At 42.0% G+C, this 132,468-nt stretch overlaps 4 protein-coding genes across 9 annotated transcripts in view; all 4 read right to left on the reverse strand.

Annotated features, from left to right (window-relative positions):
• LOC306915206 (uncharacterized protein) overlaps window positions 1–2,084 on the reverse strand; it is a 21,916-nt gene extending 19,832 nt beyond the window's left edge. The window contains exon 1 of one of the 2 annotated variants that reach the window (XM_079492480.1): window positions 1,977–2,084. The gene's annotated coding sequence lies outside the window, so the exon portion shown is untranslated. The remainder of the gene's footprint in view (window positions 1–1,976) is intronic. The other variant, XM_079492479.1, reaches the window with a different exon arrangement.
• A 47,998-nt stretch (window positions 2,085–50,082) lies between these two features.
• Window positions 50,083–120,816, reverse strand: LOC306915724 (uncharacterized protein). Of its 4 annotated transcripts, XM_079493285.1 has the most exons (8): window positions 120,461–120,816; window positions 120,038–120,334; window positions 103,560–103,652; window positions 93,616–93,708; window positions 84,287–84,379; window positions 67,545–67,637; window positions 57,678–57,770; window positions 50,083–52,152 (listed from the first exon to the last, which is right to left on the reverse strand). In XM_079493285.1, the coding sequence occupies exons 1-8, from the start codon at window positions 120,753–120,755 to the stop codon at window positions 50,504–50,506; spliced, it is 2,706 nt and encodes a 901-aa protein (XP_079349411.1). In that variant the 5' UTR covers window positions 120,756–120,816; the 3' UTR covers window positions 50,083–50,503. The 4 variants fall into 4 exon arrangements, with proteins under 4 accessions (XP_079349411.1, XP_079349413.1, XP_079349412.1 ...); XM_079493287.1 differs by lacking the exons at window positions 50,083–52,152; window positions 57,678–57,770; window positions 67,545–67,637 and adding an exon at window positions 77,794–79,840; XM_079493286.1 differs by lacking the exons at window positions 50,083–52,152; window positions 57,678–57,770; window positions 67,545–67,637 and adding an exon at window positions 77,794–79,843.
• On the reverse strand, window positions 69,832–71,878 carry LOC306915348 (uncharacterized protein). The gene has a single exon (XM_079492662.1). It carries the CDS (start codon window positions 71,679–71,681, stop codon window positions 70,236–70,238), a length of 1,446 nt encoding a protein of 481 aa, XP_079348788.1. The 5' UTR covers window positions 71,682–71,878; the 3' UTR covers window positions 69,832–70,235.
• A 4,054-nt stretch (window positions 120,817–124,870) lies between the features above and the next one.
• Window positions 124,871–132,468, reverse strand: part of lipf (lipase, gastric) — a 23,078-nt gene continuing 15,480 nt past the window's right edge. For both annotated transcript variants that reach the window (XM_079492464.1, XM_079492463.1), the window contains exons 7-11: window positions 131,319–131,465; window positions 128,591–128,662; window positions 127,710–127,778; window positions 126,681–126,791; window positions 124,871–126,458 (exon numbers count right to left, since the gene is read on the reverse strand). In XM_079492464.1, the coding sequence (XP_079348590.1) occupies window positions 126,336–126,458; window positions 126,681–126,791; window positions 127,710–127,778; window positions 128,591–128,662; window positions 131,319–131,465 (522 nt within the window). In that variant the 3' untranslated portion in view covers window positions 124,871–126,335. The remainder of the gene's footprint in view (window positions 126,459–126,680; window positions 126,792–127,709; window positions 127,779–128,590; window positions 128,663–131,318; window positions 131,466–132,468) is intronic.

Raw genomic sequence — 132,468 nt, forward strand, 5'->3', positions numbered from 1 at the left:
ACCATTCATTTAGTAATGCAGGACTTGTTGATTTTTAAACGTTTCTTTAACACTAGTTGAGAAACAGTGAACTGAATGACCTGGTGACCTATGATGACCGTCCGTGTAGTCGTTTACTGACAAGTTGGAGGTCAAGAAATTCAACAGAAAAAGTTGAGTTTGAATCTCAAGAGGGGGAAGTGCATCGTATTATCATTATTATCAGAGTCATTATTATTAGGAAATTATTAGTAGTCAAGTAGACCATTGGTTGAGAAACAGTGGGATGTATGTATACACATGGGATGCATAGCAAGTGTCACAAATGCACTAGCCCATTAGCCCATATCCCCTGCACGGTGCACCCATCCAACACAACAGTGGTCCCCACGTTGATTCTAAATCAGGGTGGTGGTCCCTCGTTCACAATCAGTTGAAAACCCCTGATTTAGGGGGTCACCGTCACGGCCTGAAAAGGTTCAGAAACAAACTGCCTCAGTCAGATGACGGTGTCTTTTCTTTTAAATAACACGCGTTCCTCTATCATCCCTCTATATTATTATCTCCCTTTTATCTGTGGTCCTTCTACATTCTCTCTTGGGCGTTTTCTTTGTGCCATTGTAATGGGACTTTGGTAACTCCTGTTTAAATAATGTGTTATATGTTTAAGACATAGGTCCGTCACAAATTAGTAATCGTCTAATCGCAATTTTCTGAGATAATCACAATTATTTAGTCATAATTGGATTGTAGTTGTGAATCAACAGTTAAAAAAGCACCCAGATAATATTGTGGGTTTAGGGTAGGGGGTGGAACAGAAGCCCTTAAAACAGCACAAATAATATAACACTGTTGATCCTGAGCCACACCCACACACCCCACACAGCCTTCCTCTGAAAGGGAGTGAAATTGGTAGCCTTGGGGGTGAGGAAATAAATTAGCTTAAAACAAATCTATGAATAGAATTGTACATGTCGAGCAATTACACACCACTTTGAGAGGAAATCACCGAAAAAGCCTTTAAGCCTTTGGGCTAATCTTTTGTAAGCCTGTATGTATGCAAGTAGGTGTATATTGTACATGCCACATTACCACCATGTTTGTATTGTGCAGTAAGTGGTAAGTATACACCAGGGGTGCCCAAAAGGTAGATCACAAAGGCTGTGCAGGTAGATCACATGACATGCCCCTAAAGAATATTTCATTTAAATATATTGAAGAAAAAAAACGATTAAAAAAAAGAAAAGAAAAACATTTCTCCCCCTCTATTTCCCATTCCAAGTGCATTTGTCTTATACTGTACAGAATGTAACACAAACTCTACTATTCCGAAGCCCCCTCAGGTACATATTTAAACAATTTTCAGCAATGGTATAATAATTGATTTGGTGGGTAGATCTTGCCGAGCTGGTCATTTTGAAAGTAGCTCTCAAGTCAAAAAGTGTGGGCACCCCTGGTATACACACTAAATGTGCTTGTAGGCTGCTGCGGTTTAGGGATTTATTTTCTGCGTTTTTCCAGTTTTCTGAACGGCAGCAGCCTGCAGGGACCTTTACCTTTACTGCACATTCTTTTGCGGTTGAATGAAAGACATATACCGTCACTGCTGGGTGGAAATCTGTCATGTCCAAACAAAACCTGTTCCATAAATGTTACGCGCTGTGAGCTTAGTAATGTAGATCTTCTATTTACTACTTTTACGTGACACTGTTGTATGACGAAGTATAGGGTGTTAATTCGCAGGAAAAGAAACAATCAATTGTCAAGCATACAGTATGAGGTGAAATATGGAGATAGAGTTGTGCATGTGAAACAGAATACTGTATATTTGAAGAGGGGAAAAGTGAGAAATCTATGTGTAGAGACAGACAGTCAGACATATCTATGTGTAGAGACAGACAGACAGTCAGACATATCTATGTGTAGAGACAGACAGACAGTCAGACATATCTATGTGTAGAGACAGACAGACAGACAGACAGTCAGACATATCTTACTTGGTCTTGTAGATCAGACGGCATGCAGAAGGTGGAAAGAACTGTGCTTCTCCAAGCGCACCGGCCTTTTATGTGGGACCGCACCCCGGCCTTCTACTGTAGCCCCGCCTCCTTCTGACACGACACACCCACAGGGGGAGTGACCATGATCTCGTACCACCCACATATAGGGCATAGCAGGGGTGGGCATTTTGTGGTAACACAGATAGAAGACATTTGAGCCTATACAGATATCCGAAAATATTTATCTAAATTATTTTAAGAATGGAACGAAGCCAACCAAGGCTCCCGGTGAATCATGACCATAATGCTGCATGCACATGGAATCAGGCCAGCGGTAGACGACAAAACGGACTTCATGTTAGTGGACGGGAGCAGGGCGGTACACGGAACAGGACGGCGCGGCCGCCCGGCAGCCAGAACCGGCGATGGTATCAATGTTCAAATATTTAATCTTTTTACCGTGCTGTGACCGTCCAGCAGGTTTTGCCGGGTGCTGGCGTCTACCGCTTGCCTGATTCCATGTGAATGCAGCATAACACATTCATTGATTCTGTGTCCAAACATATTTGAAAACCGCAAAAAAAAAAAAAAATATTCAATTATTTTGGGACACAGAATCAAAGAATCAAAATCAAACTCTAAATTTCCATTTTCCAGCCATTCAGTTGCAACAATAAAAACTTTTTTTTTTTATTTTTATTTGGGGACCCCCCAAAATAAATTTGGGGCCCTCCCGCGGGGTCGTGACCCCCAGGTTGAGAACCCCTGCTCTAGCCCATATGGGTGCTGGACAAACGGCAATACAAGGAGAAAATAGAGTCTGTGTAGCTCTTCTCACAACATTGACGACACATGGGTCGGGTTCTTTATAAACAGGCATTTATTCAGGCATTCTTCTCATCCCTCAGTTGTTCCACCATGCCATGAGAACTGTATGTTCACACAAAATAATAAACGATAATCAACAAATTATACCACAGTACATAATATTGACCAAACAAATTCAAATACAAAACATGTAGAAATGTGCGATGCACGTGTCCATCAAACACAACAAACAAAGAGAGATATAGGCCTACCTTGTTGGCCGATTGTTGTGTAAAAGAGGTTCTTCGTTCCTCTTGAGTTGCATACAAGTACGTCTTTAGAATGTCTTTGACCGTCTGTGCTCGGCATTCAGACGTGTTAAATAACTTTAGCAGTGCGATTATCATGTAACACTATAAGCTGCAAGTGTACAGCACCTCCTTAGTTAGACCAGAATCCGAGTGAGTGAGACAAAAATGTTTGCACCACCTGTGTGCAATCAATGCCATACAATCAATCAATCAATCAATCAATCAATGATGGTCCAGTGTAGCTACTGACAAATAGGGAACTTTGTTCTGCCTCAGAAAGTTATCACGTCATGTTTTTACATTTTTAACCTCATGAAATCAATAATGAACCACTTATGTATTGTGTATCATGACATTATTATGAATTATGCTTTATGAACTTATGACCATGAATTTTGGTATTTTATTATTTTATAGTAAGCATTGACTGTTGACAGCACGCAATTAACACTGGTTTCTACTCAGCTCATCTGCTTTTATTGCTTCAATACCTGGTTGGATCTGCTTCAGGAATAATACAGCTTCCACTGTGATAGGCTAATGAGCGGTGACTAGAACCACCTGAGCTCTGTGATAGGCTAATGAGCGGTGACTAGAACCACCTGAGCTCATAACAATCAACATGTAACCATTTCTCCAACACAAGGCAATACTAAACACATCGCATAACAAGTTTGCATAATGAATCCCAAATAACAAGATATAGGCCTACAGAATAGACAAAATTCTACTCTAAGAGATCAGTATCAGGATCCAGTACAGGACACAAATAGGTAGCAGTTAATCCCATTTCATTTCAGAAGGACTTATTAATTTTTTTTCTTTTTCTTTTTTCTTTTGTTTTAAAGGACATATCGCTGGGAAGTCCCAAACAAACCTACTGGCAGGGAAGCTGAACAGGGCCAGAGTAATATCTCCCAAACTGTGAACAAATGGATACAAGAGAGAAGATATTGAATTAAGAGGACTAGTAGATCTTTGCACTATAGGGTCCTTAACTCTTTGAGAGTTTCATGGATTTCTATATAGTTTTTAGACTTCTCTATGGCAGAATGGCGTTTTTGAATGATTTATTGAAAATTCTCTGTTGTGAATGTGTGACAACGAAAGACCTTCAGAGAAAGCTTGGCTTGTCTGCTTCCAGGAAAAAAATTAACTGAGTTGATAAAATGTTTAGTTGTGGTGTTGGAAGCCATTTAAAAGAGCCTGCATTTACACTGGGTAGTGTTTCTAGGACAACAAAAAAAGTTATGACCGGTTGAAGTTTTATTTTCTAAATAACTTTTTTTCTGCTGGGCGTACATAGCCATGCAATATCTCATTTTAAAGGGTGAGTTGTCTAGTTCAATTAAAATAAAATAAAAAGTTTCTCACATGTACCACTGTAGATATTTTGCCATCTATAAATAGCATGGTCAGTCATGATCAATCTGACCTATCCAGCTAAAAGTCCCCCTAGCTCTGAAATGGAACATCATATAAACTCAATTCTTTTTTGGGGTAAAATTAGACATTCTAACGCACATTTTGATATATACCATGTTTACATAGTCTTACCAGTACCGTGTCTATTCATGCATGTATCTCAAAAACCTGTTGTGAAGAAACAGTTTTGATAAAAAACTCATCCAAGGACATTGTTTTGATATGACTTTGTGCCCATGATATGTATCAAAATATAGACTTGAATGTATACTGTATTATAACAAAAAAAATTGGGTTCTTACCATCTACCGTTACAGAGTAAATCACAGTTGAAACTCACTTAGTCAAACCATAAACCTCAGACTAGTGAACAAAATAGCCATGACAGGTCTAACTCATTGTAAAAGCTTGTCTTTTATTTTTTATGACTACTAACATAATACAATTATAATAAATATTACAGAAAATAAATAGGCCTACATACAAAACAGTTGTCCCCAAACTCCCCAGTGTCCCCAAACCACTGCATTCCAGTTGTTCTTGACGGTGTGTGTGTGTGTAGGCTAAATTAAAAAAAAAACAACTGAAATGAATGAATGCATCCGGTTCAGTGTCGGAGAACTCCATCGCAGTCTTGACTCTTCGTCTTCATCATCATCATCATCATCCTCCTCCTCCGATGCCAGTTCTAAATATATAAAAATAAACATTTAGCTGTAGTCAGCCCGGCCAATAGCCAGTTGGGGGGGGACGGGGGGACGTAGGCTATCTGACATCATCGTCATCATCATCATCACACGGAGACACACTAAACAATGTACAATCATGATTGTATACAATATACAATGAATGCAATTATCATGCAAGCTCAGACGTCAATGAAACGTCATACAGATCTTATATAATACGCTACTGTTAGCTTCACTCCCCGTCCCCCCTCCGATCCTTGTAGCAACGTCATCATAACCACGCGTTGCTTCAGTAAACGATGCATGTTTGTTCTCCGTCTTTGTAGACAGTAAATAAAAGGAGCGAACATTACTCTAAAGATCAGATCGCCTATAAGGCACGCTACAATATAAAATACTTGTACTGCCATGCGTGCATGCCTGCTACGATACATTTGTACTGCACCAACCAACCGATCGACACCAACCCCCCCCTCCAGCCCTTAGCCAGCACCAATGCACCGACCAACACCATTAGCCAGCACCTTCGGTGCTGGCTAATGGCTGGGGGCCATCGTGGTGAGTCATTCTGGCGTCATGATCTGACTAGTAGTAGTAATTATCCAAGCATCTATTTGTAGCGATCATCTTATGATTTCTGATCACTATAGAAGGGCATTTTCTACAATAAGATTACCTCAAAACATTCCGGGTTGATCGTCTTCTTCAATGGTTTCCCGGTATAGCTCATCGGACGACGATGGGGAGACAATGAAAAAAGGAGGGAGGGAGCAGCGAGTCTCGCTGTAAGCACTGGACCAGGGCTACTCCGCCTGGAGAAGGCGACTGGGACGCGTATGGATCAATACTACTACCACAAATCTCGCTCAAATAAATAGTACTGCTTTCAACTTTTTCTGCTAGAAAATCGCTCGGGCGAGACGGCAAACAGGCAAAACAATGAAGACTCCCTCTGCCCCCACTGTTTACAGGGGGTGGGACCAGCTTCCAATGGCAACACGTACACGTGTGTCACGTGACACGGGTTTTCTGGGTAATGTAGTTGGAATATAAGCTCAGGAATTTAAACAGCGCTTCGGAGCATATTAATATGTTTAGATTCATCAAAAACTGTGAAGACGCCAATTGGCGTCATTGATCATTTACGGAATTCTGATGAAGACGCCAATTGGCGTCTTTCATCTTCTAAGGGTTAAACATCAGATCACCTACAGAGACCATAGACGGAATGAGAAATGTAAGAGACAAATTCATAAGGCGAGTCATTCAACATTACAGTGTAGGGCCCACTGAAATACGGTATGGGTTCAAAACAATATGTAAAGGGGGACATTACCCAAAATCGTACTCTAAAGTATACACTACTGGACAAGGAAAACTCTGGTGTGGCCGAAATAGTAAAATTACAGAAAAGGTCTGATGTCAAAAGACTCGTTCAAGCCTCTCGCCATAGTACTAGGCTTGGGCACCCTCTTGAATTCTTATAGGTGACCTCAAGCTACAAGAATCAGTTTACTTTTACTGACGAAACCACGTTCACCCCCAGTGGAAGTCAGACAGCCTAACACAGGTGACTGAGTCTGTGGGACAGGAACACTGGTAGCCCCCTCCAGGTGAGAGCAGACACAGGTGACTGCAGCCTCCATTGTTGGTCTGACATGGATGACCGGACACTGCAGGGTGGAGAAAACATGCAGATATGGAAGGAATATGAGAACACACACCAAATATGTTACAACAGTGCTTTTTAAACCTGTTGTAACCCAAGACACACCGATGTGTCAGAGTCAACATCATAAGGCACACCTTTCTTTCTTTCTTTCTTTCTTTCTTTCTTTCTTTCTTTCTTTCTTTCTTTCTTTCTTTCTTTCTTCATTATTATTATTCATTATTAATTTTTGAATAGTTAAAATAGCCAATCTACAAGCTCACAAGGTGTCGATGTAGATTGGCTATTTTAACTATTCAAAAATGTTTTTCAAAATAGTAAAAAAGGCTAATTAGTTTAGGGATAAGGAGGTTAGCATAGCATGGACGAAAATAGAGCCCAATGTCTCTCAGTGTGGGACAAAATGACGAAAATCAAGTTGAAGACCTTTTCGAATTGGATGGAAAAAACGAAAGTATGTATTGGAGACAAAGTCATCAAGTCACGTGAGGAACGTGAATTGCTGGGACGATTTTTAGTCATCAAAGGCAGCCGACCAAGTTTAGTTCCCAAACTTGAGGAGACAATTGGTGAATATGAGATGTCAATAGTTCACCGTTCTCTCCCTGATGGCACCCTGTACATTCCCACAAAGTCAGTCTTCTACTGCATGCAGTACAGATCCTGTACTGTAAATCGCTCTGGATTAAGAGCATCTGCTGAATAGTAAATTGTATAAACCCGTTGTAACCAAGAGACACTCGATGTGTGTAAGTAAAAACAATATATAAAATAAATAGCTGTTCTACAAGTTCACAACACATCCCATTGTGATGCATTGTGAAATTGTACATCTGTTGTTTATTCAATTATTAATTTTAATTTTGTTTATTTATCTATTTTTTATGTTGTGGGGTAGGTATAAAATTAAAATATGTCCACATATAATGCAATAATATTAAGCTTGCCCATAAAGGCATTATCAGAATAGGGACGACAGGTTGTTTATACAACACTTTTCAAAAGATATCAAATAATACAATAATATACAATAAATAAAAGTCATTAAAACAACATGTACAGTAGTATAATAATGAGTGTTACAGACCTTCAGGATGTCTATAGGGGTGGTAGATGTTGATGGAAGATATGCCAAAAATGCCATGTGGACGACGTTCCAGGTTGAGGTTGCTGACGAGTGTGGTCTTGTCGACGACGATACCCTGAGTCTTGTTGGCTCTGTAGATGTGTCTGGATTCGTCCCACGCGTCTGTCCAGTAGATGTGATCCTCAAACACAGTAAATACGTCCCCGATAAAGTCCTGACTCACAACTACAGACGCACAAAATAAAAAAACACAGAAAAAGGGTCAGACTGTTATAAAATGCACGAGTGTATTACAGACAGGCACGTGCAGAGAGTGTTAGGGCCGATTCATACTCCTATTTTACCGCTGTTTCGGCGCTGTAGTACCGAAATGATTTCGGCTCGTCAGAAATTTTCAGTAGCACCGAAGAGCCGACTTTAGGACGGTACCCGCCCCCCCCGAACCTCAAATGACGTCACATTGTAGGCTCTACAGAGCCGAACCGACTTTTATTCGGCTCTATTATAGGAGTATGAATCGGCCCTTAGAGGGGCAGGGGCTGAAATCCCATAAGAGGGCACTTTTGGGCCTTGGCCAAAAAATAGCGAAAATAGCTGATCTACAAGCTCACAACGCGTCGCGCTGCGACGCGTTGAGAGCTTGTAGATCAGCTATTTTCGGGGCGCAACCCTGCACTCTTTAGCTATAGGGATGCGGTGTAACGACATGGATTTAGAAACAAATTAATTCAATGCAAAATGCTGCGTTCAAGTTCAGGAGACTTCGGGAAAAGAAAATATCCTGAATGGTGCTTCCGGTATAGGGCATTTGCATTTCTTTCACCATAGTAAATGCTGCATTTGTGGTCTGGAGAGGGCAGTTGTTTTACAGACGGGTAAAAGGGCAGGGGCTGAAGCCCCCTTTGATGTCTATGTGTGCACGTCCCTGATTACAGAGAAGTATTACAAAAGAAAAATGTTTCTCACTGCTTTCCTTGCTTTTTCTTAAACTAAATTATTTAACCCATTTAATAGGCCTGACCTCGAAATTTAAAAAAAATCTTCTAAATCCTCCAGTTTTCTGAAATAAATATTTCTCACGATTTAAAAAAAAATAGCAGACCTACAAGCTCGTAGCGCGCCACCGAGTGGCGCGCTACGAGCTTGCAGGTCTGCTATTTTTTGAAACATTGTAGCTTTTGAGCTTGTAGATCTGCTATTTTTCAATTGCTAAATTATAACAGAATGTTTAAAACACCAAAAGGGGTTCCCGCCCACAATGGGTTAAACTAAATTCTTTAAAGTACATGATCAATACTAAAAACTAGAAATGAAAAAAAGAAGGCTAAACTGTGCGTGCACACCTGTGTGTCTGTTGGTTCCATCCAGGTTGGCACACTCAATTAATTGCCCATTGTCAGTCCACTGAGTCCAGTAGATGTGATCATTGATGTAGTCTAACGTCAGGCCTGTGGGCATGGAGATCTTATCCTTCACGATGACTGTCCTGCTGGTGCCGTCCATCCCCATCCTCCCTATGTGGGGGTTGTTGTTACTTACTGACCAGTACAAGTATCTGTCAGGGAGACAGTGTGTCAGGGTCACTATTCACAAGTAAGACGCGCGAACGCGGGAAGCGAACGCAGCTCGTATATTGCAATAACAACAATTAGAATAAATTACGTACTTTAAGGTTTTTTTTTTGTTTTTTTTAAGTTTTTTTTTAAGTTAAGTTTTTTTTAAGTTTTTTCTTTTTAAGTTTTTTTTTAAAGTTACGTTTTTTTGTAATTTTTTTCTTTTTAAGATTGTTTTTTAAGTTAAGTTTTTTTTAAGTTTTTTATTTTTAAGTTTTTCTTTTAAGTTACGTTTTTTTGTAAGATTTTTTCTTTTTAAGATTTTTTTTTAAGTTAAGTTTTTTTTAATTAAGTTGTTTGTGTGTGTGTGTGTGTGTGTGTGTGTGTGTGTGTGTGTGTGTGTGTGTGTGTGTGTGTGTGTGTGTGTGTGTGTGTGTGTGTGTGCGTGTGTGCGTGCATGTGTTTTTGTGTGTGATACAGCTGCGCCCTCTGGTGGTGGGCGGGTGGTGTTACAGCGTGACACACACACAGACACACAGACACACAGACAGACAGACATGATCTGCTGGGTCTCATAGTAAATGCTCACTGCGTTCGCAATCACTGCGTTCGCAACAACTAATCACACATTGTGCAAATACAATATGAGAGCTATCGAAATAACAAATCAAAAGCCAATATATTTCTTCAAAAACAGTGATGATAATTGCAGATCTACAAGATGACAACGTGTCACATCATCAGCTTGAAGATTGGCTATTTTCCTTATTTTTCAGAGCTTTTTGAATGCAGTGTTTGGTTGATGATGTCACCACAGTATTCTTACCCGTAGCGTACATCCACAGCTATGTTCATTGGCTGGCCCAGGCCAGTGTTGACCAGGACTGTTGGGTAAGACCCGTTTAGTTTGGACACCTCTATGGCGTGATGCACGGGGTCAGTCCAGTAGAGGTTACCTCCCACCCAATCAACAGCCAGACTCGTTGATGTCATGGTCGACGTGTTGTGAATGACCTGTCAATGAACCAAACATATACCATGCCTTCATGCTTTACATATGATAGTCAGAGCAACTTGTCAAAGTGTGGGCTGCATGTGGTGGGGATGGCGTGTGTGTGTGACGTGTGTGCGCGTGTGCGTGTGCGTGTGTGTGTGTGTGTGTGTGTGTGTGTGTGTGTGTGTGTGTGTGTGTGTGTGTGTGTGTGTGTGTGTGTGTGTGTGTGTGTGTGTGTGTTGCATGCATGTATTGGATTAGAATGAGAGAGATTGTTTTTTTTTAAAAGGCAAAGAGTATGCTCGACTGCACTGGCCTAAACGTTGGTTCTAAAACTGTTTCAACATTATGACATTTGTAATCAGTTTATTTGGCCTCCAAAATACAAGCCTACAACACCTCCAGATATTTAAAAACCAAAGTTAGTTTACCAGTGAACAGCAAGGCAGAGGCGTCCACCCCCCCTGAGTCCAAGTTAGGCTAGACCGAATACCTAAGCACGTATGTATAAACTGGAGACCTCCCAAAATGCGTACATTCTTTGTGAGGCATTCTTAGGTATTATTTAACAATTTGGCAAAATGTTTTACCGTTAAATGTTTTAACCTTGCACCATGGCAAGTGTTTTCTAACCTTTAGAAAACTAATAATACCTTACACTACTCGTTACAGGATAACATAACAATATTACAGTTACCCATTTTGGGGGCGGGAACCCCTTTTGGTGTTTTAAACATTATGTTATAATTTAGCTATTGAAAAATAGCAGACCTACAAGCTCTACGAGCTTGTAGGTCTGCTATTTTTGAAAAGTCGTGACAATGTGGCGCAAATGTTTGAATATATATTCTTTCAGAGCGAATGTTTTGAACTCAAATCTTTGCTCAGGCCTAAATGGGTTAAAAGTAACTTGTTACTGCCCAACTGGCTATTATAGTATAAGTACTCTGAGTACTACTAATTTTGAAAACAATTCAACAATTCAATTCATTCCTCCTCATAGTTGTCATTGTCACACCGACCTGGACATCTCTGCCGTTGATGTGCATGCCACGGATCAGGCTGCGCGGGGGGAAGAATTCTGTCATCTCTATCCAGTAGATCATCTGCTGCTGATAGTCAAAGTCCAGAGACAATGCAACCTCCAAGTCCTGTCGCAGCAAAGCAGTTGCCCACTGAGCATTTTTTGGTCTAATAGACGTCTAATATTCGTCTAAAGGGCCGTCTAAAAATGCTATAAAAAACGGCTACAAATGAAAGTTTTTTAGACGTATATTCTCAGACTGGAACTCAGTGTAGAATATTGTATAGGATTACATAGGATGTGTCGTTATGTCCAGTTGGTTTTCACCTGTTTGAGCACTGTGGAGCTGGAGCCGTCCAAGCTTATCTTCATCAGGATGTCTCTGTTGGCTACGATGAGGAAGGGCTCCACCTCTGGATAAAGTGAGATATTGCACTTGAGTTGGTCAGACAGACAGACAGACAGACAGACAGACAGACAGACAGACAGACAGACAGACAGACAGACAGACAGACAGACAGACAGACAGACAGACAGACAGACAGACAGACAGACAGACAGACAGACAGACAGACAGACAGACAGACTTAAAAAAACCTTTAAAATCAATGTAGTCTTTTCATGAGAATAGAATACAGAACAGTAATTAGGCAGTATTTTAACTTGCAGTGTAAACATGATGTACAGTGTGCATTCATATATTGAAGCAGAGACTCACCATCTTGAACATGAAGATGCACTTCTATGTATGAATCAATCAATGCTCTCTCCAGTCCACACCAGTAGGTTCCAGAGTCTGACCTCCTGAGTTCAGTGATGGATGCGAATAAGTTTTTTCCTGAGTTTCTCAAACTGATTCTATTGCTTACTACAGTTTCACCAGACTCTGCCTTGATAACGAAGTCATTTGTGCCGCATGGACTTCTACAGAGGTACTTTGGGTACTCGGTGTCGGTCCAGACATCCCATTTAGAGCACTTGAAAGACACTTTTCCCCCAACATGGCCTGTTATGCTGATAGGCTTCTTCGCAGTACTCAACACTGCAACGCAAGAGATAAGCAACGAAACAGCTCATCAGTATGACACACAACTTATTCACACAACTTAGGGACATTATTGAGCAGCGCTAGCCCCTCCTATATACAGGTTTAATGTTTAATAAAAATAATAATAATAATGAATTGCATTCTTATAGTGCTTTTCCAAGTGCTCAAAGGCCAAAGCGCTTTACAATGGTTCATTCATTCATACATTGGGAGGTGAAGCGGCGAACAGTCGACGCCAGCGTCCTCACTTCCACATTCACACACCGACGGTGGCGAGCTCACACCGACCGACTCATTGGAGGCAATGTAGGGTTCAGTGTCTTGCCCAAGGACACTTCGACATGTGGACAGGAGGAGCCGGGATTCGAACCGCCGACCCAGGGATCATTGGACGACCTGCTCTACCTCCTGAGCCACAGCTGCCCTGTTTTGTTTTAAAAACGCCATATTGTCAATGGACAGAATTTAATGTTTGTTTTGTCACCGTTTGTTTTACATCATCATTACATCACCTAATCATAGCAACATGAGTTAGACTTTAATATATTAAAAAATATATTAATTTGCCTCCTAATTTGCCTAAGATGATAAGAGCGCCCCTGACTTCACACAAAGCCCACGACAGCTCCCGACCTGACGTGATATTTGTCCGGGCGCACGCCAAAGTTCATGTTCACGCTGGAATGATAAATGCCGAAAATTGGCGTAACGCCCATATTTGGGCGTTTGTAGATCTGTTTGTAGATCTACAAACGTCTCTCTTTTGGGCATCGACCTTGAACGTTTGGAAACCAATGCTGTAAACTATTATGAATTAAGCTACAATAATGAAATTAAAAACTCACAGTGTACAGCAACAGTGGGCCTCATGCGCCAACCGTTCTTAAGAAGTTCTTAAGAGGAAATTTGTTCTTAGACCCACTTAGGAGGTTTTTAAGAAGGTTTTGGGATCCCTCAATCTTTTCTTAGCTGTGATTTGTTCGTAGGTAAGAACAGAATCTACGCACACTGTGGAGCACTCTTAGGGTGCCTTTTTCGTTCTTAAGTGCAATCTGAAAACATAAAGGGAAAACAGCGCCATCTGCATGATGCTCAAAGTTTGGTCTGTGGACCTCAAAGGGTCCTTGAGGAAGTTACAGGCAGTCCAGAATATTTTACCACTTTAATCCCATTTTATACTTTGAAAATAGCCAATCTACAAGCTCACAAACGCGTCCCATTACTGCCCATTTTGAGCTTGTAGATCGGCTATTTTCAAAACATTTTGATAAATCTTCAAAACATTACCCTAGCAGAAAATATTTTCATATGGGGGTCTGCAGAATGCATGTCAATTTGGGGGTCCTTGAAATGAAAATGTTTGAGAACCACTGGTGTAGAGTTCACAACCCAACCCAAACAAACGCACCATACCCACCACATAACCCCCCCCCCCCCCCCCCCCCGCCATCACCCCCCCCCCCCAGTTGACTATTGTGAGATAAATAATAAAATACATTCATGAATATTGAAAATATTAAAATATTGAAATGTGAAAATTTCTGTTCACTTCAGTACCTCCACAGTATTATTGATTTGTAATGTTTGGAGTCTGGTGTTCCACCATATTTAGACTTTAGTTTAGGTATTCTTGACTTCACTCAACTTTATTTCTATGTGTGAGGTCCTGTGAGCTGCAATCACACACAGGTGTGACTGCAGGCAAGGCCATGGAGTCATGCAAAACTACACCCACCTGGGTGAACACAGGTAGGAAAGTGAATTCCCAATGCCTTATATGGGATTGGTGGGGCGGTTCCCTATGGTAATTAGGATGCTAATTAGGATATGTGGGGCGTCTACCTATGATAATTTGAATGAACTGGCACACCCCTTCAAGTTACGAGGATTTGGATTCATCATCATAAGAACATGCTTACGAACAATTCTGCCTACTTAAGAACGTTTCATGAATCTGACTGGACTTCTCTTAGGAATTCACTTAGGAAGAAATGTAAGAGGAAAAGTTAGGAACTTATTGGCGCATGAGGCCCAGTGACTCCCGGTGAACTGGTTGTAGCGAGGTAGCCTCGATACCCAGGCTTTCTAGTAGCGAGGTTGTTCTTTGCCTCAATTGCCTGACAGTAGTACGTCCCACTGTCACTGGGCTGGACGTTAGAGATGGTAAATATCTTTTCTGTGCCACTATAGTTTTGTCTTTAAAAATGATGTAACTAGTCTGGATTCGGTGATTTGATCCACTGCTGCTGCAGGTGAAAGTGACAGAGTTTCCTTTGACAACATGATCTCCTGCTGGACTTACTGCCAAAAGGACATTCTTGGGACCATCTGTTGGAGAAACATGTATGTCACTCTAAAAGCCCTCTTTATGACAAATAAACTAAACACGCTTCAACAAATGATGCTGTTGTGCTTTGTTTTAACACGAATTTAACACTCATTTTCAACACAAATCTTTGCTTCTGGGGGTCCCTGCCTGATACAACATAATGTTCATATGGGAGTCCCTGGTACAACATATTTTCAGATGTATTATCTATATTTATTACATGGCTCGGTTGAATGCTTGATTCTGATTGGTCAATCGCTTAATTCAGCGGTGAATTATGTGTCGATAATGACCGCTCCGCTGTATAACTGACTGCTGCCTAATCAAACCCTCTGAGCACCAGCTGCGCTTGATTTGATTTACTGCTGTTTCCAACATGACAGCCATGTAAACACACACACACTAGTGACACACAATGTCATTTACAGCTAAACATTGCTCTTAAAAATGTTTTTGAAAACATTTGAGCGAGAAATAGACGAAGCAGGACCCGAAAATGGATTCTATTTGATCAACTCACTTCCTTGTTTTCCGACAGTGCTGCAGCCCTGCAGCTACAGACGCAGCCAGCGCGAACTTATGGAATACTTTTTTGTTGTGTTTTGGGTCAATGTATTAATTTATGTTAGTTAGCCATGTAATAAGCGACAATGACCACCTAGCCAGATATTATCCCTTACATCAATTTGGGGGTCCCGGACCTTGACATGAACATGTTTGAGAACCACTGGTATTAGGTACTACGTAGGCTAAGGTTTCAGTTGGGTTTAAAACTATAGGGTAAACTGGTTTAGGTATTAGACTGTGGTACAGTAGGTATGCAGGTTTTTAGTTAGGTTTAAAACTAGGTATTAAGGTATTCTTCTTTTAGGCACCTGTATGTTCTCTGTGTTTGTCATGTTGTTATTGGGGTGTTTTGTGTGTTTGTGTGTGTGTGTGTGTGTGTGTGTGTGTGTGTGTGTGTGTGTGTGTGTGTGTGTGTGTGTGTGTGTGTGTGTGTGTGTGTGTGTGTGTGTGTGTGTGTGTGTGTGTGTGTGTGGAAATGTGCTTCTAGCTAAATCCTGTGTGTTTACATGAGACCATGTTCAGCTGATTGAATTCACATTCAAGTATCGAATGTTCATTCATGTGCATTGAGACAGACAGACAGACAGACAGACAGACAGACAGACAGACAGACAGACAGACAGACAGACAGACAGACAGACAGACAGACAGTGCGTTACCTGAACACATCAGCCTCATACTGTAGAAGGAAGTAAGAGTCCACATTGGTCCACACTCCTTCAGTAAAGATTCAGATCCAACACAGTTAGATTTAATAAACCATGTCGGTCGATCCGTAGAACCACGTCTACTCTGTTTTGTAGAAACAGCAGAGCCACAGCCTAGTTGTCTACACGCGACAGATGATGCCTCGTGGTTCCAGGTAGAACTAGGATTCACTGGTCTCCATTCTCTCTGGTGTTTCATCTCCAGTCTACCAGCACATTGGCTGGCTCCCCCCACCAACCTGACATCACCAGGCTCTGTACACAGACAATAGAATAAGCATTAAGAACTGTAGTGTTCCTTCCTATTATAGGGTTAACTGTCTGCAAAAATCTGTATGCTCATCACAATACAAGCTTGTAGATCTGCTATTTTAGAGTGAAAACGTGAGAGCCCTTGGGAATACAGTGAACTAAATTTAGGATTTAACTTAAGTGCTTAAAAAGGTCAAATCACTTTGACTGTAAACTAATAATCAAACCTAGTTTGTCGTTTACCTGAGCAGGTGAGTCCAACAGTCTTGTCAGGTGAGCAGGTGGTGTTTCTGGTTGAGTCTGAGGTTCTACAGTCCAGGAGAACAGACTCGTTGCCTTCACACTGGAACTCTTTGGTCAACATTGGAGCCTTCCCTTCTCCATGGAGCGCCCCCTGGAGGACTGAAGGAGCCCCACAGCCAAGCTCCCTACAGACTACTTCTGCATCATGTTGGTCAAAATTACCTTCACACACTGAGACCCACGACTGATCAGACTTTACCTCCACTCTGCCTGAACACAAACCACACCCATTCACCAACCTCACTGACTCTGGGGGAGAGAGAGAGAGAGAGAGAAAATGTAAGGACCTTTAGAGGGGGCGGCGGTGGCTCAGGGGTAGAGTGGCTGGGATAACCGTGAGGTTGCCAGTTCGAACCCGGGCTCCCCCAGAGTTACTGTCGAAGTGTCCTTGAGCAAGACACTGAACCCCAAATTGCTCCCGATGTGCTAGTTTGTGCCTTGCATGGTTTCCGCTGCCATCGGTGTATGAATGTGTGTGAATGGGTGAATGTAATGCACAATCTCTGTAAAGCGCCTTGGATAAAGGCGCTATATGAATGCACCATTTACCATTTACCATTTTTTAATACAAAATAATCTATTGCTTCATCAAAAGTAATCAACAAATAGATTAGGATTAGTGTCATTGTTGAAGTCATTGATTGTTACCTGAACAGATCAGCCCCAGTCTGAGGGAGGTAGGAGAACTCCAGTAAGGCCGTATTGGTCCACACTCCCTCAGCGAAGATTCAGATCCGACACAGAGAGATGTGATCCACCATACAGATTCACCTGCAGACCCACCATGTCTCTCTTCTGTGTAAACAGCAGAGCCACAGCCCAGTTGTCTACACACTACAGAAGACGACGCGTGGGTCCAGTCAGAGAAAGGAACCACTGGTCTCCATTCTCTCTGTGTTGTGTTGTCCACGTGTCTCACCTCCACTAAACCGGTACAGTGTCTGGCGCCTCCCACCAACCTGACATCATCAGACTCTGTACACAGACAATAGCATAAACAGTTAAATAAAGTAATATCACTTCGATTAGAAGAGAAAGATTACGATCTACAATATTAGTTTTTGAGCGGTGCTATTCGCTCCAAAGTGTGGATTTGTCTATGTCTAACCCACCCTGTGATGTCATGTGGCACCCCCACCCCCCAACTCATCAAAGACACCGCTCACTTCACATCAGTGTGATTTTTTGTTTACCAGTTGTGTGGAGAGAACGGAGAGGTGCAGAGAAAAGCAGCAGGGAGGTCCCAACCAGCCACAGAGCCATCTTCATCCTGTCTGCTGCGGCAGCTGCACAGTGCACACACATACACACGCACACGCACGCACGCACGCACACACACACACGTCATTTATCATATTAAAAATCACACCCGTGTGAACTGAGTGGTGCAACTACACATTTATTGTGTAGTTGTAGTTTTTTTGGTTGCTAACCATAGCAACCATGCTCGTTTTTTTTGGTACGAACAAACACGGCTACACGGGTACAAAGCCAGTTGTTGGAGTGGTTTGCACCACTCAAAAATCAGACCTGTCTGAAGTGAGTGGTGCAACAGAGACACTTGGTGGTCAACAAATGCTATTGCGTCTGGTAGTCTGTTCTGTACTGTTACACTAAAACTCAGCTTCCCATCATGCACCTATGCACAGTGTGAAGCTCAACAGCGCCACTGTTGGTAAACCTATACATACATACATACATACATACATACATACATACATACATATATACATACATATATACATATATACATACATACATACATACATACATACATACATACATAGATACATAGATACATAGATACATACATACATACATACATACATACATACATACATACATACATACATACATACATACATACATCGATAGGGACGGACATTGGAGTGGCTGCACCACTCAAAAACAACAACAACAAGTAACTCTGCTATAGCGGAGGGATAGGTTCCATATGGGGCCAAGGTGTGTGTGTGCGTGCGTGCGTGCGTGTGCGCGCGCGCGCGTGCGCATGCATTGCATGCGTACGCGTGTGTGTTGGCCGAAGTACAACAATGTGCAAACACAGCAGCAAGATTAGTGAGGTACATGTTGTGATAGGATATCAAATGGAACAATAAAGACTATACTAATCATTGTATGTATTCTGCACAGAGAGACCTCGGTACATAGAAACAGATATATTGAATATTCTGAACATTTCAAATCAATTGCAGATACATTTTGTTTTTGATTGTATTGTTCCACTTTAGCTTTGTGGAAAGCATGTTTAACTTTTCTCATGTCGATATAAAGCCAATTGAATTGTGCGAAAAGCATTACTTCTTGTTTTCCCTCGATGTCTTAATCGTGTGATGTTTTTATACGATGTTTCTTCTTTTATGCATTTCTATTGTAGCATTATTATTATTATTATTATTATTATTATTTATTTATTATCATGAAATACCGGTAGCCAAAGTTTAAATAGGGCTGAAATGTTTAATGCATGTTTTGTAATAATAATTAAAATCTACAAACTAACTAGTAACTAAAACTTTCAAATAACTATTAAAATGAAATGCAGTGGAGCTAGCCTGGTGCAACCACTCCCCCTGCTGGACAACATTTTCATTCCGCCAGGAGGGAGAGTTTGACCCAAAATAAATTGCAATAGTAATTGTATGATCCTTATAGGGCCATCCAAATAACACATTAAAAATGGATTATATAAATTGTGGATCATGGTAAATTCAGGGGTTGAACCTTGGGGTGCCATTGATGAAAACCTATAAGGCAAAAAAAATCAAATTTGAATGATGCTTTAGTAGCATGTGACATGTCAAACTAGGGGTTATTCATGATTCTGAAGCAAGCATTAGTTTTGCACGAAAAACAATCCTTGAGCTAAATTCGGCCATAGCCACTTGCCCAACATACATGATGACCTCATCCTCATCACATTTGTGAAGATGGCTATGTGGAAGTTTTTAATATGCCATTTTCAATATGTTATTTGGATGACCCTATAAGGATCATAAGAAAACCTTGAACGATTACTATTGCGATTTCTTTTGGGATGTTTAGCTTAGATTGACTGGCCTACAAATCAAACAGGCGTCCATGCCAGACTATAGCCTGAGGCAGAATAACAAATCACAATATATTTAGCTACTATGTGTAAATAGATGTACAATTATTATTGTACATCATTGTTTCTTTGATCGGTCTCTCTCCCTTTCTCTTAACTAAAGTGATAGAACTCCTGTGATGTGTAATTTTAAATGGAAAATATCTCACCTTTAAGACAAGAGCAGTCTCTCTCTCTCTCTCTCTCTCTCTCTCTCGCTGACAGACTGTTGACTCACTGTTCTTATAAGAACTATTGGCCTCTGACAGTAAGTGCATACTATCTAAAGTTCTAAACAACATGCTATTGTACATTTGGACTTTAGGATATCATACAAGGTAAACAATGAACCTATGACAAATCTGTCTAAACATTTTAACCGTTGCATCCTCCATGCCCTCCACATGGAGCACCACCAGTAGGTCACCGTCGTTGCACACGTGCCTAAAATTGCTGATGTTTGCGGTTTGCGCCGCCTTAGTTGAAAACAATGTATTTCAAAATCCAGCTTGTCACACAAGCTGCATGAACTCAAGCGCTGTTTTCTGCCCCTTCAATGGCGCAACTCTCCTTCAATGTCTCTGGCAAAACCTAAACCAGTGTTTCTCAAAGTAGTAGGTTCCATGGTGGGGAGTCTGGGGACCCCCTCAGGGTTCCTTAAAATGAACCACCACCTCTGCAACCGTATCGTTGAGAAAGCTTTCGCAGAAACAAATAGCAGATCGACAATATGTGGGCCTAAATAGGCTATAGGGCCTATGCCCAAGACTTCTCCACACACGACACAAAGGTACAAAACTGAAGAGAAAGAAATGACTCAGACAGTGAAAAACAAACAGAGAAAGTCAGTAACAGAGTCCTTCAGATTTTTTTTTTTACTATGTCTGTTTTTCTAACACAATCAGTCTGATGTGTGTGTATGTATGTATGTATGTATGTATGTATGTATGTATGTATGTATGTATGTATGTATGTATGTATGTATGTATGTATACGTACGTATGTATGTAATGTATAACGCTGTCTCTTGGTGCCCAAGACAAATTTCTCCTCGGAGACAATAAAGGCTAATTGAATTGAATTGAATGTCACGACGACAAAACATGTTGCTGACCGTTGACAAAATGTTACGTTTTCAAACAATTTGAAGATCATGATTTATCTTCGTTTCATGTCAACTTTCTCTAAACATTAGGAGACAAATGGCTTCAAACGTCATCATGGTAAACAAATATATGAACATGAACTCAATTAATTAGTCCCTTCCTCAGAGGTTTTCAACAGCTGGTGGTCTGTGTTTGATTGATTGATTGATTGAATAATTTATTAACAGTTTGCAGAATTACAGTACATTTCAAGCACAAACTCAATACAAAGGCTGTTAACTGTGAGTGGACGACCCAATTAAGCATTACACTTGTTTCCAATAGGGTCCACCATGTTCAAATCATCAAAACATTTAGAGACGTACAAATAGACACTTCTATAGACAGAACAGGAATTCATCATAAAGGAGGTAAAAAGGGAAAAGAAACATATACAGTGAGGGGGAAAAAAGGGGTGGGCGGTGGGGGGGATTCACGTTCAGCTCCGTTAATTTGTTTGTTTTCCTTGGAGGAGCTGCGTTGGGTCCCCAAGTCGGCTCCGTGGCCGTACCTTGAGTTGGCTGTGTGGCCGTGACCGTCTCTTGTGTTGTCCTTGCGTTGGGTCCCCAAGTCGGCTCAGTGGCCATACCTTGAGTTGGCTGTGTGGCCGTGACCGTCTCTTGTGTTGTCCTTGCGTTCGTGTTTGAGGGATTCCGAATTTACAGGGGCCAGTTTCAAATTGCAGCCGTCCGTAGGTGCCCTTTGAGAGCGGTTTTGAAAGAGTCAAGGGATTCGCATGTCTTAATGACAGTTGGTAGGGCGTTCCACATTTTGGTGGAATAGGAGCGAAAATAATTTAGTCCCTTGTTTGTGCCGAATCTGGGTTGTACATGGTTCGTTGCACTCCCTCTGGTGTTGTGGGTGTGGACTTCGTTAACATTAAGGAAGTATCTAGACAGGTACATGGGTATCTTGGTGGTGTATCGAATCTTGTGGACCAGACCCATTGCAAGATGCTGTACTCTGTCGTCGACCCTAAGCCATTCCAGCCTGTCGAAGTGGGCAGGGGTGAGGTGGGTTCGGGGGGCTAGGTCAAGTAGGAGCCTGACCAGTTTGTTTTGGGAAGTCTGGAGCCTGGTTTTAAGGGCCTTTGAGGTGCTGTGGTACCAGGAGGTGCATGCATAGTCAAAGAAACCCTGTACAAGGGCTCCTGTTAAGGTCTTCAAGGTGTTTTTGTTGACCAGTGAGGAGATCCTGTAAAGGAATCTTGTTCTATGGTTGACCTTTTTGATTACGTTGGTGGCCATTTTATCACCGGAAAGATTAGCCTCCAGGATGGAACCTAGGTAGGTAATTTCATCTTTACGTGTGATAACATTGTCACCCACTCTAACCAAGAAGCCATTTGCCTTGCTGAGATTACTATTAGAGCCAAAGAGAATGGATTCAGTTTTTCCCAGGTGTAAAGATAGTTTGTTATCAGCGAGCCAGGTGCAGATTCTACCGAGTTCAGAGCTGAGGGCATTTTCAACCTGCAGTTTGTCCCTGTCCGAGACCAGCAGTGCTGAGTCATCTGCGAACAGGAACAAGTTGCAGTCACAAGCTGAAGTCATGTCGTTTACATATATTAGGAACAGTAGAGGCCCTAGTATGCTTCCTTGTGGAACGCCACAGCTCACTGGGAGGGGGGGGGACAGTGTTCCGTTCACTTCCGCCATCTGTTCTCTCCCCTCCAGGTAGGATTGCATCCAGCTCACTGATGTGCTATCGAAACCAATTGCTTTTAGCTTGTTAACCAGTATGGAGTGGTTCACGGTGTCAAAAGCCTTTTGGAGGTCCAGCATGACCATGCCGCAGTATTTGCCAGCGTCCACCTCTTGTTTGATGTGGTCGCTCAAATAGAGAAGGCATGTGTCAGTGGAGTGGGATGTTCTGAAGCCAGATTGGAACTCGTACAATAATGTATTAGTGGCAAGATACTTTTCAACCAGACGCCTTATCAGACGACGTCACACTGATAAGAAACAGCATGCCGCGCATAAAGGCAGCAGAAGAACACCACCTCTCATAAGATGCAATGGAAAAGTTCTAACTGCATTCACGTGTAAAAAATGCCCCATCAAACTTTCAGATGCTGTTTTTCTCCCAGTGTGGAGGAAGAATGATTAGGATTTGTATTGTGATCTCTCGCCCTTGAAATATATAGTCCTTGGTTTCTGTTGTGTTTGAACAATAATAGCAATTCAAAACAGTTGTCCTCAAAACGACACCTCCAGTCGCTGTCATAAGAACGGGAGGTGCGCTCATGATCACGGCAGCAGAGCCTATTTGTGCACGGCTGCACGCGCACCTGCAGCCCATCAAGTATAATATATGCTTCGTCCCGCGATGGTGTCGCGCACGCAGACCTCTACGCTCAGCTTGTATATCAGCTGTTCTCTGTGCGCAACACTGTTGGGCTTTGAAATATAAATGTCTCCTAGGGTGCACCATAGCCTGGGTGCACCTCACTAGCCAACTCACAAGAGGAGGTTGAATGGACTGAAATCAGTGCTCCCCAAAACAACAGGTTTGGAGATCTGTTGGGTCCCAATGTTTGTAAACAAATAATTGGTCTATTGTATGTGGTCCCTGACCATGCATTTAGTAATGGACCACAAGTTGAGAAACAGTGAAAATGAAAATGAAAAGTGAAAATGACCTGGTGATGTATGATGTTGTAATTGACTGGAAAGTCGTATGTGAAGAACTTCCACAGTTGCACGGAAAGTGTACGCCCCATACACTGTGTACGGGATTGACTGGTTGAGTTCAGCATCACATTGTCAAATCAACGTCTGAGCCCTTTGACTGTCTAAAGAGCGTCCAGTGCACGTATCATACATGGTCACTAGGGGGAGCCATAGAACGGTGGAAATGCAACAGCTACACTATGCTCTCAACACATAAAAACGTCTGGGTTTCCGAGGCTACTCACTCATTTACAAAGAAGCTTACGTCATAATAATAATCCATGTAATAATAATACTAATTGTAATAATAACAATAATAATAATAGTAATAACAACAATAAGGACACTAATAACAACAATAATAATATTTACAGTACAGTACAGTACAGTACAGTACAGTACAGTACAGTACAGTACAGTACAGTACAGTACAGTACAGTAAAGAACAGAGGAGAACATTACAGTACAGTGCAGTGCAATACAAAGGACTACAGTACAGTACAGTACAGTACAGTACAGTACAGTACAGTACAGTACAGTGGACAGCAGCACAGTACAGTACAGTGCAGTACAGAGCAGCACAGCACAGCACAGCACAGCACAGCACAGTACAGTACAGTACAGTACAGTACAGTACAGTACAGTACAGTACAGAGGAGAGCAGTACAGCGGAGAGCAGCACAGCACAGTACAGTACAGTACAAAGGACTACAGCACAGTAGTACAGTACAGTACAAAAGACTACAGCACAGTAGTACAGTACAGCACAGCACAGCACAGCACAGCACAGCACAGCACAGTAGGCCTACAGATGTCAAAATAATCTAACAAAAAAGTTGTGCTCCTAAATTTCATCAAATATGCTCTATATTAGTTTAAAGCATTATTTATTTAAAGCAGTGGCTTTCAAAGGTGTGATCCAGGAACCCTCATGGTTCCTTGAGGGGGTTCCAAATGGACCCATTATAGGTCTGTAACACTGAGAGTGTAACACATGGACCCAAATGGACCCTTACAGGTCTGTAACTCTGAGAGTGTACAAATGGAACCAAATGGACCCTTACATGTCTGTAACTCTGAGAGTGACTATAGTACAAATGGACCCTTTTATAACTTTTAACTCTGATACTGTACAAATGGAACCAAATGGACCCTTACAGGTCTGTAACTCTGAGAGTGTACAAATGGAACCAAATGGACCCTTACATGTCTGTAACTCTGAGAGTGACTATAGTACAAATGGACCCTTTTATAACTTTTAACTCTGATACTGTACAAATGGAACCAAATGGACCCTTACAGGTCTGTAACTCTGAGAGTGACTATAGTACAAATGGACCCTTTTATAACTTTTAACTCTGATACTGTACAAATGGAATCAAATGGGACTCTTATGGGTCCATTTGGTTTTACTCTCAGAGTTATGGGGGTCCTTGAAATTAAAAGGTTTGAGAACCTGTATGCAATGGCAGCTTCTGTTCTCTTATAAAAAGAGAGACCAGCCTATTCTCCAAACCATCATATCTCATGCTTTGCTAGGTTGTACAAAATAATATTCGGTCAATTTAATTTGCAGAAGGACTCACCTCGCGCACAGCTGCCTTGTCTGTGTTGTTGACATGGGCTTGCAGGACAGAACTTTTGTTTGTGACAGACACATAGTTCCTTTGCAGACAATACAACCTGCTTCTCATTGGTCAGCCACAAAGCTAAGAAAACAGTAGCCTACTTTTTCTGCATGTCAATGATGAGATAGTTCTTTGGCATTTCACGGAGAGCAAGAGGAGACAGCGGAGCAGCAGCGAACGTTCATGATTTGAGGCTTTTTGTTAAAAACGGGCCAATCCTGTAAACTTTGAAAGCCAATGTTAGCCAATCAGGATGGAATATGAAATATCGATCTGTCTTGAGCACATGACTATAGAGAAACTGTGTAACGATTTGCGGGATTTTTGGACAAAATATGGAGGCGTAATATCAAAGAATGTGTTTTACAAAAGTCGGCCTCCTGGTGGCGTTATAACAGGCCGTTCTGGAAAATTTGGTGGAGAGGTTCATCGTTGGCATCCAGGGAGTGTGTGTGCAAAGTTTGGCATCGACCGGGTTAACGGTCCCGGAGATTAGCTGGTAACAGACGGAGTGCAAAACATACTCTCTCCCCATGCCTTCGGCCTGGTGGAGACAATAAATAATCAAGAACGAAAATACATCGCATGGATGCAACTGGGATGACTGAGAGGTAGCCTACTATTCTGGCATGTGGAGGGACTAGGCTCTGTGGGTTGACTCCCGGGCCCCTCCTACGTCTCACCAGGTCCACTCCTGCTCTCACCAGGAGTAGCCTACCGCGAGGACCTGTGCGTTGCACCAGACTCCCAGCACCAGACACTTCATTCAGGAGTGGTGGATTCTTGAGCCGCAATGGTTCTGCAGGTACTACCGCGGGGCAACGGTAGTACTGCAGACTCCACTTGCGGCTCAAATGGCCCTCCTAAAGGCCTCACCAAAGGTTTCCTATTAGGCCTATAATAAATATAAAAATTCTGATATTAACCTGCGGGCCACATAAAGTGGAGGTAGGGGCCACATGAGGCCCCCGGACCACCAAGTTGTCCATGTATGCACTAACTTCCAATACTCCATAATTATCCACAACACAAACATGAGGAGATATTGATGGTAGAACATTGAAGAAATTGCCCCAGATTATTATATATTTTTTGTATATTGCAGGTAACATTGTACATATCTGCTAATTTTTGTGTGACGCTGTATAGGACGTTAATTTAAGAAAAAGTTAAAATGCGGAGATAAAGGTTTCTGCCCGACATGCATTAGGGAGATGGACCCCCATTTTTAAGGGGCGCTAGCCCCTTCTATAAGCAGCTTTTGTCCCCACACGTCTCATTTGCCATTGACTACAGTAAGAGAATTCGGGTCAAATGTCAGCTAAATTTTGTCCCCGCCCGTCTCAAGTTTAGTTTTGCCATTGACGATGAACCGAGAAATTACGTCAGATTTCTGCTAAATATGACGTAAATTAAACATCAAAACATTAAAAGCCATTGAAAATTGAAGGGAAAACATAAGGTCATATGGAAACGAGCAAACCAATCACATGTTGGTGGGAGCGCTTGGCCAATAAGGGACCACCTTACCTTATGTAGCAATGTCAAATGTCCGCTAACATAAATTGATGTACGATGACAAGAGCACCCTGCATTTCACACGGGTGTGATTTTTTATTTTTAATCTCTGGGACCCCAATCTACACGGCAGTGTTTCTTTTTTTGAGTGGTGCAAACCACTCCAACAACTGGCTTTGTTAGTACCCGTGTGTGTGTGTTTGTGCCTGTACGGGTGAGCATGGTTGCTATGGTTAGTATGTGACGTAGCTTAACGAGCTTAACCAAAGCATCATGAACATCCACCCATTCATACTCCACTTTGACCTTGTTGTGCTGGACTGTGACCTTGACATTTGACCTTATTCTCAACCCAAAAGTGAATCATCTCCATTGGGGTCATCCTTACAGATCATTCCCACGAAAACTGCCCACCCGTTCTCACATTTAAAGACACACACACACACACACACACACACACACACACACACACACACACACACACACACACACACACACACACACACACACACACACACACACACACACACCCCATCAATTCTCTGTTAAATGTTTTGATTAATTCAATGATGATAATAAAACAAAATAAGACAAATGTTGTTTGGACAGACGTCTAATGTTAGAGCCTACACTGGGAGGAAACAGCTGTCACTGGAGTGGAGAGTATATATGCCTACAATGGTAAATGGTGCATTTATATAGCGCCTTTATCCAAGGCGCTTTACATAGATTGTGCATTACATTCACCCATTCACACACACATTCATACACCGATGGCAGCAGAAATCATGCAAGGCACCAAGGGGTTCAGTGCCTTGCTCAAGGACACTTCAACACTAAGGCCCTCATTTATCAACCGTGCGTACGCCAAAATATGGGTGTACGCCGAAATTACCGCAATTTTCGGCATTTACCATTTGCGCCAACGTTTGATTTTGAACTTGAGCCAGGACAAAACTCACGTCTGGTCGGGAGCTGTCGTACGCTTTGTCCTCACCTGTGTTTCTGTCGTAGAACAGCGGAGCAGCATTGTCTGAACTGCTGACACGCTGTCACAGGCATCTAAACATATGTTTTCACTCCTAAAATGTTAATATAAAACTGTATGTATATACATGTAAAAAGAAAAAGAAAAAGAGAGATTTCCAACTTTACAAGTAATTAAAATCGCGCAATTAAAAACAATATAACATGTTTACAATGTATTAGTTTGTGCTTAATCAAACAGTGCTTTACTGGCCTTGTTATGCGAGCGCACTTGTGAGATGATTTGGGAGCGCATCGCATGCGGCATGAGCGTGACATCAGATGCCTATAGAATCACTGTGATATTATTTAAAAAAAAGGCACATGGACTGCACGCCTTTATTTCCAAGTGACAATGACAATCATACAGCTTGCCTATTTGCAATTGTAGCAGGCTATAGGCGTAAGGGGCTTAATCATTCACCATTTAAATAAGCGCTTTGACAGTTCAGATAAAAGCGAGATCATTTTCGGGGGTCGGGAGGCGTGCGTCGCCAGCCCAGGCCAGCACATACCGGCACACATGCAAACCTTCATCCATATGTTTATGATTCGTTCATCAATGATCAAATCACTCCATAAACGTTGATTATGACTGCCTTGACGACATGGTAGCCTATCTCTCATGCAGGCATCACTGACTCACCCACAGGACTTATCACAGCAGTGCGCAGTCTCACTGATCGCCTTCGCCGTGCACTGCGCACGAATGGGTAAAATTATTATAGGCCTACAAACGTATTCCATTCATGGCGATGCGATGTGTCATGTAGCCTTGAGGTGCGTGCGTGCGTGCGTGGACATGACAGAAAGGCAAGCGAGGTGAGAGGGAAACAGGTGAGAGGGAATTATTTAATTCATGCAGGTGTTCGTTCTTTATTTATTTAAGATACAACACACCAGTTAGTTGGGCTTGCAAGTTGTGTGTGTGTGTGTGTGTGTGTGTGTGTGTGTGTGTGTGTGTGTGTGTGTGTGTGTGTGTGTGTGTGTGTATGAGAGAGGGGGGTGAGGCGGGCAGTACGTTTTTCCTGTATCCATGGTTTCCAGGTCGTATTGCAGTTGTTCATGTCGCAAAAACGAGGGCGAGGCTTGATTTCATAGGGCGTGCCAGATAGATTTCAGCCGTCACATTTATAAACGTCCGAACGAAATTAAGGAAGAAACAGCTGTCTGCGATCACTTTGTAAATGCCGACCCGACGTGGGTGTACTACGAATCCTACACTCGAATTTGGGGCAGATTTTACACTCGATTGATAAATGAGGGCCTAACTCTGGGGGAGCCCGGGTTCCATCCAGTCACAAAGCTAAGAAAACAGTAGCCTACTTTTTCTGCATGTCAATGATGAGATAGTTCTTTGGCATTTCACGGAGAGCAAGAGGAGACAGCGGAGCAGCAGCGAACGTTCATGATTTGAGGCTTTTTGTTAAAAACGGGCCAATCCTGTAAACTTTGAAAGCCAATGTTAGCCAATCAGGATGGAATATGAAATATCGATCTGTCTTGAGCACATGACTATAGAGAAACTGTGTAACGATTTGCGGGATTTTTGGACAAAATATGGAGGCGTAATATCAAAGAATGTGTTTTACAAAAGTCGGCCTCCTGGTGGCGTTATAACAGGCCGTTCTGGAAAATTTGGTGCAGAGGTTCATCGTTGGCATCCAGGGAGTGTGTGTGCAAAGTTTGGCATCGACCGGGTTAACGGTCCCGGAGATTGGCTGTACACAGACGGAGTGCAAAACATACTCTCTCCCCATGCCTTCGGCCTGGTGGAGACAATAAATAATCAAGAACGAAAATACATCGCATGGATGCAACTGGGATGACTGAGAGGTAGCCTACTATTCTGGCATGTGGAGGGACTAGGCTCTGTGGGTTGACTCCTGTCCGGGCCCCTCCTACGTCTCACCAACCTGCACATCGGGAGCAATTAGGGGTTCAGTGCCTTGCTCAAGGACACTTCAACATTAACTCTGGGGGAGCCTGCTACAATAATTGGAAGATTGAAATTACTGACCAGTGCTTCCCAAAGTGGAGTCCGGCGACCCCTAGGGGTCCTTGAGGGAGTTTCAGGGGGTCCCCAGCTAAATGATAGTTAGGAACCAAATAGACCCCTAACTTTGATTTTACAATATAGCCTACATTGGAAATGTGAACCAAAAATGTGAACCAAAAAATGTGACCCAAAAATGTGACCCTAAAATGTGACCCAAAAATGTGACCCTAAAATGTGACCCTAAAATGTGACCCAAAAATGTGACCCTAAAATGTGGTGGGCTGCCAGAGAAAAGTAATTCTACGCTTACTACATTTCTGGCGGGCTCCATGTTAATGGCATTCATTTCTCAACCTGTGAGCATTTTGTTATAAGACAATAATATAATACTATATGTCCTATTATCTCATTCATTCAGTTTTTCCTTTGCTATTTTTAGTTCAGTTATTCAGCGCGTGAAGTATAAAAACTCCAAAGAGAGACTGCTTTTCCTCTCTGTAAAGCTCATGAACAAACCTCTAATACTTAGGCAAAGTACTCAGGATAAACGCGGAGGCAGACAGATGAATGAAGGTTCCGGAGTCCCATTTTATTTTCAGAGAGTACAAGACATCATTCATAGCCACGGGACTGGCCCACCCGCCTCACGGCGTGTGAGCCACTGAACTAACTGTTACAAACATTTGCAGTAGACTTTATAAAACTGAAAGACAGACAACAAAGGGGAATGCAAAGGTGGTCTCAGGTTACCCTACCCCCCTATACCAAATGGTCATGTCTAAATAAGGTAATGGTCACCAGGAAGGACAGGGCTAGGAGGCACAACAGGAGACCTCTGGTCTGAATGCTCCTAGATCAAAGTAGGCCTGGCTATTTAGCATAGGTGCCAGCTGTGAAGAATGGTGACTGAATGTCTAGCCTTTTGGTCCTGTAGGTGAGACCATAGTATTATCAGGCTTACTATTTTAGATGTGAATTTAGTCTGTCTAGTTTTAACATTATTAAGCGATATTAATGAAATGTGGTTCCAAAATATACCACATTCCTCCCTTGCTAAACGTACTACACGTTTATCACAAAATAAAAGGAACCACATTTTGATGATTTGACACTCCTCCCTTGACACTAAGAAAAGATAAAATTAAAAACAACAGATAGGCCTAAGACAAACAAACAATTACATTAGAATTCAAATGGTTACAGAGACAAACGGAATCAAGGTTACATAACTTCTTCAGGCAATTCTCATTACATACACTATACACATAACTAAATTTCGGTTCAGCATCAGTAGAATCTTTTAGTGTTCTATTAAAATCTAATCTGAAATGTTGATTGATTACAAATAAGCGAGATCGGGCGTGTTTATGGCTTGGGACCGCCAGGCCCAACCCTGCTAATCAACGCATTAAAAACTAGACACCACTATAAAGCGAAAAAACATCCTATACTACACTGCTTAATTTAGGACATGCTATAACATATACGTTTATAATGCTTTAAATAAAACTCTGCTCTACTAAGGTAGTACTACGCATCACGTCCAGTTGATAACGCAGTTAAAAATACGTTAACAGGCCAGAGTCTAAGCAATATTCAACTAATATTCTCTACACGTCTCTAGGAAATTACCTCATTGTTCCATAAGTAGGCTACTCATGACTCAACTTATCAAATTATACGACAAAAACATACAATCAACATAATGCCTACTAATTCATGTTGAAAACAATATATCTTCTCTTCCAATTTGTCTAGTATGCAATTAAAATCACTTTCACAACAATACCTATAACCTCTTTGTCCATCAGTCACCACGCACGGGCAACAAGGCTCGAGTTCCTCGACGCGCCGCCACGGAGATGTCTTCTTTCGGCCCGTGTCGTGCATAATGTGTGATCAGTACATTGCACCGTACGGCCGCTGTTCGACACTGTCCTCTTGTCCATTCCGAAATGAATTCCACACACCTCCTCCTCCCTTCAGTCATGACTCACAACACATGACTGACAAAAGCGAATTCACGAGAACCGCATCGGCCCCCAAAGCAGACTGCGTAGCCCGTAGAGCAACCGCCTCGCCGTCGCCGAGCAGAGCCGATGAAGCGGGTCCTCCGCCTCCCTCTGACCGCTGATCGCCGAGTAGATGAAGCCAAGGATCCCCCTCGAATCGCCGCTGAGCATCGCCGCTCCTCGGGTTGGAGACTCGCCGTTCCCCGCCGAGACGTGAAGAGAAGCACGTTCCCCGTCGACGCGCTGTGGAGGCCTGCTGCACTCCCCTGTCCCACATCGGAGATCCGGAGCGCACCGTTTGCGTCATTCCCGCCGCCGAAGAGAAGACCACTTCTTCCCGCTGTAGACGAACGCCGTTTCGCCAAAAAATCAAACCAACCACCAACCGCCAAAATTAGACTGAAATATCCAAAAAGTCCCCGCCGGCTCTCTTCTGCCTGACGCAAAAAAATGCATCAAAGACACCGGTTACGTCGCACCAATTGAAGTATAAAAACTCCAAAGAGAGACTGCTTTTCCTCTCTGTAAAGCTCATGAACAAACCTCTAATACTTAGGCAAAGTACTCAGGATAAACGCGGAGGCAGACAGATGAATGAAGGTTCCGGAGTCCCATTTTATTTTCAGAGTACAAGACATCATTCATAGCCACGGGACTGGCCCACCCGCCTCACGGCGTGTGAGCCACTGAACTAACTGTTACAAACATTTGCAGTAGACTTTATAAAACTGAAAGACAGACAACAAAGGGGAATGCAAAGGTGGTCTCAGGTTACCCTACCCCCCTATACCAAATGGTCATGTCTAAATAAGGTAATGGTCACCAGGAAGGACAGGGCTAGGAGGCACAACAGGAGACCTCTGGTCTGAATGCTCCTAGATCAAAGTAGGCCTGGCTATTTAGCATAGGTGCCAGCTGTGAAGAATGGTGACTGAATGTCTAGCCTTTTGGTCCTGTAGGTGAGACCATAGTATTATCAGGCTTACTATTTTAGATGTGAATTTAGTCTGTCTAGTTTTAACATTATTAAGCGATATTAATGAAATGTGGTTCCAAAATATACCACACGCGCGCGCGCACACACACACACACACACACACACACACACACACACACACACACACACACACACACACACACACACACACACACACACACACACACACACACACACAACTATAGATTCTTCTCTACTGGGACTACATATCCATGCCATATATCAAATTAAACCTTAGGATGCTCATAACTAAAAGTTTTTCCATGCTGCTTGCTGCTGTTTTTGGTGAAAACAGGCTGTATTCAACTGGCTACAACGGTACATTTTATCAACTCAGTTTATTATTCTCATGAAAGCAGACATTCTAAGGTTTTTTTTTTATGTATTTCGTGTTCAAAGTCAAAACAGAGAATATTGTATGATTCTTTTAAATATTAATCAAAATCATCAAAACACATTGGCAAGATTTACCTACTGAGCTGGAAATCAGCTTTGCACTAAGGGCTCTAGTTTCGTCCATGCTAAATCCCTTATACCTAAACTTCTTTGCATCTTTCTACTATTTTGAAAAATGTTATTGAATAGTTCAACCAGCGATCTACATCAACACGTTGTGAGCTTGTAGATTAGCTATTTTAACTATAGAGAGTATGCGCGTGACAGCATTATCATACCCGGAACTTATGCGGGAATGCCTACTGAGTGGAAAAAAACGACTTTCTGACCATGACAGCCCATACATCCAAACAGAAAAGTCCTATTTGATTGCATTAAATGAGTTTAAACAACATTAAATTCACTTTGTCACTCACTTTGCCACTCGATTTTGCCACTCGATCTGCCATTCACTTTATGCATGCACACACCCTCTATTCAAAAATGTTTTTCAAAATAGTAAAAAAAAAAAAAAGCAGAAAGCTGCTTCACCTTGTTTTTTTTGTCGACACTTTTTTAGGCACATCAATCAGGCCAGCAGTGGAGGACCACTATTACCTGGTGTCCTACTTTCTTGAGGCCCAACAACACAGTGTTATTTAGACAGATGCCAGGTTCATCTGGTGTCCTAGTTCATTGAGCCCTACCTATACCAACTCTCTGCATTCTAAGTGATTATTTACCTTGCTTATTTGAATTAGCTCTGGATAAGATTGTCTGCTAAATGCCTAATTGGTAAATTGCAATGGTAAATTGACAAAAACATGTGGCAATTGTTATATTGTGTGATTCCTATATGCTTTTGTATCTTTGATTTGTCATAAATGTGTGGCTTACTTGAAAGGGAGAGGGGGGAAAAAAGCAGTATTACCATTAATGACAGTGTCTCCCCTGTGAAATTGACCAATGCATTTGCCAAAAGCTCTAACTAAAGTGGTTCTTCCACCGGTGTGACTCCTCATGTGTTTTCAAGTGTTTTGTTTTTTCTAAAGCATTTGCCACAAATGTACAAGGAAAGGGCATTACCCTGTATGCGTCCACATGTGTGTCCTAAGAGTACCCACTGCAGCAAAGCTTGTGTTACAAACCTTACAAGTAAATGGCTTTTCCCCTGTATGAGTCCTCATGTGGTAAGTTAATTGACTCGTTTGACTAAAGGCTTTGCTACAAACTTTACAAGTAAAGAGCTTTCTCCTGTATGAGTCCTCATGTGCTCTTTTAGATGACATTTGTTACCAAAGCCTTTGACTCTTTTACTAAAGGCTTTGCTACAAACTTTACAAGTAAAGGGCTTTTCCCATGTGTGACTCATCATGTGTGTTTCAAGAGTTTTGCTTTTACTAAAGCATCTGCCACAAACTGTACAAGAAAAGGGCATTTCCCCTGTATGCATCATCATGTGTCTCAAAAGATTACCCACTGCTGCAAAGCACCCCGTCAGGTGAAAATAAGCATCTTGGACTCCTCATGCATAGAAGGAAGCATGAGGTCAGTCCGCTGCCCCCCCAGGTTGGCAGAGGAAGTGTAGCACCCAGGATTACATTAGATAATGACACTGGGTGAAAAAATGGGTTGCAAAGGATAAAAATTATAAAAAAAGAGTCATAAGCAACGACGGTTTTCAGGACCGGTACGCTAGGTGGAAGTACGGCAGCTATGCCGCAATCTCCGTAGCTGTCAAATCGTTAAGCAAACAGCCGTCCCATAGCTTTTTGGTTCCCATGGTGACGACGCATCTATGCAGCATGTGTCAAAACACAGACATTAAAAAAAGAACACCCCGTCGTACGTCAGCTAACTTGCAGATAACTTCATTGCTTCTTACATGCTGGACATGATCAGCAGTGGAAAGGCTGGAGCAATATGTGTTATTCTAAAACAGTTTTAGTTATTATGACATATGGAATTAGTGTTATTTCTTCATTCAAAGCATGCCAACACATTACACAGCAGAAGAGAGGTGATGGAGCAATCGGTGTAAATGTATGACAGTTTATTTCAATAAACATGGTTGAAGTTTTTGGCAACGTTTTAAGTGTTAAAAGAACACAACATTATACAGTGTCTCCCCTGTATGAATCCTCGTATCAGAGGTGAAATTGACAAATGCATTTGCCAGAAGCTCTAACTAAAGTGGTTGTTCCCCTGTATGCGTCTTCATGTGTTTCCTAAGAGTACATACTGCAGCAAAGCTTTTGTTACAAACATTACAAGTAAAGGGATTTTCTCCTGTATGAGTACTCATGTGGTAAGTTAGACTACTCTTTCGGCTAAAGCCTTTGCTACAAACTTTACAAGTAAAGGGCTTTTCTCCTGTATGAGTACTCATGTGGTAAGTTAGATGACTCTTTTGACTAAAGCCTTTGCTACAAACTTTACAAGTAAAGGGCTTTTCCCCTGTATGCGTCTTCATGTGTCTCCTAAGAGTACGTACTACAGCAAAGCTTTTGTTACAAACATTACAAGTAAATGGCTTTTCCCCTGTATGAGTCACCATGTGGAAAGTTAGAGAAGCCTTTGAACCAAAGCCTTTCTTACAAACTTTACAAGTAAAGTGTCCTGTATGAGTACTCATGTGGTAAGTTAGAGCAGGGGTTCTCAACCCGTGGGTCGCGACCCCTCGGGGGGCCGCCAAATTATTTTAGGGGGTCCCCAAATTATTTAAAAAAAGATTTTTTTAAATTTATTTTCACGATTTTACAAAAATAGCAGACCTACAAGCTCGTAGCGCTATGTAGATTATAACAATGCTTAAAACACCAAAAGGGGTTCCCGCCCAAAATGGTTTAAGGTTATTGTAGCAGTCAATTTATATTGGGGGTCGGGAGGGGGCGGGGCGGGGGTCCCGAGACATTGCCAAAGCATTTCCAGGGGTCCCCGGCCAAAAACGTTGAGAACCCCTGAGTTAGAGGACCCCTTTGGTTAAATCCTTTGCTACAAACTTTACAAGTAAAGGGCTTTTCCCCTGTGTGAGTCCTCATGTGCTCTTTTAGACTAGATTTAGACCAAAGCCTTTGCTACAAACATTACAAGTAAAGGGCTTTTCCCTTGTATGACTCCTTATGTGAACTTTTAGATTAGATTTAGCACCAGAGCCTTTGCTACAAACTTTACAAGTAAAGGGCTTTTCCCCTGTATGAGTCCTCATGTGCGCTTTTAAATGAGTTTTTAGTCCAAAGCCTTTGCTACAAACATTACAAGTAAAGGGCTTTTCCCCTGTATGAGTCCTCATGTGGTAAGTTAGATAACCCTTAAAAATAAAGCCTTTGCTACAAACTTTACAAGTAAATGGCTTTTCCCCTGTATGAGTCCTCATGTGCGCTTTTAAATGAGTTTTTAGTCCAAAGCCTTTGCTACAAACATTACAAGTAATGGGCTTTTCCCCTGTATGAGTCCTCGGGCCCTATTATGCGTGTCTTAAGTACCAGGTCTTATGACTTAACTTAAGACCTGGAGGCGTGGTCAATGCTGTTTGGCCACTCAGAATAGCCAAATGGCATTGATCACGCCTCCAGGTCTTAAGTTAAGTAATAAGACCTGGTACTTAAGACATGCATAATAGGGCCCCTCATGTGGTAAGTTAGATAACCTTTATGACTAAAGCCTTTGCTACAAAATTTACAAGTAAATGGCTTTTCCCTTGTATGACTCCTCATGTGAACTTTTAGATTAGATTTAACACCAAAGCCTTTGCTACAAACTTTACAAGTAAAGGGCTTTTCACCTGTATGAGTCCTCATGTGCGCTTTTAAATGAGTATTTAGTCCAAAGCCTTTGCTACAAACATTACAAGTAAAGGGCTTTTCCCCTGTATGAGTCCTCATGTGGTAAGTTAGATAACCCTTATGACTAAAGCTTTTGCTACAAACCTCACAAATAAAGGGCTTTTCCCCTGTATGAGTCCTCATGTGCTGGTTAAGATGTGACTTCGTATTACACATTATGCTACACTCTGTACAACTAAACCTTTTCTTCCCTGTGTGACTCCTCGTGGAATCAGTTTGTTTTGGTGTTTTCAGGTCCTGGGACAGCTTGTTGCTCAACGACCAGGCTTGACCTTTCACATTTTGTGTCTTGTGTGATGTCAGTGTGTTTAAATCTGATGGACCCTCCCTGGTCTCCTCTAACTCATCACTGTCTTCAGTGTCAGATTCATTGTCCGATTGAGAAGAGTGTAAAGAGAGGAGCTGGTTATCACTATTTGGCTCCCACTCATCATCACTGTCACATTTATTGTCCGATTCAGAAGAGTGTAAAGAGAGGAGCTGGTTATCACCAGTTGGTTGTGATGTTCCACAGTCCTCTACATCAGCTTGTGTATTCATGTGTTGAGTTGAAGTACTGGCTAGAGGCTCTGTCTCTCTGCCATCATCATCATCATCATCATCATCATTTTGCACTGCAAGTAATGTCAATGTTGGCTCATCATCCTCCACTGGTCTTTGAAGTAGCTTCTGTTTAATCTGTAAAGACTCTGGTTCCTCCTGGACCAGACTGGACCTCCTCTCCTGATGTTCAGGGGAAAGCTCTTCTTTAGGCAAAAGATAAAATGAAAGAAATCCATTAAATGTTGAACTTAACATTTTCCATGCAGTGTTTCCTCTGTTGTACTACAAGGAAGTAAACACTAGACAAACATTTCCTCCAACTACCACAGATACAACAGTTGTAGATGTGGTGGCTGGAGAAACTTCCACTGTAAATTAAACCATCAGTCTACCAGAAGGCAGACCTTCCCACTGATTTGAGCGCCTTGCTACATTTACAAAGCTAACGTGTACATGAACGTTCAGATTTCAAATCTAAAGTGCTCACCCCCAGGGCTACGGATGTTAGAATTTTGCACGGATGGGTATTAGCACACATGCATCCCGTATTCTTCAATAAAAAGCATTTTAATCCGATCTGTGGACATTTTCTCAAGTTATGTATAAGAGTGGAATACACATCCACAAGATTTGATTAAAATGATTTAAAAATATTTTACCTTTTTTGGCTTGGTTAGCATCCATCATTGTAGAAACAGCCTACATGATAATCCGCGGTACACGTACACGTGCACTGGGTTATTAGTGGTATTTTATGCTCAGAATGGCATGAAATGCCATGTTTGTAGCCTATTAAAACATTAATCTGAGCCGCATTAATCCACTTCCAGTCCGAGGGGGGCGACCCCCCCCCCCCCCATTCATGTCAAAGGGGGAATTTAATGCACAAATAAATGAATATCAATTAAACTATACAACATTTCTCTTAGCAAAATGATAGCACACCATTCCCGAGGAAGCCGGTCGATTTGACATATGGCTCAACAGTGCTTACTTTCCAGGTGGTCGTCAGGCTCCTGTTCCTGTCCAGTGCAGGCTGGTTGTGGAGAACTCATGTTGACCTGCAGGCTGGACTCCACACACTGGTCTGGAATGAAGGGATCGAAGTGAAGGACGTAAACATAAAGAAAGTCAACAATTGTGCAGAAAAGATGAAACGTGGAACGCCTGAGAAATAGCCTATAATTGTATAATAGTGTCATCTTGTGCTATGGTGTGATAAGAATAGCTGCAGATAATTTATAATCATCTTAGCACCCCATATTCTGGTACCCGAGCACGTGTATGTGTACGCATCACCAGACAGCACAAAGAATAGAACAAACAAACAGCAGCTGCAGATCATTTATAATTGTGCGCACACACACATTTTAACCATTTATTTATGTCCACACAAAGGATATGCATACAAGGACACAAATAGTATAGGTGCATTAGAGTTACATCTGCAAAATCATGGCATGTGTTTTCATGATACAACAGGCATGTCACTCAGTACTCTATGGGTATAAGTAACAGCGTCTCTGCCATATATGACGGCTGCCAATTATAGCAGAGACACAATACTTTGCCAGCCTTTTTGCCTCCTTCTTGGGCATCCCAAGTTGTTGGAACACTCCAACAACCAGTCTGTGCGGTGTGCGTATGCCCTAGCTGGCTGCCAAATATAAAGACAAATAGTCTATAGCACCTATAGCCCAGCTCTGAGATGTTATGTTATTAAGTGGTTGGTATTTCATGACCTTGGTCATAAAGGCTTCCTCTAGGCTATGGTCAAAGGTGCAGGCTATCTCTAATACAGACACTTCTCTGGACTCTTCATCAACCACGACACTATCTGGTGTATTAGTTGTCGGAGATGTAAAGGTATCCGAGTTATCTCAGAGTTGGAACATGTATGGAATGACCCTGGAATGTTTGTACATTCTCACTGAAGATGTATGATATTTTGATATGTCCTTTGCTATGAGTTCCACTATTCTATCATGGCGTGCCATGTACATTCCTTTGTATGCATAACATCCATTGAAGATGTGTGACAGTGTTTCAGTGGTCTGTTCTGTGGTGTGGTGCAAGCAATGAGGGACCTGAGTGGTGGGGAACCAGATGGAAAGATTGAGTCTGGTGGGAAGGACTTGTAGTCTGGCCTTAACTGTGAATGTGATAATGTCCTCATTGAGTGCAGTGTTCACACACACACACACACACACACACACACACACACACACACACACACACACACACACACACACACACACACACACACACACACATCGAGATCAAATCATTCATTTGATCTCGCAACTCGAGAGTGCATTTCTCAGCACCAACCCATACAGGACCGGACCATATAGATAAAGAAAGAGAAAGTTTTACAGTATATTATTCTGCAACATTCATATCATATTCATATTAAAATCATATACATTCTATATATAGGCTATACACTCCCAAAGCTACATTACTGTGACAGCGCAATGACCGTGCCATCGGTAAAATAATAGGATAAATACATACAGAGGCAGTAAATGACAGATATCTATCTATCCATGACAATCTATCTATCTTATATAATAACATTAATTTCGTGCCCAAGTTCAACCCAACTTCCCAAGATCATCCGTTAAGAATTCCCTCCCACTCAATGTGATCCATTATATATCATTACCCACAAAGCACTGTACATCATTTCCTGTTCATATATTAGAACGGATAAGGCCCTAGTAATGTAAATTATTAATGAATTTAATTGGTGATTGATTGATCATTCTACCGGTATTCATAGGACCAAAGTACTAGGCCTCTTTCTGCAGCCTTCACCAACTCGCACAATAGGGACTTTAAGCAACGACGGTTTTCAGGACCGGTCCGCTAGGTGGAAGTACGGCAGCTATGACGCAATCACCGTAGCTGTCAAATCGTTAAGCAAACAGCCGTTCCCATGGTGACGACGCATCTATGCAGCATGTGTCAAACATAAACACAGACATTAAAAAAAGAACACCCCGTCGCACGTCAGCTAACTTGCAGATAACTTAATTGCTTCTTACATGCGCTGGACATGATCAGCAGTGGAAAGGCTGGAGCAATTTGTGTTATTCTAAAACAGTTTTAATATGTTTATTATGACATATGGAATTAGTGTTATTTCTTCATTCAAAGCATGTCAACACATTACACAGCAGAAGAGAGGTGATGGAGCAATCGGTGTAAATGTATGACAGTTTATTTCAATAAACATGGTTGAAGTTTTTGGCAACGTTTTAAGTGTTAAAAGAACACAACATTATACCGTTACAGTGTCTCCCCTGTATGAATCCTCGTATCAGAGGTGAAATTGACCAATGCATTTGCCAGAAGCTCTAACTAAAGTGGTTGTTCCCCTGTATGCGTCTTCATGTGTTTCTTAAGAGTACATACTGCAGCAAAGCTTTGGTTACAAACATTACAAGTAAATGGCTTTTCCCCTGTATGAGTCACCATGTGGAAAGTTAGAGAAGCCTTTGCACAAAAGCCTTTGTTACAAACTTTACAAGTAAAGGGCTTTTCTCCTGTATGAGTCACCATGTGGAAAGTTAGAGAAGCCTTTGCACCAAAGCCTTTGTTACAAACTTTACAAGTAAAGGGCTTTTCTCCTGTATGAGTACTCATGTGGTAAGTTAGACTACTCTTTTTGCTAAAGCCTTTGTTACAAACTTTACAAGTAAAGGGCTTTTCTCCTGTATGAGTCACCATGTGGAAAGTTAGAGAAGCCTTTGCACCAAAGCCTTTGTTACAAACTTTACAAGTAAAGGGCTTTTCCCCTGTATGAGTCCTCATGTGCGCCATTAGATTCCATTTAACACCAAAGCCTTTGTTACAAACTTTACAAGTAAAGGGCTTTTCTCCTGTATGAGTCCTCATGTGGTAAGTTAGAGCACCCTTTTGCCTAAAGCCTTTTCCACAAATGTCACATGTAAAACCTTTTTCTAAGGTATGAGTCCTCATGTGAACTTTTAGAGAAGATTTAGCACCAAAGCATTTGATACAAACTTTACAAGTAAATGGCTTTTCCCCTGCATGAGTCCTCATGTGGCAAGTTAGAGCAACCTTTTGCATAAAGCCTTTGCTGCAAACATTACAAGTAAATGGCTTTTCCCCTGCATGAGTCCTCATGTGGTCAGTTAGATTACCCTTTTGCCTAAAGCCTTTGCCACAAACATTACAAGTACAGGGCTTTTCCCCTGTATGAGTCCTCATGTGGTAAGTTAGAGGACCCTTTAGTCTAAAGCCTTTGCTACAAACATTACAAGTAAAGGGCTTTTCCCCTGTATGAGTCCTCATGTGGTAAAAGAGCGCTCTTTTGATTAAAGCCTTTGCTACAAACTTTACAAGTAAATGGCTTTTCCCCTGTATGAGTCCTCATGTGGTAAGTTAGAGCACTCTTTACCCTAAAGCCTTCGCTACAAACATTACAAGTAAAGGGCTTTTCCCCTGTATGAGTCCTCATGTGGTAAGTTAGAGCACTCTTTTGATTAAAGCCTTTGCTACAAACTTTACAAGTAAATGGCTTTTCCCCTGTATGAGTCCTCATGTGGTAAGTTAGAGCACTCTTTACCCTAAAGCCTTCGCTACAAACTTTACAAGTAAATGGCTTTTCCCCTGTATGAGTCCTCATGTGGTAAGTTATAGCACTCTTTCCACTAAAGCCTTTGCTACAAACATTACAAGTAAAGGGCTTTTCCCCTGTATGAGTCCTCATGTGGTAAGTTAGAGCACTCTTTTGCATAAAGCCTTTGCTACAAACTTTACAAGTAAATGGCTTTTCCCCTGTATGAGTCCTCATGTGGTAAGTTAGAGCACCCTTTTGACCAAAGCCTTTGCTACAAACTTTACAAGTAAAGGGCTTTTCCCCTGTATGAATCGTCCTCATGTGAACTTTTAAATTACTTTTTATACCAAAGCCTTTGCTACAAACTTTACAAGTAAAGGGCTTTTCCCCTGTATGAGTCCTCATGTGCTGGTTAAGATGATCCTTCTTATTACACATTTTGCCACACTCTGTACAACTAAACCTTTTCTTCCCTGTGTGACTCCTCGTGGAATCAGTTTGTTTTGGTGTTTTCAGGTCCTGGGACAGCTTGTTGCTCAACGACCAGGCTTGACCTTTCACATTTTGTGTCTTGTGTGATGTCAGTGTGTTTAAATCTGATGGACCCTCCCTGGTCTCCTCTAACTCATCACTGTCTTCAGTGTCAGATTCATTGTCCGATTGAGAAGAGTGTAAAGAGAGGAGCTGGTTATCACTAGTTGGCTCCCACTCATCATCACTGTCACATTCATTGTCCGATTCAGAATAGTGTAAAGAGAGGAGCTGGTTATCACCAGTTGGTTGTGATGTTCCACAGTCCTCTACATCAGCTTGTGTATTCATGTGTTGAGTTGAAGTGCTGGCTAGAGGCTCTGTCTCTCTGCCATCATCATCATCATCATCATCATCATTATCATCATCATCACTTTGCACTGCAAGTAATGTCAATGTTGACCCGTCATCCTCCACTGGTCTTTGAAGTAGCTTCTGTTTAATCTGTAAAGACTCTGGTTCCTCCTGGACCAGACTGGACCTCCTCTCCTGATGTTCAGGGGAAAGCTCTTCTTTAGGCAAAAGATAAAATGAAAGAAATCCATTAAAGGTTGAACTTTTTCAACATTTTCCATGCATTGTTTCCTCTGTTGTACTACAAGGAAGTAAACACTTTAGACACACATTTCCTCCAACTTCCACTGTAAATTAAACCATCAGTCTACCAGAAGGCAGACCTTCCCACTGATTTGAGCGCCTTGCTACATTTACAAAGCTAACGTGTACATGAAAGTTCAGATTTAAAATCTAAAGTGCTCACCCCCAGGGCTACGGATGTTAGAATTTTGCACGGATGGGTATTAGCACACATGCATCCCGTATTCTTTAATAAAAAGCATTTTAATCCGATCTGTGGCCATTTTCTCAAGTTATGTATAAGAGTGGAATACACATCTACGAGATTTGATTAAAATTATTTCAAAATATTTTACCTTTTTTTGCCTTGGTTAGCTTCCGCGGCTAGCATCCTATATGGATGCTAGCCGCGGAAGCTAACCAAGGCAAGGCGAGGCCTCTCATTGTAGAAACAGCCTACATGATAATCCGCGGTACACGTACACGTGCACTGGGTTATTAGTGGTATTTATGCTCAGAATGGCATGAAATGCCATGTTTGTAGCCTATTCAAACATTAATCTGAGCCGCATTAATCCACTTCCAGTAGGCATACCATATTCTGAATTACCAAAAAAAGGACACATGCGCACGTGCACGTCGTGCATGTGTCGTGCGTGGTTCTGTTTGAATTAAATTCAGATGTCAAAATAATCTATAACAAAAAAGTTATGCTCCTAAATTTTATCAAATATGCTCTATATTAGTTATATATTTATTTAAAGGTATATTCAGTGATTTGACTTAATTCAAATATCACTTATTATTTCTTTTTTTCTGGATTATTCTCTCTACTATAGAGTGTGCTGACCATATAAGGAGTTCCTCCCTGTCCCCAGTGAGCCCCTTGGGTCAAAAAACCCTAGTTTCAGTTTTGGTGGCGGGTGGCAAAGCCTTCATCCAATCAGGATGAGAGGGGCCTTCCTCCAATCATGATCGAGTGGGGGCGGGCCTTGGTGCACATGCTGTTGGCCTGTTCCACTTCCCCCCACTGTAGAGCGTGCATGTGCACATTTAGTTACCGGGGCGGACTGGGTGGTTTTCCAAATCACCCAAATCACTGAATGCTCCTTTAAAGCAGTGGCTCTCAAAGGTGTGATCCAGGGACCCTCATGGTTCCTTGAGGGGGTTCCAAATGGACCCATTAGTTACTCCTCTTCGTCCCCTATGGGACATAAGGCTTCAATGAGCGCTCTCCATTTCATCCGATCCCTGGCAGCATGGTGCGCCTCTCCCCAGGACAGGTTCATCTGTTCCAGTTCCTGCGTCACAGTTCTGCGCCAGGTGGTTTTGGGCCACCCAGAATGGACCCATTATAGGTATGTAACTCTGAGAGTGTACAAATGGAACCAAATGGACCCTTACAGGTCTGTAACTCTGAGAGTGTACTAGTACAAATGGAACCAAATGGACCCTTTTTTTTTTTACATGGGCTTGCAGGACAGAACTTTTATTTGTGACAGACACATAGTTCCTTTGCAGACAATACAATCTGCTTCTCATTGGTCAGTCACAAAGCTAAGAAAACAGTAGCCTACTTTTTTTGCATGTCAATGATGAGATAGTTCTTTTCAAGCTTTCCTCACGGAGAGCAGAACAACACAACAGTCTATCTGCAGACAGCGAGCCTTTCTCTGATCTGCGGTCGGGACCAGTGCTGTCAGCGCGCAGCGCATGCAGTTATGAATAATACACAATCTGGGGTTCGGGCTGAAAGTCCACCTCACACAGTGTTTTTCCACTACGAACCACTGAACGTGCAATTGCATTGTAATACACATTGGTCTGAATGGTCTGTGAGCGTAGCGATACACTACAGGCCATACATGTAAAACCCTGGACATTTGAAGGAATTTATAAACCCCCCTCGGACTGCCCGGACAGCCCCCCAAAAGAGGACGTATGGTAAGCCTAACTTCCAGCTCGGGTTGGAGTGACCCTTCTGCTCTGCTTATTTCGGCTGGGCAGTAACGTGTTAATGTTGTGATAATGTTTTCTTTGTCACAATGCATATAGTCAAAAATAGCTGATCTACAAGCTCAAACTGCGACGTGTTTAGAGCTTGTAGATCTGCTATTTTTGCTAATTTTAAATTGGAATGCTGAATTATTTTTAGCTACCGGTGTTTCTGAATTGGAATCCTGAAAATTAACATTTTTATTTAATTTCAAATACATTTATATGTTCTTATTAAAGGAGAATAGGCCTATCTCACAGCCTCCTTTCCACGCCCCCTTCCGGTAGATAGTGGTGTCATTTAACATTAGCATTTACACGTTTTTTTCTCTGGAGAATCTAAGTACATTTCCTAATGTAAAAATGTGACAGACCAATATTATTATGAAGCAAACAAGATGGTAAATCAGCTCGAACAGATAGAACAAACCTTACCTTGAGAAAACAAAAGTTGTAGACTTCTTAAATGACCTCTGTTAACATGTAGTGTCTATGGAGTGACGTCACGCTATCACCACTAGCCCCGAAAGGGGGCGTATTAAGGGGGCGTATTAAGGGGGCGGGGAAATTCTGTGAGATAGGCCTATTCAGTAATTTGGGTGATTTGGGAAAAAAAACGGTCCGCCCGGGTAACAAGATGTGCACATGCACGCACTACAGTGGGGGGGACACGCAACAGGCCAACAGCACACACACCAAGGCCCGCCCCCGCTCGATCATGCTTGGCGGAAGGCCCATCTCTTTCCTGATTGGATGGGCTGGGCCACCTAGTCACAAACGAAACCTACGGTATTTTTTTACCCCAGGGGTTAACTGGGGACAGGGAGGAACTCCATATATGGTCAGCACACTCAACACAAAACAAAAAAAGTGATATTTGAATTAAGTGAAATCACTGAATATACCTTTAACTTTATGAACTTAAATGCAAATACATTGGACATAAAAAAAAGACTAGTACTAGTCATTAAGCTACTAATATAGACCGAAGTAATTAAAGCGGGTCATGCTTGCATGTTTGGAATTGTAATAGCTGAAATCAAAAATATATCAGTATTCCAATATTAAGCTGCGGGCGGCATTAAGTGAAGGTGAGGGCCTCCAGTAGCCCATGTATGGAACAGGGGATACATACAAATAATAATAATCTTCTCCCTGGGATGTGGCCCCCTCAGTGGTTGTGGCCCTAAGCGACCGCTTATATTCTCCCTGGGATGTGGCCCCCTCAGTGGTTGTGGCCCTAAGCGACCGCTTATATTGCCGGCCCTGCCGATGTCATTCGCTTTCATTGTGCTGGAAATAGCTAACGGATTACAATAATATTCTCTATGATCAGTAACATGTAGTGGTCAAATCATAGAATGTACTGTATCACCACAATATCTCTGAAAAGGCATATCGGGGAGACATTGTATGGTCTCAACGATATTTATAGTTATAGTTGTTACGTCCCCACCAAAGAGGTCCAGGTGTTATTTTGTGCAAAAGTGCATTATTGGCTATTTCCCCTACCATAAGCCCTCAATGGGGGTTGGTTTTTTGTGCTAATTCGCTTATTTCCATGGAAATAAGTAGTAAAGTGTGCCGCTTGGGATACTATTTACATTATGAAGAAAGGATGTATACAAACACCCCATAGCCCCATTCAATTCAATGCAATTCATTGAGCGCTTTTGCACAAAATAACACCTGGACCTCTTTGGTGGGGATGTAACAACTACAAATAAAAAGGTAAGAAAGCCTAGTATGGAATTCTCCTTTAACACCATCTCTCTCACCCCTACATGTACTTACAGTATGTATATCAAGTATGGTTTTATTGAAAGGCAATCAAAGGCTAGACCCTATGAAGCAAACGCCGGGTGTCCAATGTAAGCGTGACGGTGATTGGTTTTATTATTGTAACGCCCAAACCACACCTGCTAATTTCATACAGTATTTGATTTCAATAAATTAACCCAGTACATTTTACTGGGTCAAAACTAATACAATGTTGATTAATTAATTGTGATCCATTTAAAAAAAGAAATATAAGCTGCTCTCTAAAACCTCCTATCAATAAAAACCTGCTACCCGAGTACCCGCTACAGTTGAAACAAATTTAAGCCTGGGCCACTATTAGAGGATTTACGGGTATCCTAATTTATCAAAAACATGAATATAAAGTTAATTCATTTTAGAATTATTAAAAACCTCACCTCCAAGTTTCGTAACTATAGGGCTTACAGTCTCCACAATTTCCCATTCATGTCAAAGGGGGAATGTAATGCACAAATACATTAATATCAATTAACCCATTCTGGGCGGGAACCCCTTTTTGTGTTTTAAGCATCATGTTATGCTTTAGCTATTGAAAAATAGCAGATCTACAAGCTCATAGCACGGCACTTGGTGCCTACCAGCTTGTAGGTCTGCTATTTTTGAATAATCGTGAAAATGTGGCACAAATCATTGAATATGTATTCTCTCAGAGTGAACGTTTTTAACTCAAATATTTGCTTCTGAGGGGTTCCTGGAATATTTTCAGATGGGGGTCGGGGGCCAAATACATATCATTTTTGGGGTCCTTGAAATATTGAGCACCACTGATACAGAAACATGAGGTACCGGTATTTCAGAAAACTGTCAGGATTTAGAATTCTTGACATTCTTTAGCAAAGACAACATTTAATGCTTACTTTCCAGGTGGTCGTCAGGTTCCTGTCCCTGTCCAGTGCAGGCTGGTTGTGGAGAACTCATGTTCACCTGCAGGCTGGACTCCACACACTGGTCTGGAATGAAGGGATCGAAGTGAAGGACGTAAACATAAAGACGATTTTGCAGAAAATATGAAACGTGGAACGCCTGAGAAATAGCCTATGATTGTATAATAGTGTCATCTTGTGCTATGGTGTGATAAGAATAGCTGCAGATAATTTATAATCATCTTAGAACCCCATATTCTGGTACCCAAGCACGTGTATGTGTACGCATCACCAGACAGCACAAAGAATAGAACAAACAGTAGCTGCAGATCATTTATAATTGTGCACACACACATTTTAAACCATTTATTTATGTCCACACAAAGGATATGCATACAAGGACACAAATATTATAGGTGCATTAGAGTTACATCTGCAAAATCATGGCATGTGTTTTCATGATACAACAGGCATGTCACTCAGTACTCTATGGGTATAAGTAACAGCGTCTCCGCCATATATGACGCCTGCCAATTATAGCAGAGACACAATACTTTGCCAGCCTTTTTGCCTCCTTCTTGGGCATCCCAAGTTGTTGGAACACTCCAACAACCAGTCTGTGTGGTGTGCGTATGCCCTAGCTGGCTGCCAAATATAAAGACAAATAGTCTGCACCTATAGCCCAGATCTGAGATGTTATGTTATTAAGTGGTTGGTATTTTATGACCTTGGTCATAAAGGCTTCCTCTAGGCTATGGTCAAAGGTGCAGGCTATCTCTAATACAGACATTTCTCTAGACTCATGAACCACAACAATATCTGTTGTATTAGTTGTCAGAAATGTAAAGGTATCCGAGTTGGAACATGTATGGAATGACCCTGGAATGTTTGTACATTCTCACTGAAGATGTATGATATTTTGATATGTCCTTTGCTATGAGTTCCACTATTCTATCATGGCGTGCCATGTACATTCCTTTGTATGCATAACATCCATTGAAGATGTGTGACAGTGTTTCAGTGGTCTGTTCTGTGGTGCAAGCAATGAGGGACCTGAGTGGTGGGGAACCAGATGGAAAGATTGAGTCTGGTGGGAAGGACTCGTAGTCTGGCCTTAACTGTGAATGTGATAATGTCCTCATTGAGTGCAGTGCACACACACACACACACACACACACACACACACACACACACACACACACACACACACACACACACACACACACACACAGAGATCAAATCATTCATTTGATCTCGCAACTCGAGAGTGCATTTCTCAGCACCAACCCATACAGGACCGGACCATATAGATAAAGAAAGAGAAAGTTTTACAGTATATTATTCTGCAATATTCATATCATATTCATATTAAAATCATATACATTCTATATATAGGCTATACACTCCCAAAGCTACATTACTGTGACAGCGCAATGACCGTGCCATCGGTAAAATAATATGATAAATACATACAGAGGCAGTAAATGACAGATATCTATCTATCCATGACAATCTATCTATCTTATATAATAACATTAATTTCGTGCCCAAGTTCAACCCAATTTCCCAAGATCATCCGTTAAGAATTCCCTCCCACTCAATGTGATCCATTATATATCATTACCCACAAAGCACTGTACATCATTTCCTGTTCATATATTAGAACGGATAAGGCCCTAGTAATGTAAATTAATGAATTTAATTGGTGATTGATTGATCATTCTACCGGTATTCATAGGACCAAAGTACTAGGCCTCTTTCGGCAGCCTTCACCAACTCGCACAATAGGGACTTTAAGCAACGACGGTTTTCAGGACCGGTCCGCTAGGTGGAAGTACGGCAGCTATGACGCAATCACCGTAGCTGTCAAATCGTTAAGCAAACAGCCGTCCCATAGCTTTTTGGTTCCCATGGTGACGACGCATCTATGCAGCATGTGTCAAACATAAACACAGACATTAAAAAAAGAACACCCCGTCGCACGTCAGCTAACTTGCAGGTAACTTAATTGCTTCTTACATGCGCTGGACATGATCAGCAGTGGAAAGAATGGAGCAATTTGTGTTATTCTAAAAGAGTTTTAATATGGTTATTATGACATATGGAATTAGTGTTATTTCTTCATTTAAAGCATGCCAACACATTACACAGCAGAAGAGAGGTGATGGAGCAATCGGTGTAAATGTATGACAGTTTATTTCAATAAACATGGTTGAAGTTTTTGGCAACGTTTTAAGTGTTAAAGGAACACAACATTATTACCGTTACAGTGTCTCCCCTGTATGAATCCTCGTATCAGAGGTGAAATTGACCAATGCATTTGACAGAAGCTCTAACTAAAGTGGTTGTTCCCCTGTATGCGTCTTCATGTGTGTCCTAAGAGTACATACTGCAACAAAGCTTTTGTTACAAACATTACAAGTAAATGGCTTTTCCCCTGTATGAGTCACCATGTGGAAAGTTAGAGAAGCCTTTGCACAAAAGCCTTTGTTACAAACTTTACAAGTAAAGGGCTATTCTCCTGTATGAGTCACCATGTGGAAAGTTAGACTACTCTTTTTGCTAAAGCCTTTGTTACAAACATTACAAGTAAATGGCTTTTCCCCTGTATGAGTCCTCATGTGCTCCATTAGATTACATTTAACACCAAAGCCTTTGCTACAAACTTTACAAGTAAATGCCTTTTCCCCTGTATGAGTCCTCATGTGAACTTTTAGAGAAGATTTAGCACCAAAGCATTTGATACAAACTTTACAAGTAAATGGCTTTTCCCCTGTATGAGTCCTCATGTGGTCAGTTAGAGCACCCTTTACCCTAAAGCCTTTGCTGCAAACATTACAAGTAAATGGCTTTTCCCCTGCATGAGTCGTCATGTGGTAAGTTAGAGCACCCTTTTGACCAAAGCCTTTGCTACAAACTTTACAAGTAAAGGGCTTTTCCCCTGTATGAATCGTCCTCATGTGAACTTTTAAATTACTTTTAATACCAAAGCCTTTGCTACAAACTTTACAAGTAAAGGGCTTTTCCCCTGTATGAGTCCTCATGTGCTCCATTAGATTACATTTAACACCAAAGCCTTTGCTACAAACTTTACAATTAAAGGGCTTTTCTCCTGTATGAGTCCTCATGTGGTAAGTTAGACCACCCTTTTGCCTAAAGCCTTTTCCACAAATGTCACATGTAAAACCCTTTTCTAAGGTATGAGTCTTCATGTGCGCTTTTAGATTATATTCATGACAAAAGCTTTTGCTGCAAACATTACAAGTAAATGGCTTTTCCCCTGTATGAGTCTTCATGTGGTAAGTTAGAGCACCCTTTTGACCAAAGCCTTTGCTACAAACTTTACAAGTAAAGGGCTTTTCCCCTGTATGAATCGTCCTCATGTGAACTTTTAAATTACTTTTTATACCAAAGCCTTTGCTACAAACTTTACAAGTAAAGGGCTTTTCCCCTGTATGAGTCCTCATGTGCTGGTTAAGCTGTGCCTTCGTATTACACATTTTGCCACACTCTGTACAACTAAACCTTTTCTTCCCTGTGTGACTCCTCGTGGAATCAGTTTGTTTTGGTGTTTTCAGGTCCTGGGACAGCTTGTTGCTCAACGACCAGGTTTGACCTTTCACATTTTGTGTCTTGTGTGATGTCAGTGTGTTTAAATCTGATGGACCCTCCCTGGTCTCCTCTAACTCATCACTGTCTTCAGTGTCAGATTCATTGTCCGATTGAGAAGAGTGTAAAGAGAGGAGCTGGTTATCACTAGTTGGCTCCCACTCATCATCACTGTCACATTTATTGTCCGATTCAGAAGAGTGTAAAGAGAGGAGCTGGTTATCACTAGTTGGCTCCCACTCATCATCACTGTCACATTCACTGTCCGATTCAGAAGAGTGTAAAGAGAGGAGCTGGTTATCACTAGTTGGTTGTGATGTTCCACAGTCCTCTACATCAGCTTGTGTATTCATGTGTTGAGTTGAAGTGCTGGATAGAGGCTCTGTCTCTCTGCCATCATCATCATCATCATCACTTTGCACTGCAAGTAATGTCAATGTTGACCCATCATCCTCCACTGGTCTTTGAAGTAGCTTCTGTTTAATCTGTAGAGACTCTGGTTCCTCCTGGACCAGACTGGACCTCCTCTCCTGATGTTCAGGGGAAAGCTCTTCTTTAGGCAAAAGATAAAATGAAAGAAATCCATTAAATGTTGAACTTTTTCAACATTTTCCATGCAGTGTTTCCTCTGTTGTACTACAAGGAAGTAAACACTTTAGACACACATTTCCTCCAACTTCCACTGTAAATTAAACCATCAGTCTACCAGAAGGCAGACCTTCCCACTGATTTGAGCGCCTTGCTACATTTACAAAGCTAACGTGTACATGAAAGTTCAGATTTCAAATCTAAAGTGCTCACCCCCAGGGCTACGGATGTTAGAATTTTGCACGGATGGGTATTAGCACACATGCATCCCGTATTCTTTAATAAAAAGCATTTTAATCCGATCTGTGGCCATTTTCTCAAGTTATGTATAAGAGTGGAATACACATCTACGAGATTTGATTAAAATTTCAAAATATTTTACCTTTTTTTGCCTTGGTTAGCTTCCGCGGCTAGCATCCTATATGGATGCTAGCCGCGGAAGCTAACCAAGGCAAGGCGAGGCCTCTCATTGTAGAAACAGCCTACATGATAATCCGCGGTACACGTGCACTGGGTTATTAGTGGTATTTATGCTCAGAATGGCATGAAATGCCATGTTTGTAGCCTATTAAAACATTAATCTGAGCCGCATTAATCCACTTCCAGTAGGCATACCATATTCTGAATTACCAAAAAGAGGACACATGTGCACGTGCCGTGCGTGGTTCTGTTTGAATTAAATTCAGATGTCAAAATAATCTATAACAAAAAAGTTATGCTCCTAAATTTGATCAAATATGCTCTATATTAGTTATGTATTTATTTAAAGCAGTGGCTCTCAAAGGTGTGATCCAGGGACCCTCATGGTTCCTTGAGGGGGTTCCAAATGGACCCATTAGTTACTCCTCTTCGTCCCCTATGGGACATAAGGCTTCAATGAGCGCTCTCCATTTCATCCGATCCCTGGCAGCATGGTGCGCCTCTCCCCAGGACAGGTTCATCTGTTCCAGTTCCTGCGTCACAGTTCTGCGCCAGGTGGTTTTGGGCCACCCAGAATGGACCCATTATAGGTCTGTAACTCTGAGAGTGTACAAATGGAACCAAATGGACCCTTACAGGTCTGTAACTCTGAGAGTACAAATGGAACCAAATGGACCTTTACAGGTCTGTAACTCTGAGAGTGTACTAGTACAAATGGAACCAAATGGACCCTTTTATAACTTTTAACTCTGATACTGTACAAATGGAATCAAATGGGACTCTTATGGGTCCATTTGGTTTTACTCTCAGAGTTATGGGGGTCCTTGAAATTAAAAAGTTTGAGAACCTGTATGCAATGGCTTATCAGAAATCCTCCTCTTTGGCCCCCCACATTCCATCCCCGCTTTCCAGTCACAGCTTGGCAATCTGTCCAATAACATAACAAATGCAGCCCGTAATCTAGGCGTGATGTTCGACTCCAGTCTCTCATTGAATCAGCAAGTCACTAAGGTTGTCCAATCCTGTTTCTTCCAACTCCGTAATATAGCAAAAATAAAATCATTCATCTCATTCCCTGACCTTGAGAAGGTAATCCATGCTTTCATCACAACACGCTTAGATTATTGCAACTCACTATATTCCGGACTCAATAAAAAAACTATCTCCCGTCTTCAAATGGTCCAGAACTCAGCAGCCAGATTACTAACCAATTCCAGAAGGCGTGACCACATTACCCCTGTCCTCGCCTCCCTCCACTGGCTGCCTGTTCATTTTAGGATTGATTTTAAAATTTTAATTACCACTTTTAAGGCACTAAATGGCTTGTCCCCCATCTACATACAAGATTTGCTGGAGCCCCATAGGCCAACACGTAGCCTTAGATCGGCAAACAAGGCGCTCCTGGTAGTTCCAGCTACCCAGCGTGTCACCATGGGTGACCGGGCTTTCTCGGCCCGTGCACCTAAACTGTGGAATGCCCTACCAGAGGCCCTAAGACAAATCACCCTATTGAGCTCTTTTAAATCACAGCTAAAAACCCACTTGTTCACGATGGCTTTTACTTAAATTATTGATTGTTTTATTTTGTGTTCACCTGTTTGTATTAATATTGCTTATTGTTGTTTTATTCTACTACTGTATTTTAACCTGTATTGGAAAGCACTTTGTAACATTGTTTTAAAAAGTGCTTTATAAATAAAGTTTATTATTATTATTATTATTATTATTATTATTATCTCTTGTAAAAAGAGAGACCAGCCTATTCTCCAAACCATCATATCTCATGCTTTGCTAGGTTGTACAAAATAATATTGGGTCAATTTAATTTGCAGAAGGACTCACCTCGCGCACAGCTGCCTTGTCTGTGTTGTTGACATGGGCTTGCAGGACAGAACTTTTATTTGTGACAGACACATAGTTCCTTTGCAGACAATACAATCTGCTTCTCATTGGTCAGTCACAAAGCTAAGAAAACAGTAGCCTACTTTTTTTGCATGTCAATGATGAGATAGTTCTTTTCAAGCTTTCCTCACGGAGAGCAGAACAACACAACAGTCTATCTGCAGACAGCGAGCCTTTCTCTGATCTGCGGTCGGGACCAGTGCTGTCAGCGCGCAGCGCATGCAGTTATGAATAATACACAATCTGGGGTTCGGGCTGAAAAGTCCACCTCTCACAGTGTTTTTCCACTACGAACCACTGAACGTGCATTGTAATACACATTGGTCTGAATGGTCTGTGAGCGTAGCGATACACTACAGGCGATACATGTAAAACCCCTGTCCTCGGACTGCCCGGACAGCCCCCCAAAAGGGGACTTGTCCGGGCAAAAGAGGACGTATGGTAAGCCTAACTTCCAGCTCGGGTTGGAGTGACCCTTCTGCTCTGCTTATTTCGGCTGGGCAGTAACGTGTTAATGTTGTGATAATGTTTTCTTTGTCACAATGCATATAGTCAAAAATAGCTGATCTACAAGCTCAAACTGCGACGTGTTTAGAGCTTGTAGATCTGCTATTTTTGCTAATTTTAAATTGGAATCCTGAATTATTTTTAGCTACCGGTATTTCTGAATTGGAATCCTGAAAATTAACATTTTTATTTAATTTCAAATACATGTATATGTTCTTATTAAAGGAGAATAGGCCTATCTCACAGCCTCCTTTCCACGCCCCCTTCCGGTAGATAGTGGTGTCATTTAACATTAGCATTTACACGTTTTTTTCTCTGGAGAATCTAAGTACATTTCCTAATGTAAAAATGTGACAGACCAATATTATTATGAAGCAAACAAGATGGTAAATCAGCTCGAACAGATAGAACAAACCTTACCTTGAGAAAACAAAAGTTGTAGACTTCTTAAATGACCTCTGTTAACATGTAGTGTCTATGGAGTGACGTCACGCTATCACCACTAGCCCCGAAAGGGGGCGTATTAAGGGGGCGTATTAAGGGGGCGGGGAAATTCTGTGAGATAGGCCTATTCAGTAATTTGGGTGATTTGGGAAAAAAAACGGTCCGCCCGGGTAACAAGATGTGCACATGCACGCACTACAGTGGGGGGGACACGCAACAGGCCAACAGCACACACACCAAGGCCCGCCCCCGCTCGATCATGCTTGGCGGAAGGCCCATCTCTTTCCTGATTGGATGGGCTGGGCCACCTAGTCACAAACGAAACCTACGTTTTTTTTTACCCCAGGGGTTAACTGGGGACAGGGAGGAACTCAATATATGGTCAGCACACTCAACACAAAACAAAAAAAGTGATATTTGAATTAAGTGAAATCACTGAATATACCTTTAACTTTATGAACTTAAATGCAAATACATTGGACATAAAAAAAGACTAGTACTAGTCATTAAGCTACTAATATAGACCGAAGTAATTAAAGCGGGTCATGCTTGCATGTTTGGAATTGTAATAGCTGAAATCAAAAATATATCAGTATTCCAATATTAAGCTGCGGGCGGCATTAAGTGAAGGTGAGGGCCTCCAGTAGCCCATGTATGGAACAGGGGATACATACAAATAATAATAATCTTCTCCCTGGGATGTGGCCCCCTCAGTGGTTGTGGCCCTAAGCGACCGCTTATATTCTCCCTGGGATGTGGCCCCCTCAGTGGTTGTGGCCCTAAGCGACCGCTTATATTGCCGGCCCTGCCGATGTCATTCGCTTTCATTGTGCTGGAAATAGCTAACGGATTACAATAATATTCTCTATGATCAGTAACATGTAGTGGTCAAATCATAGAATGTACTGTATCACCACAATATCTCTGAAAAGGCATATCGGGGAGACATTGTATGGTCTCAACGATATTTATAGTTATAGTTGTTACGTCCCCACCAAAGAGGTCCAGGTGTTATTTTGTGCAAAAGTGCATTATTGGCTATTTCCCCTACCATAAGCCCTCAATGGGGGTTGGGTTTTTGTGCTAATTCGCTTATTTCCATGGAAATAAGTAGTAAAGTGTGCCGCTTGGGATACTATTTACATTATGAAGAAAGGATGTATACAAACACCCCATAGCCCCATTCAATTCAATGCAATTCATTGAGCGCTTTTGCACAAAATAACACCTGGACCTCTTTGGTGGGGATGTAACAACTACAAATAAAAAGGTAAGAAAGCCTAGTATGGAATTCTCCTTTAACACCATCTCTCTCACCCCTACATGTACTTACAGTATGTATATCAAGTATGGTTTTATTGAAAGGCAATCAAAGGCTAGACCCTATGAAGCAAACGCCGGGTGTCCAATGTAAGCGTGACGGTGATTGGTTTTATTATTGTAACGCCCAAACCACACCTGCTAATTTCATACAGTATTTGATTTCAATAAATTAACCCAGTACATTTTACTGGGTCAAAACTAATACAATGTTGATTAATTAATTGTGATCCATTTAAAAATAGAAATATAAGCTGCTCTCTAAAACCTCCTATCAATAAAAACCTGCTACCCGAGTACCCGCTACAGTTGAAACAAATTTAAGCCTGGGCCACTATTAGAGGATTTACGGGTATCCTAATTTATCAAAAACATGAATATAAAGTTAATTCATTTTAGAATTATTAAAAACCTCCCCTCCAAGTTTCGTAACTATAGGGCTTACAGTCTCCACAATTTCCCATTCATGTCAAAGGGGGAATGTAATGCACAAATACATTAATATCAATTAACCCATTCTGGGCGGGAACCCCTTTTTGTGTTTTAAGCATCATGTTATGCTTTAGCTATTGAAAAATAGCAGATCTACAAGCTCATAGCACGGCACTCGGTGCCTACCAGCTTGTAGGTCTGCTATTTTTGAATAATCGTGAAAATGTGGCACAAATCATTGAATATGTATTCTCTCAGAGTGAACGTTTTTAACTCAAATATTTGCTTCTGAGGGGTTCCTGGAATATTTTCAGATGGGGGTCGGGGGCCAAATACATATCATTTTTGGGGTCCTTGAAATATTGAGCACCACTGATACAGAAACATGAGGTACCGGTATTTCAGAAAACTGTCAGGATTTAGAATTCTTGACATTCTTTAGCAAAGACAACATTTAATGCTTACTTTCCAGGTGGTCGTCAGGTTCCTGTCCCTGTCCAGTGCAGGCTGGTTGTGGAGAACTCATGTTCACCTGCAGGCTGGACTCCACACACTGGTCTGGAATGAAGGGATCGAAGTGAAGGACGTAAACATAAAGACGATTTTGCAGAAAATATGAAACGTGGAACGCCTGAGAAATAGCCTATGATTGTATAATAGTGTCATCTTGTGCTATGGTGTGATAAGAATAGCTGCAGATAATTTATAATCATCTTAGAACCCCATATTCTGGTACCCAAGCACGTGTATGTGTACGCATCACCAGACAGCACAAAGAATAGAACAAACAGTAGCTGCAGATCATTTATAATTGTGCACACACACATTTTAAACCATTTATTTATGTCCACACAAAGGATATGCATACAAGGACACAAATATTATAGGTGCATTAGAGTTACATCTGCAAAATCATGGCATGTGTTTTCATGATACAACAGGCATGTCACTCAGTACTCTATGGGTATAAGTAACAGCGTCTCTGCCATATATGACGCTGCCAATTATAGCAGAGACACAATACTTTGCCAGCCTTTTTGCCTCCTTCTTGGGCATCCCAAGTTGTTGGAACACTCCAACAACCAGTCTGTGCGGTGTGCGTATGCCCTAGCTGGCTGCCAAATATAAAGACAAATAGTCTGCACCTATAGCCCAGATCTGAGATGTTATGTTATTAAGTGGTTGGTATTTTATGACCTTGGTCATAAAGGCTTCCTCTAGGCCAGGGTTCCCCAATTAATTTTCCTCGAGGGCCATATTTTGACTAGGGTACCAGGCTGGGGGCCGAGTCCGCACGCGTGAGGTCGAGGCCTTTTTTTATTTTTTATTTATTCTTCCGCGGGCAGCAAGGGGGCGCTCCGCGGGCCGCAAATGGCCCGCGGGCCGCCTATTGGGGAACCCTGCTCTAGGCTATGGTCAAAGGTGCAGGCTATCTCTAATACAGACACTTCTCTGGACTCTTCATCAACCACGACACTATCTGGTGTATTAGTTGTCGGAGATGTAAAGGTATCCGAGTTATCTCAGAGTTGGAACATGTATGGAATGACCCTGGAATGTTTGTACATTCTCACTGAAGATGTATGATATTTTGATATGTCCTTTGCTATGAGTTCCACTATTCTATCATGGCGTGCAATGTACATTCCTTTGTATGCATAACATCCATTGAAGATGTGTGACAGTGTTTCAGTGGTCTGTTCTGTGGTGCAAGCAATGAGGGACCTGAGTGGTGGGGAACCAGATGGAAAGATTGAGTCTGGTGGGAAGGACTTGTAGTCTGGCCTTAACTGTGAATGTGATAATGTCCTCATTGAGTGCAGTACACACACACACACACACACACACACACACACACACACACACACACACACACACACACACACCAAATCATTAATTTGATCTCGCAACTCGAGAGTGCATTTCTCAGCACCAACCCATACAGGACTGGACCATATAGATAAAGAAAGAGAAAGTTTTACAGTATATTATTCTGCAATATTCATATCATATTCATATTAAAATCATATACATTCTATATATAGGCTATACACTCCCAAAGCTACATTACTGTGACAGCGCAATGACCGTGCCATCTGCAAAATAATATGATAAATACATACAGAGGCAGTAAATGACAGATATCTATCTATCCATGACAATCTATCTATCTTATATAATAACATTAATTTCGTGCTCAAGTTCAACCCAACTTCCCAAGATCATCCGTTAAGAATTCCCTCCCACTCAATGTGATCCATTATATATCATTACCCACAAAGCACTGTACATCATTTCCTGTTCATATATTAGAACGGATAAGGCCCTAGTAAATTAATGAATTTAATTGGTGATTGATTGATCATTCTACCGGTATTCATAGGACCAAAGTACTAGGCCTCTTTCGGCAGCCTTCACCAACTCGCACAATAGGGACTTTAAGCAACGACGGTTTTCAGGACCGGTCCGCTAGGTGGAAGTACGGCAGCTATGACGCAATCACCGTAGCTGTCAAATCGTTAAGCAAACAGCCGTCCCATAGCTTTTTGGTTCCCATGGTGACGACGCATCTATGCAGCATGTGTCAAACATAAACACAGACATTAAAAAAAGAACACCCCGTCGCACGTCAGCTAACTTGCAGGTAACTTAATTGCTTCTTACATGCGCTGGACATGATCAGCAGTGGAAAGAATGGAGCAATTTGTGTTATTCTAAAACAGTTTTAATATGGTTATTATGACATATGGAATTAGTGTTATTTCTTCATTTAAAGCATGCCAACACATTACACAGCAGAAGAGAGGTGATGGAGCAATCGGTGTAAATGTATGACAGTTTATTTCAATAAACATGGTTGAAGTTTTTGGCAACGTTTTAAGTGTTAAAAGAACACAACATTATTACCGTTACAGTGTCTCCCCTGTATGAATCCTCGTATCAGAGGTGAAATTGACCAATGCATTTGACAGAAGCTCTAACTAAAGTGGTTGTTCCCCTGTATGCGTCTTCATGTGTGTCCTAAGAGTACATACTGCAACAAAGCTTTTGTTACAAACATTACAAGTAAATGGCTTTTCCCCTGTATGAGTCACCATGTGGAAAGTTAGAGAAGCCTTTGCACAAAAGCCTTTGTTACAAACTTTACAAGTAAAGGGCTATTCTCCTGTATGAGTCACCATGTGGAAAGTTAGACTACTCTTTTTGCTAAAGCCTTTGTTACAAACATTACAAGTAAATGGCTTTTCCCCTGTATGAGTCCTCATGTGCTCCATTAGATTACATTTAACACCAAAGCCTTTGCTACAAACTTTACAAGTAAATGCCTTTTCCCCTGTATGAGTCCTCATGTGAACTTTTAGAGAAGATTTAGCACCAAAGCATTTGATACAAACTTTACAAGTAAATGGCTTTTCCCCTGTATGAGTCCTCATGTGGTCAGTTAGAGCACCCTTTACCCTAAAGCCTTTGCTGCAAACATTACAAGTAAATGGCTTTTCCCCTGCATGAGTCGTCATGTGGTAAGTTAGAGCACCCTTTTGACCAAAGCCTTTGCTACAAACTTTACAAGTAAAGGGCTTTTCCCCTGTATGAATCGTCCTCATGTGAACTTTTAAATTACTTTTAATACCAAAGCCTTTGCTACAAACTTTACAAGTAAAGGGCTTTTCCCCTGTATGAGTCCTCATGTGCTCCATTAGATTACATTTAACACCAAAGCCTTTGCTACAAACTTTACAATTAAAGGGCTTTTCTCCTGTATGAGTCCTCATGTGGTAAGTTAGACCACCCTTTTGCCTAAAGCCTTTTCCACAAATGTCACATGTAAAACCCTTTTCTAAGGTATGAGTCTTCATGTGCGCTTTTAGATTATATTCATGACAAAAGCTTTTGCTGCAAACATTACAAGTAAATGGCTTTTCCCCTGTATGAGTCTTCATGTGGTAAGTTAGAGCACCCTTTTGACCAAAGCCTTTGCTACAAACTTTACAAGTAAAGGGCTTTTCCCCTGTATGAATCGTCCTCATGTGAACTTTTAAATTACTTTTTATACCAAAGCCTTTGCTACAAACTTTACAAGTAAAGGGCTTTTCCCCTGTATGAGTCCTCATGTGCTGGTTAAGCTGTGCCTTCGTATTACACATTTTGCCACACTCTGTACAACTAAACCTTTTCTTCCCTGTGTGACTCCTCGTGGAATCAGTTTGTTTTGGTGTTTTCAGGTCCTGGGACAGCTTGTTGCTCAACGACCAGGTTTGACCTTTCACATTTTGTGTCTTGTGTGATGTCAGTGTGTTTAAATCTGATGGACCCTCCCTGGTCTCCTCTAACTCATCACTGTCTTCAGTGTCAGATTCATTGTCCGATTGAGAAGAGTGTAAAGAGAGGAGCTGGTTATCACTAGTTGGCTCCCACTCATCATCACTGTCACATTTATTGTCCGATTCAGAAGAGTGTAAAGAGAGGAGCTGGTTATCACTAGTTGGCTCCCACTCATCATCACTGTCACATTCACTGTCCGATTCAGAAGAGTGTAAAGAGAGGAGCTGGTTATCACTAGTTGGTTGTGATGTTCCACAGTCCTCTACATCAGCTTGTGTATTCATGTGTTGAGTTGAAGTGCTGGATAGAGGCTCTGTCTCTCTGCCATCATCATCATCATCATCACTTTGCACTGCAAGTAATGTCAATGTTGACCCATCATCCTCCACTGGTCTTTGAAGTAGCTTCTGTTTAATCTGTAGAGACTCTGGTTCCTCCTGGACCAGACTGGACCTCCTCTCCTGATGTTCAGGGGAAAGCTCTTCTTTAGGCAAAAGATAAAATGAAAGAAATCCATTAAATGTTGAACTTTTTCAACATTTTCCATGCAGTGTTTCCTCTGTTGTACTACAAGGAAGTAAACACTTTAGACACACATTTCCTCCAACTTCCACTGTAAATTAAACCATCAGTCTACCAGAAGGCAGACCTTCCCACTGATTTGAGCGCCTTGCTACATTTACAAAGCTAACGTGTACATGAAAGTTCAGATTTCAAATCTAAAGTGCTCACCCCCAGGGCTACGGATGTTAGAATTTTGCACGGATGGGTATTAGCACACATGCATCCCGTATTCTTTAATAAAAAGCATTTTAATCCGATCTGTGGCCATTTTCTCAAGTTATGTATAAGAGTGGAATACACATCTACGAGATTTGATTAAAATTTCAAAATATTTTACCTTTTTTTGCCTTGGTTAGCTTCCGCGGCTAGCATCCTATATGGATGCTAGCCGCGGAAGCTAACCAAGGCAAGGCGAGGCCTCTCATTGTAGAAACAGCCTACATGATAATCCGCGGTACACGTGCACTGGGTTATTAGTGGTATTTATGCTCAGAATGGCATGAAATGCCATGTTTGTAGCCTATTAAAACATTAATCTGAGCCGCATTAATCCACTTCCAGTAGGCATACCATATTCTGAATTACCAAAAAGAGGACACATGTGCACGTGCCGTGCGTGGTTCTGTTTGAATTAAATTCAGATGTCAAAATAATCTATAACAAAAAAGTTATGCTCCTAAATTTGATCAAATATGCTCTATATTAGTTATGTATTTATTTAAAGCAGTGGCTCTCAAAGGTGTGATCCAGGGACCCTCATGGTTCCTTGAGGGGGTTCCAAATGGACCCATTAGTTACTCCTCTTCGTCCCCTATGGGACATAAGGCTTCAATGAGCGCTCTCCATTTCATCCGATCCCTGGCAGCATGGTGCGCCTCTCCCCAGGACAGGTTCATCTGTTCCAGTTCCTGCGTCACAGTTCTGCGCCAGGTGGTTTTGGGCCACCCAGAATGGACCCATTATAGGTCTGTAACTCTGAGAGTGTACAAATGGAACCAAATGGACCCTTACAGGTCTGTAACTCTGAGAGTACAAATGGAACCAAATGGACCTTTACAGGTCTGTAACTCTGAGAGTGTACTAGTACAAATGGAACCAAATGGACCCTTTTATAACTTTTAACTCTGATACTGTACAAATGGAATCAAATGGGACTCTTATGGGTCCATTTGGTTTTACTCTCAGAGTTATGGGGGTCCTTGAAATTAAAAAGTTTGAGAACCTGTATGCAATGGCTTATCAGAAATCCTCCTCTTTGGCCCCCCACATTCCATCCCCGCTTTCCAGTCACAGCTTGGCAATCTGTCCAATAACATAACAAATGCAGCCCGTAATCTAGGCGTGATGTTCGACTCCAGTCTCTCATTGAATCAGCAAGTCACTAAGGTTGTCCAATCCTGTTTCTTCCAACTCCGTAATATAGCAAAAATAAAATCATTCATCTCATTCCCTGACCTTGAGAAGGTAATCCATGCTTTCATCACAACACGCTTAGATTATTGCAACTCACTATATTCCGGACTCAATAAAAAAACTATCTCCCGTCTTCAAATGGTCCAGAACTCAGCAGCCAGATTACTAACCAATTCCAGAAGGCGTGACCACATTACCCCTGTCCTCGCCTCCCTCCACTGGCTGCCTGTTCATTTTAGGATTGATTTTAAAATTTTAATTACCACTTTTAAGGCACTAAATGGCTTGTCCCCCATCTACATACAAGATTTGCTGGAGCCCCATAGGCCAACACGTAGCCTTAGATCGGCAAACAAGGCGCTCCTGGTAGTTCCAGCTACCCAGCGTGTCACCATGGGTGACCGGGCTTTCTCGGCCCGTGCACCTAAACTGTGGAATGCCCTACCAGAGGCCCTAAGACAAATCACCCTATTGAGCTCTTTTAAATCACAGCTAAAAACCCACTTGTTCACGATGGCTTTTACTTAAATTATTGATTGTTTTATTTTGTGTTCACCTGTTTGTATTAATATTGCTTATTGTTGTTTTATTCTACTACTGTATTTTAACCTGTATTGGAAAGCACTTTGTAACATTGTTTTAAAAAGTGCTTTATAAATAAAGTTTATTATTATTATTATTATTATTATTATTATTATCTCTTGTAAAAAGAGAGACCAGCCTATTCTCCAAACCATCATATCTCATGCTTTGCTAGGTTGTACAAAATAATATTGGGTCAATTTAATTTGCAGAAGGACTCACCTCGCGCACAGCTGCCTTGTCTGTGTTGTTGACATGGGCTTGCAGGACAGAACTTTTATTTGTGACAGACACATAGTTCCTTTGCAGACAATACAATCTGCTTCTCATTGGTCAGTCACAAAGCTAAGAAAACAGTAGCCTACTTTTTTTGCATGTCAATGATGAGATAGTTCTTTTCAAGCTTTCCTCACGGAGAGCAGAACAACACAACAGTCTATCTGCAGACAGCGAGCCTTTCTCTGATCTGCGGTCGGGACCAGTGCTGTCAGCGCGCAGCGCATGCAGTTATGAATAATACACAATCTGGGGTTCGGGCTGAAAAGTCCACCTCTCACAGTGTTTTTCCACTACGAACCACTGAACGTGCATTGTAATACACATTGGTCTGAATGGTCTGTGAGCGTAGCGATACACTACAGGCGATACATGTAAAACCCCTGTCCTCGGACTGCCCGGACAGCCCCCCAAAAGGGGACTTGTCCGGGCAAAAGAGGACGTATGGTAAGCCTAACTTCCAGCTCGGGTTGGAGTGACCCTTCTGCTCTGCTTATTTCGGCTGGGCAGTAACGTGTTAATGTTGTGATAATGTTTTCTTTGTCACAATGCATATAGTCAAAAATAGCTGATCTACAAGCTCAAACTGCGACGTGTTTAGAGCTTGTAGATCTGCTATTTTTGCTAATTTTAAATTGGAATCCTGAATTATTTTTAGCTACCGGTATTTCTGAATTGGAATCCTGAAAATTAACATTTTTATTTAATTTCAAATACATGTATATGTTCTTATTAAAGGAGAATAGGCCTATCTCACAGCCTCCTTTCCACGCCCCCTTCCGGTAGATAGTGGTGTCATTTAACATTAGCATTTACACGTTTTTTTCTCTGGAGAATCTAAGTACATTTCCTAATGTAAAAATGTGACAGACCAATATTATTATGAAGCAAACAAGATGGTAAATCAGCTCGAACAGATAGAACAAACCTTACCTTGAGAAAACAAAAGTTGTAGACTTCTTAAATGACCTCTGTTAACATGTAGTGTCTATGGAGTGACGTCACGCTATCACCACTAGCCCCGAAAGGGGGCGTATTAAGGGGGCGTATTAAGGGGGCGGGGAAATTCTGTGAGATAGGCCTATTCAGTAATTTGGGTGATTTGGGAAAAAAAACGGTCCGCCCGGGTAACAAGATGTGCACATGCACGCACTACAGTGGGGGGGACACGCAACAGGCCAACAGCACACACACCAAGGCCCGCCCCCGCTCGATCATGCTTGGCGGAAGGCCCATCTCTTTCCTGATTGGATGGGCTGGGCCACCTAGTCACAAACGAAACCTACGTTTTTTTTTACCCCAGGGGTTAACTGGGGACAGGGAGGAACTCAATATATGGTCAGCACACTCAACACAAAACAAAAAAAGTGATATTTGAATTAAGTGAAATCACTGAATATACCTTTAACTTTATGAACTTAAATGCAAATACATTGGACATAAAAAAAGACTAGTACTAGTCATTAAGCTACTAATATAGACCGAAGTAATTAAAGCGGGTCATGCTTGCATGTTTGGAATTGTAATAGCTGAAATCAAAAATATATCAGTATTCCAATATTAAGCTGCGGGCGGCATTAAGTGAAGGTGAGGGCCTCCAGTAGCCCATGTATGGAACAGGGGATACATACAAATAATAATAATCTTCTCCCTGGGATGTGGCCCCCTCAGTGGTTGTGGCCCTAAGCGACCGCTTATATTCTCCCTGGGATGTGGCCCCCTCAGTGGTTGTGGCCCTAAGCGACCGCTTATATTGCCGGCCCTGCCGATGTCATTCGCTTTCATTGTGCTGGAAATAGCTAACGGATTACAATAATATTCTCTATGATCAGTAACATGTAGTGGTCAAATCATAGAATGTACTGTATCACCACAATATCTCTGAAAAGGCATATCGGGGAGACATTGTATGGTCTCAACGATATTTATAGTTATAGTTGTTACGTCCCCACCAAAGAGGTCCAGGTGTTATTTTGTGCAAAAGTGCATTATTGGCTATTTCCCCTACCATAAGCCCTCAATGGGGGTTGGGTTTTTGTGCTAATTCGCTTATTTCCATGGAAATAAGTAGTAAAGTGTGCCGCTTGGGATACTATTTACATTATGAAGAAAGGATGTATACAAACACCCCATAGCCCCATTCAATTCAATGCAATTCATTGAGCGCTTTTGCACAAAATAACACCTGGACCTCTTTGGTGGGGATGTAACAACTACAAATAAAAAGGTAAGAAAGCCTAGTATGGAATTCTCCTTTAACACCATCTCTCTCACCCCTACATGTACTTACAGTATGTATATCAAGTATGGTTTTATTGAAAGGCAATCAAAGGCTAGACCCTATGAAGCAAACGCCGGGTGTCCAATGTAAGCGTGACGGTGATTGGTTTTATTATTGTAACGCCCAAACCACACCTGCTAATTTCATACAGTATTTGATTTCAATAAATTAACCCAGTACATTTTACTGGGTCAAAACTAATACAATGTTGATTAATTAATTGTGATCCATTTAAAAATAGAAATATAAGCTGCTCTCTAAAACCTCCTATCAATAAAAACCTGCTACCCGAGTACCCGCTACAGTTGAAACAAATTTAAGCCTGGGCCACTATTAGAGGATTTACGGGTATCCTAATTTATCAAAAACATGAATATAAAGTTAATTCATTTTAGAATTATTAAAAACCTCCCCTCCAAGTTTCGTAACTATAGGGCTTACAGTCTCCACAATTTCCCATTCATGTCAAAGGGGGAATGTAATGCACAAATACATTAATATCAATTAACCCATTCTGGGCGGGAACCCCTTTTTGTGTTTTAAGCATCATGTTATGCTTTAGCTATTGAAAAATAGCAGATCTACAAGCTCATAGCACGGCACTCGGTGCCTACCAGCTTGTAGGTCTGCTATTTTTGAATAATCGTGAAAATGTGGCACAAATCATTGAATATGTATTCTCTCAGAGTGAACGTTTTTAACTCAAATATTTGCTTCTGAGGGGTTCCTGGAATATTTTCAGATGGGGGTCGGGGGCCAAATACATATCATTTTTGGGGTCCTTGAAATATTGAGCACCACTGATACAGAAACATGAGGTACCGGTATTTCAGAAAACTGTCAGGATTTAGAATTCTTGACATTCTTTAGCAAAGACAACATTTAATGCTTACTTTCCAGGTGGTCGTCAGGTTCCTGTCCCTGTCCAGTGCAGGCTGGTTGTGGAGAACTCATGTTCACCTGCAGGCTGGACTCCACACACTGGTCTGGAATGAAGGGATCGAAGTGAAGGACGTAAACATAAAGACGATTTTGCAGAAAATATGAAACGTGGAACGCCTGAGAAATAGCCTATGATTGTATAATAGTGTCATCTTGTGCTATGGTGTGATAAGAATAGCTGCAGATAATTTATAATCATCTTAGAACCCCATATTCTGGTACCCAAGCACGTGTATGTGTACGCATCACCAGACAGCACAAAGAATAGAACAAACAGTAGCTGCAGATCATTTATAATTGTGCACACACACATTTTAAACCATTTATTTATGTCCACACAAAGGATATGCATACAAGGACACAAATATTATAGGTGCATTAGAGTTACATCTGCAAAATCATGGCATGTGTTTTCATGATACAACAGGCATGTCACTCAGTACTCTATGGGTATAAGTAACAGCGTCTCTGCCATATATGACGCTGCCAATTATAGCAGAGACACAATACTTTGCCAGCCTTTTTGCCTCCTTCTTGGGCATCCCAAGTTGTTGGAACACTCCAACAACCAGTCTGTGCGGTGTGCGTATGCCCTAGCTGGCTGCCAAATATAAAGACAAATAGTCTGCACCTATAGCCCAGATCTGAGATGTTATGTTATTAAGTGGTTGGTATTTTATGACCTTGGTCATAAAGGCTTCCTCTAGGCCAGGGTTCCCCAATTAATTTTCCTCGAGGGCCATATTTTGACTAGGGTACCAGGCTGGGGGCCGAGTCCGCACGCGTGAGGTCGAGGCCTTTTTTTATTTTTTATTTATTCTTCCGCGGGCAGCAAGGGGGCGCTCCGCGGGCCGCAAATGGCCCGCGGGCCGCCTATTGGGGAACCCTGCTCTAGGCTATGGTCAAAGGTGCAGGCTATCTCTAATACAGACACTTCTCTGGACTCTTCATCAACCACGACACTATCTGGTGTATTAGTTGTCGGAGATGTAAAGGTATCCGAGTTATCTCAGAGTTGGAACATGTATGGAATGACCCTGGAATGTTTGTACATTCTCACTGAAGATGTATGATATTTTGATATGTCCTTTGCTATGAGTTCCACTATTCTATCATGGCGTGCAATGTACATTCCTTTGTATGCATAACATCCATTGAAGATGTGTGACAGTGTTTCAGTGGTCTGTTCTGTGGTGCAAGCAATGAGGGACCTGAGTGGTGGGGAACCAGATGGAAAGATTGAGTCTGGTGGGAAGGACTTGTAGTCTGGCCTTAACTGTGAATGTGATAATGTCCTCATTGAGTGCAGTACACACACACACACACACACACACACACACACACACACACACACACACACACACACACACCAAATCATTAATTTGATCTCGCAACTCGAGAGTGCATTTCTCAGCACCAACCCATACAGGACTGGACCATATAGATAAAGAAAGAGAAAGTTTTACAGTATATTATTCTGCAATATTCATATCATATTCATATTAAAATCATATACATTCTATATATAGGCTATACACTCCCAAAGCTACATTACTGTGACAGCGCAATGACCGTGCCATCTGCAAAATAATATGATAAATACATACAGAGGCAGTAAATGACAGATATCTATCTATCCATGACAATCTATCTATCTTATATAATAACATTAATTTCGTGCTCAAGTTCAACCCAACTTCCCAAGATCATCCGTTAAGAATTCCCTCCCACTCAATGTGATCCATTATATATCATTACCCACAAAGCACTGTACATCATTTCCTGTTCATATATTAGAACGGATAAGGCCCTAGTAAATTAATGAATTTAATTGGTGATTGATTGATCATTCTACCGGTATTCATAGGACCAAAGTACTAGGCCTCTTTCGGCAGCCTTCACCAACTCGCACAATAGGGACTTTAAGCAACGACGGTTTTCAGGACCGGTCCGCTAGGTGGAAGTACGGCAGCTATGACGCAATCACCGTAGCTGTCAAATCGTTAAGCAAACAGCCGTCCCATAGCTTTTTGGTTCCCATGGTGACGACGCATCTATGCAGCATGTGTCAAACATAAACACAGACATTAAAAAAAGAACACCCCGTCGCACGTCAGCTAACTTGCAGGTAACTTAATTGCTTCTTACATGCGCTGGACATGATCAGCAGTGGAAAGAATGGAGCAATTTGTGTTATTCTAAAACAGTTTTAATATGGTTATTATGACATATGGAATTAGTGTTATTTCTTCATTTAAAGCATGCCAACACATTACACAGCAGAAGAGAGGTGATGGAGCAATCGGTGTAAATGTATGACAGTTTATTTCAATAAACATGGTTGAAGTTTTTGGCAACGTTTTAAGTGTTAAAAGAACACAACATTATTACCGTTACAGTGTCTCCCCTGTATGAATCCTCGTATCAGAGGTGAAATTGACCAATGCATTTGACAGAAGCTCTAACTAAAGTGGTTGTTCCCCTGTATGCGTCTTCATGCGTTTCCTAAGAGTACATACTGCAACAAAGCTTTTGTTACAAACATTACAAGTAAATGGCTTTTCCCCTGTATGAGTCACCATGTGGAAAGTTAGAGAAGCCTTTGCACAAAAGCCTTTGTTACAAACTTTACAAGTAAAGGGCTATTCTCCTGTATGAGTCACCATGTGGAAAGTTAGACTACTCTTTTTGCTAAAGCCTTTGCTACAAACTTTACAAGTAAAGGGCTTTTCCCCTGTATGAGTCCTCATGTGCTCCATTAGATTACATTTAACACCAAAGCCTTTGCTACAAACTTTACAAGTAAATGCCTTTTCCCCTGTATGAGTCCTCATGTGAACTTTTAGAGAAGATTTAGCACCAAAGCATTTGATACAAACTTTACAAGTAAATGGCTTTTCCCCTGTATGAGTCCTCATGTGGTCAGTTAGAGCACCCTTTACCCTAAAGCCTTTGCTGCAAACATTACAAGTAAATGGCTTTTCCCCTGCATGAGTCCTCATGTGGTAAGGTAGAGCACTCTTTAGTCTAAAGCCTTTGCTACAAACTTTGCAAGTAAAGGGCTTTTCCCCTGTATGAATTCTCATGTGGTCAGTTAGATCACCCTTTTGCCTAAAGCCTTTGCCACAAACATTACAAGTACAGGGCTTTTCCCCTGTATGAGTCCTCATGTGGTAAGTTAGAGCACCCTTTTGCCTAAAGCCTTTTCCACAAATGTCACATGTAAAACCTTTTTCTAAGGTATGAGTCCTCATGTGAACTTTTAGAGAAGATTTAGCACCAAAGCATTTGATACAAACGTTACAATTAAACGGCTTTTCCCCTGTATGAGTCCTCATGTGGTCAGTTAGAGCAACCTTTTGCCTAAAGCCTTTGCTGCAAACATTACAAGTAAATGGCTTTTCCCCTGTATGAGTCCTCATGTGGTAAGTTAGAGCACCCTTTTGACCAAAGCCTTTGCTACAAACTTTACAAGTAAAGGGCTTTTCCCCTGTATGAATCGTCCTCATGTGAACTTTTAAATTACTTTTTATACCAAAGCCTTTGCTACAAACTTTACAAGTAAAGGGCTTTTCCCCTGTATGAGTCCTCATGTGCTGGTTAAGCTGTGCCTTCGTATTACACATTTTGCCACACTCTGTACAACTAAACCTTTTCTTCCCTGTGTGACTCCTCGTGGAATCAGTTTGTTTTGGTGTTTTCAGGTCCTGGGACAGCTTGTTGCTCAACGACCAGGTTTGACCTTTCACATTTTGTGTCTTGGGTGATGTCAGTGTGTTTAAATCTGATGGACCCTCCCTGGTCTCATCTAACTCATCACTGTCTTCAGTGTCAGATTCATTGTCCGATTGAGAAGAGTGTAAAGAGAGGAGCTGGTTATCACTAGTTGGCTCCCACTCATCATCACTGTCACATTTATTGTCCGATTCAGAAGAGTGTAAAGAGAGGAGCTGGTTATCACTAGTTGGCTCCCACTCATCATCACTGTCACATTCATTGTCCGATTCAGAAGAGTGTAAAGAGAGGAGCTGGTTATCACTAGTTGGTTGTGATGTTCCACAGTCCTCTACATCAGCTTGTGTATTCATGTGTTGAGTTGAAGTGCTGGATAGAGGCTCTGTCTCTCTGCCATCATCATCATCATCATCACTTTGCACTGCAAGTAATGTCAATGTTGACCCATCATCCTCCACTGGTCTTTGAAGTAGCTTCTGTTTAATCTGTAGAGACTCTGGTTCCTCCTGGACCAGACTGGACCTCCTCTCCTGATGTTCAGGGGAAAGCTCTTCTTTAGGCAAAAGATAAAATGAAAGAAATCCATTAAAGGTTGAACTTTTTCAACATTTTCCATGCATTGTTTCCTCTGTTGTACTACAAGGAAGTAAACACTTTAGACACACATTTCCTCCAACTTCCACTGTAAATTAAACCATCAGTCTACCAGAAGGCAGACCTTCCCACTGATTTGAGCGCCTTGCTACATTTACAAAGCTAACGTGTACATGAAAGTTCAGATTTAAAATCTAAAGTGCTCACCCCCAGGGCTACGGATGTTAGAATTTTGCACGGATGGGTATTAGCACACATGCATCCCGTATTCTTTAATAAAAAGCATTTTAATCCGATCTGTGGCCATTTTCTCAAGTTATGTATAAGAGTGGAATACACATCTACGAGATTTGATTAAAATTATTTCAAAATATTTTACCTTTTTTTGCCTTGGTTAGCTTCCGCGGCTAGCATCCTATATGGATGCTAGCCGCGGAAGCTAACCAAGGCAAGGCGAGGCCTCTCATTGTAGAAACAGCCTACATGATAATCCGCGGTACACGTACACGTGCACTGGGTTATTAGTGGTATTTATGCTCAGAATGGCATGAAATGCCATGTTTGTAGCCTATTCAAACATTAATCTGAGCCGCATTAATCCACTTCCAGTAGGCATACCATATTCTGAATTACCAAAAAAAGGACACATGCGCACGTGCACGTCGTGCATGTGTCGTGCGTGGTTCTGTTTGAATTAAATTCAGATGTCAAAATAATCTATAACAAAAAAGTTATGCTCCTAAATTTTATCAAATATGCTCTATATTAGTTATATATTTATTTAAAGGTATATTCAGTGATTTGACTTAATTCAAATATCACTTATTATTTCTTTTTTTCTGGATAATTCTCTCTACTATAGAGTGTGCTGACAATATAAGGAGTTCCTCCCTGTCCCCAGTGAGCCCCTGGGGTCAAAAAACCCTAGTTTCAGTTTTGGTGGCGGGTGGCAAAGCCTTCATCCAATCAGGATGAGAGGGGCCTTCCTCCAATCATGATCGAGTGGGGGCGGGCCTTGGTGCACATGCTGTTGGCCTGTTGCACTTCCCCCCACTGTAGAGCGTGCATGTGCACATTTAGTTACCGGGGCGGACTGGGTGGTTTTCCAAATCACCCAAATCACTGAATTCTCCTTTAAAGCAGTGGCTCTCAAAGGTGTGATCCAGGGACCCTCATGGTTCCTTGAGGGGGTTCCAAATGGACCCATTAGTTACTCCTCTTCGTCCCCTATGGGACATAAGGCTTCAATGAGCGCTCTCCATTTCATCCGATCCCTGGCAGCATGGTGCGCCTCTCCCCAGGACAGGTTCATCTGTTCCAGTTCCTGCGTCACAGTTCTGCGCCAGGTGGTTTTGGGCCACCCAGAATGGACCCATTATAGGTATGTAACTCTGAGAGTGTACAAATGGAACCAAATGGACCCTTACAGGTCTGTAACTCTGAGTGTACTAGTACAAATGGAACCAAATGGACCCTTTTTTTTTTTACATGGGCTTGCAGGACAGAACTTTTATTTGTGACAGACACATAGTTCCTTTGCAGACAATACAATCTGCTTCTCATTGGTCAGTCACAAAGCTAAGAAAACAGTAGCCTACTTTTTTTGCATGTCAATGATGAGATAGTTATTTTCAAGCTTTCCTCACGGAGAGCAGAACAACACAACAGTCTATCTGCAGACAGCGAGCCTTTCTCTGATCTGCGGTCGGGACCAGTGCTGTCAGCGCGCAGCGCATGCAGTTATGAATAATACACAATCTGGGGTTCGGGCTGAAAGTCCACCTCACACAGTGTTTTTCCACTACGAACCACTGAACGTGCAATTGCATTGTAATACACATTGGTCTGAATGGTCTGTGAGCGTAGCGATACACTACAGGCCATACATGTAAAACCCTGGACATTTGAAGGAATTTATAAACCCCCCTCGGACTGCCCGGACAGCCCCCCAAAAGAGGACGTATGGTAAGCCTAACTTCCAGCTCGGGTTGGAGTGACCCTTCTGCTCTGCTTATTTCGGCTGGGCAGTAACGTGTTAATGTTGTGATAATGTTTTCTTTGTCACAATGCATATAGTCAAAAATAGCTGATCTACAAGCTCAAACTGCGACGTGTTTAGAGCTTGTAGATCTGCTATTTTTGCTAATTTTAAATTGGAATGCTGAATTATTTTTAGCTACCGGTGTTTCTGAATTGGAATCCTGAAAATTAACATTTTTATTTAATTTCAAATACATTTATATGTTCTTATTAAAGGAGAATAGGCCTATCTCACAGCCTCCTTTCCACGCCCCCTTCCGGTAGATAGTGGTGTCATTTAACATTAGCATTTACACGTTTTTTTCTCTGGAGAATCTAAGTACATTTCCTAATGTAAAAATGTGACAGACCAATATTATTATGAAGCAAACAAGATGGTAAATCAGCTCGAACAGATAGAACAAACCTTACCTTGAGAAAACAAAAGTTGTAGACTTCTTAAATGACCTCTGTTAACATGTAGTGTCTATGGAGTGACGTCACGCTATCACCACTAGCCCCGAAAGGGGGCGTATTAACACTTTGATTGCTGGAAGATCTCAACAGGCCTATTTGGATGTTGCTGCCATTTAACATTGCACAAAGGCCTTGTTCGGGGGCCCACAGTAAAATGTTCTCTTATAGCGAGAATCACACGCCTACATCAAAAGAAAGCTGAACTTGTCCACTTCAATTAAAAAAATACATTTTGATTTTACCATGTTCCATTCTGGAGATATTGACCTTTTTGCAACACCTGCATTTGCCTGGAAGTGGTTATCTTGAACAGCGAGCAGAGTTATGGATGGTTTAAAGTCAGAGACATTGACAGGCAGATATAAAATTGAACCCAATAAATATCCTATACATCCTATACACCGAATGAAAGCCCTGAATGTGTACTTTTACGAGGAAAACAGTAAACATTGATCCCATCTACAGTTAGACAGTAATTGGTTATTGAATGCAGCTTGTGCCCACCAGATAACTTCAGAGAAGACATGGACGTGAACTCCTCAATATTCACAAAATAAGGCCTATAGCGACATATAAATACTATATACCGTATGAAACAGAAGACTCTCTGCTTTCATAAGAAAAAAACTTCTACTGTAGTAATAATAAAAATCACACCCCTGTGAAGTGAGCGGTGCAACTCTGTCCCATATTGCACCACTCACTTCACATGGGTGTGATTTTTATTATTACTACAGTAGAAGTTTTTTTCTTATGAAAGCAGAGAGTCTTCTGTTTCATACGGTATATAGTATTTATATGTCGCTATAGGCCTTATTTTGTGAATATTGAGTTCAGGTCCATGTCTTCTCTGCAGTTATATCTGGTGGGCGCAATGTGCATCCACCCAGTATCCAATTTATGACAAACTGTAATTGGGATCAATGTTTACTCTTTTCCTCGTAAAAGTACACATTCAGGGCTTTCATTCGATGTATAGGATGTATAGCATATTTATTGTGTTTATTGTTATATCTGCCTGTCAATGTCTGACTATAAACCTTCATAACTATGCTTTCTTTTTGATGATGATTGCCGCCTCGCCTAATCTATCTCACTGCTTTCATTGTTTTGATCGCAGTAACATTGGGGGGGGGGGGGGGGGGTCATGGGCACATTGGGCAGCAAAAGTCTTGATCCGTACGGCTATAAAAAGTCCCATTTCACCGTTCGGTTCAGAACTATAGTATAACGGTGAGACGCGTTGTCATCATCAGCTGATTTTGTTTTTCAAGCTAGTGAAGTATATTTACTAACAAGAGAACATGCCTGGGCATGCAGGTTGGAGGCGATGGAGGAAAAAAAAAGATTCCCCCGGCTGTGATGTCAACGACAACGGATCACAACACCACGGTTTAGGACGCGGAAAAGTTCGTTATACATTACACCCGGGTCGATTACGTCCCCGATGCGTTCATTGCGGTCTTATCACTACAATTATAATGAATAAAAAAGCGTTACAATCACACGTCCGAGCGATCTCCGATTATGACGGTTCTGCATGGCGATACGTGATCCACCAACGGCACACTGTCTTGTCGTGGCGGCCCGTCGATACTGTGGTTAGTTCGTAGTATTGTAGGCTCGGGGATCGTTTGGTCGCTACAGTATGAAGAAGGAAACATGCATCTGTCCATGTGTGTTGCAGACGCAATGCAATGCCGATCGGTTGTTTTTTTCCGAGAGACAGAGCCAGCCAGGACAGAGCCCCCATCTCGCAGGCTCCTCCTGCAGGAGAAACAGGAGGGGAGGGGGGAATCGAGTAGTATAGTGTTGTGTGAAAGCCAATAGCTGGAGGAAAGCCTGGTGAGGCGAGGTTAGGTTAAATTTGATTCTTTTCATACACCGACTGGATCATTCCATGGGCGCGTCCATTTTAGACTGGCTTAGTGGCTTCTACACGTAAAGCGGCCCGCCCTCCTGTTTTCAGGATGGGAGGGGGTTTTTTTTTTTTGGTTTTTTTTCTGATCACGTGAGCGGGACTAAGCAACAATGATAGGGCGATGGTTCTTCATTGTCCGGGTGGGTAAAAAGATGAATGAAAGTATGCTATAAAAAAGTGATTGAAACGTATTGATACGTAAAGGTAAAGGTATCCGAGTTATCTCAGAGTTGGAACATGTATGGAATGACCCTGGAATGTTTGTACATTCTCACTGAAGATGTATGATATTTTGATATGTCCTTTGCTATGAGTTCCACTATTCTATCATGGCGTGCAATGTACATTCCTTTGTATGCATAACATCCATTGAAGATGTGTGACAGTGTTTCAGTGGTCTGTTCTGTGGTGCAAGCAATGAGGGACCTGAGTGGTGGGGAACCAGATGGAAAGATTGAGTCTGGTGGGAAGGACTTGTAGTCTGGCCTTAACTGTGAATGTGATAATGTCCTCATTGAGTGCAGTACACACACACACACACACACACACACACACACACACACACACACACACACACACACACACACCAAATCATTAATTTGATCTCGCAACTCGAGAGTGCATTTCTCAGCACCAACCCATACAGGACTGGACCATATAGATAAAGAAAGAGAAAGTTTTACAGTATATTATTCTGCAATATTCATATCATATTCATATTAAAATCATATACATTCTATATATAGGCTATACACTCCCAAAGCTACATTACTGTGACAGCGCAATGACCGTGCCATCGGTAAAATAATATGATAAATACATACAGAGGCAGTAAATGACAGATATCTATCTATCCATGACAATCTATCTATCTTATATAATAACATTAATTTCGTGCTCAAGTTCAACCCAACTTCCCAAGATCATCCGTTAAGAATTCCCTCCCACTCAATGTGATCCATTATATATCATTACCCACAAAGCACTGTACATCATTTCCTGTTCATATATTAGAACGGATAAGGCCCTAGTAAATTAATGAATTTAATTGGTGATTGATTGATCATTCTACCGGTATTCATAGGACCAAAGTACTAGGCCTCTTTCGGCAGCCTTCACCAACTCGCACAATAGGGACTTTAAGCAACGACGGTTTTCAGGACCGGTCCGCTAGGTGGAAGTACGGCAGCTATGACGCAATCACCGTAGCTGTCAAATCGTTAAGCAAACAGCCGTCCCATAGCTTTTTGGTTCCCATGGTGACGACGCATCTATGCAGCATGTGTCAAACATAAACACAGACATTAAAAAAAGAACACCCCGTCGCACGTCAGCTAACTTGCAGGTAACTTAATTGCTTCTTACATGCGCTGGACATGATCAGCAGTGGAAAGAATGGAGCAATTTGTGTTATTCTAAAACAGTTTTAATATGGTTATTATGACATATGGAATTAGTGTTATTTCTTCATTTAAAGCATGCCAACACATTACACAGCAGAAGAGAGGTGATGGAGCAATCGGTGTAAATGTATGACAGTTTATTTCAATAAACATGGTTGAAGTTTTTGGCAACGTTTTAAGTGTTAAAAGAACACAACATTATTACCGTTACAGTGTCTCCCCTGTATGAATCCTCGTATCAGAGGTGAAATTGACCAATGCATTTGACAGAAGCTCTAACTAAAGTGGTTGTTCCCCTGTATGCGTCTTCATGTGTTTCCTAAGAGTACATACTGCAACAAAGCTTTTGTTACAAACATTACAAGTAAATGGCTTTTCCCCTGTATGAGTCACCATGTGGAAAGTTAGAGAAGCCTTTGCACAAAAGCCTTTGTTACAAACTTTACAAGTAAAGGGCTATTCTCCTGTATGAGTCACCATGTGGAAAGTTAGACTACTCTTTTTGCTAAAGCCTTTGCTACAAACTTTACAAGTAAAGGGCTTTTCCCCTGTATGAGTCCTCATGTGCTCCATTAGATTACATTTAACACCAAAGCCTTTGCTACAAACTTTACAAGTAAATGCCTTTTCCCCTGTATGAGTCCTCATGTGAACTTTTAGAGAAGATTTAGCACCAAAGCATTTGATACAAACTTTACAAGTAAATGGCTTTTCCCCTGTATGAGTCCTCATGTGGTCAGTTAGAGCACCCTTTACCCTAAAGCCTTTGCTGCAAACATTACAAGTAAATGGCTTTTCCCCTGCATGAGTCCTCATGTGGTAAGGTAGAGCACTCTTTAGTCTAAAGCCTTTGCTACAAACTTTGCAAGTAAAGGGCTTTTCCCCTGTATGAATTCTCATGTGGTCAGTTAGATCACCCTTTTGCCTAAGCCTTTGCCACAAACATTACAAGTACAGGGCTTTTCCCCTGTATGAGTCCTCATGTGGTAAGTTAGAGCACCCTTTTGCCTAAAGCCTTTTCCACAAATGTCACATGTAAAACCTTTTTCTAAGGTATGAGTCCTCATGTGAACTTTTAGAGAAGATTTAGCACCAAAGCATTTGATACAAACTTTACAATTAAACGGCTTATCCCCTGTATGAGTCCTCATGTGGTCAGTTAGAGCAACCTTTTGCCTAAAGCCTTTGCTGCAAACATTACAAGTAAATGGCTTTTCCCCTGTATGAGTCCTCATGTGGTAAGTTAGAGCACCCTTTTGACCAAAGCCTTTGCTACAAACTTTACAAGTAAAGGGCTTTTCCCCTGTATGAATCGTCCTCATGTGAACTTTTAAATTACTTTTTATACCAAAGCCTTTGCTACAAACTTTACAAGTAAAGGGCTTTTCACCTGTATGAGTCCTCATGTGCTGGTTAAGCTGTGCCTTCGTATTACACATTTTGCCACACTCTGTACAACTAAACCTTTTCTTCCCTGTGTGACTCCTCGTGGAATCAGTTTGTTTTGGTGTTTTCAGGTCCTGGGACAGCTTGTTGCTCAACGACCAGGTTTGACCTTTCACATTTTGTGTCTTGGGTGATGTCAGTGTGTTTAAATCTGATGGACCCTCCCTGGTCTCATCTAACTCATCACTGTCTTCAGTGTCAGATTCATTGTCCGATTGAGAAGAGTGTAAAGAGAGGAGCTGGTTATCACTAGTTGGCTCCCACTCATCATCACTGTCACATGTATTGTCCGATTCAGAAGAGTGTAAAGAGAGGAGCTGGTTATCACTAGTTGGCTCCCACTCATCATCACTGTCACATTCATTGTCCGATTCAGAAGAGTGTAAAGAGAGGAGCTGGTTATCACTAGTTGGTTGTGATGTTCCACAGTCCTCTACATCAGCTTGTGTATTCATGTGTTGAGTTGAAGTGCTGGATAGAGGCTCTGTCTCTCTGCCATCATCATCATCATCATCACTTTGCACTGCAAGTAATGTCAATGTTGACCCATCATCCTCCACTGGTCTTTGAAGTAGCTTCTGTTTAATCTGTAGAGACTCTGGTTCCTCCTGGACCAGACTGGACCTCCTCTCCTGATGTTCAGGGGAAAGCTCTTCTTTAGGCAAAAGATAAAATTAAAGAAATCCATTAAATGTTGAACTTTTTCAACATTTTCCATGCAGTGTTTCCTCTGTTGTACTACAAGGAAGTAAACACTTTAGACACACATTTCCTCCAACTTCCACTGTAAATTAAACCATCAGTCTACCAGAAGGCAGACCTTCCCACTGATTTGAGCGTCTTGCTACATTTACAAAGCTAACGTGTACATGAAAGTTCAGATTTCAAATCAAAAGTGCTCACCCCCAGGGCTACGGATGTTAGAATTTTGCACGGATGGGTATTAGCACACATGCATCCCGTATTCTTTAATAAAAAGCATTTTAATCCGATCTGTGGCCATTTTCTCAAGTTATGTATAAGAGTGGAATACACATCTACGAGATTTGATTAAAATTTCAAAATATTTTACCTTTTTTTGCCTTGGTTAGCTTCCGCGGCTAGCATCCTATATGGATGCTAGCCGCGGAAGCTAACCAAGGCAAGGCGAGGCCTCTCATTGTAGAAACAGCCTACATGATAATCCGCGGTACACGTACACTGGGTTATGGCATGAAATGCCATGTTTGTAGCCTATTAAAACATTAATCTGAGCCGCATTAATCCACTTCCAGTAGGCATACCATATTCTGAATTACCAAAAAGAGGACACATGCGCGCGTGCACGTCGTGCATGGTTCTGTTTGAATTAAATTCAGATGTCAAAATAATCTATAACAAAAAAGTTATGCTCCTAAATTTTATCAAATATGCTCTATATTAGTTATATATTTATTTAAAGGTATATTCAGTGATTTGACTTAATTCAAATATCACTTATTATTTCTTTTTTTCTGGATAATTCTCTCTACTATAGAGTGTGCTGACAATATAAGGAGTTCCTCCCTGTCCCCAGTGAGCCCCTGGGGTCAAAAAACCCTAGTTTCAGTTTTGGTGGCGGGTGGCAAAGCCTTCATCCAATCAGGATGAGAGGGGCCTTCCTCCAATCATGATCGAGTGGGGGCGGGCCTTGGTGCACATGCTGTTGGCCTGTTGCACTTCCCCCCACTGTAGAGCGTGCATGTGCACATTTAGTTACCGGGGCGGACTGGGTGGTTTTCCAAATCACCCAAATCACTGAATTCTCCTTTAAAGCAGTGGCTCTCAAAGGTGTGATCCAGGGACCCTCATGGTTCCTTGAGGGGGTTCCAAATGGACCCATTAGTTACTCCTCTTCGTCCCCTATGGGACATAAGGCTTCAATGAGCGCTCTCCATTTCATCCGATCCCTGGCAGCATGGTGCGCCTCTCCCCAGGACAGGTTCATCTGTTCCAGTTCCTGCGTCACAGTTCTGCGCCAGGTGGTTTTGGGCCTCCCAGAATGGACCCATTATAGGTATGTAACTCTGAGAGTACAAATGGAACCAAATGGACCCTTACAGGTCTGTAACTCTGAGAGTGTACTAGTACAAATGGAACCAAATGGACCCTTACAGGTCTGTAACTCTGAGAGTGTACAAATGGAACCAAATGGACCCTTACAGGTCTGTAACTCTGAGAGTGTACTAGTACAAATGGAACCAAATGGACCCTTTTTTTTTACATGGGCTTGCAGGACAGAACTTTTATTTGTGACAGACACATAGTTCCTTTGCAGACAATACAATCTGCTTCTCATTGGTCAGTCACAAAGCTAAGAAAACAGTAGCCTACTTTTTTTGCATGTCAATGATGAGATAGTTCTTTTCAAGCTTTCCTCACGGAGAGCAGAACAACACAACAGTCTATCTGCAGACAGCGAGCCTTTCTCTGATCTGCGGTCGGGACCAGTTCTGTCAGCACGCAGCGCATGCAGTTATGAATAATACACAATCTGGGGTTCGGGCTGAAAGTCCACCTCTCAGTGTTTTTCCACTACGAACCACTGAACGTGCATTGTAATACACATTGGTCTGAATGGTCTGTGAGTGTAGCGATACACTACAGGCCATACATGTAAAACCCTGGACATTTGAAGGAATTTATAAACCCCCCTCGGACTGCCCGGACAGCCCCCCAAAAGAGGACGTATGGTAAGCCTAACTTCCAGCTCGGGTTGGAGTGACCCTTCTGCTCTGCTTATTTCGGCTGGGCAGTAACGTGTTAATGTTGTGATAATGTTTTCTTTGTCACAATGCATATAGTCAAAAATAGCTGATCTACAAGCTCAAACTGCGACGTGTTTAGAGCTTGTAGATCTGCTATTTTTGCTAATTTTAAATTGGAATCCTGAATTATTTTTAGCTACCGGTATTTCTGAATTGGAATCCTGAAAATTAACATTTTTATTTAATTTCAAATACATTTATATGTTCTTATTAAAGGAGAATTCAGTAATTTGGGTGATTTGGGGAAAAAAACGGTCCGCCCGGGTAACAAGATGTGCACATGCACGCACTACAGTGGGGGGGACACGCAACAGGCCAACAGCACACACACCAAGGCCCGCCCCCGCTCGATCATGCTTGGCGGAAGGCCCATCTCTTTCCTGTTTGGATGGGCTGGGCCACCTAGTCACAAACGAAACCTAAGGTTTTTTTTTACCCCAGGGGTTAACTGGGGACAGGGAGGAACTCCATATATGGTCAGCACACTCAACACAAAACAAAAAAAGTGATATTTGAATTAAGTGAAATCACTGAATATACCTTTAACTTTATGAACTTAAATGCAAATACATTGGACATAAAAAAAAAGACTAGTACTAGTCATTAAGCTACTAATATAGACCGAAGTAATTAAAGCGGGTCATGCTTGCATGTTTGGAATTGTAATAGCTGAAATCAAAAATATCAGTATTCCAATATTAAGCTGCGGGCCGCATTAAGTGAAGGTGAGGGCCTCCAGTAGCCCATGTATGGAACAGGGGATACATACAAATAATAATAATCTTCTCCCTGGGATGTGGCCCCCTCAGTGGTTGTGGCCCTAAGCGACCGCTTATATTCTCCCTGGGATGTGGCCCCCTCAGTGGTTGTGGCCCTAAGCGACCGCTTATATTGCCGGCCCTGCCGATGTCATTCGCTTTCATTGTGCTGGAAATAGCTAACGGATTACAATAATATTCTCTATGATCAGTAACATGTAGTGGTCAAATCATAGAATGTACTGTATCACCACAATATCTCTGAAAAGGCATATCGGGGAGACATTGTATGGTCTCAACGATATTTATAGTTATAGTTGTTACGTCCCCACCAAAGAGGTCCAGGTGTTATTTTGTGCAAAAGTGCATTATTGGCTATTTCCCCTACCATAAGCCCTCAATGGGGGTTGGGTTTTTGTGCTAATTCGCTTATTTCCATGGAAATAAGTAGTAAAGTGTGCCGCTTGGGATACTATTTACATTATGAAGAAAGGATGTATACAAACACCCCATAGCCCCATTCAATTCAATGCAATTCATTGAGCGCTTTTGCACAAAATAACACCTGGACCTCTTTGGTGGGGATGTAACAACTACAAATAAAAAGGTAAGAAAGCCTAGTATGGAATTCTCCTTTAACACCATCTCTCTCACCCCTACATGTACTTACAGTATGTATATCAAGTATGGTTTTATTGAAAGGCAATCAAAGGCTAGACCCTATGAAGCAAACGCCGGGTGTCCAATGTAAGCGTGACGGTGATTGGTTTTATTATTGTAACGCCCAAACCACACCTGCTAATTTCATACAGTATTTGATTTCAATAAATTAACCCAGTACATTTTACTGGGTCAAAACTAATACAATGTTGATTAATTAATTGTGATCCATTTAAAAATAGAAATATAAGCTGCTCTCTAAAACCTCCTATCAATAAAAACCTGCTACCCGAGTACCCGCTACAGTTGAAACAAATTTAAGCCTGGGCCACTATTAGAGGATTTACGGGTATCCTAATTTATCAAAAACATGAATATAAAGTTAATTCATTTTAGAATTATTAAAAACCTCCCCTCCAAGTTTCGTAACTATAGGGCTTACAGTCTCCACAATTTCCCATTCATGTCAAAGGGGGAATGTAATGCACAAATACATTAATATCAATTAACCCATTCTGGGCGGGAACCCCTTTTTGTGTTTTAAGCATCATGTTATGCTTTAGCTATTGAAAAATAGCAGATCTACAAGCTCATAGCACGGCACTCGGTGCCTACCAGCTTGTAGGTCTGCTATTTTTGAATAATCGTGAAAATGTGGCACAAATCATTGAATATGTATTCTCTCAGAGTGAACGTTTTTAACTCAAATATTTGCTTCTGAGGGGTTCCTGGAATATTTTCAGATGGGGGTCGGGGGCCAAATACATATCATTTTTGGGGTCCTTGAAATATTGAGCACCACTGATACAGAAACATGAGGTACCGGTATTTCAGAAAACTGTCAGGATTTAGAATTCTTGACATTCTTTAGCAAAGACAACATTTAATGCTTACTTTCCAGGTGGTCGTCAGGTTCCTGTCCCTGTCCAGTGCAGGCTGGTTGTGGAGAACTCATGTTCACCTGCAGGCTGGACTCCACACACTGGTCTGGAATGAAGGGATCGAAGTGAAGGACGTAAACATAAAGACGATTTTGCAGAAAATATGAAACGTGGAACGCCTGAGAAATAGCCTATGATTGTATAATAGTGTCATCTTGTGCTATGGTGTGATAAGAATAGCTGCAGATAATTTATAATCATCTTAGAACCCCATATTCTGGTACCCAAGCACGTGTATGTGTACGCATCACCAGACAGCACAAAGAATAGAACAAACAGTAGCTGCAGATCATTTATAATTGTGCACACACACATTTTAAACCATTTATTTATGTCCACACAAAGGATATGCATACAAGGACACAAATATTATAGGTGCATTAGAGTTACATCTGCAAAATCATGGCATGTGTTTTCATGATACAACAGGCATGTCACTCAGTACTCTATGGGTATAAGTAACAGCGTCTCTGCCATATATGACGCTGCCAATTATAGCAGAGACACAATACTTTGCCAGCCTTTTTGCCTCCTTCTTGGGCATCCCAAGTTGTTGGAACACTCCAACAACCAGTCTGTGCGGTGTGCGTATGCCCTAGCTGGCTGCCAAATATAAAGACAAATAGTCTGCACCTATAGCCCAGATCTGAGATGTTATGTTATTAAGTGGTTGGTATTTTATGACCTTGGTCATAAAGGCTTCCTCTAGGCCAGGGTTCCCCAATTAATTTTCCTCGAGGGCCATATTTTGACTAGGGTACCAGGCTGGGGGCCGAGTCCGCACGCGTGAGGTCGAAGGTTGCTCTAGGCTATGGTCAAAGGTGCAGGCTATCTCTAATACAGACACTTCTCTGGACTCTTCATCAACCACGACACTATCTGGTGTATTAGTTGTCGGAGATGTAAAGGTATCCGAGTTATCTCAGAGTTGGAACATGTATGGAATGACCCTGGAATGTTTGTACATTCTCACTGAAGATGTATGATATTTTGATATGTCCTTTGCTATGAGTTCCACTATTCTATCATGGCGTGCAATGTACATTCCTTTGTATGCATAACATCCATTGAAGATGTGTGACAGTGTTTCAGTGGTCTGTTCTGTGGTGCAAGCAATGAGGGACCTGAGTGGTGGGGAACCAGATGGAAAGATTGAGTCTGGTGGGAAGGACTTGTAGTCTGGCCTTAACTGTGAATGTGATAATGTCCTCATTGAGTGCAGTACACACACACACACACACACACACACACACACACACACACACACACACACACACCAAATCATTAATTTGATCTCGCAACTCGAGAGTGCATTTCTCAGCACCAACCCATACAGGACTGGACCATATAGATAAAGAAAGAGAAAGTTTTACAGTATATTATTCTGCAATATTCATATCATATTCATATTAAAATCATATACATTCTATATATAGGCTATACACTCCCAAAGCTACATTACTGTGACAGCGCAATGACCGTGCCATCGGTAAAATAATATGATAAATACATACAGAGGCAGTAAATGACAGATATCTATCTATCCATGACAATCTATCTATCTTATATAATAACATTAATTTCGTGCTCAAGTTCAACCCAACTTCCCAAGATCATCCGTTAAGAATTCCCTCCCACTCAATGTGATCCATTATATATCATTACCCACAAAGCACTGTACATCATTTCCTGTTCATATATTAGAACGGATAAGGCCCTAGTAAATTAATGAATTTAATTGGTGATTGATTGATCATTCTACCGGTATTCATAGGACCAAAGTACTAGGCCTCTTTCGGCAGCCTTCACCAACTCGCACAATAGGGACTTTAAGCAACGACGGTTTTCAGGACCGGTCCGCTAGGTGGAAGTACGGCAGCTATGACGCAATCACCGTAGCTGTCAAATCGTTAAGCAAACAGCCGTCCCATAGCTTTTTGGTTCCCATGGTGACGACGCATCTATGCAGCATGTGTCAAACATAAACACAGACATTAAAAAAAGAACACCCCGTCGCACGTCAGCTAACTTGCAGGTAACTTAATTGCTTCTTACATGCGCTGGACATGATCAGCAGTGGAAAGAATGGAGCAATTTGTGTTATTCTAAAACAGTTTTAATATGGTTATTATGACATATGGAATTAGTGTTATTTCTTCATTTAAAGCATGCCAACACATTACACAGCAGAAGAGAGGTGATGGAGCAATCGGTGTAAATGTATGACAGTTTATTTCAATAAACATGGTTGAAGTTTTTGGCAACGTTTTAAGTGTTAAAAGAACACAACATTATTACCGTTACAGTGTCTCCCCTGTATGAATCCTCGTATCAGAGGTGAAATTGACCAATGCATTTGACAGAAGCTCTAACTAAAGTGGTTGTTCCCCTGTATGCGTCTTCATGTGTTTCCTAAGAGTACATACTGCAACAAAGCTTTTGTTACAAACATTACAAGTAAATGGCTTTTCCCCTGTATGAGTCACCATGTGGAAAGTTAGAGAAGCCTTTGCACAAAAGCCTTTGTTACAAACTTTACAAGTAAAGGGCTATTCTCCTGTATGAGTCACCATGTGGAAAGTTAGACTACTCTTTTTGCTAAAGCCTTTGCTACAAACTTTACAAGTAAAGGGCTTTTCCCCTGTATGAGTCCTCATGTGCTCCATTAGATTACATTTAACACCAAAGCCTTTGCTACAAACTTTACAAGTAAATGCCTTTTCCCCTGTATGAGTCCTCATGTGAACTTTTAGAGAAGATTTAGCACCAAAGCATTTGATACAAACTTTACAAGTAAATGGCTTTTCCCCTGTATGAGTCCTCATGTGGTCAGTTAGAGCACCCTTTACCCTAAAGCCTTTGCTGCAAACATTACAAGTAAATGGCTTTTCCCCTGCATGAGTCCTCATGTGGTAAGGTAGAGCACTCTTTAGTCTAAAGCCTTTGCTACAAACTTTGCAAGTAAAGGGCTTTTCCCCTGTATGAATTCTCATGTGGTCAGTTAGATCACCCTTTTGCCTAAAGCCTTTGCCACAAACATTACAAGTACAGGGCTTTTCCCCTGTATGAGTCCTCATGTGGTAAGTTAGAGCACCCTTTTGCCTAAAGCCTTTTCCACAAATGTCACATGTAAAACCTTTTTCTAAGGTATGAGTCCTCATGTGAACTTTTAGAGAAGATTTAGCACCAAAGCATTTGATACAAACTTTACAATTAAACGGCTTATCCCCTGTATGAGTCCTCATGTGGTCAGTTAGAGCAACCTTTTGCCTAAAGCCTTTGCTGCAAACATTACAAGTAAATGGCTTTTCCCCTGTATGAGTCCTCATGTGGTAAGTTAGAGCACCCTTTTGACCAAAGCCTTTGCTACAAACTTTACAAGTAAAGGGCTTTTCCCCTGTATGAATCGTCCTCATGTGAACTTTTAAATTACTTTTTATACCAAAGCCTTTGCTACAAACTTTACAAGTAAAGGGCTTTTCACCTGTATGAGTCCTCATGTGCTGGTTAAGCTGTGCCTTCGTATTACACATTTTGCCACACTCTGTACAACTAAACCTTTTCTTCCCTGTGTGACTCCTCGTGGAATCAGTTTGTTTTGGTGTTTTCAGGTCCTGGGACAGCTTGTTGCTCAACGACCAGGTTTGACCTTTCACATTTTGTGTCTTGGGTGATGTCAGTGTGTTTAAATCTGATGGACCCTCCCTGGTCTCATCTAACTCATCACTGTCTTCAGTGTCAGATTCATTGTCCGATTGAGAAGAGTGTAAAGAGAGGAGCTGGTTATCACTAGTTGGCTCCCACTCATCATCACTGTCACATGTATTGTCCGATTCAGAAGAGTGTAAAGAGAGGAGCTGGTTATCACTAGTTGGCTCCCACTCATCATCACTGTCACATTCATTGTCCGATTCAGAAGAGTGTAAAGAGAGGAGCTGGTTATCACTAGTTGGTTGTGATGTTCCACAGTCCTCTACATCAGCTTGTGTATTCATGTGTTGAGTTGAAGTGCTGGATAGAGGCTCTGTCTCTCTGCCATCATCATCATCATCATCACTTTGCACTGCAAGTAATGTCAATGTTGACCCATCATCCTCCACTGGTCTTTGAAGTAGCTTCTGTTTAATCTGTAGAGACTCTGGTTCCTCCTGGACCAGACTGGACCTCCTCTCCTGATGTTCAGGGGAAAGCTCTTCTTTAGGCAAAAGATAAAATTAAAGAAATCCATTAAATGTTGAACTTTTTCAACATTTTCCATGCAGTGTTTCCTCTGTTGTACTACAAGGAAGTAAACACTTTAGACACACATTTCCTCCAACTTCCACTGTAAATTAAACCATCAGTCTACCAGAAGGCAGACCTTCCCACTGATTTGAGCGTCTTGCTACATTTACAAAGCTAACGTGTACATGAAAGTTCAGATTTCAAATCAAAAGTGCTCACCCCCAGGGCTACGGATGTTAGAATTTTGCACGGATGGGTATTAGCACACATGCATCCCGTATTCTTTAATAAAAAGCATTTTAATCCGATCTGTGGCCATTTTCTCAAGTTATGTATAAGAGTGGAATACACATCTACGAGATTTGATTAAAATTTCAAAATATTTTACCTTTTTTTGCCTTGGTTAGCTTCCGCGGCTAGCATCCTATATGGATGCTAGCCGCGGAAGCTAACCAAGGCAAGGCGAGGCCTCTCATTGTAGAAACAGCCTACATGATAATCCGCGGTACACGTACACTGGGTTATGGCATGAAATGCCATGTTTGTAGCCTATTAAAACATTAATCTGAGCCGCATTAATCCACTTCCAGTAGGCATACCATATTCTGAATTACCAAAAAGAGGACACATGCGCGCGTGCACGTCGTGCATGGTTCTGTTTGAATTAAATTCAGATGTCAAAATAATCTATAACAAAAAAGTTATGCTCCTAAATTTTATCAAATATGCTCTATATTAGTTATATATTTATTTAAAGGTATATTCAGTGATTTGACTTAATTCAAATATCACTTATTATTTCTTTTTTTCTGGATAATTCTCTCTACTATAGAGTGTGCTGACAATATAAGGAGTTCCTCCCTGTCCCCAGTGAGCCCCTGGGGTCAAAAAACCCTAGTTTCAGTTTTGGTGGCGGGTGGCAAAGCCTTCATCCAATCAGGATGAGAGGGGCCTTCCTCCAATCATGATCGAGTGGGGGCGGGCCTTGGTGCACATGCTGTTGGCCTGTTGCACTTCCCCCCACTGTAGAGCGTGCATGTGCACATTTAGTTACCGGGGCGGACTGGGTGGTTTTCCAAATCACCCAAATCACTGAATTCTCCTTTAAAGCAGTGGCTCTCAAAGGTGTGATCCAGGGACCCTCATGGTTCCTTGAGGGGGTTCCAAATGGACCCATTAGTTACTCCTCTTCGTCCCCTATGGGACATAAGGCTTCAATGAGCGCTCTCCATTTCATCCGATCCCTGGCAGCATGGTGCGCCTCTCCCCAGGACAGGTTCATCTGTTCCAGTTCCTGCGTCACAGTTCTGCGCCAGGTGGTTTTGGGCCTCCCAGAATGGACCCATTATAGGTATGTAACTCTGAGAGTACAAATGGAACCAAATGGACCCTTACAGGTCTGTAACTCTGAGAGTGTACTAGTACAAATGGAACCAAATGGACCCTTACAGGTCTGTAACTCTGAGAGTGTACAAATGGAACCAAATGGACCCTTACAGGTCTGTAACTCTGAGAGTGTACTAGTACAAATGGAACCAAATGGACCCTTTTTTTTTACATGGGCTTGCAGGACAGAACTTTTATTTGTGACAGACACATAGTTCCTTTGCAGACAATACAATCTGCTTCTCATTGGTCAGTCACAAAGCTAAGAAAACAGTAGCCTACTTTTTTTGCATGTCAATGATGAGATAGTTCTTTTCAAGCTTTCCTCACGGAGAGCAGAACAACACAACAGTCTATCTGCAGACAGCGAGCCTTTCTCTGATCTGCGGTCGGGACCAGTTCTGTCAGCACGCAGCGCATGCAGTTATGAATAATACACAATCTGGGGTTCGGGCTGAAAGTCCACCTCTCAGTGTTTTTCCACTACGAACCACTGAACGTGCATTGTAATACACATTGGTCTGAATGGTCTGTGAGTGTAGCGATACACTACAGGCCATACATGTAAAACCCTGGACATTTGAAGGAATTTATAAACCCCCCTCGGACTGCCCGGACAGCCCCCCAAAAGAGGACGTATGGTAAGCCTAACTTCCAGCTCGGGTTGGAGTGACCCTTCTGCTCTGCTTATTTCGGCTGGGCAGTAACGTGTTAATGTTGTGATAATGTTTTCTTTGTCACAATGCATATAGTCAAAAATAGCTGATCTACAAGCTCAAACTGCGACGTGTTTAGAGCTTGTAGATCTGCTATTTTTGCTAATTTTAAATTGGAATCCTGAATTATTTTTAGCTACCGGTATTTCTGAATTGGAATCCTGAAAATTAACATTTTTATTTAATTTCAAATACATTTATATGTTCTTATTAAAGGAGAATTCAGTAATTTGGGTGATTTGGGGAAAAAAACGGTCCGCCCGGGTAACAAGATGTGCACATGCACGCACTACAGTGGGGGGGACACGCAACAGGCCAACAGCACACACACCAAGGCCCGCCCCCGCTCGATCATGCTTGGCGGAAGGCCCATCTCTTTCCTGTTTGGATGGGCTGGGCCACCTAGTCACAAACGAAACCTAAGGTTTTTTTTTACCCCAGGGGTTAACTGGGGACAGGGAGGAACTCCATATATGGTCAGCACACTCAACACAAAACAAAAAAAGTGATATTTGAATTAAGTGAAATCACTGAATATACCTTTAACTTTATGAACTTAAATGCAAATACATTGGACATAAAAAAAAAGACTAGTACTAGTCATTAAGCTACTAATATAGACCGAAGTAATTAAAGCGGGTCATGCTTGCATGTTTGGAATTGTAATAGCTGAAATCAAAAATATCAGTATTCCAATATTAAGCTGCGGGCCGCATTAAGTGAAGGTGAGGGCCACATGTGGCCCCCAGGCTGCCAGTAGCCCATGTATGGGATAGGGGATACATACAAATAATAATAATCTTCTCCCTGGGATGTGGCCCCCTCAGTGGTTGTGGCCCTAAGGGACCGCTTATATTGGGATGTGGCCCCCTCAGTGGTTGTGGCCCTAAGGGACCGCTTATACCTGGGATGTGGCCCCCTCAGTGGTTGTGGCCCTAAGGGACCGCTTATACCTGGGATGTGGCCCCCTCAGTGGTTGTGGCCCTAAGGGACCGCTTATACCTGGGATGTGGCCCCCTCAGTGGTTGTGGCCCTAAGGGACCGCTTATACCTGGGATGTGGCCCCCTCAGTGGTTGTGGCCCTAAGAGACCGCTTATACCTGGGATGTGGCCCCCTCAGTGGTTGTGGCCCTAAGGGACCGCTTATATTGCCGGCCCTGCCGATGTCACTAGTCGACTAGTTGTTTAACTACCTATTATGTAAAAAAAATAAAATAAATTTAAAAAATAAAAAAGTATATATATATATTTTTTGGAAATAAATATTTGTACATTGAAAAACTGTGTACATGTTGACTAGAACTATAATCTACCTGATCTTGAGGCCTACAAAATCGGGGAAAAAAATAAAAATAAAAAATTATTTTTCTTCTTTTTTTTTCTTATCAACTAGTACCAACAAGGTCGACTAGTGGATTTATTAGTCGACTAGTCGACTAGTTGCTTAATGCCCTAGATTACAATAGTATTCTCTATGATCAGTAACATGTAGTGGTCAAATCATAGAATGTACTGTATCACCACAATATCTCTGAAAAGGCATATCGGGGAGACATTGTATGGTCTCAACGATATTTAAAGGAGAATTCCATACTAGAAGGCTTTCTTACCTTTATTTGTAGTTGTTACATCCCCACCAAAGATGTCCAGGTGTTATTTTGTGCAAAAGTGCATTATTGGCTATTTCCCCTACCATAAGCCCTCAATGGGGGTTGGGTTTTTGTGCTAATTTGCTTATTTCCATGGAAATAAGTAGTAAAGTGTGCCGCTTGGGATACTATTTACATTATGAAGAGAGGATGTATACAAACACCCCATAGCCCCATTCAATTCAATGCAATTCAATGCAATTCATTGAGGGCTTATGGTAGGGGAAATAATCTCAAACTTATATAGCGCTTTTCTGAGTACCCAAAGACGTACCCAAAGCGCAATAATGCGCTTTTGCACAAAATAACACCTGGACCTCTTTGGTGGGGATGTAACAACTACAAATAAAAGGTAAGAAAGCCTAGTATGGAATTCTCCTTTAACACCATCTCTCTCACCCCTACATGTAGGTGATAGCCTACTTATGTATATCAAGTATGGTTTTATTGAAAGGCAATCAAAGGCTAGACCCTATGAAGCAAACGCTGGGTGTCCAATGTAAGCGTGACGGTGATTGGTTTTATTATTGTAACGCCCAAACCACACCTGCTAATTTCATACAGTATTTGATTTCAATAAATTAACCCAGTACATTTTACTGGGTCAAAACTAATACACAATGTTGATTAATTAATTGTGATCCATTTAAAAATAGAAATATAAGCTGCTCTCTAAAACCTCCTATCAATTAAAACCTGCTTCCCGAGTACCCGCTACAGTTGAAACAAATTAAAGCCTGGGCCACTATTAGAGGATTTACGGGTATCCTCATTTATCAAAAACATGAATATAAAGTCAATTCATTGTAGAATTATTATAAACCTCCCCTCCAAGTTTTGTAACTATAGGGCTTACAGTCTCCACAATTTCCCATTCATGTCAAAGGGGGAATGTAATGCACAAATACATTAATATCAATTAACCCATTCTGGGCGGGAACCCCTTTTGGTGTTTTAAGCATCATGTTATGCTTTAGCTATTGAAAAATAGCAGATCTACAAGCTCATAGCGCGGCACTCGGTGCCTACGAGCTTGTAGGTCTGCTATTTTTGAATAATCGTGAAAATGTGGCACAAATCATTGAATATGTATTCTCTCAGAGTGAACGTTTTTAACTAAAATATTTGCTTCTGAGGGGTTCCTGGAATAACATATTTTCAGATGGGGGCCGGGGGCAAAATACAATCATTTTTGGGGTCCTTGAAATATTGAGCACCACTGATACAGAAACATGAGGTACCGGTATTTCAGAAAACTGTCAGGATTTAGAAGACATTTTTTAGCAAAGACAACATTTAATGCTTACTTTCCAGGTGGTCGTCAGGTTCCTGTTCCTGTCCAGTGCAGGCTGGTTGTGGAGAACTCATGTTCACTTGCAGGCTGGACTCCACACACTGGCCTAGAATGAAGGGATCGAAGTGAAGGACGTAAACATAAAGAAGATTTTGCAGAAAATATGAAACGTGGAACGCCTGAGAAATAGCCTATGATTGTATAATAGTGTCATCTTGTGCTATGGTGTGATAAGAATAGCTGCAGATAATTTATAATCATCTTAGCACCCCATATTCTGGTACCCGAGCACGTGTATGTGTACGCATCACCAGACAGCACAAAGAATAGAACAAACAAACAGTAGCTGCAGATCATTTATAATTGTGCACACACACACATTTTAACCATTTATTTATGTCCACACAAAGGCTATGCATACAAGGACACAAATATTATAGGTGCATTAGAGTTACATCTGCAAAATCATGGCATGTGTTTTCATGATACAACAGGCATGTCACTCAGTACTCTATGGGTATAAGTAACAGCGTCTCCGCCATATATGACGGCTGCCAATTATAGCAGAGACAATACTTTGCCAGCCTTTTTGGGCATCCCAAGTTGTTGGAACCCTCCAACAACCAGTCTGTGCGTATGCCCTAGGCTGCCAAATATAAAGACAAATAGTCTGCACCTATAGCCCAGCTCTCAGATGGCTTCCTCTAGGCTATGGTCAAAGGTGCAAGCTATCTCTAATACAGACACTTCTCTGGACTCTTCATCAACCACAACAATATCTGTTGTATTAGTTGTCAGAGATGTAAAGGTATCCGAGTTGGAACATGTATGGAATGACCCTGGAATGTTTGTACATTCTCACTGAAGATGTATGATATTTTGATATGTCCTTTGCTATGAGCATGTACATTCCTTTGTATGCATAACACACAAACTTTAAGAAACGCTGTCAGGTGTCAGAAAGTGTCTGTTGTCAGAAAGTGTCTGAGGCCTCATACACACGTACAGAATACAAATGTTTGGCCAAACCATGCGACTCCCATTGGAAAAGCATTGAGTCAAACAGACAGAACACAGAACATGCGTTCTGCATGCGTGCATCAGGCCCGTGCACCGACACGATACCTCCCCTTTTGCAGTGGCGTGCAGACATTTAGAGGGGCAGGTGCTCAAGGGGAAAAAGGGCACCTTGTGCAGCGCGTGGAACCGGCCGGTTGCCTTAATAGTGTGAGATTTATAGATTCTGGGGCCTAAATAATATATTAGAAGCTTTTTTATCAAGAATTGATCAATGTCACCATGGTCCACATACTGTACAGTGTACAATTTTTTTTTTAAAGGGGGGGGTTTCAAAAGGGCACGTTGCCAAAAGGGCGTGCTCTAGCACCCCCTAGTGTCTATCTGTGCACGCCACTGCCCTTTTGGGATTAAACCGCATCTCGCAGCAGAGCAGAGCCACACGGGGAACATTTCTGGGGGGTGCATGGCATTTCGGAACAACATTGAACACACTCCTCTCCTCCAACACCTCCTTTGCCGTGCCAGACTAATACAACAGGGTTTTTCGAGTCCCAAACAACGTTACGTGCGTTTGCGCCAACACATGCACCGTCATGTGCTGTTTGAGCGGGTCCATTTGGCTATACACTCCCAAAGCTACATTACTGTGACAGCGCAATGACCGCCATCCCATGCAGTCGGTAAAATAAAATGATAAATACATACAGAGACAGTTAAGCAACGACGGTTTTCAGGACCGGTCAGCTAGGCGGAGGTACGGCAGCTATAACGCAATCTGTCAAAATCGTTAAGCAAACAGCAGTCGGCGACGACGGGTTCCCATAGCTTTTTGGTTCCCATGGTGACGACGCATCTATGTGTCAAACATAAACAGACATTAAAAAAAAGAACACCCCGTCGCACGTCAGCTAACTTGCAGATAACTTAATTGCTTCTTATATGCGCTGGACATGATCAGCAGTGGAAAAGCTGGAGCAATTTGTTTTATTCTAAAACTTTTTTTAATATGGTTATTATGACATATGGAATTAGTGTTATTTCTTCATTCAAAGCATGCCAACACATTACACAGCAGAAGAGAGAGGTGATGGAGCAATTGGTGTAAATGTATGACAGTTTATTTCAATAATCATGGTTGAAGTTTTTGGCAATGTTTTAAGAGTTAAAAGAACACAACATTATTACCGTTACAGTGTCTCCCCTGTATTAATCCTTGTAGAGGTGAAATTGACCAATGCATTTGCCAGACGTTCTAACTAAAGTGGTTGTTCCCCTGTATGCGTCTTCATGTGTGTCCTAAGAGTACATACTGCAGCAAAGCTTTTGTTACAAACATTACAAGTAAATGGCTTTTCCCCCGTATGCGCCACCATGTGGTAAGTTAGACTACTCTTTCGGCTAAAGCCTTTGCTACAGACTTTACAAGTAAAGGGCTTTTCCCCTGTATGAGTCCTCATGTGCCTCATTAGATTAGATTTAACACCAAAGCCGTTGCTACAAACTTTACAAGTAAAGGGCTTTACTCCTGTATGAGTACTCATGTGGTAAGTTAGACTACTCTTTTGACCAAAGCCTTTGCTACAGACTTTACAAGTAAAGGGCTTTTCCCCTGTATGAGTCCTCATGTGCTTCATTAGAGTAGATTTAACACCAAAGCCGTTGCTACAAACTTTACAAGTAAAGGGCTTTTCCCCTGTATGAGTCCTCATGTGCCTCATTAGATTAGATTTAACACCAAAGCCGTTGCTACAAACTTCACATGTAAAGGGCTTTTCCCCTGTATGACTCGTCCTCATGTGAACGTTTAAATGACATTTTCTACCAAAGCCTTTGCTACAAACTTTACAAGTAAAGGGATTTTCCCCTGTATGAGTCCTCATGTGGTAAGTTAGAACACCCTTTTCCCTAAAGCCTTTGCTACAAACATTACAAGTAAAGGGCTTTACTCCTGTATGAGTTCTCATGTGGTAAGTTAGACTACTCTTTTGAATAAAGCCTTTGCTACAGACTTTACAAGTAAATGGCTTTTCCCCCGTATGCGTCACCATGTGGTAAGTTAGAGAAGCCTTTGAACGAAAGCCTTTGTTACAAACTTTACAAGTAAAGGGCTTTACTCCTGTATGAGTACTCATGTGGTAAGTTAGACCACCCTTTTGCCTAAAGCCTTTTCCACAAATGTCACATGTAAAACCCTTTTCTAAGGTATGAGTCTTCATGTGCGCTTTTAGATTATATTCATGACAAAAGCTTTTGCTGCAAACATTACAAGTAAATGGCTTTTCCCCTGTATGAGTCTTCATGTGGTAAGTTAGAGCACCCTTTACACCAAAGCCTTTGCTACAAACTTTACAAGTAAAGGGCTTTACTCCTGTATGAGTACTCATGTGGTAAGTTAGACTACTCAAGTGTCTAAAGCCTTTGCTACAGACTTTACAGGTAAAGGGCTTTTCCCCTGTATGAGTCCTCATGTGCTTCATTAGATTAGATTTAACACCAAAGCCGTTGCTACAAACTTCACAAGTAAAGGGCTTTTCCCCTGTATGAGTTCTCATGTGGTAAGTTAGAGCACACTTTTGTCTAAAGCTTTTGCCACAAACATTACAAGTACAGGTATTTTCCCCTGTATGAGTCCTCATGTGGTAAGTTAGAGCACACTTTTTACTAAAGCCTTTGCTACAAACTTTACAAGTAAATGGCTTTTCCCCTGTATGAGTCCTCATGTGGTAAGTTAGAGCACTCTTTTCCCTAAAGGCTTTGCTACAAACATTACAAGTAAAGGGCTTTTCCCCTGTATGAGTCCTCATGTGGTAAGTTAGAGCACCCTTTTGACTAAAGCCTTTGCTACAAACTTTACAAGTAAAGGGCTTTTCCCCTGTATGAGTCCTCATGTGCTGGTTAAGCTGTGCCTTCGTATTACACATTTTGCCACACTCTGTACAACTAAACCTTTTCTTCCCTGTGCGACTCCTCGTGGAATCAGTTTGTTTTGTTGTTTTCAGGACCTGGGACAGCTTGTTGCTCAACGACCAGGCTTGACCTTTCACATTTTGTGTCTTGTGTGATGTTAGTGTGTTTAAATCTGATGGACCCTCCCTGGTCTCCTCTAACTCATCACTGTCTTCAGTGTCAGATTTATTGTGCGATTGAGAAGAGTGTAAAGAGAGGAGCTGGTTATCACTAGTTGGCTCCCACTCATCATCACTGTCACATTTATTGTCCGATTCAGAAGAGTGTAAAGAGAGGAGCTGGTTATCACTAGTTGGTTGTGATGTTCCACAGTCCTCTACATCAGCTTGTGTATTCATGTGTTGAGTTGAAGTGCTGGCTAGAGGCTCTGTCTCTCTGCCATCATCATCACTTTGCACTGCAAGTAATGTCAATGTTGACCCATCATCCTCCACTGGTCTTTGAAGTAGCTTCTGTTTAATCTGTAAAGACTCTGGTTCCTCCTGGACCAGACTGGACCTCCTCTCCTGATGTTCAGGGGAAAGCTCTTCTTTAGGCAAAAGATAAAATGAAAGAAATCCATTAAATGTTGAACTTTTTCAACATTTTCCATGCAGTGTTTCCTCTGTTGTACTACAAGGAAGTAAACACTTTAGACACACATTTCCTCCAACTTCCACTGTAAATTAAACCATCAGTCTACCAGAAGGCAGACCTTCCCACTGATTTGAGCGCCTTGCTACATTTACAAAGCTAACGTGTACATGAAAGTTCAGATTTAAAATCTAAAGTGCTCACCCCCAGGGCTACGGATGTTAGAATTTTGCACGGATGGGTATTAGCACACATGCATCCCGTATTATTTAATAAAAAGCATTTTAATCCGATCTGTGGCCATTTTCTCAAGTTATGTATAAGAGTGGAATACACATCTACGAGATTTGATTAAAATTATTTCAAAATATTTTACCTTTTTTTGCCTTGGTTAGCTTCCGCGGCTAGCATCCTATATGGATGCTAGCCGCGGAAGCTAACCAAGGCAAGGCGAGGCCTCTCATTGTAGAAACAGCCTACATGTTAATCCGCGGTACACGTACACGTGCACTGGGTTATTAGTGGTATTTATGCTCAGAATGGCATGAAATGCCATGTTTGTAGCCTATTCAAACATTAATCTGAGCCGCATTAATCCACTTCCAGTAGGCATACCATATTCTGAATTACCAAAAAAAGGACACATGCGCACGTGCACGTCGTGCATGTGTCGTGCGTGGTTCTGTTTGAATTAAATTCAGATGTCAAAATAATCTATAACAAAAAAGTTATGCTCCTAAATTTTATCAAATATGCTCTATATTAGTTATATATTTATTTAAAGGTATATTCAGTGATTTGACTTAATTCAAATATCACTTATTATTTCTTTTTTTCTGGATTATTCTCTCTACTATAGAGTGTGCTGACCATATAAGGAGTTCCTCCCTGTCCCCAGTGAGCCCCTTGGGTCAAAAAACCCTAGTTTCAGTTTTGGTGGCGGGTGGCAAAGCCTTCATCCAATCAGGATGAGAGGGGCCTTCCTCCAATCATGATCGAGTGGGGGCGGGCCTTGGTGCACATGCTGTTGGCCTGTTCCACTTCCCCCCACTGTAGAGCGTGCATGTGCACATTTAGTTACCGGGGCGGACTGGGTGGTTTTCCAAATCACCCAAATCACTGAATGCTCCTTTAAAGCAGTGGCTCTCAAAGGTGTGATCCAGGGACCCTCATGGTTCCTTGAGGGGGTTCCAAATGGACCCATTAGTTACTCCTCTTCGTCCCCTATGGGACATAAGGCTTCAATGAGCGCTCTCCATTTCATCCGATCCCTGGCAGCATGGTGCGCCTCTCCCCAGGACAGGTTCATCTGTTCATCTCCTGGACCCTAAACACATCATCCCTCATAAAGAAGGCCCACCAGCGTCTCTTTTTCTTGCGGAGACTAAGGAAAGTCAAGCTATCCCACCAGACTCTGGAAAACTTTTACCGGGGTACCATTGAAAGTACATTGACCTACTGTATCACCGCTTGGTACGGAAACTGTACTGTGGCAGAGCGGAAATCACTACAGAAGGTGGTGAAAACTGCACAGCGCATTATAGGTTCCTCATTACCATCAATTGAGTCCATCCACAAACAACGCTGCCAGTCTAAAGCCCTCAGCATCATCAAGGATGCCTCCCACCCCAACAACAGACTGTTCCACCCCTCCCATTCACAGAGGAGAAAAGGCTACAGATGCCTCAAGACTTCAACCACCCGATCCAGAAACAGCTTCTTCCCCTCAGTCATTGTCCTCTTGAACTCTCTGACCAAGAGATAGAGTCGTCGTCTCTCCCCCCCCCCCCCCCCCCCCCCCCCCCTCCCGGTCCAAAAACATGAACACTTCACTGACTGTACATACACTGGTTTTCTTTTTTCTTACTGCTTTTTATTATTGGTACCTACTGGGTGCTACTACTAACACATATGATTACTTTTGTACTGCTTTGGAGTGATGTCAACAAATCAATTTCGTTGTACATGTGTGTAAACAATGTTCAATGACAAAATAAAATCCATCCATCCATCCATCCATCCAGTTCCTGCGTCACAGTTCTGCGCCAGGTGGTTTTGGGCCACCCAGAATGGACCCATTATAGGTATGTAACTCTGAGAGTGTACAAATGGAACCAAATGGACCCTTACAGGTCTGTAACTCTGAGAGTGTACTAGTACAAATGGAACCAAATGGACCCTTTTTTTTTTACATGGGCTTGCAGGACAGAACTTTTATTTGTGACAGACACATAGTTCCTTTGCAGACAATACAATCTGCTTCTCATTGGTCAGTCACAAAGCTAAGAAAACAGTAGCCTACTTTTTTTGCATGTCAATGATGAGATAGTTCTTTTCAAGCTTTCCTCACGGAGAGCAGAACAACACAACAGTCTATCTGCAGACAGCGAGCCTTTCTCTGATCTGCGGTCGGGACCAGTGCTGTCAGCGCGCAGCGCATGCAGTTATGAATAATACACAATCTGGGGTTCGGGCTGAAAGTCCACCTCACACAGTGTTTTTCCACTACGAACCACTGAACGTGCAATTGCATTGTAATACACATTGGTCTGAATGGTCTGTGAGCGTAGCGATACACTACAGGCCATACATGTAAAACCCTGGACATTTGAAGGAATTTATAAACCCCCCTCGGACTGCCCGGACAGCCCCCCAAAAGAGGACGTATGGTAAGCCTAACTTCCAGCTCGGGTTGGAGTGACCCTTCTGCTCTGCTTATTTCGGCTGGGCAGTAACGTGTTAATGTTGTGATAATGTTTTCTTTGTCACAATGCATATAGTCAAAAATAGCTGATCTACAAGCTCAAACTGCGACGTGTTTAGAGCTTGTAGATCTGCTATTTTTGCTAATTTTAAATTGGAATGCTGAATTATTTTTAGCTACCGGTATTTCTGAATTGGAATCCTGAAAATTAACATTTTTATTTAATTTCAAATACATTTATATGTTCTTATTAAAGGAGAATAGGCCTATCTCACAGCCTCCTTTCCACGCCCCCTTCCGGTAGATAGTGGTGTCATTTAACATTAGCATTTACAAGTTTTTTTCTCTGGAGAATCTAAGTACATTTCCTAATGTAAAAATGTGACAGACCAATATTATTATGAAGCAAACAAGATGGTAAATCAGCTCGAACAGATAGAACAAACCTTACCTTGAGAAAACAAAAGTTGTAGACTTCTTAAATGACCTCTGTTAACATGTAGTGTCTATGGAGTGACGTCACGCTATCACCACTAGCCCCGAAAGGGGGCGTATTAAGGGGGCGTATTAAGGGGGCGGGGAAATTCTGTGATATAGGCCTATTCAGTAATTTGGGTGATTTGGGAAAAAAAACGGTCCGCCCGGGTAACAAGATGTGCACATGCACGCACTACAGTGGGGGGGACACACAACAGGCCAACAGCACACACACCAAGGCCCGCCCCCGCTCGATCATGCTTGGCGGAAGGCCCATCTCTTTCCTGATTGGATGGGCTGGGCCACCTAGTCACAAACGAAACCTACGGTATTTTTTTACCCCAGGGGTTAACTGGGGACAGGGAGGAACTCCATATATGGTCAGCACACTCAACACAAAACAAAAAAAGTGATATTTGAATTAAGTGAAATCACTGAATATACCTTTAACTTTATGAACTTAAATGCAAATACATTGGACATAAAAAAAGACTAGTACTAGTCATTAAGCTACTAATATAGACCGAAGTAATTAAAGCGGGTCATGCTTGCATGTTTGGAATTGTAATAGCTGAAATCAAAAATATATCAGTATTCCAATATTAAGCTGCGGGCGGCATTAAGTGAAGGTGAGGGCCTCCAGTAGCCCATGTATGGAACAGGGGATACATACAAATAATAATAATCTTCTCCCTGGGATGTGGCCCCCTCAGTGGTTGTGGCCCTAAGCGACCGCTTATATTCTCCCTGGGATGTGGCCCCCTCAGTGGTTGTGGCCCTAAGCGACCGCTTATATTGCCGGCCCTGCCGATGTCATTCGCTTTCATTGTGCTGGAAATAGCTAACGGATTACAATAATATTCTCTATGATCAGTAACATGTAGTGGTCAAATCATAGAATGTACTGTATCACCACAATATCTCTGAAAAGGCATATCGGGGAGACATTGTATGGTCTCAACGATATTTATAGTTATAGTTGTTACGTCCCCACCAAAGAGGTCCAGGTGTTATTTTGTGCAAAAGTGCATTATTGGCTATTTCCCCTACCATAAGCCCTCAATGGGGGTTGGTTTTTTGTGCTAATTCGCTTATTTCCATGGAAATAAGTAGTAAAGTGTGCCGCTTGGGATACTATTTACATTATGAAGAAAGGATGTATACAAACACCCCATAGCCCCATTCAATTCAATGCAATTCATTGAGCGCTTTTGCACAAAATAACACCTGGACCTCTTTGGTGGGGATGTAACAACTACAAATAAAAAGGTAAGAAAGCCTAGTATGGAATTCTCCTTTAACACCATCTCTCTCACCCCTACATGTACTTACAGTATGTATATCAAGTATGGTTTTATTGAAAGGCAATCAAAGGCTAGACCCTATGAAGCAAACGCCGGGTGTCCAATGTAAGCGTGACGGTGATTGGTTTTATTATTGTAACGCCCAAACCACACCTGCTAATTTCATACAGTATTTGATTTCAATAAATTAACCCAGTACATTTTACTGGGTCAAAACTAATACAATGTTGATTAATTAATTGTGATCCATTTAAAAATAGAAATATAAGCTGCTCTCTAAAACCTCCTATCAATAAAAACCTGCTACCCGAGTACCCGCTACAGTTGAAACAAATTTAAGCCTGGGCCACTATTAGAGGATTTACGGGTATCCTAATTTATCAAAAACATGAATATAAAGTTAATTCATTTTAGAATTATTAAAAACCTCCCCTCCAAGTTTCGTAACTATAGGGCTTACAGTCTCCACAATTTCCCATTCATGTCAAAGGGGGAATGTAATGCACAAATACATTAATATCAATTAACCCATTCTGGGCGGGAACCCCTTTTGGTGTTTTAAGCATCATGTTATGCTTTAGCTATTGAAAAATAGCAGATCTACAAGCTCATAGCACGGCACTCGGTGCCTACCAGCTTGTAGGTCTGCTATTTTTGAATAATCGTGAAAATGTGGCACAAATCATTGAATATGTATTCTCTCAGAGTGAACGTTTTTAACTCAAATATTTGCTTCTGAGGGGTTCCTGGAATATTTTCAGATGGGGGTCGGGGGCCAAATACATATCATTTTTGGGGTCCTTGAAATATTGAGCACCACTGATACAGAAACATGAGGTACCGGTATTTCAGAAAACTGTCAGGATTTAGAATTCTTGACATTCTTTAGCAAAGACAACATTTAATGCTTACTTTCCAGGTGGTCGTCAGGTTCCTGTCCCTGTCCAGTGCAGGCTGGTTGTGGAGAACTCATGTTCACCTGCAGGCTGGACTCCACACACTGGTCTGGAATGAAGGGATCGAAGTGAAGGACGTAAACATAAAGACGATTTTGCAGAAAATATGAAACGCCTGAGAAATAGCCTATGATTGTATAATAGTGTCATCTTGTGCTATGGTGTGATAAGAATAGCTGCAGATAATTTATAATCATCTTAGAACCCCATATTCTGGTACCCAAGCATGTGTATGTGTACGCATCACCAGACAGCACAAAGAATAGAACAAACAGTAGCTGCAGATCATTTATAATTGTGCACACACACATTTTAAACCATTTATTTATGTCCACACAAAGGATATGCATACAAGGACACAAATATTATAGGTGCATTAGAGTTACATCTGCAAAATCATGGCATGTGTTTTCATGATACAACAGGCATGTCACTCAGTACTCTATGGGTATAAGTAACAGCGTCTCCGCCATATATGACGCCTGCCAATTATAGCAGAGACACAATACTTTGCCAGCCTTTTTGCCTCCTTCTTGGGCATCCCAAGTTGTTGGAACACTCCAACAACCAGTCTGTGTGGTGTGCGTATGCCCTAGCTGGCTGCCAAATATAAAGACAAATAGTCTGCACCTATAGCCCAGATCTGAGATGTTATGTTATTAAGTGGTTGGTATTTTATGACCTTGGTCATAAAGGCTTCCTCTAGGCTATGGTCAAAGGTGCAGGCTATCTCTAATACAGACACTTCTCTAGACTCATCAACCACAACAATATCTGTTGTATTAGTTGTCAGAGATGTAAAGGTATCCGAGTTGGAACATGTATGGAATGACCCTGGAATGTTTGTACATTCTCACTGAAGATGTATGATATTTTGATATGTCCTTTGCTATGAGTTCCACTATTCTATCATGGCGTGCCATGTACATTCCTTTGTATGCATAACATCCATTGAAGATGTGTGACAGTGTTTCAGTGGTCTGTTCTGTGGTGTGGTGCAAGCAATGAGGGACCTGAGTGGTGGGGAACCAGATGGAAAGATTGAGTCTGGTGGGAAGGACTTGTAGTCTGGCCTTAACTGTGAATGTGATAATGTCCTCATTGAGTGCAGTGCACACACACACACACACACACACACACACACACACACACACACACACACACACACACACACACACACACACACACACACACACACACACACACACACACACACACACACACACACCGAGATCAAATCATTCATTTGATCTCGCAACTCGAGAGTGCATTTCTCAGCACCAACCCATACAGGACCGGACCATATAGATAAAGAAAGAGAAAGTTTTACAGTATATTATTCTGCAATATTCATATCATATTCATATTAAAATCATATACATTCTATATATAGGCTATACACTCCCAAAGCTACATTACTGTGACAGCGCAATGACCGTGCCATCGGTAAAATAATATGATAAATACATACAGAGGCAGTAAATTACAGATATCTATCTATCCATGACAATCTATCTATCTTATATAATAACATTAATTTCGTGCCCAAGTTCAACCCAATTTCCCAAGATCATCCGTTAAGAATTCCCTCCCACTCAATGTGATCCATTATATATCATTACCCACAAAGCACTGTACATCATTTCCTGTTCATATATTAGAACGGATAAGGCCCTAGTAATGTAAATTAATGAATTTAATTGGTGATTGATTGATCATTCTACCGGTATTCATAGGACCAAAGTACTAGGCCTCTTTCGGCAGCCTTCACCAACTCGCACAATAGGGACTTTAAGCAACGACGGTTTTCAGGACCGGTCCGCTAGGTGGAAGTACGGCAGCTATGACGCAATCACCGTAGCTGTCAAATCGTTAAGCAAAAAGCCGCCCCATAGCTTTTTGGTTCCCATGGTGACGACGCATCTATGCAGCATGTGTCAAACATAAACACAGACATTAAAAAAAGAACACCCCGTCGCACGTCAGCTAACTTGCAGGTAACTTAATTGCTTCTTACATGCGCTGGACATGATCAGCAGTGGAAAGAATGGAGCAATTTGTGTTATTCTAAAAGAGTTTTAATATGGTTATTATGACATATGGAATTAGTGTTATTTCTTCATTTAAAGCATGCCAACACATTACACAGCAGAAGAGAGGTGATGGAGCAATCGGTGTAAATGTATGACAGTTTATTTCAATAAACATGGTTGAAGTTTTTGGCAACGTTTTAAGTGTTAAAGGAACACAACATTATTACCGTTACAGTGTCTCCCCTGTATGAATCCTCGTATCAGAGGTGAAATTGACCAATGCATTTGACAGAAGCTCTAACTAAAGTGGTTGTTCCCCTGTATGCGTCTTCATGTGTGTCCTAAGAGTACATACTGCAACAAAGCTTTTGTTACAAACATTACAAGTAAATGGCTTTTCCCCTGTATGAGTCACCATGTGGAAAGTTAGAGAAGCCTTTGCACAAAAGCTTTTGTTACAAACTTTACAAGTAAAGGGCTATTCTCCTGTATGAGTCACCATGTGGAAAGTTAGACTACTCTTTTTGCTAAAGCCTTTGTTACAAACATTACAAGTAAAGGGCTTTTCCCCTGTATGAGTCCTCATGTGCTCCATTAGATTACATTTAACACCAAAGCCTTTGCTACAAACTTTACAAGTAAATGCCTTTTCCCCTGTATGAGTCCTCATGTGAACTTTTAGAGAAGATTTAGCACCAAAGCATTTGATACAAACTTTACAAGTAAATGGCTTTTCCCCTGTATGAGTCCTCATGTGGTCAGTTAGAGCACCCTTTACCCTAAAGCCTTTGCTGCAAACATTACAAGTAAATGGCTTTTCCCCTGCATGAGTCGTCATGTGGTAAGTTAGAGCACCCTTTTGACCAAAGCCTTTGCTACAAACTTTACAAGTAAAGGGCTTTTCCCCTGTATGAATCGTCCTCATGTGAACTTTTAAATTACTTTTAATACCAAAGCCTTTGCTACAAACTTTACAAGTAAAGGGCTTTTCCCCTGTATGAGTCCTCATGTGCTCCATTAGATTACATTTAACACCAAAGCCTTTGCTACAAACTTTACAATTAAAGGGCTTTTCTCCTGTATGAGTCCTCATGTGGTAAGTTAGACCACCCTTTTGCCTAAAGCCTTTTCCACAAATGTCACATGTAAAACCCTTTTCTAAGGTATGAGTCTTCATGTGCGCTTTTAGATTATATTCATGACAAAAGCTTTTGCTGCAAACATTACAAGTAAATGGCTTTTCCCCTGTATGAGTCTTCATGTGGTAAGTTAGAGCACCCTTTTGACCAAAGCCTTTGCTACAAACTTTACAAGTAAAGGGCTTTTCCCCTGTATGAATCGTCCTCATGTGAACTTTTAAATTACTTTTTATACCAAAGCCTTTGCTACAAACTTTACAAGTAAAGGGCTTTTCCCCTGTATGAGTCCTCATGTGCTGGTTAAGCTGTGCCTTCGTATTACACATTTTGCCACACTCTGTACAACTAAACCTTTTCTTCCCTGTGTGACTCATCGTGGAATCAGTTTGTTTTGGTGTTTTCAGGTCCTGGGACAGCTTGTTGCTCAACGACCAGGTTTGACCTTTCACATTTTGTGTCTTGTGTGATGTCAGTGTGTTTAAATCTGATGGACCCTCCCTGGTCTCCTCTAACTCATCACTGTCTTCAGTGTCAGATTCATTGTCCGATTGAGAAGAGTGTAAAGAGAGGAGCTGGTTATCACTAGTTGGCTCCCACTCATCATCACTGTCACATTTATTGTCCGATTCAGAAGAGTGTAAAGAGAGGAGCTGGTTATCACTAGTTGGCTCCCACTCATCATCACTGTCACATTCACTGTCCGATTCAGAAGAGTGTAAAGAGAGGAGCTGGTTATCACTAGTTGGTTGTGATGTTCCACAGTCCTCTACATCAGCTTGTGTATTCATGTGTTGAGTTGAAGTGCTGGATAGAGGCTCTGTCTCTCTGCCATCATCATCATCATCATCACTTTGCACTGCAAGTAATGTCAATGTTGACCCATCATCCTCCACTGGTCTTTGAAGTAGCTTCTGTTTAATCTGTAGAGACTCTGGTTCCTCCTGGACCAGACTGGACCTCCTCTCCTGATGTTCAGGGGAAAGCTCTTCTTTAGGCAAAAGATAAAATGAAAGAAATCCATTAAATGTTGAACTTTTTCAACATTTTCCATGCAGTGTTTCCTCTGTTGTACTACAAGGAAGTAAACACTTTAGACACACATTTCCTCCAACTTCCACTGTAAATTAAACCATCAGTCTACCAGAAGGCAGACCTTCCCACTGATTTGAGCGCCTTGCTACATTTACAAAGCTAACGTGTACATGAAAGTTCAGATTTCAAATCTAAAGTGCTCACCCCCAGGGCTAAATAATCTATAACAAAAAAGTTATGCTCCTAAATTTGATCAAATATGCTCTATATTAGTTATGTATTTATTTAAAGCAGTGGCTCTCAAAGGTGTGATCCAGGGACCCTCATGGTTCCTTGAGGGGGTTCCAAATGGACCCATTAGTTACTCCTCTTCGTCCCCTATGGGACATAAGGCTTCAATGAGCGCTCTCCATTTCATCCGATCCCTGGCAGCATGGTGCGCCTCTCCCCAGGACAGGTTCATCTGTTCCAGTTCCTGCGTCACAGTTCTGCGCCAGGTGGTTTTGGGCCACCCAGAATGGACCCATTATAGGTCTGTAACTCTGAGAGTGTACAAATGGAACCAAATGGACCCTTACAGGTCTGTAACTCTGAGAGTACAAATGGAACCAAATGGACCTTTACAGGTCTGTAACTCTGAGAGTGTACTAGTACAAATGGAACCAAATGGACCCTTTTATAACTTTTAACTCTGATACTGTACAAATGGAATCAAATGGGACTCTTATGGGTCCATTTGGTTTTACTCTCAGAGTTATGGGGGTCCTTGAAATTAAAAAGTTTGAGAACCTGTATGCAATGGCTTATCAGAAATCCTCCTCTTTGGCCCCCCACATTCCATCCCCGCTTTCCAGTCACAGCTTGGCAATCTGTCCAATAACATAACAAATGCAGCCCGTAATCTAGGCGTGATGTTCGACTCCAGTCTCTCATTGAATCAGCAAGTCACTAAGGTTGTCCAATCCTGTTTCTTCCAACTCCGTAATATAGCAAAAATGTTGTTGACATGGGCTTGCAGGACAGAACTTTTATTTGTGACAGACACATAGTTCCTTTGCAGACAATACAATCTGCTTCTCATTGGTCAGTCACAAAGCTAAGAAAACAGTAGCCTACTTTTTTTGCATGTCAATGATGAGATAGTTCTTTTCAAGCTTTCCTCACGGAGAGCAGAACAACACAACAGTCTATCTGCAGACAGCGAGCCTTTCTCTGATCTGCGGTCGGGACCAGTGCTGTCAGCGCGCAGCGCATGCAGTTATGAATAATACACAATCTGGGGTTCGGGCTGAAAAGTCCACCTCTCACAGTGTTTTTCCACTACGAACCACTGAACGTGCATTGTAATACACATTGGTCTGAATGGTCTGTGAGCGTAGCGATACACTACAGGCGATACATGTAAAACCCCTGTCCTCGGACTGCCCGGACAGCCCCCCAAAAGGGGACTTGTCCGGGCAAAAGAGGACGTATGGTAAGCCTAACTTCCAGCTCGGGTTGGAGTGACCCTTCTGCTCTGCTTATTTCGGCTGGGCAGTAACGTGTTAATGTTGTGATAATGTTTTCTTTGTCACAATGCATATAGTCAAAAATAGCTGATCTACAAGCTCAAACTGCGACGTGTTTAGAGCTTGTAGATCTGCTATTTTTGCTAATTTTAAATTGGAATCCTGAATTATTTTTAACTACCGGTATTTCTGAATTGGAATCCTGAAAATTAACATTTTTATTTAATTTCAAATACATGTATATGTTCTTATTAAAGGAGAATAGGCCTATCTCACAGCCTCCTTTCCACGCCCCCTTCCGGTAGATAGTGGTGTCATTTAACATTAGCATTTACACGTTTTTTTCTCTGGAGAATCTAAGTACATTTCCTAATGTAAAAATGTGACAGACCAATATTATTATGAAGCAAACAAGATGGTAAATCAGCTCGAACAGATAGAACAAACCTTACCTTGAGAAAACAAAAGTTGTAGACTTCTTAAATTACCTCTGTTAACATGTAGTGTCTATGGAGTGACGTCACGCTATCACCACTAGCCCCGAAAGGGGGCGTATTAAGGGGGCGGGGAAATTGTGAGATAGGCCTATTCAGTAATTTGGGTGATTTGGAAAAAAAAACGGTCCGCCCGGGTAACAAGATGTGCAGTTGCACGCACTACAGTGGGGGGGACACACAACAGGCCAACAGCACACACACCAAGGCCCGCCCCCGCTCGATCATGCTTGGCGGAAGGCCCATCTCTTTCCTGTTTGGATGGGCTGGGCCACCTAGTCACAAACGAAACCTAAGGTTTTTTTTTACCCCAGGGGTTAACTGGGGACAGGGAGGAACTCCATATATGGTCAGCACACTCAACACAAAACAAAAAAAGTGATATTTGAATTAAGTGAAATCACTGAATATACCTTTAACTTTATGAACTTAAATGCAAATACATTGGACATAAAAAAAAAGACTAGTACTAGTCATTAAGCTACTAATATAGACCGAAGTAATTAAAGCGGGTCATGCTTGCATGTTTGGAATTGTAATAGCTGAAATCAAAAATATATCAGTATTCCAATATTAAGCTGCGGGACGCATTAAGTGAAGGTGAGGGCCACATGTTAAAGTAAAAGCAAAGTTACTATATTTACCCAGGGTATCTGGGCTAAGCTCAAGAACTTGTTTCCAGCCAGGCCCTGCTCATAGAACATTTCATGGTAGTGGTTCAATGCCTTGCTCAAGGGCACTTCAGCGGTGGTAATTTTAACGTGTCGGACCGCTGATTCGAACTGGCGACCTTCCGGTATCAAGACCGCTCCGCAATCCGTTCGGCCACCGCTGCCACTAATGTGGCCCCCAGGCTGCCAGTAGTCCATGTATGGGATAGGGGATACATAAAAATAATAATCATCTTCTCCCTGGGATGTGGCCCCCTCAGTGGTTGTGGCCCTAAGGGACCTGGGATGTGGCCCCCTCAGTGGTTGTGGCCCTAAGGGACCTGGGATGTGGCCCCCTCAGTGGTTGTGGCCCTAAGCGACCGCTTATATTGCCGGCCCTGCCGATGTCATTCGCTTTCATTGTGCTGGAAATAGCTAACGGATTACAATAGTATTCTCTATGATCAGTAACATGTAGTGGTCAAATCATAGAATGTACTGTATCACCACAATATCTCTGAAAAGGCATATCGGGGAGACATTGTATGGTCTCAACGATATTTATATTTGTAGTTGTTACGTCCCCACCAAAGAGGTCCAGGTGTTATTTTGTGCAAAAGTGCATTATTGGCTATTTCCCCTACCGTAAGCCCTCAATGGGGGTTGGGTTTTTGTGCTAATTCGCTTATTTCCATGGAAATAAGTAGTAAAGTGTGCCGCTTGGGATACTATTTACATTATGAAGAAAGGATGTATACAAACACCCCATAGCCCCATTCAATTCAATGCAATTCAATGCAATTCATTGAGGGCTTATGGTAGGGGAAATAGCCAATAATGCGCTTTTGCACAAAATAACACCTGGACCTCTTTGGTGGGGATGTAACAACAACAAACAACACCTGGACCTCTTTGGTGGGGATGTAACAACTTGAGAAATACTCAAGCAGTCCCTGGCCTAACACACATGTCAGCTTCCTCTTGGTTGATGATGCAGATAGGAGTTCCTTGATGGACATGGTGAGCTTCATCTCTGGATGGATTTCGTATTCTACAGATGAAGTTGCTCTCTTCTGTCGAGTCTTATTCTTTAAAGACTGATCCATGTACTGATCAAAGACAATGCGTCCATCATAGCCAGCCATCATCGTTTTGATGCGTTTGTTGAATGCATCCTGAAGATCTGCCAGCTTCAGCATGGTTGGTGTCTTCTTCATGCTCTGAAGCACACCCATGGCCTCAACTATCAGAACTTTGACAGGCTGTGGGATACTTGGAAGATCTTCCTGCATCAGATCAGGCTCTGGGACAACTTCAAGAGGCTCTGCCTTGGCATCTTCTACTGCATGCATCAGACTGGCTTTGTCTGTGGGAATATACAGGGTTCCATCAACAGAACACAGAGAACGGGGAACTATTGACATCTCATATTCTCCAATTGTCTCCTCAAGTTTAGGAACTAAACTTGGTCGGCTGCCTTGGATGATTAAAAATAGTCCCAGCAGTTGACGTTCCTCACGCAACTTGATGACTTTGTCTCCGATACGTACTTTCGTTTTTTCCATCCAATTCGAAAAGGTCTTCAACTTGAGTTTTGTCATTTTGTCCCACACTGAGAGACTTGATGTAGAGATTAATCGTTCAGAAACAAACTCCTCAAAGCGCTTCTGGCCCTTATCTGCAAAATTAAGAATGTCATTTCTTGCCCCATCTGACACAAGCGCTGATGAAACCAGACTCTTCAAGGGTGTGTTCTCTTTGAACGGATTGCCTCCACAGTGCAACTCAATCAATTTACATTGCTTGAGCATTTTCTCTTGACCTCAATGCAATCTCTCCTGAGAGCTGATAATGTTCTTTCCTTGAAGACCTGGAAGCTTTTGGGAAGCTGTTGAGGTACTGATTCACTAGACCAGAAAGATGAGGTGTGGTAGTGACTAGTCGGTCCAGAGCTGCTTCATCTCTACTGAGTCCAACCATCCCACCATGTCCCTTTAGCTTCTTCATTTCCAGCTCAAGGGCTTGATCTGTGAAGAGATGAGTGAACGGTATCTCTGACTTTGCCACCACAAATTCACCTGACTTCAGTGCGTTCCATGTTTCTGGGTCATCCTGTTCAAGAGCGTTCATTTGGGCAAGATAGACTGGCATTAGGGTTGGGTGACGATACGAATCTATCGTCAATCGCGAATGTATGAGTCCAATCGCCGAATATTTTTATTAGGCGATTTTTCGGGACGATTTTTTTCTTTTGGGCCGGGTGGAAAACCCCTCCTCCGTTATAATGGTATGCTCCCAGTCCCCGCACCGCAGCATCGGGGAACACTCTGGCAGCCAGAGTAAAGGCTGGGAGGGACCGAGCCGAGGGAGGCTACTGTACTGTAGCCTACATGTTGTTTATGCTCCGGAGTCCAGACCCATGCAGTTTAATAATATACAGTCACAACAGAATGCACACTGCTGTCTCGTGTCTCATCACAATCCCAATGCGCCACCCGTGAAGTCGGGGGGGAAATAAAAAACAGGCTGCTAGTGTTAGTGTAGGGTCGGGGATCGTTAGCTTAGCGCTTAGCTTAGCGTGTAGCTACTGATTCAACCCACTGATTGAACTTCATCTCCGCCTGTAATCTAGGTTATTTTTTTATTGACAACGTGAACGAACCCCGACACCAGCGCTGCAAAAATAGACAGATCTACAAGCTCTCAACGCGTAGCGAACGGAGCTGCAAAAACAGGCAGGACGCGATGCCTTGAGAGCTTGTGGATCAGCCTCCCCGACGGTGCGGGGAGGCAAGAGTTCTCCGGGGAGGAGGAGAAGTTACCAGGGCAGGCTACATGTTGCTGCGGCTAACAACACTGTCACCAGCCAGTGGTTGTGATGTTAGCTTGGCTTGCAGCTGCTTGTCCGTTCCAACTTCACTTCATCTCCACCTGTAACTTATTTTTTATTTTGTTACCCTGGCTGCGCAGCTACGCAGCTGCGCTGCAAAAATAGACGGATCTACAAGCTCTCAACGCGTAGCGAAACGGCGCTGCAAAAACAGGCAGGACGCGGCGCCTTGAGAGCTTGTAGATCTGGCTTTTTTGCGACCTGTAGTGAGCTGTTCTCACTTTACTTTTATGACACGAATATATCGTCCATCGGCGATTTTTGGACAGACGATGGGCGATTGAAAACAATTGGCATATCGCCCAACCTTAACTGGCATCAGTCGAGCATAGTTAAGGAGATCACGAGCAAAGACATACTTGATGAGTTCCTCTAAGGATGACAAGTAGCCCTCCCAGTCACCTGACCGACAACAGAAAGACGAAGAGAAAAGAGAAAGACAGCAGCAGCCTGGCTGATCTTGGCTGATCTTTATTTAGCAGCAATATTTGCTACACTTGGGTCTGAGGCACCTTACTTTGAAAATAGCTGATCTACAAGCTCAAACTACAACCTTGTAGATCAGCTATTGTTGGCTAAAGTTCTCCTTGGAAAAGGGATGCTATGGTTCAAGTGGTTTAATGTAAAAAAAGAAAAAAGTTCCTATCCCACAATGATTTGGTGGGCCCCTGTAGTAACTATGAGGACCACCTAGGGGTCATGGGCCCCATGTGGAAGACCCCTGGTATTGGCTACTACTATTTTTTGATATCAGAGCCCAGCTACAAATACTTTTATGCTTCATTTATGATCTAATTTGACAATATTCTGGAGCAGGAGCAGAGCGAGGAATGTAATGAGAACTGGGATAGGCCCAGGGGTCAGTCCGGGAGGTCCCAGGTGAGGAAACACCCCTACCAAAAGTCAAAAAAAATATTCTTCTGACCACTTTAAAAGTTTAAGAAATCAACTCAGAATGTTTTAAAACATTATGAAAATCGGACATTAACTGGCTGGCATACTGTTCTGGGAGGTCCCAAATAGAAGACCCCCCCAGAAACGGGGTGGGGGTCGGGAAAATTTGAACCATCATTTTCTCATAGTTTGGACTCTATAGAACCAAGATCAATTTTAGCACAAAAATCCCACGGGAGCTGTTTTTTTGACGCCTCGTACCACACTTATAAGGGACAAGGGACCAAACGAACATTATTTTCAAACTCCTACGGTTTCGCCTACGGCCACTTCATAGTTTGCAAACGTGTGTGTGTGTGTGTGTGTGTGTGTGTGTGTGTACGCGTGCCGACTGCGCTGTACACCGTCCGTCAGCGTTCTCCTCCCTTGCTCTATAATGTAGCCTGCATTAATCTGCTCCGCTAAAATTCAAGAAACTTTCATAATGACAATTGAAATACTTGATGCGCCGCACGTCCATTGATGGTAGCCTACTCCTCGTAAACGGAGTTAGAAACGTCGCCATCTCCTCAGCAAAACGTTATAGTATTCCATGGAAGCAGATGGGATCAACACTTGCAAGCATAACATTTTAAATCCCTTTAGAGAGAGGTTAAAATCCACAAAAAAAACCGGAGTTTCACTTATCTAAGAATGACATGAGGTATTCTTTTTGCCTTGAAGTGCAGTAAATTAAGGCAGAAAAGCTTTGCTTTTTTTTGCCTTGAAAATCATGAAAGGCAGACGTTTTGCATGGCTCTGCTGAGTCTGCTCACTCAAGGACCCCTACATTAATACAGTATGTATATACCCCAATCTGAAAAAAATATTTTGTGTGTGAGCTTGTAGATCGGCTATTTTCAAATAGCCAATGTGTATGATTAAAGTGGTTAAATAGATATTTATGAAATACATACATTTAGCTGGGGACCCCCTGGACCCCACTTTGAGAACAAATACCATAGGGTGTAGGTTAATCACTTTTTTAAAAGTGATTATATGATACATCATATTTTGCTGCATAAATTCACATAAAACACTGCATATTCCATCGCATAATCAATATTAAATAATAATATTTTTGCCCGCGTTTTTCTGGAGGGTCTACTAAATGGTATTTATTTTAGTTTTGTTACGTTGTACTGTTAAGTAACTTGAAAATAACCATAAAAAAATCACACCTGTGTGAAGTGAGGGGCGCTCTGATTGCTATGATGTGATGTAATGATGATGTAAAACAAACTGTCAAAACAAACATTAAATTATCTTTATTGTTAATGGGATTTAACGTTTGTGTTAGGGACAAAACAAACAATTTCTCTTCATTGTCAATGGCATTTTTAAAACAAACATTGAATTAAAAACAAACATTAAACCCGTATATAGGAGGGGCTAGCGCCCCTCAAAAACATGCAAAATAATAGTGATAATATCGTGATAATATCTGCAACGGCCAGTGAGGCATCTATTTTTGACTGGTGCAACCACTCCCTTACGGAGCTATGCGTGTGGGTGGGTGGTTGGGTGCGTCTGAGCACGAAAACAGCATGGTTGTTTTTCACCACCTGTGCGCAACCCAACACACACACAAACACACACGCACATACTGTATTAACTGTATATATGGTGATTTCGGTTGTGCCAGTACAGTACAGTGACAGTACAGTACAGTAGAGGGTACAGTAGAGGGACCCTCACACGGTAACTGTCATTTCTCAACCGTTTCGGATGCGGGGCGGCTCGCCGGAATCGGGCCGGCACCCTGGGTGCGTTCCTGTGGGTCAGTACAGTACAGTAGAGGGTACAGTAGAGGGACTCCCACACGGTAACTGTCATTTCTCAACCGTTTCAGACACGGGGCGGCTCGCCGGAATCTGGCCGCACCGTGGAGTTCCTGTGGGTCTGGAACTTCCGTCCCTCCCCCACCCCCACACAAAGTTGCACCACTCACTTCACACGGGTGTGACTTTTTATAATATCTATGGCTGCGAAGCTGCTGCACTCTATGCGGCGTAGTGATACCAAAGATGGTTTATGTATGAAGATGGGCCAACTTCATTGGAGCCACTAGAGGCGAAATGGTACACAAAGCCTACAAATGGTCTCCTAAATATAGTAGGCGTGGTTTGCTTCTCCCCGACCTCCACCCTCCCCCCTGACAACAATGTTTCCACACTCAGTCTAGTAGGTGGCGGTAATGCACCATTTAGGTTTGCCGACCGCCATAAAACCCGATAGAAGAAGAAGACAACAACACTGACAAGTCATTTAACAAAGTACATTGAAAACAACTGACAAGGTGTACTTTTGAAATAGTCGTTTTAGTTTCTCGAAGTCCTCCAACCATATAAATTCATGATTTGGATCCATCTCATTAAAAAGTCTCTCCCTAATAGAGTTGTAGCCTGTCTCAATATGCAGACCAAGTATGACAGCTCTAATTTGGGCACATAAGGATCATTTCTAATCGTTTTAAATATGTCCATTCATTTCACATTATAATATTCACATATTATCATCTTAAATATGGGGTCAGAGCCCCCTATGTGTTGTCCGTGAAATTGCAGATGGACAGAGCGAGGCTTCCGGACTCATCTCAAATCTCGCGAGAGTTTGTTGCTGGGATAAAGAAATGTCATTAACAAAGTAGATTTTCTCCTGATTTGTCTCGCTAAAAGAAGCCATTTTACTATGAATATCTTGTAAATATTGTGTGCCTTGTGATGATTTGGTCCAGTATTTAGTTCAGTGACCATGGAGTTAAGGAATGGTTCAGAAGCTGTGTTCACGTTCACTCTCCCATTGGAAATGAATAGACTCCAACATTCTTCCTGTCTCCTAATAATGTTACCGCCCACCTCACGCAGATACAGGAAGTAAAGCAAAGTTGGCCTCTCTTGCTAATTCTCCTCTTGGGTGATACTGACCACAAAAAAAATGTGACAGAGGGGTCAAAGTTGAAAGAAAGTGGCTCTATATGGTAGAAATAGGTCAACAATACAAATTATGCTAGTTTTGTAGATTCATTTATTTGTAATGCGTGGCCCTTAGTGCTCGCCGGAACTACTTAAACCCATTTAAGAATTTAGGATGAATTCATCTATTTATTGCGCATCGCGCGGAACCCTTATTTTGAAGAGCCAAATATCCGTAACCTGATGTTACAATGAAAAAATGCTGTGTGTGGTGTCTTGACCGGTTGTTGTTCTCTCGGTCGGTGGTGAAAAAACCTGACCGCGAGTATCACAGCGCCTGCTGTCGACCGTTGAAAAACCTGTAGTATGCGCCGAACCAGCGACGCCCCGGGTGACCTCAAGAGCCCCCGTCATCGCGCAGCAACGCTGACAGCCAGCCCAGGCTGCCCGCCAGAGGAAGAAGAAAGGCCCGCGAGCAGAGGGACACCGACGGACTGACACATACCCAGGGCACGAGGCCTATCGCCCTCCAGCAGAGGCCTACCCCCCTCTGCCACCAACCGGCCCAGCCAGTATACTACAATCCTGGGCCAGCCCACGGGTCATATCCAAGCGCCCACGGCCGCTATTAAAGTGACAATGGACGAGATGCTGAAATGATGCGACACGTTATATAGTGTTGACCATTAAAATGCAAATTCCCCATTTGTTACAACTGTATTGAATAACTTGTGTTTTGTATTACATATGTTATCTATATACTCATAATACAGTGATCGTGGTATGGCAGTTGAAGGGTTAATGTGTTTGTGTCATGTGTAAGTGTGATAACTATATACATTCACCTTGCTATATTATTGTAGGTACAGTACTGTATGTGTCATGGAGTTCGTTTAGTAAACTGGACGAGATGACCTTGTACTGAGCCGCCTGTTCGGTGAGGTTACCATCGGGCATAAGAGAGCTTGAAGACAGAGACGCATGCACGTGCGGGCTCGCTCGTGCATGCGTCTCTAGACGTAGTGTTGGGATTACCTCCCTAATTGTGACGCTATGTTTCCTAAGTTGATATATAGGTCTGTCTTATCGGCGAGGCTCCCAGATGTGACTTTTGGCTGAAAAGAGAACTATTCTCTCTATACCTTGCTCGTTAGAACACTGATTCTTTGTGCGCCATCTTGTGAGTTTTGTTGAGACTGCCTTCTCTGTTCTGTTTCTCTTACTCTGTGCATTTTCTGAAATAAACCCTCACTTTTTTATATCGTCTTCCTTTATACCATTTTGAGCCATTCCTGTGCAGACTTATAGCTTTTTTTATCACTTTTCCAGATTTTCATATTTGAAGGTGAGTGAATTAAAAAGTGAATTGTATCACTCGACCCCCCCCCCCCCTCCTCTCCGTGAGCGGGCAAGGGTCCGTGAGAAAGAGGCCCACGGTATAACGCCGGCTTCAGAGTGTACAAGCCCAGGCTGTGAATAAATCACCCGGCTGCCGCTGCTGTCCGAAAAGCTGTATGTGGAAAAGGGTGCCTGCTATTTCTCGTTTAACCCTTCGACTCCCGGGCCTCACGAGGGTCCTGGATGAACGGTCAGACAAGGGCTCTGAGTCAGGTGTATGGTATTATAATTTATTATTAGGCATTTTTAATAAACATGATACGCATATTTCATATGACGTTCAGCAGAGGAATTCCATATTATACGAGTGTATAGCGTGGAAGCGGAGAATTGTATACGTCTGTTGCCTTTCGCGAGATAGTGTGAGACAGTTATCTCGACTGTAGATTTCCACTACAGTAAGTCATTGCTGAGACAGTTTAGAAGACGGGTAGAAAGCCCTAACGAATCGGGGGCCGTCACTTAGCAACTGACGGTGTACCGAGGTTAGGCGAGAGGGGGCCGGGGTCGAAGGTCGACCCCAGCGGAGAGTCAGAGCTCTCTCTTTAAAAAACCTTGTTTTCACCAGAAACTACATTCATTGCGCCAATTTGGAGATGCAGGCCATTGAAAGCAGCCCATAGAGTGCAAGTGGATGCGCGCGCATCTTCAAAATGGCAAGGCCACTGTCCCACTTTGACTGTTATGCTAACGAGAGGCAGCTACCGATGCGATGCAGGCAGCGCGAACTTATGGAATACTCACCTTCAGGGTGATTAACCACGTCGGCTTCGCCTCGTGGTTAAACTCCCGACAATGACCACCTAACCAGATATTATCCCTTATATGTTGACAACCGACAGAGCCACGATCAAAGTGCAGCTTCTGTTCACAGTTCAATTGCAAATTGTTTGCCAAGAAAGCAATGTGGATTGCATATCACGAGTTCTACCACTCCAAGATGAAGTCCTGTGAAGTTACCTGCTGATAGCTGGCTGCTGTGCTGTTCTTCCATGTTAAAAATATCCAGGTGACAATATTGTATTTCTTTTAAAATAATTCAGTGGCCAGGCTTTAGTGCCGGCCCTGAGCAATTTGGTGCACTACGCAGGATTTTTCGTGATGCCCCCTTGAACAATGACCATGGCCCCCTTGTGTTCTAAAGCAGTGTTTCCCAACCTTTTTTGTCCCAGGGCACACTTTTCATAGCCTAAAAATCTCAGGGCACACCTAGATATACGGTGTATAGGCCTATCTATATACATACATATGTATGTATGTGTATATAATTATATATATATATATATATATATTCATCATTCAATATTTTGAACTAAAATTCATGGTTCCAAAAAATGAACTATTTTAGTTATTTTTCGTTCTTTCTTTTTTGAATTATTATTACCACCACAGCCCATAGCCATATAGAACCTCAGACTTTATTGAATAAAAAAAACTTTTACCTGGGAGAGAGTGGCACCTTGTCTTCCCACGTAGTAATGTCAATGTTGACACATCAGCCTCCTCTTCCTCCTCTTTGATGTGTGGAGGTTGTGGTTCCTCCTGGACCAGACTGGACCTCCTCTCCTCATGTTGTGATGGTTGTGGTTCCTCCTTGACCAGACTGGACCTCCTCTCCTCATGTTGTGATGGTTGTGGTTCCTCCTTGACCAGACTGGACCTCCTCTCCTCATGTTGTGAGGGTTGTGGTTCCTCCTGGAGCAGACTGGACCACCTCTCCTCATGTTCAGGGGAACCCTCTTTACAAATTACACAGACACAAGGAGGAGAGAAGAGCTAGTTGGCATCAGCACAACAACTCAAAGTGCTTTTCTAAATGTATGACATTTTATTCTCCTATATGTTGATCTGTCAGCTTAACAAACCTGGTCTGTATAATATGACTTGTGGCTGTAAAAGGACGTCCAGAAGTTTGTCTTGTCTCCCCAGCAGAGTTTCCAGTGTCTCCATCTCTCTCTGGAAGAGGCTGAACATGAATCCTGCAGCAGTGCTGAGGCGCTCCAACACGAACACTCCGACAAGCTTCAGCTGACCAACATCACTCTGCTGTTTATCCAAAACACACAATATCTCCTCTCCCACCGACGTCAGGTGCTCATTTATCGACAGCCTCAGCCTTAGAGACTCCGTTGGACGCATTTTACCTCGTTTGTAAGACATTTTTCACCACGCTGATTTGTTCCTCGCCGCCATGAAAAACAACACACGCATGCACGTGACGACAACGTGGTTCAAGCATGCGCAATAGCAGCTTCTTCTTTTTGTTTTACGGCAGATGGCAACCATGGCAACCAGTTTTTGGTGCATTACCGCCACCTTGTGACCCAAATCTTTGATCAACCGAAAATCTAGCTTCTATATCTAATTCTCTCTTCGCTCATAATAAAGAGATCCCAAAGATATCCACCACTACTTTCCTTTAGTTGTGGTGTGGACTTTTATTTTTAACTTTTTAAGATTAGCATAGGCTATAGTCAAATGTTTTTACACCCTCTTTCCTCCACAGTTTAGTTGTCATGATGTCACTTATTTCCTTCCCACACATGTCTGTGTTACCACTGTACCCTTTCAAGGTATCCCTGAATTAACCGTAGATTGTTACAATACAATAGAACCTTACATTTATGACATACTGTATTACAGTACGTAAATATGTAAATCTTTCCCCCTGAATGTGTCACGAGGAAACAAAACATTCACCAGAAATAGCAGATCTACAAGCTCACAACGCGCCACGACTCACACACAGAGTGATGCGTTGTTAGTTTGTAGATTGTCTTTTTTGGCGAGGTCTGGTGGTAGGTCTTAAGCGTTATTCATAGTCTGGACTTTCGGTGGTGAGGTGACCACCGAACTACAACATGACGTCACGAGCCGCGGTGAAGAGCAAACCACCGCCACCGTCCCAGCCCTTCTCTCTGTTTTTACTCACCACCGCTCAACGTTATTTCAGCTCCGGTGATCACCTCACCACCGTAGCGGTGGTCACCTCACCACCGAAAATCCAGACTATGAATGAGCCTTTAGAGAGTTTAAGTGGTTAAACGGAAGTGGTAATATTATCAATACGTTTTCTGCGGACCTCCTGGACATGCGTCACGGCACCAAGCTTGTGACACACAAACATGCACGCAATAATCATACTAATATGGGGGGAGAACACAACAGAGACAGACAGCGCTTCTTTCACCTGACAAATATCACTATGTGATAATTTCTTGTTTTTAAAGATTTGTTTTGCCTTTATTGATAGATAGGTGAAGATTGACAGGAAAGAGGGAGAGAGAGATGGGGGGGGGGGGGGGGGGGGGGGTTCGTCATGAACGGGACTCGAACATTGTGAGAACCGCCTCAAAGATAGCCGGAGTAAATTTTAGTAGCCTGGATCATGTCTTTCAAAAACAGGTGCTTAAGAAAGCCAAGTCCATTTGTACGGACAACTCCCATCCCCTCAGCTCTGAGTACAGGCTGCTTCCTTCCGGCCTTCGCCTAAAGGTTCCAGGGGCCAAAAGTAACAGGTATAAATTCTCCTTTGTGCCTGTGTCTATCCAGGCCTTAAATGACTGTTCTTTGACTATATAGTAGTGTATATCTGTACGTCTCTAAATGTTTTGATGAATTGAACATGGTGGACCCTCTTGTAAACAAGTGTAATGCTTAATTGGGTCGTCCACTCAGTTAACAGTCTTTTTATTGAGTTTGTGCTTGAAATGTACTGTAATTCTGCAAACTGTTAAATTAATAAATATTTCAATCAATCAATGAACAACGATAAGAGGAGGAGGTAACTTTGTTGCTGTTATGAAACCCCATTGCTACACTGATACCCTGAACTCCCATGTTTATATGAAACCCCATTGCTACACTGATACCCTGAACTCCCATGTTTATATGAAACCCCATTGCTACACTGATACCCTGAACTCCCATGTTTATATGAAACCCCATTGCTACACTGATACCCTGAACTCCCATGTTATGAAACCCCATTGCTACACTGATACCCTGAACTCCCATGTTATGAAACCCCATTGCTACACTGATACCCTGAACTCCCATGTTATGAAACCCCATTGCTACACTGATACCCTGAACTCCCATGTTTATATGAAACCCCATTGCTACACTGATACCCTGAACTCCCATCCTGTTTTTATTTTTCATGTTCTTTTTTTTACTGTGTTTTATGTGATTCATGTTGTCTGCCTGTTATACTTGCTGTAACACCAAATCGCCCTTCAGGGACAAACAAATAAATTAACCTGAACCTGAACATTCTACACGCTGTCAGGCATATATAGGCTCTGGCCTGTATGTGGCATGCGCCTGGACCGCTAGGCCAGCAGGTGCCCGATTTCATTGTAGGCTATGTGTAAACATAGCACTTCTGCTCATGAATAAAAGAACAGATTGAAAACTAAATTCGGAAACTCAGTTCTTTAAATTCTAACAAACACCATACATTTTAAACTGTAAGATAAATCCACACAGACACAGGGTGGTATGTTTGAAAGTTAAATTAATTTGTTACAAAGCAGTACCATGTGTTCTTCTTGCTTACTGTAAATCACTCTGGATTGAGAGCGTCTGCTAAATGCTTACATTGTAAATTGTACAAATAAAGCGTACAAAACGAGGTGTTATTATGACATGGTTGCATCACATCCTCTTTTTTTTGGATAAAAAGTTTTAAAACAAACTGCTGAGTCGTCATGATAATTATTCTCATATCAATGAAGTTGATTTTTAATGATACAGATAATAAATCTAACATGCTGTCAGGCAGAAACCATTTTTTTTCTTCTTTTAAAAAAAAATACATTGACGCCCTATTTTAATCTACAAGCTCAAAACACATTGTTTGCAATGTGACACATTGTGAGCTTGAAGATTATATTCTCGACATTTCTTAATTGTTTTTGACATGTTCCATGGTTATTTTTGTTCACCTATGACATGTCCAAAATAAGGAGGCCTGGTTGAAGCTGAGGTGGTCAATAAGAACACAGGTTATTTTTCTTCCATTTCCTGAAAGGTAACGGCTTTAGACATCCAAGGTTTCTACCCGACAGCAGTAGTAGTGGTTCCCAAAGTGGGGTCCGGGGACCCCCAGGGGTCATTGAGGGAGTTCCAGGTGGTCCCCAGCTAAATGATAGTTTGGAACCAAATGGACCCTTATGGCTCTGTAACTCTGAGAGTGTACAAATGGAACCAAATGGACCCTAATGGGTCCGTTTGGTTCCATTTGTACTCTCTCAGAGTTAAATTAACATTGATTTTACAATATAAATTGGGGGTCCCAGAGATAGAAATGCCATTAAATCGGGGCATTAGCAACCTGTTAGTTGCTAATGCATGTCAAACTTGGGGTCCTTGAAATTAAACAGGTTGAGAATCACTGCTAGAGCCGTAAACATCTTCTCTCATGGGGGTCCCTGGCATATCTTTTCAAATGGGGGTCCAATTAGTGTCAATTTGGGGGTCCTTGACATGAAAAAGTTTGGGAACCTCTTTTGGTGTTTTAAACATTATGTTGTAATTTAGCTATTGAAAAATAGCAGATCTACAATCTCATAGCGCGCCACCGAGTGGCGCGCTATGAACTTGTAGGTCTGCTATTTTTGAAAAATCGTTAAAATGTGCCTCAAATCTTTCAGAAAATTGTCATGATTTAGAAAACTTTTTTTTTTTAATTTCGACATCAGGCCTGAATGGGTTAACTTTGCTCCCTGCACAACAACATCAATGTCTTCTCCTGCTGGTTCCTCCCAGACCACCGTTTGTGTTGTTTTAGTCGACTAAAACTAAGACAAAAAATGTTCGTCGACTACCTTTTTTCACTGACGAAAACTAAATGGAAACTAAATAAAAACTAAGCTATGATGACTAAAACTGAGACTAAATATAGTGACAATTTCGTCAACAAATAAAAACTAGACTAAAATGTTAGGAAGGGACTAGTGGACAAGAGATCCAAGTCATTTTACAATTTTGGTTGCTTGCTGAAAATAGCCGATCTACAAGCTCACAACGCGTCGCAGTGCGACGCGTTGTGAGCTTGTAGATCGGCTATTTTCAGCAAGTGTAAAAACAGTCATTTCGACGGCATCAAGGCCCGCCAAAATACATTTTAGTCGACTAAATTAACTGTAGATTTAGTCGACTAAAATCTTATGACATTTAGTCGACTAAAACTAGACTAACACTAAATCATTCCAGGTGACTAAAATGTGACTAAAACTATATGAAAACTATTCAAAAGACTATGACTAAAATTAAAATCAAATTTTGCTGCCAAAAACAACACTGGTTTGTATGGAAACCCCACAGGGACAAACAGTATAGTACAAACATATTCAGTAAGTACAAACATATTCAGATCAAGTAACAACAACGTGATCACATGGTGTGTGATTTTTAAAAGGCACAGCAATGCAAAATATTATATAAAAATCACACCCGTGTGAACTGAGTGGTGTATGGTCTTATATAGACTGATCAACTGTGGTCTGACGTAATGTCTGACGTAATGAAATCACACCCGTGTGAACTGGGTGACCATAGCAACCATGCTCATTTTTTGGTACGAACAGACAGACGTACGAACAGACAGACACGTAAACTAACAAAGCCAGTTGTAGGAGTGGTTTACACCACTCAAAAATCACAACATTGACAATCAACGTAAACAAAATGTGATATTTAGTGATTTATAAAAGGCAATAGGACACGTGGAATCATTCATTGTGTAGAATAAAAACATTCAGTTTACAGAAATAATTAACTTGTTTTTTTTTTATATAGAACATCTCAGCAATATACGAGGTCAGAGGTTACGTGATGTTTTCAGTGTCACAGGAAGTAAACTGACTGAAGTCATTCGGTTCAGTTCAATCTGTTTGTTTTTGAAACACAGAAGTTTGTTCACATCATGGAGGAGGAGTTGGTTACATTTCCACAGGCAGCACACCGTCATGTTTTGGTGTATGTGCAAATTGGTGAGTCACCGAAACACTTTTTTGATGGATGAGATGAGGTATTGGTCAACTAGTTGGTCAAAGTCAAGTTGGTCAAAACAAGTTGTTTTAATCGGCACTATGGTTATTGAAAAATGTTGAATGTTGTAGCAATGCTACAATGGTAAAAGCTATGGTGTCAGCGAGCCCAGTGTTTCCCAAACCTTTTCAAGTTGAGACCCAAAAGAGTTAGCCTTGGTTCCAGCCTGAATTCGCTGCGTTTTGTCAATCTGTTATGTCACTAATCGAGTGACAAACGGAACCCAGGCTACAAAGGAGTCTCCCTGGTACAGTACATGACATTAATGCCATTAATGGCATTCATTTCTCAACCTGTGAGCAAATCTCTTTTTATATATGATATATAATATAATAATATAATACCATATGTCCTGTTATTTCATTCATTCAGTTTATGCTTTAGTTGCTTTTTGTTAGTTTAGTTATTCAATAAACATTATTTGTTACCTTGGTCTCCCTTCAGCTTTATTTGCCGTAGCAAGAGCCAGCTGTGACACGCACGCGCGCACACACTCACACTCACAAGCTAAAACATTTCAAACCAAATAAAATCTTCACGCGCGCACGCACACACACACGCACACACAGTCACTCTTTCTCTCTCTCTCTCCAGCTAAAATATTTTAAACCAAATAAAATCTTAGTGGTTATACAGACAAAACACAAACATATAAGTAAACACACATGTGACACGCTGTTGTGTCTATGCGTGTGCACTCATCAGCCTGAGTATATCGGAGAACATCTGCTTTGGTGCGTCCATACCCCAGATGAAGTCCAGATGTTCCCAATGCTCGATGTGTTTGTGGAACACCAGGTTAGACACCTACACACACATGCGCGCACACACACACACACACACACACACACACACACACACACACACACACACACACACACACACACACACACACACACACACACACACACACACACATTAGACAGTCAGACAGAGAGAGACACATTTGTTGTAATGTGAGATACTAACTTAACTCCAGTATCATACAATAAGTACACCAGCAGAAACAGGTGATGTTTGGTGTCTGACCTGAGTGAGCAGCACAGCCACGTCCTTCGGGTCCGCCAGCGAATCGTGTCCCCCGGAAAACAGCACGGTAGGAACCTTCATGTCCTTAACGTTGTACTGGGGAGGAGTGGACTGGGTGACACACAGAGAGAGAGAGAGAGAGGGAGGGAGAGAGAGAGAGAGAGAGAGAGAGAGAGAGGGGGGGGGGGGGGGGTACGGACAAGGGCAAAGAAGAAATGACGGGGAAGAAAGAAATGGGAAAGGAAGAAACAGACAAGCACAATTTCACTCAGAATGGTTATTACTGTTTACATATAAACCTGTAACCACACCAAAAGTAGCAGATCTACAAGCTCAAAGTGTGTCACTTTGCGCTGCATTTCGAGCTTGTAGATCTGCTACTTTGGCTACTTTTGTTGGCAGTAATGGTAAATGGTGCATTTATATAGCGCCTTTATCCAAGGCGCTTTACATAGATTGTGCATTACATTCACCCATTCATACACCGATTGCGGCGGAAGCCATGCAAGGTACCAACCAGCACATCGGGAGCAATTTGGGGTTCAGTGTCTTGCCCAAGGACACTTTGACATGTAGACAGGAGGAGCCGGGATTCGAACCGCCGACCCATGGATCATTGGACGACCTGCTCTACCTCCTGAGCCACAGTCGCCACTACTTCATGTGATCAAGTAGGGCGCTAATTTACGAAAAACCACAAAAAGTATTTTATGGTCATTTTTGTCATTTTCAGTTACAGATACCGCGATATATCGTTGATGGAATCTCTTGCAATATATTGAATATCGCAATATATTGAATATCGCAATATATCGAATATCGTGATATTATCATTATCGGGGGACTACTATCGGCACAGATATGGTATCATGAGGTACCCATATCGTCCCACCAGTACAAAACGATGGAGAGCACGTAGAAAGGATACGTTTCTGCCCAACGGCACTTCTTTAGACGTGTAAACCTTCTTCAGACGTGTAAACCTTCAGACGTGTAAACCTTTAGACGTGTAAATGTGACAACATTTACCTGGTTATAGTGAGCCATGTTGCCTTTTGTTCCGTAGTCGTAGCCCATCAGTTTACCACCATGTACTGCCTGGAAACAAACACACGTTCAACTCACTGAACTTCATTGAAAACAGTCCAGACAGAAAACAGTAGTAGAAAGCAGCAGAGCATTTGTTGCATATTAGCCTAGTCTTGGCCATATAGGCAGTCGGCAAAAAAGCTGGCTGACGATTCTCTGGTACACGCTGACGCAACAGTTACCAGGTGAGAAAGCGTATATCAATACCAAGCAAAACAACGGGCGACGGCAAGCTTTGCCAACAACAGCAGTGTCTGAAGCAATGGAAGGAAGCAGAGCTATTGGGTAGCAGAGAGCCATATATATATATTTTTTGTTTTTTTGTTTTTTTATTGATCGTTGATTGTGAATTGATTGTTTCAAGTGAAGATAGACAGGAAAGAGGGAGGGAGAGAAGGGGAGAGACACGCAGCAAAGGTCGTCATGAACGGGACTCGAACACGCGACGCGCTGCCAGGCCAGAGCCTACAGTATATGTGGCATGCTGCCCGCGATGCGCCTGCATGGACCACTCGGTCCAGCGGGCGCCCCACAGAAAGCCATGTAACGGACCGCCTCGTTGACGGAATGAGGCGTGATTGGAGTGTGGAAGTGTGACGTAATGATCAGCTGAGATGTGAATGAGGAATAGGAAGCTAGGCTGATTGATACAATCAGCTGTACTGACTGACAGCTGATTACAGCTGAGATATACAGACTCTCATGTTCCTGTATGAACTAAAACTGTGCTCCATGTGTGTGGGCTGTGTATGAGGGTTCACATAAACAAACAAGGAAGGAACATGATAGTGTGTGTCACAGTGTGTGCGTGCGTGCATTACCTGAGCCCAGTGGATCATGTTCTGTACTGAGGTTCCAGCAGGACAGTGTGTGGTGTACACTGGAGTTCGAGTCTGGAGAGAGGCAGTATAGAAGCAGTATTAATAGTAATACTAGTACTTATTAATGCGGCACAATTATTGAATGTGATCCACTTGAATATACTGGGATTCAGTGATTACTCGGTTATTATTATTCTTAAAAGGTGCAACAGCTGACAAAGTAGTCAGCTGACAAAGTACAAAACACAGATTTTGCCCTACAACGCAACCAAATGTACTGTATGGCACCCACATATCTCCAAGTCTGATCCAACACCACAAACTTGACGTACTGTATTACCATGTCTTGTCCTTGGCCTACTGTAACTCGCTCTGGATTAAGAGCATCTGCTAAATGTCTAAATTGTAAATTGTATACTCAAGTACTGTACTTAAGTACACATTTGTACTAAATATTTCCATTTTTCTATAATTTTACTTCTACTCCACTTCATCTCAGAGGCAAATATTGTACCTTTACAATTATTTGAAAACTTTAGTTATTAGTTACTTTGTAGATTTTGAGTATTATTACAAAACATAACATTGTACCACTTCAGCCCTATTTAAACTTCGGCTGTCTGAAAATAAAAGATCCACAAGCTCATAACGTGCGACGCGCTGTGAGCTGGTAGATGTTCTTGTGTGTTGTGAGCTGGTAGCTGCAGAGAGACATGACGGACAGAGAGCCATAACGGACAGAGAGGAGAAATAGCCATTGCTATATCCCTCGCTCTAAAAACGAATCTGGATTTTCCCCCCCATTGACAATCTCCACACGAACAGACAGCGCAAGAAAATAATCCTCTGCCTCCCCCCCACCTCAACCCCCACCATCCCTCCTCCCTGACACCTGTTGTGTCTTCAGACTGGGCCGTGTTAGTTTCCACTGAACCCGCCATGATAACGCAGGACTTTGAGGCAACGTGACATCATGACCTTCGGAAGATATGCCAGGAACACACTTACACAAACACATGGGAAATGAACTATTCCACCGAACTTTCTCTCATGGACACACATGTCTACACATACAGCCGCCTTCTACCCCCCCCCCCCCCCCCCCTGCTCCCCCCTGCTCCCTCTACCCCCCCCCCCCCCCCCCCCCTGCTCCAGCTAGGTTATCATTTTTTCCTCCCCCCACGCAGCTCCTCCCTTTCGATGGTATGCGTAGGAGGAGAGCTTTTTGGTGCCTGGCCCAAGCCCCCGCGACCCCAACCACCCCCCCCCCCCCCCTATCCCCCCACCCAAGTACATTTTGTGCCTGCACTATACAATGATAATTGTAATGTGATGTGATGTCTTCCTACTTCCTTCCCCCCCACCCCCCCTATCCCCCCACCTCTTTCTTTTTTCTTCTGAAGATGCAAGTAGGCCGGGCGCAGCTCATGCAGCGACCAGCAGCAATAAGTTTGGTTTGATTGATGTATTGTATATGTGTTTCAAGCCTTATGACCTGCTGTAAAACCAATTGCCCTTCGGGGACACTAATAAATAACCTTGAACCTTGAACCTTGAACCTTGAGCTGGTAGATGTTCTTGTGCGTTGTGAGCTGGTAGATGTTCTTGTGTGTTGTGAGCTGGTAGATGTTCTTGTGTGTTGTGAGCTGGTAGATGTTCTTGTGTGTTGTGTGTTGTGAGCTGGTAGATGTTCTTGTGTGTTGTGAGCAGGTAGATGTTCTTGTGTGTTGTGAGCTGGTAGATGATGTTCTTGTGTGTTGTGAGCTGGTAGATGTTCTTGTGTGTTGTGAGCAGGTAGATGTTATTGTGTGTTGTGAGCTGGTAGATGTTCTTGTGTGTTGTGAGCTGGTAGATGTTCTTGTGTGTTGTGAGCAGGTAGATGTTCTTGTGTGTTGTGAGCTGGTAGATGATGTTCTTGTGTGTTGTGAGCTGGTAGATGTTCTTGTGTGTTGTGAGCAGGTAGATGTTATTGTGTGTTGTGAGCTGGTAGATGTTCTTGTGTGTTGTGAGCAGGTAGATGTTCTTGTGTGTTGTGAGCTGGTAGATGTTATTGTGTGTTGTGAGCTGGTAGATGTTCTTGTGTGTTGTGAGCTGGTAGATGTTCTTGTGTGTTGTGAGCTGGTAGATGTTCTTGTGTAGTGTGCTCACCATGTTGAGGTTGAGGTGTGTAGTGTGTTAACTTCTCACCATGTTGAGGTTGAGGTGTGTAGTGTGTGCTCACCATGTTGATGTTGAGGTGTGTAGTGTGTTCTCACCATGTTGAGGTTGCGGTGTGTAGTGTGTGCTCACCATGTTGAGGTTGCGGTGTGTAGTGTGTGCTCACCATGTTGAGGTTGAGGTGTGTAGTGTGTGCTCACCATGTTGATGTTGAGGTGTGTTGTGTGCTCACCATGTTGAGGTTGAGGTGTGTAGTGTGTGCTCACCATGTTGATGTTGAGGTGTGTTGTGTGCTCACCATGTTGAGGTTGAGGTGTGTAGTGTGTGCTCACCATGTTGAGGTTGAGGTGTGTTCTCACCATGTTGAGGTTGAGGTGTGTAGTGTGTGCTCACCATGTTGAGGTTGAGGTGTGTAGTGTGTGCTCACCATGTTGAGGTGTGTGTTGTGTAGTGTGTGTGCTCACCATGTTGAGGTTGAGGTGTGTTGTGTTCTCACCATGTTGAGGTTGAGGTGTGAGGTGTGTAGTGTGTGCTCACCATGTTGAGGTTGAGGTGTGTGTTGTGTTCTCACCATGTTGAGGTTGGCCTCATCGAAGCCACAGAGCAGGAAGAAGATGTTTCCACACAGCTCACTGAGCAGCTCCTTGCTGCAGAAGTGTTCTGCGAACCACTTGATCATGTCACTCTGAGGCAGGAAACTCCGCCTACCGAACAGGTCCTGTATGGAAGCAACATGCAGTCTGTCAGCAAACCAGAAGACCAATTAGTAGTAAGTTATCAATAATAATAAAGCAATAAATATCCTGGTCTCTAAACTACCTCCCCCTGGCCAGCGCCTGATGGAGGGGAAAGGAACTGGTCGGAATAACGTGTTCCTTCCACGCGCTACTGTACGCCCGGCTAGAGAACCCCCCCCCCCCCCCGTCAGGTGAAAAGAATCAGCTTGGACTCCTCATGCATAGAAGGTCCACTACCCACCCCCCCCACCCCCCCTGGTTGGCCGAGGAAGTGACACTGGTTTCAAAAATGGGTTGCAAAATCGTGGGATAACATTTAAAAAAAATAATAATAATAATGCCTGTTGGGCACCGGTCTACTTGGGAATGATGCAAGTTGTAATTAGCGTACATGCCCCACCAGGTTATACCTGACACCCAGGGTCATTAAACCTGTTAATAGAGCCCATTGTACCTGTCCTAGCATCAGTCTACAACATTGTAATATCAATAAATAATATGTATATTGGAACTATAGGATGCCAGGTCAACAAGTGAACCTGACATCTGTCTACAATAGCTTGATGTCAACAGTAAATGCGAATATGCCAATAAATGGGCACGCCCATATAAAGTATTGTATGGGGATATCGGTCACGCCCATATACAGTATTGTATGGGGATATCGGTCACGCCCATATACAGTATTGTATGGGGATATCGGTCACGTCCATATACAGTATTGTATGGGGACATCGGTCACGCCCATATACAGTATTGTATGGGGATATCGGTCACGCCCATATACAGTGCTGTATGGGGATATCGGTCACGCCCATATAGAGTATTGTATGGGGATATCGGTCACGCCCATATACAGTATTGTATGGGGATATCGGTCACGCCCATATACAGTACTGTATGGGGATATCGGTCACGCCCATATACAGTATTGTATGGGGATATCGGTCACGCCCATATACAGTACTGTATGGGGATATCGGT

The sequence above is a fragment of the Electrona antarctica genome (genome assembly GCF_951216825.1).
Source record: "Electrona antarctica genome assembly, chromosome: 22".
NCBI lineage: Eukaryota > Metazoa > Chordata > Actinopteri > Myctophiformes > Myctophidae > Electrona > Electrona antarctica.

Excerpts from the sequence above, each read along its gene's own strand:
- LOC306915348 (XM_079492662.1), bottom strand. The coding sequence starts at position 71,681 with ATGAATACACAAGCTGATGTAGAGGACTGTGGAACATCACAACCAACT.
- LOC306915724 (XM_079493285.1), bottom strand. The coding sequence starts at position 120,755 with ATGTCTTACAAACGAGGTAAAATGCGTCCAACGGAGTCTCTAAGGCTG. Across the intron at positions 120,335-120,460 it reads AGTCATATTATACAGACCAG|AGGGTTCCCCTGAACATGAG; the intron begins GTTTGTTAAGCT and ends TAATTTGTAAAG. Across the intron at positions 52,153-57,677 it reads ACCTGACGACCACCTGGAAA|AAGAGCTTTCCCCTGAACAT; the intron begins GTAAGCATTAAA and ends TTTTGCCTAAAG.